The following is a 121,896-nucleotide window of genomic DNA, read 5'->3' on the forward strand; positions in this document are numbered from 1 at the left end:
AATTTTGAATAAGCCCCTATATTTTCAAATATCTTCTGCAATATTGTGTACTTAGAGGACTGCGTCACAAATGTTGTAAAGCATGTGAACTTAAAGGAGAGAACTTACTATAAATGAGCTGAAGACCTGGACAGCCTCACCTGTGTGAAGAATTAACTGCTTTATTTTTAAACTATTGGTAAATTAAGTTAAACTGAGATGTAATGGTAATAATGCAGTTGGCAATTGGCTTCTAAGCTTTACCAGATTCTTATCATAATAGCTGTTAGAAGGCAAATCAATGGTCTTTACTGTCTAATATCTTCCTCTCTTAGTCATAGATGTTCTGAGGTTCAAGGTCTGAAAAATTAACTTTATCTTCCTGGCGGACTCCTCTCTGAAACCTCAACTGTCTCAAGATCAAAGAAGATCCCTTGTCTGTGTTGTCATTTTGAGTGACAGATCAGCAATGTGTAATTCAGTAGATCAACCCCTACTATGAAAATAATAATACATCTTCCTTAGTTAGATCGGTAAAATCAAAGTGATGGTCTAACACAACTTAATTTCATCCTTCAGAAAGAAGTCATTCTTGAGCTCACAATAACCTCAGAGATTTTTTTTTTGTAACTGTTTCCAAATTAACCATTTCACCAAGCCCATGCTTCATTTGTCTTTTATCACTACACTATAGATAGTGTATATTCTTTTTTTTTTCCTTCCTTCCCGCCCCCCCCGTTTTGCTGCTTTCCCCCTCTCTGTTGATAGTTGGGAATTATTTTAATGAAATAGCTCAGAGGAAAATCTACATCTGGAGGCTACAAGGAAGCAGTGAATATTTGTGGTAGCAGTGTCATGAAACACAAACTCTGTAAAATCTGCCAACAATGTCAGTCAAATTCTCTCTGAATGTCCGTGTATGTCCCACAGAGTTCTTCTTGGGATCATAAAAATACACTTCTACCTGCTGCAAGAGAAATCTTCTAAAGCTCAAAACTGATAAGGTGAGAAACACAAATGAGCTTTTGGGATGTAACTGGGAGGTGAATTGACAAGGCATTTCTGGAGGACCACATTTCTGTTTGCAGGGAGAAAAAGGACACAATCTCACTTTTGGCCGCTGCTTTTCTTGCCAGATTTGCAGTTCAGTTTCTCTTAATGTTAGCTTTTAGGCATACTTAATCCCAGCAGTACTGGAGATGCGAATATTTGAGGGTATGCTTGGAAAATTTCTAGCACATGGGCACATGTTGTACAACATTTGCAATCCCAACATGTACAGCAGCTGGTAACTGCAGAATGGCCACATGGGATCAGCTGGTTTGCTCTGCAGCCGTGATCGGTAGCAGCTGCTCAAAGGAAGATGCACAAATCCTTGCAATAAGCTTTTACAGCATAGTTGGTATCTAAGGTAGCTTCCCTCTCATTTTGGCTTGTTGAGGATGGCTCATGAGAGGGCACATAAAGGGTCAGCAATTCTGAGTTTCTTGCAGCTCTAGCACTGCCAAGGAAGTATGGGAAGATCAGGTGCACAGGTGTGAACTTTGGCATGAAGAATTTGTTAATTTCCCCCCTCAAACTAAAAGGCTTGCAAAAGCTGAAGCAGAGCCACATCTGCTGCATTGCTAGTGCTTACATTGCTGGTTCTGATTATGTCCTCTGTCCCCTTTCCACTGCAAGCTGTCCACATGAGCCCCAGCTTTCACCATCGTTCCATTTCAGCTACCCAGGCCGGCAGCGGCCGGGAGGAGGAGCGGAGGAGTGGCGGATGCAGCGTTTCCTCGGTCCCTCGGGACAGACTCTTCACATTTGCTCAGTGACACCACGTACATGCTGTATCCTGGCAATGTGTCATGCCAGCTGGATAATAAAGTGCCACAACCAAACCTTAGACAATGCAACAGGACGCTGTCTGTCACTCCCACCTGCCCTGCCTGATGCTGCAGGTAGAAATGTGCGCTGTTGGCGATGCACGTTGCATGAACTACTGGACATCAGAAACCAAGGTGGGATGATAAAACAAGCATATCAGGAAATTATTCCACTGTTTTTCTTTATTGATGATATTTCCTCACTGGATATCTTTCCACAGGCATAAACTGCTCTGACATTTTCAGACTCCTAGACCTAAAATAGCAGGATATTCACTTCCATCTGATGAGAACAAGAGACTGTTTCATGTCAAAACATGGGATTTACTCAATTTGCCCCATTGAATTAATGTCAGGATTTTATGTTAAAAGTTCAGGATGCTTATTAGCTTTCGGGAGAAAACACAAAAGCTCTATTATATACCTTTACTGTATTAAAAAACCCCAACCAATCTTTGATGTGTTCAGCATGCAACTTTTTGAAGTTTCAAATAGTGTAGCAGGCGAAGCGTGGAGCAAAGTGCCTTTGCTTTGGTCCCTGAGTCTATTGACCTGTGATCTCAAGGAAAAAGCAATTAATAAAAGCAAAATTAAGATACTGGAACATATTTTCTTATAAAATTAGGCTTTTTTGTTGTTACTGTTTTAGCAGTCTCAGAGTCTCAGCAGTATCTGCATGCTAACAGAAATTAAACTGCTTTCAAAGGGAATAGCAAGCTGTACAGTCAGAGACAGAGAGTTTAAAACCTTTCATGTTCATTAAAATGTATTTGAAGAAAGATAAATCTTCCTTGCTTGTCAGACAGCCATCTTTTCTGCTTTATTTTAAAAGCTGCTTTCCAGAGGTCTGAGAGTAAACAAGCATTCAAAGACCTCTTTAACTGCACAATTTTTTACTTTTTTCCCCTCTCTAATAAAAGAGTGTTTATGACTCCATACACAGGACTGGAAAGAAAAGGATGTGACTACCAAAGATTAAAGGTATAAAATCCACAGGCTACATTTAAAAGTAAATTTGAGGAGCTTTATTTAATGTTGTATATGAAAAGAAATTATTTTCCCTCTCTTTTTAAACCAAACCACTGCAACCTCTTTTTTCTCTTCTATTTTTGCACTTAGATGATTTTATTACTTGATAGCTTTTATCTGAACCTAATAAAGGCTTGGCAAAGTCTAAATACAGTAGCAACATATCCTGTATTATGTGAATATACAGCATTATATGATAAGTTTTAGAAACAATTTCAACTAGCAGATTAACCAGCTTTATGCAGAGAACATTGCAATCAACTGATTCTAATTTTTTTGTGTTAAATGGGACAACAAACCACACTGATGATGCAGCTATTTTCATAAACACAGATTATTTAGAAAGAAAAGGGAAATCTTCAAGCATTGTAACTGTCACTTTTCATTGGTCAAACTAAGGCAAGAACAAACACCAGCAGTGTCACAGGTTTTCCTTTTCAACTTGCTTACCCACAAAATCATAAAGTGCCATCTCTATACTTTCCACAGTGAAAGAAGGAATGCATAATCAATGTATTCAGCACATATACATTAAGAATGCTGTATTAGTTTAGTTGAAAGGAGACACAAACCCCATTTAATATATTTTTTAATTATGGCAATTGACTTTGTTCATTCTCTGTGTTCAGCCAAGCCTCCTAGTCAGGAGCAATGATGCTCTGTACTCCCTTTGCTATGTGCACCATGGAAGTCCCCACCTATTTCAATACTGCTGTCAGCTCCAGATAGCCCCCTCACCTCCCCTTTCATTCACAGTTCCCACAGTTGTATCTCATGCTGAGACATCCAAATTCCACTCTTGAGGCCCTCTCACCTTCTAACCATGATTTTCATGCAAAGCAAATACAGCCTGTATGATCAGGAATAATGAATTTTCCTGCCTCAACTGCAGAAACAAAAAAAGCCTTTGGATGTAAATATCTACCCCTTTTTGAAAGGCATGTTTCCTTTGCTCTGAAGATAGGTAGCTTCCTAATGATTTTCTGATATATTTCAGAGCAGTAAAAATCACCATTAGCTTATTATAACATAAATAAAATTTTTGGTGAGGGTATTCAGAGAACATTATCTGAGGATATCACCTAATTTTAATTCCCTCTCTTACAGGCTTTCTACATGACCCCAGGACATTCTCTTAGGATAAAATTTCTGAGATGGATTTGTACATTAAGTCTTGATCTAGAAAAGGGCTTATGTGATTAAAATGGAACTTAGGGAGGTTTTAAGTACCTGTGACCAAAACTGAAATCCTGCCAATTCCTGCTCAACTACAGCTTAACCTCAGAGGCACTGAAGGAACAGATGGGCCTGAATTTTTCTTTTTTGTTAAAATGCTTTAGCAAAACACATGAAGCCATTCTGAAGCACACAATTGTCCTTTAGCAATGTATATGGAAAATAAATGCTAATAAAAGGCCCACTGGTTTGACTACAGGAATGGGGTACCTGTTCTTCTCCCTCTGGGTTTGTAAGTGATAATATTAGTGATGTTCAATTTACAAGGCCATGGTATTCAGATATTCCCAGGCCTAATTTCCAATTATTTTAGTGGGAGCTGACAGCCCATAAAATTCCAAGGTTTGTTCTTTGGATGCATAACCTGCTTTTGAAGATGTGACTTGCATATTTTGGTGGATCTCAGTTTTTCACTGGTGAAAGGGGCTCAGGGGTGCTTCCCTGCTAACCAAGCTGATATGCTAGGTGAGTATATTTAAAAACACATAGCTCCCAGGTACTAATGGAAATCTACACTAGATTAGTTTCAGTTGAATTCTATTCAGTTAATTTTATGTTGTATATAATGACATAAATAATTTTAAATTCAGAACAGCCCCAAGACGTGTTAGGAATCAAAATTATGCAATCAAAAGTGCTGCAATTGCCATAAAACAGATACCTTAATGTTCTGGTCCTTCTCTGAAATTCTAAAGGAATTTGGACATTATTATTGCCTTTTTTCTTAAGCTATTAAAACAAATTTGTCCAAAAAGTACAGTAAACATACTATATGTCAAAAAAAGGCTCCTCAAGAGAATTCCAACATCTGACAATATAGCTCATTTTTTGTGCTATGTGGCAGTTGTTTGTGCAAAGTTATGTGCTGGTCACAAGGAAAGATGCATAGCATAGTTTTAAAGAAATTACTATATTTTGCAAAATATCTCACTGATGTTCTGCAGAATCTGCAGGAAGAATAGCAATCTAAAAGTCTTCCTTATGTAAAGGGACACTGACCTCTGACACAAACAATTTCTTAAAACTGGAATATTCCTTTCTACTCCTATGTACTTAAAGTTTGGTTTGTTTTATTTTCAGGGTAACTTTTTACTAAGTAAGAAACTACTTTCATTATTTTATGCATAATTTCCTCCCTATTTAGTTGTCCAATTTAGTTTAAAATAACTCTTAACAAGGAAGTTTTGGGAACTATTTTTCTTTGGAAATTGTTTCACAGTCTCATAGATATTTCTGCTTGAAACTTAATCATTTTATTCTTTTCAAAAATGTAATTTGTTAAAATAATCACTTTAGCTTTTAATCCTTGCCACCATTCCCTTCAAAGGCTTTTCAAGGTAACAGGCAGAGATTAAAGCAGCTCTCTCCCCTCCTCCCTCTGCAGCCGCTCACACATCTCATTCTTCATTTGCTCCCGAGGATTTCCAGCCCCAGGTGCCCATCAATACCAGAAAACACTGTGAGATGATTCTGGAGCTCAGCTTCAGGCCAGGCAGGTGAGGACACCAGTAAACTTGACTTGTTTCTGTGAATTTTGACTGCTGCAGCCAAGAGAAGCTCTTTGTGAGCACGCTGCCATACCCCTGGGGATGTCCCCACCTGAGACTTCTGGCTGCCCCCACCCCAGCTCCTTTGCACACCTTCTGCAGAACTCCTGCTCCATGGTCACTGAAGGAAAAGAAACATTGTCCTGACAATATGCAATCCTTTTCAGAGCCAGTCATTCAGATTACATCACTGCTGTGCTAAGCCCTGCCTCAGCTTAAATATTCTTGCCTAATTTTTGCTCACTGAAGCAACCCCTGCCTGCGTGTTCTCCTGTTTAGCAATAGCCACTCTCAGCTGGCAGCCCTGGCTCTGTATCTGGGAGACTTTTTGGCTTGCTGTGTATACTGACTTGGATGTTTGGTTTGCAGGGTTTTCCATATCTGAGCTCAGCTGTGTGGTTTGTTTAGTTCTTGGAGACTGGGGTTGGCCATCTGAATTCCTAGGTCTTGTGTGTCTGGAGTGAACCAGTTTGGTTTTACAAAAATATTCTCTGGTATGACAGGCTCTTGAATAGCAATCAGTGTTCAGCAGCAATGACAGACAGCAGTATCCACAGGAACTGGGTAATCTATGGAGACTCAAGTAATTGGCATGCTAATGGTAAAAAAAAATTAACTCATTCTAGGAAAATGAACGGCATGGACTCATGAATGGTACTTTTTTCGAAAAGGTTGTGATGTAAATATCAATAATTGGCCCTTAGAATATTAGCATAATGGAAATATTAGCAATGGCTGTGTTCCACAGGGAAGAAAACAATCTGTCACAAGGAAACATAATGGTAAACTAGTTACAGTATAATAAAAACAACATATACTTAAAGCCTAAAGGCTTATTTGTATGTTACGATTACTACTAAACCTCTTACTGTATAATTGCTAATGACTTAATCAAGTGTTTGAATTTCAAGTCCTCTCCATGACAGCAAATTAAGACCTTTTGAAACTGGAAGTTCTTTGGGGCAGGCACCTATATCTGAGAATATCCCACATTGTACTAACCCTCCCAAAATTCTGGACTGAGGGTATCTCAGTAATGTGAACAGCTACTAAGACAAGGATTAGACCTCTCAGGCACTTGAGATGAAGAAAAAAGTCTCATAAGGGGCCACATGGTGTGTAAAATCTTTCTGTAACATATATGGCAAGATATGACATTTTTACCACATCATCTTTCTTTCATTTGTCAGAGCATAGCTTTCATTTTTTTGTAGTTATTTATCATAATATATGAGTATTTTCTAACTGTCTGAAATGACCTAGTTCTGAAATGACAGGATTTCCCACACCTTGCCAGCAGGAAGATATCAATAAAAACAAGCAGTTGGATTAAGTTATATGTTGTTTTCTATAAGCTAACACTGGTAAAAAAGCTCTTCACTAGCTCCTGTTTCCAGCTTTCTGTAGGAGAGGAGATGCTGGTTTCTTCAGGAGCTCTACTTTCTTCACCAGAAGAATCCTCTGTTACACATAAATTAGTCTGTATAAATACAAAGTTTGAGAAAGTTACTCCCAAAATGCTGGTGCCTGACAGCCATGCAGCCAGTGGGAGCAAAGACGAATAGCACTGCCGTTTTTCACAGAGGGAACAAAGGGACACGCTAAGTTACCACGTTCCTTCTTTGTTGATATTGGACACTTATTCTGGACAAAGTGATCCAGAGGAAGATAAATAAAAAGACTTTGATTTTTCAAAATAGTGACTTTGAATTGGCCGGAAAAGAAAAATAAAGAAAGCCAGTACCATGTTACCACATGCCAGGAGACAGTGGTAAGTTTTTATTTTTATAGCACATTCTGGAAAACATCAGGGAAGGAAAAAAAAATATCACAGAATCACATAATTATAATTCTCTATATTAGGAATTAAAATGCATTTTCATATCACTTCTCTTATGTTACCCTTTAGGAGCTTTTGCACGTTTTAGATAATTAACAATATTAACAATTAAAGAGATTAATAAAAAAATAAATATAAAATATGTCTGTGTTTCAATGGGAGGAAAATATCAAAGTAAATCTGTCTCAGTTTCTGTGCTTACACCTTCAAAAGTGATCTTTGATGTTTCTGTTGGCTGGTAGTGGGCCTCTGGATGCATGGGAAGCTCCGTGTCTGATTGCAGGACTGGGACTTCGTGTGGTAGGTCTTTGAATGTTCAGCACTTTACACAGAAAAAGGTCTGGTCTACTGGTTACCACAGTGTAACCAATGCAAGTCTAGAAAAAGGCAAAATGGAAGAAGTGCATGACTTTCATCCCCATGTCCAAAATAGTAAACCCATTAAGATGACGGCTATAAAATATACCCTTTGTTAGTTTCCAGTGGAAGTGGCTTCTGCGCTTTTGTGGAAACCTTCATTCTTTCTTTTGAAGTTTATAAAAAGCTCTGTCATTTCTATACAGAGATCCAATCCTGAATGACCTCTGTGACCTCAGTGAACTACATACATGGGTTCTTCTGCCCGCAGTGGAGACCATTTTGTCACTGCCTTCAAGATTTGATGTTGGAAGAAAAGAATTTTTTGGGTCTGGCTAGCTGGACCAGCTACAAAATCAGCCTGACATTTCACAGAGCTGAGCACCTTTGAAAACAGAGTGCTCATTACAAACAGCAGAAAGCAGAAGCTGAGGCTTCTTGAGGCCAGGGAGGCAATGAGCCAAACTGGGCTGCACAGATATATGGCTACAGGCAATCATCTGGTGTGATGATAGAAAGGCCAAAAGTGTCCCTGAAAAGGGCACATCATAACCATTCCTCATTGCTGAACACAGCTATTAGCCATCTATTCATAATTTCATGGAATTAAGCCTCTTTTATATCACCATAAAGTTATTCTTAAACAGCAGAGAGTTCTCTGCTTGTTTCAAACAAGCCAGCTCTGACATCAGAAGAAACACAACCATATTTTCCAGTGCTGAGTCTGTAGCAGTACAACATCCCTATCTCATCAGCATGGTCAAACCCAGCATGGACTGAATAAAAACTGTGACCAAAGGGCCAGACACTCCACAGGAATTATTTTGGAGTGTTTTGAAAGACAAAGAAAACAACAAGCAGATCTCTAGTAATTTTTTTGCAAGGTCAAAATTTAAATTTCTAAATTAAATTTATAATTTTGCTTCTATAGAAACCAATAAATACATGTTTTAAATCCTGCTGATGGATTATAACACATTTAAGACAGCCAATCTCAGCAGTCATTGATTCTAACACAAAATGAATAAATGATAACACCAATAACAAAGAATGGCTGAAAACCTAGACTGGAGTTCCCAAATGCTAGAAACCCATGGGCTTTAGGAAAAAGTAGAACCAAAGAAAACAGAAAGATAAAAGCTCTTTTGAAGTAATACAAATGTTTGTAATCAAACTCAAAACTAAAGAGGTAAGTATCTGATGAAAAAAGCATTCAAAAGAAGGGGAAAACGATGAAGCAGTATAAAAAGGGAGCTTCTTATTTCAGGATGTATGCACGGCAATAGAGTCTTTCCATCTCAGGCAATATAGCATTCTTATTACTCAAAAGTAGTCATTCTTTCAAAGCATAATAAAAATTACCCACATAACACAATTCTAAGTTACAAAAACTCCAAAACTTCAAAAAAATAAAAAAAAGAGCAAAGTTATCTTTTCTTGACTCCAGCAGCATTTTCTAAAATTCAAACACAATTTGTGGACTCAATACAGTTTTATTCTAGTAAACGCAATAGAATGGGATTCTTAGTATTCATAACAAAAAATAATAATCTGTTGGGTCTTGAGTACCTTAATGCAGCTGCATTTTGTAGTGGTGTCTTCAAAAATGTAATTATGTGCAGTGGAAAAGGACATCTCTTTTTGTAGTTTTAGACTTATTGCCTTTCAATTTCTTTGAAAGTCAGTCTGCTCTTGAATTTTTGAGAGAGCCAAGACTACTAAGCTATTTTTTTTTCTGGCACAATCCATTTCCTACAACACAAATGCCATCTTCTTCATGAAGAAAATAGCTTCAGTTGTTTTCAGTGTCCCTCAGATTCTTCTGCTTTCTGCCCTTCAGCCCTTTAACTTTTGCTTGCTTTTGCTTGATCAATGTTTTGAGATTAACTTGATGGAAATCAAATATGATATCCACTGTCAGATACCCACTAAATGCAACAGTGTCAGAAATGCCACCGTTGTTTAGGGCTATAATTCCATTACATAATAAGCACTATTGGCTGCTTCTATTCTTTATAACATACCGTGCTGTTTGCTGCTGCTTTCTGTTTTCTCCCTGGTGACCAATGTGTACTGTAGGATACCCAAAGCAGTCTAAAGACTGCCTGAGTGGTATGGGCTTAAAGGAGCAGGTATCCTTTCACAACACTTTTGTGCTTTTCTTTTAAGCTGACAAAGTGTGAGCCTTTTAAGTGACAAAGTATGGAGAGAGTGGAAGTATCAGCACTTCAAAATATATTCCTCCTGCTTATCCTCACTACTTTGTCCAGCAGACACTAAGAGTACCTAAACTTCTGAAGGGGTTTCCTCACCATTCCCAGTATGCACAAATTATTATCAGTTTCCAAGGCAAAATGTTGACATTTGTACCACCTGAATCCATTCTAGCTGGACTAGGGAAACAGTGAGAAACTGAGCATGGTGAAAACAGCTTAAACACCCTTTGCTATGTTCACATTCTAGGATTTACAGAAGACAGTTTTTAGACAAGCAGACATGATCCTATGTATGAATGTGGATTTGTTTAAGCAAAGCTCACAGCAAACAATCAGAGAGATGCTAGAGTTCATGGTTATTCAATTGAGGAGACAACTTTTGCAAACTGCTTCCTGAATCAGCTATGACTTTGAGAGAATGACTAAAGATGTAAATGAAGAGGAGGACACCTCCATCACTGCATTCCATAGACAGTGGTCAACTAGTATAACTGCCAGAACATGCATTGTGGGCAAATATCAGCTTTACCTAAAGCTATACTCTATATACAGAGTTTGGATCAATGGATCATTTTTCCTTAAGAGCCTTCTCCACTCCAGCAAATAATGCTGTTGATCTCAGGAGGATTTTCACCCATGTGATCAAAGGCCATTAGATCGACTCTGGAGAATGTGATTAGTCTCTTTAACTAAGTCTTGCTCTGGGTTTCCTTAGTTGAAATATGAATTCTAAGCCATGGTTTATGCTGTCATACACCCTTGGCAGAAATTTTCTGCCTGGGGCCTTAAGGAAAATACACATCACAAAACTGTCCCAATGAGTAAACATGTTTGTGACCTGAATCTACTTTTGCTTTCTAAAGGCTAGTTTGAGAGAGCTGCAAAACCTCAGACTCCCCTGGTTCATTCATTGCAATTGTTGCTCATAGTTGTGGTTGTTTTCCTTCAGACACTCGTTCTCCTTTTCCTGCTTCGTGGCCTGTTTTGCACAGTTCACTTGCTCAGGCAATGGAAATAACTTCCCTTGAAAAACAACACTGAAGCTTAAAAATGTCATAGCAGTGCAGAAAGGATTGCAAAAAACATTAATAAGAAAATGACTAGTTTTCAGGAATATTCTTCAGCTTGAAAAGTGGTCCTTTACAAAATGGGATACACTGAATATAAACTGAATTTCTCAGAACTACCAATACATCTCTGTAACGGAAGATTATTTTTTGTATTTGCATTGCTTCAATGAGAAATAGGATTTACAGTTAATGACAACTTTAGAATAAAACTAGAGCATTGTTATGGTTTGTTTCTTGAGAAGTAATGAACATTAAGAATTTAGAATGAATTAATCTGTAATTAAAAAATCAAACCTTTCAGTTCAGCCTTTGGTTTATTCTTAGCCTAGCTTAGTTCTTCAACAGCAGTAGCCTTTAACCAGTTTTTTATTGTGCATCTATTAAAATTTTTTTTCCTCAACTTCCAGCTAAGCCAGCATGACTACTGCAGCCTGAAGTCAGAATTTCTTCCAGGCATCAGATGAAAGCAATCAAATGTATGTAACATCCACTCTGAAGAACTGTAAGAATACACTGCAGCACATAAAAACTCCACTTTCCACTAAAAATGAATGGTGCATATAGTCAATGCAATCTATTACTTTTTACTTATTCAGCAAAAGAACTGTGCAAACCTAAAGGTGGGATCTGTGATCTTTATTAACACTAACTTCCAAATTCAGGAGTGGACTACAGTCTTCCATAAAACATTATGTTTAAGGGAACTGATCATCAGGAGGCATGAAATCCCTTATTTCATGCCTCATGATGATCAAAAAATTATTAAGAAACAATGTATTTCTACAGAACACTGCCAAAACATGGGTGTTGAAATAATATCTGCAATTTGTAAGATTTTCTTTTTAAACCTGGGAATCCTAACTTTAACATCACAAGTTGTAGTTAAGTAAATGTCTTTATTTTCTTCAGTAGTGTAGAATTGATATTTCTTTTGCATTTATAAATATAAATTTGTAGTCCATTCTCACCTTACATCTGCAACTAGTTCCAAATTAAAGAATAGTTACAGGAATAAAATTGGGTACTAGCTGAAGCAAAAGACAACAAAGAAATCAGTGGTTTGTATAAATCCCATTTCTAGTTGGAATGCTTTCTACTGTTACACTATTATTTCTACAACAGTGTCAAAAAGCAGAAACTTTAGCTCTGTCTTGCCAAAGTAAATATTCTTAATCTGTTGTAATTTTCTGTCATTCTCTAAGGACCAACATACCTCTGTTTGAGACTTTACAGTGCCTGATCAATGATTGTTTCAAGGAATGGCAAGACTTTCTATATATATTCTGTACAGTCATTTACCTTTCTAGAGGACTGAACACACAAAGAATTTTAATTCTGACAAAAAATAGTGCATTTAATCTGAGTTATTTTTTTATAACCTGCCATTTTCTTCAAAGCAAGTGGAATCTCTCATCTAGTACTTCAATACAACAAGCAATCACAGTTATTTTTCTGCTGTTCTACTATTTCTAACTGTACCTACTTACATTCTATGTTTCAAAAAAGAAAAGAATTCAATGAAGAAAAAATGAGATTACACTAATAACTTATTCATCATACAATTAGAAAAAAAAAAGATAAAGTTTTTTCAGCATTTTCTATTATAAGGTTTTTCATTTGTCTACAGATAACCCATCACACTGGGCCATAATATTCCATGGAGCTGGTTGGCTCACAGTAAATTTTTTTGAAAGTCTGAGAAAAACTGATGCAGTCATTCTGAAGAGCAAGATGCAAAGAATGTGTTTCCAATGCTGAACCTCTTTTCAGGTAGTTGGCTGTGGCATTCAACCTATCCTGGAACAGATGGACAAAAACTAATAGAGAGCTAATACTTGTATTAGGGACGTGCCTTTTTATTACTGCATGCCAGTAAAATTATATGGACAAAATAAAATTATTTGGACAGCATAAAAACTTTGGAAAATTTGGAAAAGTCTACAGATGTGCAGTTTGCTCAGGGCTGGTACTGAAATTCTTTAAATATTTGTTTTGCATTGAGTCAGCAACTGAAGGATGTTGGCTCCCCACATTTCCATAGAAAGGCTACCTTTTGATGTCGTTGGATAATGCAACACTTTAGATCCAAACTACAATTAGGGAATTTCTTTTCTGCTTCACTGCACAAGAGAGGATAAAATGGCTCAATTAAGGCACAAGAGAAACAAGTCAGAAATTATGTGCTGGGTTACAGAAGCAGAGTTTGAGGTGAGAAAACTCAGGCAGAGGAAAAGAAGCCATTGGAAAGTTTTAGACACAATGGCAAAGGACTTCAAGCACTGGGCTAGGAAAGGAAAACAGGTGAACTGAAGAAGAATGAGGTGGCAAGTACCCAGATTAGAAAAAGTCAGACTGAGCAAGGCTGCTCGGTGGCAGAAAGAATGAAAGGAGAGCCATGAAGAGAAAGGCAATTAGCCAGATAAGGAGATTCAATGAGAGTAGCTGTTGGGGAAAGACCAGGATATTTTCTGCACCACAGCATAATGAGTTAGGAATAAATAAAATCAGCAGACACCAAGCAACTGGGATGCACCAGCATTTCTGCTGATATTTCTGATGCTTTCACTGTCTGTCATGTACCCAAGTGCAAGTCACACTGTGTGAAAATTTGCTCAAAGTTCCTGCTGGATCAAGTCATCTAAGGAATTTCCGCCCCTGAAACTTGCAGAACCACACAGGGTGGCTTCTCTAGGGTTACAGTACACCTCCCGACTCTATTGAGGGGAAAAAAAAAAAACAGCTTTGGAATAACATCCCAACTGTTTCACCATTTTTCATGTATCTGACAGAGGGAAGTTAGGATTTCTCTTCAGGTGTCACAGGTTATTAAAAAAAAACCTGACTAGGCATTTCAGGATCACTTACAAAAGCTGAATGCTGGTTAGTTAAGCAAAGAGAGCTGGAGGTAGTGACCTCTAAAAAGTTGGCAGGAGCTTTTGGAACCATCTTCTGATATGCAGCAAGTGGCTGACGAGTAATGATTAACAGATTCCATATATCAACTTTAGACCATGTAGCTGTGGTCAGAATAAATGGTTCATGTTAATGATTTACACAAGTACTTCAAACCCCCTGGCACCAAAGTGAGTATCTTTGATTTTAGTAGCAAGAATATAGAAGATCTGCCTGAAAGGAATCTGAAAGCTCAGCTACGGTGATACTTGACCTAAGCATTTAAAGTTTCTCCCTGCAACAGAAAGTGGTATCTGAGATGCTTAGGCTGAGCTTATTTCTACATAATCACTCGTGGAATACTTTTTTCCTCCAGAGAAAAAGCTCTGACTGGGACTAAAAAGACTCTCAAAAGGTATGATTTGCTGAGTTTCACTAAAAATGTGCCAACGCAAAGTTACGTAGACACTTCCACAAAAACTGATCAGAGCTCATCTCCTCAGCTCCCGTCCAAAAATGCACTTAACAGCAGGCTCTGCAACAGGCACTGCAGGTCAGCAAACTCAGGCCTCCCAGAATTAAAAGGACACATGCTCTGGAGCTGAAAGTCATTTCTACTCATTCCCAAGTTTTGCAGGATATGGATCTCCTACTTGATATCAAGTACAACAAGAAAATACAAAGAAGGCTGTAGTTAGTTTGCTTGGCTTTTAAGAGCAAATAAACCTAGACCAAACTCTCCATTGTATACCTAGGGACATACTTGGGAACAAGAGTGACAGAGTGGGAGATAAGTATTGCATTTTACAATCACCCAGAGTCAAGAAGTCTGACAGATGTGTCTCAACCACTATGAGAGTTGCTGCTGCAAATGCTATTCTATATCAATTTCCAAATGATATAACAATATTAATAGGCTCCTTTAGGCATCTCTTAAAGACACAATTCCCCCAATAAGCCATAATATTAAGTAGCCACCAAAACTCTTCAGAAGTTCCAAATGCTTTTTAGATTGAACTTGTCTGTGGATCTCATAAAGCCCAGGCTTTCAAACAGGCAAAAGGAAAGTGAGTGGATTCTCACTAAAAAGAGTGCCAGTCCCTAATGGAAGAACACCCAACCTGTACATCTTCAGTGCTGGTTATCACCTTACCATCTGATTTGTGGCTGAGGATTCAATAAGGGTAATCAAATCTTGGGAGTAAAAGGTGCATGTATTCTCTCAATAAAGACACCTTACTTATTTGACTTATCTGAATCTAGTAATGAGTCTCCCAGTAATTGCATATGCTCTGCACTGACAGGGATATTCTAGAAAAAGAGGAAAATACATAGGCCTTGAGTGCATTTTATGACTATTTCTCTGATGCTCCTGCAGAAGGCAAAGGTAATGGATTCCCTCACCAGGTGATGAACATTTCAGTGATGTGCACTTTAAGTCACTCTATATTAATATAAACAAGAAAGCAGCTCATGACAAAGTGTTTCTCCTCACCACAGCAGAGATGAACAATTTTTTCCCCTTTGCAGGTTTACCTTTCTCTCCCTGGAAAAGGACACTTTGTTGACTCACATGTGATTAGCTCTGTTGCTGTAGTAGAAGCAGTGGAAAAAGAGAAAAAAAGATGAATCCTTTTCTGCCTCATACACTTCTATCCACCCACAAAATCTAACAGAGGCTAAATCTTGATCCCAGATGGGAATTTTCCTACTGCTTATAGCAAGCATATCAGGGGATTTTCTGTATTTGTTGTTTAAATCTTGCTAACTACAGAAATAGTGGACTAAACATCTGCCTCAGTTAAACTTTTAGGTGCTTACTTGAGAGCCCTGAAAATCTCCTTCTGAAATGTAAAGTGTGGACATCTGTCTAGAAAAGCTCTGAGGCACAAAACCACAAAAGCTGCACAACTCCTTTTTACTGAGTCACCACTGATCATACAACTCATCCTGAGAAATAGCTTGCCTACTTCATGGAACCGCAGATCCAGATAGTTTCTTCCCACCTCACCAAGGCTGGCTCCAACCAAACTGAAAACAACAGCAATCAAAATTAAAAGAGAAAAGAGGACAGAAACAATCTACCAAGAAAGCAGCTATGTGAGCAGAGCAACCTAGAAAGTCTGATCTCCTGTGGATTCTTCTGGAAGAAGAATCTTAAAGAGATAAGTAGCTGAGCTGATGTCTTCCCCTGCAGTTAGGCTTTCCTAGTGCCTCTTTCGGTAGGGATTCTTTGAAATTAAAGAGATGAAACTACAGAGCAGTCAGCTCTTCAATGGAAGCAATAAGAAACCTTTATTCTTTATCAGGCTGCTGTGGAGGAATATAACTCCTCTGAGAGTGCTACTGTTTTCTTAGGCCTGGTTGAAACTGGATGCCAGCTGACTTTTGACCAGATGCATGCAAAAGCACCGTGACCTGCATTTCTTGGTAATGAAATTAAAAACAAGTACTCCAAATTATTAGAAGTTACCATCTTCCCTAAGTAAACACACTTGCTATCAGCAGTTCCAATCTTGTAAGTAATTAAAAACCTTTTGAACTTTTGCCTCAATCCATCTCATTTTAACAAAACAAATACCAAAAGCTGGCATACACTGATAACAGAGAGCTGTAAATACCAAGGTAGGTGATAGTTTTCGACTTTAAGCAAAGCACTGAAACTAACAAAAAAGCTCCACTTGGCTTTAAAGGACTTTGAGCCAGACCATCTTTCTTCAGCTTGTGGAAAAAGACTAGCTCACAGTGGGTCCTTTGGAAATGTGTACTAATACTTAATAAATGTTTTATCTCCATGGAAAATAAAAAGTTATGGGGTTTGGCTGGAGAATGAAAGAAAACATTGAGTTTCAAGATGACCAAATGTTTATATTTTCAAACATGTAAGTTTGTTGAAGCTAAGAGAATCTCAGTGCTTCATACAAAACTCTGCAGAGGTTCTATTACTTTCTGCAAAGTCTTGGCTAAACAAAATCCAGCTGACCTCGTGCACAAAATGCAAGTTCAGCGTATGTAGATATTTGTACACACACTTTAAAGACCCACAAATGTTGTTAAATGATGCCTAGTCTATTCTGTGAGTAAAGTCTGACTGAAGTAGTGTGTCTATTCAATGGATTTAGTAACAGATTTCAATCTATCTTGTTAGGGATAATACTTTATATTTTAGGTATTTTGGTGACTAAGGTTAGCTTCATAAATAGCAAATTATCATAATATATTGAAAATCTGATCTACTTTTGCTTTTTATTTTGCAGTGACTGACAGATATATTATAATTTTTCCCACTTCATAAATGCTTCAGTATTGAGATGATCTAATCCCTCTTTTGGTATTTTAACTTGGAGTTGCAATTTAGTTTAGGCAATAAATAAAATTGCAGAAAAAAGAAGGTAATTTACCTCTTGATAAACCTCCACCTTGTTAGCTTCCATCTGTGAATAATGGCTAGTGAGGGTGCAGTGCGCCTGGTCCTGGTTGGATTTGGTGTATGGTGAAACAACTCTGATGGTATTGTTAGGAGCTGCCATCTGCACTTATGCAAATTTTTACTAGTCTAGAATAACAATGATTGAATGCAGCAGAGCAGTTCAGCACTTGACATGCAAACACAACTGTTACTGGGCTTTATTCTTTTATGCCCCTCTTTAAAAAAAAAACAAAACAAGAAAAATATAGATGACTCCTATATCTGTAATATAATTTACATTCAGTACTTACTTAGCTTATAAAATGTGATACTATTAGTACACAGTATGATAAATATTCTAAGCATACACAACTTGCACTAGGTGATAAAATATTCTGAGCATGTCCTAAAATGATTCTCTCATCAGAGATGGCTTGTTACCTCCACCATCAGCAGATACTGATAATTAATCAACTGAAATGAATCTTTACAGAATAAACAAATCTGTTATACATGAAGGATGATTATGTTCTTTTGGCTGTGAAGATTTTTCATAACTTATTCATGCCAATGATGTGCCTGAGTTATGAAGTATTTTTCACTTATGAAATAAATATAGCATCTTTCGTTTGTCCTGTATCCCCTCTATCTTTTGGGCTTTACCAATGTAAATCGGCACAAATCTACCACCTATGCTGATTTACACCAACAGAAGAATTAACCCCTTGCTCATCAGCAGCAGCAATGTTTCTGTAGTTATTTCAGATGCATTTCTAAACCATAGCTTTGGTAAAGCGCTTTCGGCTGCTTTGTTTTTACAGCAATGCATGTGTAAATGCCATTATCAGCTCTAAGACAGAATTACAGCTTCTCCTTCCAACTTTGTGAATGCCACTCTCCTGGTAGACATGACACACACACACACTGGGAGATAGTGTTGCATTTTGAGGTGGGAAAGCTGTGAAAATATAGTACCATTTGTATGGGTTTTTAAATGAATTATTCATTCTTCAACATGCTGCTTTTATACTCACTCACTTTTCCTTGAACTATTTAAATGACCAGTTAGTTTTTTCATTGGCAGAAACACTGATCTAGACATGTATGTGAAAGTACTTGAAAATCTTGGTTTAAGAAAGGGAATAAGACCATGCTTGACTGACCTTCTCAAAAATCACAAATAAGCAACAGGGTTTAAATTAAGAATGTGTGTGACTTAAAAGTACAACATCAAAAAGAGAAACACTGACAATCATTGGACAAAGTTAAAAAATAACCAGAAAAACAGCAAATACATTTGAGGAAATCGTGATCTGCAGTGAATATCCTTCAAACAGAAGAATTGTGAATGATTCATTCAGAGTGAGTCATATTTTATTAGAGAAATTCTCAGGGTTAGGCCTACTGTGTAAGCACAAATTCTTGACAAAGAGACACTAAAACTGATGTGCTAACTCACATCAGCCAAACATCCTTTATTAAGAACAAAACAAAATAAAAAACCCACAGAAAGAACAAAAAAATCCACACCAAACCCTTGACCTAAGGAAGGGAATACTACTTTGTGCCCTTCCTTAAGACTTCACTGAAGGAAAGGTCAATAAGGAGTTTGAAGAAACAAGATGTGCTCAGGAAAACCTTGTGTTTGTTTCCTTTTAACATCCAGCTCTTTCCCACTAGGATTGAGCCCCCTTGGTTTTTTGACAATCAGCTGTACTTGTAGGAAGATGTACTTGGTGAAGTTTTGTGGTAAGTTAGCACACAGGAAAATATCCATGTTGCTGGACATGCAATATAACACAGAAGGAGCCATTTGGAAGACAGTTTGTATGTTGTGAGGCAGAGAGAAGGTATACTGAGGAAAACAGCTCAGTAATTTGGATAGCAACACAGATCTTGAGGGCCTTGGGTCAGTCTTTGCTTTATCTCAGCTATTCACCAAGATAGTAATCCAGGTCTGTATAGTCTGATTTTTCCAGATCCAGTCCTCTCCAGACCTTCCCAGATGCTCTCAGACCTTTCTAGGCCCAAGAAGATATTTATTTGCCTTAAGCTACATACTACAATGCCTACATTTTGGGGCATCTCTCTGCCCATACAAAATCCAGAACATTTTAAGAGAAATCATAGAAACAGTTTGTTGAATCTGCAAAGTAGTAATAGAAAGAGTAATGAATAAGATCCAAAACAGCCAGCACACTGAGCTCTGCCTTACACTGTCAGTAGGTAAATCCTTTATCAGTCATTTAGCAAGTCTAAAAAATCATGAGCCCCAGGCTGTTGGTGTCTCCAGGGTAATCATTAACAAGCTCAGCAAAGATCATATGTGTCTATCCAGATACGTGTCCTTCCTATACAATACCCTCATAGTTAAAGCATCAAGTGGTGAATCAGCTACTATCAAACTATCAAAGCCTAATTTTTCACCTCAAGGACAGTATCCAGGTACTTGATTGTGACTTCTCTTGGAAACAAGCTGCAGCCCTTCCTGCAAAACCCATCCCCGTGTGTACAAACAAATTCAAGATGCCCTATCAGAAGAGAGCACAAGAAGCAGCTAACTCTAGGCTGTTTCTCATTGTAGAAGGAAACCTTGAAATCACTGTGTGCTCTGTTTTGTGTTACAAGTAAAATACAGAAAAAATAAACATTGGCTGCAGACACACAATATTCTGACTTCTCTAAATAATATTTGCATGCTTCGCAATGAAAACTGACTCACAACTTCACTCTCATCTTATTGCATTTTACCATATAAAAGAGTCATGCTTCTCTCCATGATCTTGGATTCTCCTCTCACAATGACATGTCTTCACTAGAAAGAATGAAAAATTGCTCTTTCCCAGAGCAGTCTAAGGCTTTGTGGTTAAAACACACAGAAATGAGCATGACACGTGGGCTTGAATCTAACCTCAGTCAACAGAGGTCTTTGAAAACAAGCTGATTATGTGGCCAAGGAGAGCGCTGTAGTCCACTACAGTCATATTGCTTATCATCTAAAACATGAACATTCTTAGCCTTCACTGCCTTTTCTATGAAGATAAGGAACTTGGGCCTGTATGTGCCTGTTGGTCATCATCAGAGACCTGCGAGGCCAAACTGAGGCAGTGAACTTCCAAGACTTGTCAGGACCAAGGCAGTGCTGAAGGTGTGCTTACAGCCTGAGGTGCCTGGAGCTCTTGAAGGATGGGAAATGAAGCAGATTTAGACTACAACACTTTTGAAACATTGGAACAGGTTTCCCAGAGAGGTGGTAGATGCCCCATCCCTGGAAATATTCAAGACCAGTAGATGGGTAGGTTTCCCATCCAACCTGGTCTCGAATAAACTGAGTAAACTGGTCTGATTGAAGATATCCCTATTCATTGAAGAAGAGGACTGAGACTAGATGACCTTCAGAGATCCCTTCCAAAGCAAACCATCATGATTCTAGGATTCTAAGTGTCAAAAGAGGTCAAGTGCTGTTTCATTTAGGGAGCAGTTGAAAAAGGCTTTCCAGGATCATCCTTCTTCACTCACCTCTCTGAATTTCACCACCAGTCTCCCTGAAACATAGGCATTCTTTTTGAGCTTGTTTTTCCTTGGCAATTAGTTCAAGACCATGTGTCAGTATAACATGAGAATTCTAGTAATTTTCTTAGTAGTCTCAAATTGAAAAAAAATGCTATTGAAGCCTGTTTTCATAATAGGACTGACTTTCAAGCTCACATTTAAATATCCTGACTTATGAATATACACAGAACACAGTATTTGTATTATAAGACAATTGTTATGCTATTTTCTCTACATAATTTTTCTCTTAGTGGTATCATGAAAATAATCGAAGATTGTTTTCCATTGTTTATAAATGGACTGCTATTATCTATCATTTATGACAAGGTGACAGTATTTACTTATCTAGCTTGCAGATAAGCACTACATAGTCTGTTTTTTGTGCTTGTTTGGAAAAGTGGGGTTGGAGGAAGGCTTCAAGTCTGCTTTGATCTAATTGCTATTTTCTAGGTCAGGGAGATGCAGCAAGAAGAGAAAGGTTGTGCTGAGACAGAACAGCTGAGCATATGCAATGGGCACACACACATGGAGCAAGCAGAAAAAGTAGACAATCCAGCAAGTGGAGGTTTTTACAAGAAACTGAGACTGGGAGACTGCTGAGGAGGGAGTATATCTGCTGCTGGGCCTTAAAGGTGATGGGAGGGGAAACTACAATTTTTTCAAACACTGAAGTAGTTAACTTATTGGACTGAAAACATAAAAAGAGATATTCTTCACAGATTTATAGTGGGCAAGTACAGATATGTTTATGAATCCTTACAATTTCTCTAAGATGAAGAGAAATCACCTTCACCTTGTCTAAGGTGAATATGCATTTAGGAATCCTTATAATTCCTCTGCTATCTCTCTCTAGGACAACTAATAGCAATCAAAGAGTTAATTGTTTTTGGTTTATAATGCAGTAGTTGTCTCCGAGATCCTTTGTCTTTTTAGCATCTTTACATAACTCAGTTTAAGGGAAAGTGCTGAAATATCTACCTCAAAGCTATGACTAACTTGATACATCGTTATTAACTTGAAAACTTGCCCCGGAGCTGTTCTTGTAAGCAACCTTTTAGTTACATGCACGTGGCAAGCTCCCTGCCTCCACTGCCAATCCCAGTCTATCCTAAAATCCCCCCAGAAGCCCCGGACGAGCCAGACGCTTGCCCCGGGGGCAGGCACAGGCCCGCATCCCCAGTGGTGCGCTGCCGAACATGCCCGGGCAGGCTGTGCTGGGCTGTGTGCGAGCCGCCCGGGAGGCTCAGCGTGCCACACTTGTGCTCGTCTTGGGAACAGCCCCGGACTGCGGCGGGGCTGCTGGTGTGTCACCTTCATGCTGACTTAGAAACATGCACAGCATTGACAAAATTTGGTTTGAAGGAACAGCTCGTTCTTGGGACATCCCAAAATGACGGCTGGGGATGCTGCAACTGGATGAAACATCCCTCGGACAGCAGCTTGTCTTGAGGGGAAGAAAACAGCGCTGGGCAGGACAGTAGGGTTTGCTGTGAAGGTGGTGGCATCCTTCCGCTGCTCGCCCCGGTGTCCTCCGAACGCGCCGGGGGCATTCCCCGGGGTCAGCAGAGCGAGTGACCAGCTGGTGACACGGTCACCGTCTCCAGCGGGCGGAGAGGCTGCAGGGCCCCCAAGAGCTCGGAGTACCCGTGCCCCCGCTGGGCCTCCAGCCGTATCCGTGGAGCAACCAGGAGGGCGACCGGGCCCTTCACAGGGATGAGGCTGCGCTCGCCCCGCAACGCCGGCGTTCCGCCGGCGCCCGAGGCCGCGTCCCCCGCCGCCTCGCCCGGCGCCCAGCGCGGAGCCCGCAGGGCCGGTCCGGACCGTGCCGGGCGATCACGGGGCCGCGGCGGGGCCGGGCGGGGGCGGCGCCCCATCCCTGCCTGTGCGAGCGAGCGGTGACGGCCGGCGCTGGCGGGCTGGTGCGCAGGCGGGGAAGCTGCGTGCCGCGGTCGGAAGGGAGGGGAGCGGAGGAAGGGAAGGGACGGGAAGGGGTGGCCGCGCCGGGCACAGCATGGCTGCCAAGGTAAGGCACCGCCGCCGGCGGGCGGGCGGGCGGCGGGGAAGGGGCCGCGGCGGGGCGCTTGCCGGGCTTGACCTCGGGCCTGTCCTTGACGAAACCCGAGGTGGCGCCTCCTCCTCTTCCTCCTCGCGGCTCGGCGGCCGCTCGCAGTCGGCCCCGGGGAGCGGGGAGCGGGCAGCGGGCGGCCCCCGGCCGGTGGGGCAGTGTGCCAGCGCGGCGAGCATCCGCAGCTGCCCGCGCCGGGAGCAGCGGGCCCGAGCTCCCCTTGCAATGCATCATCGGCGTGCATGACACTGCACGGCGCCTCCCGCGGCCGGTGTCGGTGCCGGTGTCGGCGCCGGTGTCGGTACCGGTGCCGGTGTCGGCGCCGGTATCGGTGCCGGTGTCGGCGCCGGCGTCGCTCTCCCCGGCGAAGCCCCCCACTGCCCCGCCGGGCACCCGTGCCCTGGCCCGGCCGCGGCTCCGCCAAGCGCAGTTGGGCCCGGCAGTGCCTCAGTGAGAGCCCCGCCGAGCGCCTCGTTACACAGTGTACAGATACAGACAGATACACGTACACACGTGCCGTACATGCGGACGGGAGGATGCAGCGGGTTCTCGGGACGGCGGCAGGCAGGTCCCGCAGTGGGCACAGATGTTGGCCCTGCCCTGCTTGCAGGCCTTACCGTGATTGTTCCTTTCTGCTTTTTCTCCCATTTTCTCCATGTACCTTTTTTTACCTTCTGTTTTCACATCTGGGTATCATTTCCAACGATTTTTACTTCTCAGTGCTGGCCTGTCAGGTGGATACCTGCTATTTAGGCTTTTTTGCTGATCAGAAGGATAAATAAATTGAAATACGTTATTTAATCACCTAGTAATATACTCCTATCCCAGAAAAAAAAAAAATAGCCATTAGTTGGATCAAGGCTAAAGGGAGAAAAAATTGGATATAGTGTTGGTGTTTCAAAACTTGCTAATTTCATTAGGTTTCATATTTGAATACTGACACTTCAAAAAGAAAGTGCTCCATGTCCTTTCATTGAAGTCAGTGATGAAACTTACATTGAGGAAAAATCAGGAAACAAATCTTCCCCAAACAACTCAAAGCATGGCTCAGTGTGGCCAGAGTTGAGTGCTCCTTTACTTTAGCTAGGATATGTTAGAGCTGCTTTGGTCAGCACCTTTCTCAGTAAGAACGTAGGTTATCTGAACTGCATGCTCTTTTAGTGGATTGAGCAATATTTGATTCCTCACTGCTGGTGGATGTAAAGCAGTCATCCCCAAATCTTGTACTGACTTTGTGAATCTTAGGTGACCTATCTAGCCTTTTTAAAATTTTTTGATTCCCCACTGGTCCATACACACGTCGGTTGCATCTTACCAAACTATTGGTGTTTAAAGACTTAAAAGTCTTCTATTTTCTGGCTTTTTGAACCTTTTACTTATTTTCTCTTCCAAGCAGTGGTTTATAATCTACAATCCATTTTAACCTCTGCTAGTCACATACACTTAAAAATACTTTATGTGTAGTTAGTGTTTGTCTAATCAGGTAGACGTGTGTGCTCCATGCTACACATTTGCATGGTGTCCTTTTTCCTTAAGCTAGATTTATTGCACAGTTCAGATCCCTAAAATCTACACAAGCATATGTTGGAAAGACTCAGCACTTTAAGAGGCACTTAATTGAATATTGTATATGTCAGATTACATCAGGCTTGTCAGAGAGATACCCAATAAAAAGAATAATGGCTTAATTGTCATGTCATAAGCATTCTTGGTATATTGCAAGGCAGAGATACAGCTCTTTGTACCCCAGGGTGTACAGTCTTCACATAGCTTCCAAGGAAGGCTTCTGGTTTGTAAGCCTAAACACATTCTGAGAGACTAATGTTAAAAACAAACAAACTAGAACTGTGAGCAGCTAGAATGGATTAATTACATTACCTTGTGGGACTTCAAGGGGGTTTTGTCTTCTTCAGCTGAAACAGTTAAATGCAGGTAAATTTCTATTTATATTGAGGTTAGTAGCAAAATGTAACATTTTGTACTTTGAGGGTAACATCTGAGTTTAGGTTCTGCAAGCACACATGTGAATAACTTCACCACGGAAAGAGCTTCTGGGCCTGAAGTTATTCACATGTGCTTGCAGGCACGCGCCTTGATTTGTGTTCTAACTTCCTCACTGATGCATCTCAGTAATGTTTGCCTTTTTCACCTCAGCCAAACAATGGACTGGTGAGTTAAATGCTTTTTCTAAAATTTCTTTAGTACTTTTTCCTTGCCAGTATCCTGCATGACCGCTTCCTTTAATTTTTTAATTATACCCTTTTAGGCATATGAGTCTTTGGGATTGAATGTAATTGGTCTTTGCTTGCAAGATTTCAAATGTTGACATATTAAGCAAACTCTAGGAATTCAGTCTCTCAAAAGGAAAACCCAAATGGGATACTGTTAAGGCTGCATAGTTAAGCACTCAGGTATCAAGAAATGGGCACTACAGCCCAGTTTAATTTCTTTCACTGTATATAGCTCAATGTTTCCAACTTACACAATGTACATTTCCAACTTAAACAATGTACATTACACATAATTGTCTTTTCTTAAACTTTGAAAACATTTTCTGAAACTGTTTTGGGAAAACTCTGCTATAAATTATATTCACACAAATTTCCAGTAAAAACCAGAGGTGAGATTTTCTAGCAGATTTTTACCCCATTGGTAATTAAATTACCATCCTAGGTACTGGCTTCTTTTTCTGCAGTGTGCAAAAAAAGAGGCGATGTGGAACATCTTTATGGTAGTGCAGGTACAAAGCACTAATGCTTTGCGTAGTGTGTCCTGCTTATTTCTTCATTTTGAGTGTTTAACGATGCAATCACAATGTTGTTTTTCTGCCCTTTAGCCAGATAGTTCTAAAGAGAATTTACATAGTCTAGCTAATGCCCCTTGCTGTTCACCTGGTGTGTATTTTACAGCAAAATTAAATGTTTGTGTTGAGTGAATGTCAGTTACCCTTGATCCCTATTCTGCTACAAGTTCTGGGCATAGCTGTTGTCTCATGCATGTGCAAAGTGTGACTTGCTGTCTTTAAAGTTCTACTGCTTGGTAAAATATAAACATATTTTCAGTGGGAGATCCTAAGGTATGTCTCAATGAGACTTCTTTCTGTAGTTGATTTTGCCTTTGCTACTATGCTACCTTGTCTGTTCAACTTAAGGTCAGAAATTGATATTTATAATGGGAGCTAGTATATATAATATTTTTAATCTTTATATTTCATAACCACTAAGCTACATTCAAAACAGTTAAAAATTGCATTAGTGAAAATTCCAAACTCAAATAATTTTGATAGATAAATCAAAGCCTAGTAAACTGTAAAAACAGTGGCTTAGCATGGAAGCACGTGAAGACCATTAAACTTTATCTCTGCTGTGGTTAGCATGTGAATAAACTTTTGTAATTGTATGAACCGCGTAATAATGGTACAGAAGTTGATTTTAAAATACTGTGGAATATCTCTGTTTCTAATGTAATTGTTTTTTGTGTGTCGTGTGTGCACTTTATCCATTGGGCACGTACTGGTCGCCTGTACTACTCAGAATATATAAGTTACTTTAAAATTATTGTCTTATGAACAAAGTGAGCATGCTAAAAAAGCTAGCTGTAAAATGACTGTTCAAGTGAAGGCATGAACCTTACATCAGTACCCGATGGGACTTGCTTGCATGCTTAATTTTAAGTGCATGTATAAATCTTTCTAAGACTGTCAGAACCACATCAATAATGTAACAAAAAGAGATTTGTTGCTGACTTATGTGACAATATTTGGGATAGTTCTAATGCAAGGTAAAGAAAATTGGTTATGCAATTTTCATGTATTTAACTTTTTTTTGTAATTCTCTTTTCTCTTGTGTTTTTCTGGAACTGTTTGTTATGGAAGCTGTATCAGTGGAGTTAAATGTTGTTTCTGGTTACAGCCACATCTACCTTTAAAATCCTAAACCTTGTCACGCCAAAAATAGTTAGTCCCCAGGCACAAGCTCCTTGTATGTCTTGGTGTTACTACAGTCAGACATCTCACACTGAACATCCCAGTCCTGCAAGATGCATCACCTCAGCTGTATTAACTGGAGTTCTGAGAGGGATTGATACCTCTGGCCCTGCCTCTACAAACCTTTTTGTGTGCAGAAGCGATCCAGTGCCTGCCCTGGATGATGTGAATTAGTGAGGTTTGGGTAAGCAGCGACTGAAATGCAGGCACAATGGCAGTGCAGTTCTAAATAAACACGATTGAAAACAACGCCAAAACTATTAGATGCTGACACAGCCATGCCACTTTGATTATTTTGCTGCCATGCACACCCAGTGTGTCCTTTTGTGCATCATACGGCTCCATTTTGCCTCTTTGTTCAGCTCCTCCTTCTGTGCCCGTTTTCCTGTGCTAGCAGTAGCATGCAGTGTGCCTGGGAACAGATTAAATTCGCTCTTCTTGCCCTCAATCGTGCCATTCTTCCCTTCCTCCAGCAAAATGGAAGAGGAGAATTGCATTGCATTGGACATGGATTTGTTGGGCCCTCAGAAAAGAAGAGGTGAGGGATTCTGGCATCACGATGGGCTCCTGTGTCCATGAAAGGAGTGGAGTCCATTGTGGACAGGCTCCAGCCACTCAGTGAGATCAGTTGTGGAGAGAAAAGTGGTTGGTGAGTAAGGAGAGAGCAATCTGTTTCCCTGAAGCACCACTGAGTTTAGTTACTATAGATTTAATAGTGTTATGGCACTTAATGACACCGTGGTAATTTTTTGGATTTGATAGCACTGTGCAATATCCACATGGAAAATCCTGTTACTAGTCTGTACAGGTCCAGCAGTGCTTGCTCATGCATAGTTATATTTTTGATCTGTGCAGAAATATGTAAATTATTATATGCATCATAAGACTCTTCTTTCCACTTTCCCCTCAGAAAAAACCCATGTATTTATGCTGCTTATGACTTATTACTGCATCTTGCTTTCTTAAGAGACCAGAATTTGCTTGATAGAGGGACATTGAATTTGTATGAGTGCTGATAACTTCAGACCTTTTCTAAGTACAAAGTAGCATGACTGATGACTGCAGCTGAAACAGAGGAGAAACCAAGTCATTTACTCCACTGTCCTGCCTGTCACAGTTTATGTGTTTGGTTTCATCTGGTTTCTTTTATTGCATAGATCTTTGTTTACGATGTGTACCTTCAGGAGACCTGATTGAATCCCAGTCTCACAAGATTCACAGCAGGCAACAGGGCCCACTGGCAAGAATAATCCCAGGAAAGACATTCATGGAGCAATTCTGCTGTGGAAAAATTCCATACAGCTCTCTGCTGCAGTGGATCCTGAGTTACCCTGAAAAGAAACTTTATTACAGTGGGGTTTTTGTCTCAATTGAGTTTACCTGTCTTTGTATTCCTGTTTCCTCTCTGACCCCACCTTTCCTTGTCAGAGCAAGGTGGGGGCAAGAGGAGGTGGTGGAAGAGGTTGTTTTACATCTTCAATGTGTTAGGTACTGATGGCATAACATGTTGCAACTGCCAGTGGTTTTGGCAAGTTTTTGGAACTTTCTCCTTTCTATTATGGTATCCCTGTAAGAGGAATTGCAGGGTGACTTTGCTTCATGTATAGCCTAGGAGAGGGCTACTGGATCCAGCAGTTATGTGTATACCTTGTCTTTTGTGATGCCTGCTGAAGAGTATTTAAAGTTATCTGGATTTTATCACACTGGGAAATAATCTGCTCTTTCTATGCAGCTTTGTGTCGCAGGAGGTTAGAGGAGCTCTTCGAAGTGTGCCTCAAACCACATGTTAGAGGCACTGGAGCTGTAATGTAGACAAGCTTACAGCCCTGAATGATAACAATGTGTCTTCTGACCAGCTTGTTTAGGCCAATATCTATTTTATTTGTCTATGTTGTCCAAGGAGTATGACAAGGAGGTATGTGATATTGTATTTCCTGGAAGATGGAATGAATGTGCTGCTGAATTTTAGCTTAATTTTTGCTTTTGATCTATGGAATTGCCTCTGCTTTGGCTGTAGAATGGCTTTACCATACTGAATAGAGCCTGTGTGTTCGTATGGTGCCAAACCTAAACTTGTGTAAGGCCTCTAGGCATTACTTTACTCTGCTAATCATGCTGTTTTGCTTTAGCTACAACATAATCTTCAGGAACTGATGTTTTATGGTGCTAGATAGCTATGGCTAGTAAAATGTAAGGTTGCATGTTTTCTGATGCATTCTCTTTCTGGAAAGTATCTGTATCTCAGTCATTTGCAGAGAGACAAAGAGGTCCTTATAAAAATACTCTATATTCAATTGCTTTGGAATAAAGCAATTTCAGCTGAAGCTGTGTTAAAACACTTAAAGGAACACTGTAAATGCAGTTTTTAAAATAATGTCATGCTATTTACAAGATCTTAGAAACAGGCAATTGCAATTATATTCTTTACCAAAAATGTTACTTGACCTGAACAAAATCCAGTGTGTTAAAGGATGAAATTGCTCACAAGGAATGGGTTGTTGGCATTTTTCTTTTCCTCTGAAGAGAGAAAAAATAAACATTTGAGAGAGACAGTGGCAAAGTGACTGCATGTACACCAAACTATGTGCATTTAGAGAAGAAACAGAAGAAATACAGCTTGTCGCAGGACTAATCACATTCCTCTTGTTGGATACATGTGAGATCCCTAAACATCAGCTGCTGGATTTATATATTTATGATGTCTTGCATGCCTAGGCAGCCTGCCAGAAGTGTTTTTGTGCTGACCGATATGGTCACTCTTCGAGCCTCCTTGGAGATCTGCCTTACACTGGCCATGTGAAAACCAATTTAGAAAAAGATGATTTTTTTGGCTGTTCTTTAGACTGACATCTCCATGCCTAACTTTTTTACCCACTTGACTTTGGAATTAAGAAACCTACCAGAGCGGTCAGGAAACGGTGCCAAAACAGTCAAGTGTGCTCATTAGGGAGCATCTAAGGCAGCCAGTGGGATATGAAAGAATAGGGATGAAGGAGAGGAAAGTCCCTGGAGGATCTTTAGAGAGCAAGGTTTACGCCTCCGTTTCAGGCAGGGCCTTTTCGCTGTGTTGTTATAATGTAACACAAGGGCAAGAGGTGTGGGGCAGAACCTGATTCTGTTTCTAGCCATTATGCCACCCTGCTGAGAGAGGGGAGATTTGGATTCTTTGTTGCCAGCAGTGTTGATGCATTTTGCATGCAGGATGCCTCCGGGAGGGCTGCTGCCCGGTGCTCGCTGCCAGCGTGCATTAGACGTGCTGCATGTGTGGTTGCTGGGCGCCTGGTCTGAAATGTCTCTACCTGCTCAAATCAGGGCTGCAGCAGGTCTGGATGTGCACCTTGGGGAAACTTCTGGAATCCTAAAGCCTTAAATTGCATGCGACTTTCTGCTTGTACAAATGGAATGGTTTTTGCATCATGCTGTGACTAGAGGGAGTGGAGCGTGCTAATGGATCAGACCCTCAGAGGCTGAGCAAAGTGGAGTTTGCAAATACACAAACACAGTTTTATTTGTACAGAGTGCTCTGAGATGGGCAGACTTGTGCCCACACAGCCAGACCTTTTAAAAATACTTCTAAAATCTTAGTATCATCACTACTCCATATCTTTAGGATCTTATGGGTTCTTCTTTGAAAGCCAAGGCTAGGCTAGACCAGGTCTCTAGGACTAGTTCATTGCCTTCCTGGTGCTGGGCTGATTGTTCTCTGCTCTGATGCCAGGGCTGAACTTGCTTCTCTTGGTTGGGTTGGTGTGGAGAGGTACCTGGTTGTTTCCTGAACTGCCAGGTCACTGCAGTTTTTAAAAGCTGGCAGTAGCTGTGAAGTTGTGATTTCACTAAATAACGATTCAATGGCATTCCTAGGGTGGTAAAATGGTGCAGGGGTGAATTAGAGCGGATAACTGACTGGGAAAAAAGGGACACTTTTTTTCCCCTGTTTTTAGTGTATATGAATTGGTTTTGTTTGCATCAGATCAGATCAGTTCCCTAGTACAGTTCACAGCAAAGCAGTTTGAAGAGTTACGTGGATGGCACTGAGCATAGAAATACCTTAAGCTGGAAACCTGCAAAGGGTTGTTTAGTGTGACTGCTATAGGAATATTTACTGCTGAACATTTATAGATACTTTCACATTTTCCACTGCAAAGAAGTAAGAGGGTTTTTTACATTTGGTTAGTGGTTTGCCTGTTGTCAGCCATGGATAGCCATAGAGGTTGTAGGGATTTTTCCCTGAAGGTAGGAGGTGCGGTGCAAGAATGTAGCCATGAGGATGTAACTGTAATATTGCTTAGGCAAAATTGTGAGATTGTCATAGAACTAATTGGTCAACTAATTACCCACAAGTTATTTGCATGCCAGTAGGCAAAAATTTAAACTGAAAGAAGGAAAGTAAAAAATGGAACTGAAACACCAAGAAAGCTTTGTCATGATTTTTCTTTTAAATATTTATACTCTTTTAAAGTATTTTGTCCAGTTTTCTCTGTATAGCCTAATACCTGGACTGATAGGAATGTTTTTAAAAGGAGTTTTTTTAGTAAGAAGAAGTTAAAAGTCAGACTTCCCTTGCAAATGGTTTCTACTATTGTGTTGCCTTTTTTTTTTTTTTTTTTTAAGATATGTCTCTGATTGGCTTATTTATGTAGTCAAAAGTGACCTGACTATGCTGTAGAAGGAGTAACTGCCACTTGCTTTAGGCAAGTTTGTTTGGTTTTGCCTTGATGGGCCTAGCTGGTCCCTACATGCTTTTCTAACAGTGCCAATCAGCCTTAGCTCAACACAGAAGATGACTGCAGCCTTAGTCTGTAGGAGTCAGGCAGCTGGTGAAATTCTAACTGAGAAATTAAATCCTAGCTCTCCAGAAATTTAGAAAATTAAAGGAGGACGACTTTGATGACGGATGCTGAAGATGAAGGAACTTTGAGAGCTGTGTGATAATCCGTGTTTTATTTTCCTTTGATTGGTAGCTTTTGAATGATTGATACAAATGTGAATTGTTAAGCACTCTGTCATTTTATGAATTATCCATATTAAAATGTATAAAAGTCAAAATGAAAAACAAACCTACAGAGAGGTTTATGCATTTGTGGTTTAGGTTGCTGTTGCCTTTATGACTTATGACCTCCACATGCCCTTGGTACTGCTCCCTACCAGTGAGTCCATGTTTGCATCAATAATATTAGTTTATCCCTTCGGTAGAAGACCTGATCTCAAAGGGTCTGGACAAGAGCTGGAGGCAGGGTAGTCTGAGAACAGACACCTGAGACCTTTTCTGGGATTTGCATTTGTGTTGGTTTTTTTGCTGTTATGTTTTTTGTTTGTTTTAATTTGATTTGGTTTTGTTTTTTTTTTTAACCCAGATATCCTATTTGGAAAACTTAGGCAATCTAAGTTTATTGTAATAACTAGTACTACCACAACCAGTGATTGTTGTAGTGTTTCCATTCTTAAGTGACAGATTTTCTTTACCCTGCACATCTCTGTACTCTTTTCACATTTTTGGCATTCATACTGTTAATGTTTTAGGTGACTGTGATTGCAATGAATAGAACTGGTAACCTCTCTTGAGACTGTTAATTCTTGCTCCACAAACTGTCCTTAAGACAGGTGAACCCTTCCCAGCCCTGTTAGTGCTGTTTGCATTATTACTAGTTCTCTTTGATGAACACTAGTTGCAAATGATGGAAAAGGATGTTAGCATCACATCTTATCGCATACCACTGGTTAATTAAATTTGATCTATTGTGGAGAGAAACACAGTCAAATATTTATTCTGACCTGTAAGACCTCCTTTTTGTCGAGTGCAGTGCTTTGCAGAAAGCTAATAATGAATGTACTCCAGCACCTCTTTTGGGTATCTAGGGCAGGATTGTCTGGCAGCAAAACAGACTGATCAGGGAGGCAAATAGTTAATGTTATGTTGTAATTTGAAGAAGAATCCTTTAGAAACAGCATTTTAAAGCTCATTAAATGCTTTTTGACCAACATATATTATCTGATAGAAGCTGCCAGAATACAGAATTAAATTCACCTGCTAAGGTCCAAGTTTTGGTGAGCTGGCAATAATAGTCCTAGAGCTGTAGTTATCTATAGAACTGTTGTTAGATTATATTGAGATTAGCCACAAATAATATAGCTGGAACTTGATTGTGTCTTCTTTTCAAAACAGAAATATCAAAGAATAATTTTACTTGAAGGGTATTAGCATTACACTTAAAGGGTGCAGTCTCTAAATTATTTTCCAGTCTTCAGGTCCCACTGCGAATCAATCCCATGTGAAGATAATGTACACTGTAACTCTTAATGTCTAGTTTTTTAAAAAAAATTCCATCAGTTTAAACATTTCAGGGCTTTTAAAGGTTATTTTTGCAATTATTGGGACCTACCAGAAGAGTAATACATGTGTTTTATGTGTTCTTTACAACTATGATTGTTATGGCCTTGATGATTAGGATAATTGAAGGATTGAAAGAGTAAAGTTAATTTCAAAGCTAGAATACAGAAGATGTTGTGTAGCTAGATGACGATAGTTATTAGCCAGCCTTACAAATACATAGAAGCAGAGTTTGTTTTCCCTCCTCCTACAGAAGAGGAGACTGAGGGGAGACCTCATCACAGTCCAGAACTTCCTTATGAGGGGAAGAGGAGGGGCAGACGCTGATCCCTTTACTCTGGTGACCAGTGACAGAACCCAAGGGAAGAACCTGAAGTTGTGTCAGGGGAGGTTTAGGTTGAATATTAGGAGAAGGTTCTTCACCCAGAGAGTGGTTGGGCACTGGAACAGGCTCCCCAGGGAAGTGCTCACTGCACCAGGCCTGGCAGAGTTCAAGAAGTGTTGGGACAATGCCCTCAGGCTCATGGTGAGGAGGGAATTGTCCAGTCACCTTGGAGATGGTCCTGTGCAGGGACAGGGATTGGACTCGATCATCCTTGTGGGTCCCTTCCAACTCAGCATATTCTGTGATTCAGATGTTTTTGTGTAATTAGTATTCTGAAGTATCAAAACCATGGCTGTTGAGCTAAACAGCTGTTGAGCAAATCTAAAATATATCATTCCTGAGCAGTTGTGGAACTGCACAGGGAAGGAAGTGTGGGGAATCAAAGTCTGAGTATTTCCTCTATAATTGAACAGATTTCTTCTACTGAAAACTTTAAGAAAAGGATGAGAATAGAGATCTGATATAGTTGAATTTCACTTGTTGTTTCCCCAATAGAGCTTATTATTTCTCTGTTTGTGACAGTGATCTTGTTGGCACTTCCTTTGTAATTGAAATTTGATTTACTGGAATTCAAATTGTTATGTAAAATGCCATTGACCAGAGATTTTTCCAACTCCATGCACTGTTTTGTATCTACCTTTTCACATTTTTCGGTTTCTGTAGGTGAATACTACCTGATCTTTATTCACCCAGGATTTAAAAATGTTCTTTCCTGGAGCCAAGCTGCATTTCTATCTGAGAAGATAAGTTTAAACTTAATGGGAAATAGAAGGTTCAAAGAAGGTTCTGTGGCAGGTTGGAGTCTTTTTTTAGAGCTGGCTTTGCAAGGAGATGAAGAGAAAAAATTAACTAGCGCTCACTGTGCTTTGTTTTTCATTCTGACATTGTGTACAGGGAAAAATGCCTGTAGATTTCAGAATATGAAAGGGCACACATTTTTCTTTCCTGATGATGTTTGCCCACTACTTAAAAATGCAAGGGGAGGAGGCTTTCACAAGGATGATCCTAAACCAAATGCCAGCTAGTAGGAGGAAGAAATTCTAGTTGTCCTTATATTTTAGTTGCTGTTTCTCATCCCAACTTCCCTGAACTCTCTCAGCCAGCAGAATCATCATTTTGAGGTATTTTGTGTCTTTGCTTCAGCCAATGGATATATAATTCTGGGAAGTTATCAAAAGTGCCCACTTCATCAAAGTAGAGCAGTAAATTAGAGTAGTTTTAAAGAAATAAATTAGAGCAAATTATTCAATGTTGGAGTAGCTTGAGCGGCATCTGACTACATCTTCCATCAAAGGTTGATGGGTGTTAATCAAAATGCAGGTAACATCTCCAAAACATGAAAGGCCGTCAGCAGGATCATGACACAAAGATTCTATGTCTGTACATGCAACTCTGGTTTGAAGGTCTGTGTTCAAGTGTGTAGACATGTGGTTTCCAATACTGGGAAATAAGACCTCCTGTCTAATGCCTCTTAGTAGTTAGTGTGTTTATGGTGTGGCTTTGTTTGTTTTTCTTTTTTTTGCAGTTCTTTTACATCAGGTGCCCTCTGCATCTGCTTAGGCAAGTCTGGGGTCTGGTGTGGGCTCTTAGTGTGGGAGAGAGACTGAGATGTTGCCTCGTATCAGTCACAAGGCAGGAGTCTCCTTACTTAAGACTTAATTGAAAGATATGTCCTGCAATAGCAGTCATGCGTTACCATCTGTCCTTTGTTATGTGACTTTCCTGTCTTATCTGTCCATTGCATGACCTGATGTGTTGGTCTTAATTTAGGATAGTAGAGGTCTGCAAGTTAGTACTACTGAATACAAACAGCAGACTTCATTACTGTTGTCATTTTTCTCTGCCTTGGAAATACAACCTATTTCCAGTCTTCCCTGAATCCTGGGCTGCTAAAACCTCTTGGTCACGTATTTTATTATTGTAGTTCTTTATCATGTTTGACAACTACTATTTGATGAAACATCGCTGATTTAACAGATCTTTGACAGAAGAAACCTTTAAGTGAGGCACTGAGTATGAAAAGCCATTAGAAAAACACGGTATGTAAAAATACTGCGTCTGCTTGATTCCTTCTCTCAGCCCATTGTGCAGTCTGAATCTGACTAGAGAAATCTTCACGTGTTTGGGAGAAGAAATTTTTGAATAATTTCACATTTCCATTAAAATAGTTTTTGTCACTGACATCAAGTCAGCCTTCCTCCTTCCTGTCACTTCACCTGTCTAAGACTGCTTGCCATTGTGTGTCAGTCTAACTGGAAACTACTTTCTAAAGATCATGAATTAGTCCCATGTTGATGCTGTTCAGAAGGAAGAAAAACATGGCAACAACAAACTTTGTACAACTGCTTTTACAGACCTAGATCAGTAACTTGGTCTGAATTTTTTCTGTCAAGACTAACTGGTGTAAAGCAGCAGGTTCAGTCTTTTCTGCACTGTGAAGATTATACTACAGGAGTTTTGAGCCTCTTTTGTCTCCATAAAGAAAACAGTGGTGTAAAACTCTTAATGACTGCAAAACTTTGCAATTTGCTTTTGGTTTTCCATTACATGTAACCTATAGATTCAGTATCTCAGGTATGAGAATAGCCCAGACCAGAATACTTAATTCTCAAGTGTGCGAGCATTGAAATCCTGTATAGTTGAAATAGCACTTAATAGTTCCTTATTCTGAATGCCTTTGACAAGCTGATAATAAATCAGCTTTTTCCCCTTTTTCTGTGCATGTGTGGCGAGAGAAGGAAGTAAAGAGAGCACTGAACTCTTGAAAATGATGGAAATATCTTAGCAAAATATGCACAGAAAGACTGCCAAATACACTTGTTTTCCTCCAGTGTTTTTAGGAAGTTTTACACAGAATTTGTGCCTACAAGTCTTTTGTAGCTTCGAAAAGCTGAGGCTTTGTGTTGTGGATGACCCATAATTTGATCAAACAAAGGTGTATATAATGAAAACTAGTGTGAGATATCCTGGCTTTTCTGTTCACTGCTGATTTTCTGGGATAGTGTGGGTTGTGAAAGCTGTGAGGTGTAATCACTAACTGATCATCCAGCGTGGGTTTTTTTTTTGGTGGGTTTTTTTTTGTTTGTTTGTTTTGGTTTGGTTTGGTTTTTTTGTTGTTTTTGTTTTTGTTTTTGAGGTAAAGCATTAATTTTTTGTTTTGCAAAGTGCTGGATCAACTGGTCAGAAAGAGGTTTTTTGGAATTCTCCTATAGTTTTGACAGTTTGGGCTAAAAAGTAGGATACTGTGGAATGGCAGACATGGTGTTCTGAATTCATTTGGTGATGTCAGGGTGCTGGCATTAACCCAAATGTCCAAGGAATGAAATGGAAGAGCTCCTGGTTACTGAGGCATTAAAAGAAAAGTGCCAGGTCTTCTCTAGTGTCTTAAAACTGCTCTGTGTTTCTTAATCTGGTGTTTTTAGAGTTTAGTTTGACTGCAATGCCCTCAAAGCAAATGGAAGTCCATTTCTTGGGAAAAAGTGGTTCTATATTGTTTACCCCTCTGCTAGAAATGCTTTCCTGAAAGTGATTTTAAGGATTTTATCTTCAAATTCCCATCTTTCAATCAAAATGTTCAGTTTGACATCCTCATCATCATTTCCACTGCAACCAAGTGATCCCACAAAAACAGAGAGCAATGCAGCAGAAGTAAATTTAATGTTTTAATGAAACAGTTATTGCTTTATGCAAATATCTATGATAAAATAGATTCACAGATGAGAAGCCAAAATCATTCAAGCTAAAATCAGAATAGTTTGTAATTAAAATGCTGAAAATGTTTCCACAGTTTCTTAAGGAGGTTTGCAGGATTACAGTGGCAGCATTGCATAAAAAATATAGGTCTTCAGTGGTTTATTTATATTCCTGCAGGAAACTGTAAATTATTTCCAAGTACCCCCTTTGATAGCTTCACTTTTTGGTTCAGATATTTAGCAAGAACGAAGGTCGCACAACCAGAGTGTCCTGGGGCAGCTGTGTAATCTGCTAATATTTAAACATCAAGCAGTTGTTTGTTGTTAATATTGAAGGTAAGAATTGTGAAATAAAATGTTAAACTGCCTTTACTTTGTACTCCCTGTCTTCAGGGAGATTATGTAATAAGTTTAAATGAAAACCCATATGGTGCTAGTTGAACAAACAGTGATACCCTTGTTTACAGGCAAAAGAGAGTATGTTTGTGAACACATATTTTGGCATATGTATTTTGAGATGACAGGTAAAAATCTTTAAGGGAGAGAGATACATTGTTGATGTGAAAGAGGCTTATTAACATGTTTATGTGGGAAAGGTGGATAGTTACTGTAGCTCAGCTTTCACAGATCGTAGCCATGCTTCCTATGACCAGTATGCCACTGTGTTGAGTGCTGTAGGGATATAAAAAAGAAAAATAAATAGCATACTTTTGTGTTTCAAGTAGGAAAGTGTTACCTTTTGACCAAGTATGTTCTGGAATGCTCCTGTTATTTTTGTTAGCTATGGAGAAGGGTTCCTGACCACAGGACTTTAGCTTTTCTTTGAGTCTCACCATTTATAGCCTTTTAATAACTTTATTTGATGTGTGTGATGTTGTTTCTCTTTTGCAGGTGTCATTTGTTCTTTTTAAGGTTGTATATTGGATCCATACATCCATAAGGATTCATGTCCACTCCCACACCCTTCCCAGGTCTCTGAGCTGCTGAGCTGTAGCATTTTGAATAGAGCTGAATAGATGGAATTGATTATAAACAGGATCTTGAAAAGTGAACTTCTGTCTTCAAAGAAGAAAACACAACACTGAAACAAAACACATTTACCTGTCAGTTATTCCTACATAATTCCTGTTGTGCAATTATTGGTCAAGATATGTAATATACAGGAACTTTCCTCCAGCACATTTCTTTACCTGCTCATTCACAAGCATGGGGTTACAAATTACAGATTACTCTAGCAACAACTTAAGATGCTGCCTATAAACTTTCCACAAGTTTATGGAGACTGATTGCACGTAACTAAATTATACAAATTTTTGTATTATTATTATTATTATTATTATTATTATTATTATTATTATTATTATTATTATTGTAATTAGTAGTCATTTAAGAGCAGGTCATTCTGGTTATGATACCCTTCTATGGCACTGCTCCAGGTCTGCTTTCTTCAGAAGGCAGCAGGTTTTTGTTTGTTGCTGCAAACAATCTTGCTCACTCACTGGGACCTTGTGTTGACATCTGGGAGAGAAAATGATGCAGAAACCTTTTTTAACATTGTTCAGGTTGTCCTTGCCATTGTTGGTTCTTTACTTCATGGAGGTGTCAGATAAAGCATGGGATGCCTCTTTTTAGGTCTCTGTGTGTACTGTATCATGTCAGGTGCAATTGAGGTCTCTGAAGAAGTTCCCTGGGAGTGCAGCATCATACCATTGTTTTGAATCTTTGGATTGTGACTTTTCTTGGTGGAAGAACCTCTTTAGGCTGTTGTAGTTGCTTTGTGCTATGGCAGGGCAAAGTGAATGTTTGGGTGGTGGTTGGGGTCTGAAGCTTGAAGCTAGGTGAAACCAGAAGTGATTGTCTCCATTAAGCTGTGAACTGCTGGGAACCTTGAGCACCATGAGTGTGGGTACCTTGGAGAGGCTTGTTAGAAACTTGTATGTTGCATTCAGAGATGGATCTCTCTGAGCTCACTGTTGCCCTGCACAGCTGTGGGATGACGCTTCCGGAAGGTGCCACCTCCTGAGAACCATGGTGTTAAATGGCCTTTTGTCTTGTCACCTACCCATTGCTTCATCCTGGGTAAAATACATATTTTATGTTAATAACATTGAATGCCAGGTAAGATTCATGCTGCCCTAACAGTCTGCCAGTTCTCTCTTACAATTTTTGAATGATAACAGTGTCATTCAGTATCATCACTATCTGCTTTCTTCAGAAACTGCTTTCAATCTTGCAGTTGTTACACTGGAGAATTTGCCTATCCTTTGCTTCTTTGGGTGAGATGAATGTTTTTCTGCTAGATGTAAGCCTCTAGAAGACAAATTTCTGGAACTGGGATGGCTGCTATTGAAAGATGAGCATGAGGCAGTTGATGTCTTGAGCTTATGGTCAATGCACTGGTTGTACATTAGTTTTTTGTTGTAACAAAGCATGCCCTGGGAGAATCAAAAGGGAAAGTCTAATCTGGACTGAGATAGCCACCAAATATGTTTTATCAGGTTCATAATTCTTATATATGAATATTTCTGAAAGGTGTAAGGAAGTAAACACATTAACATCTATAATCTCATCTATCTATGATGAGCAGGAGTGGTTATTTTTGAAATATACCCATGACTGGATAAATAATATCACTTGAACATTCTCAGCAGCTCCTTTGAAAATAAACTTTTTTATTGAAGGACTCCTAATATATCTTATGTAGAATTATTACATTCTTCAAGTGAGTGGTGAGCTCTGGTTTGCTGAGATACACAGGAACATGTTAACGTTGCATAATGGCCAACACAATGTGGCTCACTTGTGTATCTTTAAATCACTGTCCTGAGTAAAAATGTGTTGCAGAAGAGCTATGAGACAATAGGGAATATTACTTTAAGGGAGAAGTTACAGTCACAGTATGGTAGCACTTTATGATGGATAGATAGAGTGATTGGAGAATTGGGCTTTTTCTGATAGTAGCATGAAAAGTGAAAAAAGTTTCTGTTTTTAACAAAGTTTAGGTTTTCAGATTCAGTTTCTTACTGTGGTGTAGTGCATCAATTTTTGTTGCAGGAATGATAGCTGTTGTATTCTTGTCCTAGTCTGGAGGCTGACTACAAATAGTCCAGTTTGTTCCTAACTCTATTTTCTGATAAGTGCTTAAAGTTTGGAGTGGTTTGTATTGGCCACAGTATGGTGCTTTTTCCTTTACTTAAATGATTTCACAAACCAATGGCAATGCCTAGCTATTTTAACCTTTGTGTTGGGGTAGTTTTACTGTCCTTCTGTTTTCCAGGTCTTTAAGTACAAAAATTCTAGAAGTACACACTCAAAAGGTATTTTTACATAGCATTGAATAGCTAATCTTAGAAATTCTTGTAGCAGTTTTTCTTAAAATATGTACTACTCCCACCTTGGTTTCTGTACCTACTTGGAAGTATTGGACAAACTGGGCAAGGTTATTCTTGTGAGTATATAATTGGTAGCTGTGTGTTGGTCCCTTATGAGTTTGTGTGCAAAATTACTATGGTTCATTGGGAGTCTCCTTGTGTGAGAACCATCTTATGAACAAGCCATCTGCATTTGCTCTGGGACTTTGAAAGTAGGATCAAAGCTAGAAGGTAATTCCACAATAGGGTAGGTTTTTTAGCTTTGATGCACTTGGGGGAAGTGAAGCTTCCACCTCCCATGGTGCAGAAGACTGGGAATTGCCCAGAGATTTATAATTATGATGAAGTGAAGATGGATGTGAATAGTTTCACTTGCTATGCTGTTTTTGTTAGCTAACAAATTTGTTTTGCTTCACCAGTGTGTGGGGTAGACTCAACACAAATGTCTAGTTTCAATAGTGCTTATTCTGCATCTCTTCATGCTCAACCAGTCTGTAGGATATGAAAAGATCCTACAGAAGATTGTTGATTGTTGTTAATAGCATTCATTTATCTTAGCTTCTAGGTGTTACTAGACAAGGGAATGCTTAGTGTAGGGTTAGACTTTTGCAAAGTGTAGTTGAAATATTTGCCTGTGAGGATCAGAACTGTTTTTAGAAAAGAAAGGTCTCAAGGCTGATTGTGCTCAGACTGATCATGATTGATCAGTACCTACCTGCTTGGTAGTTGTCAACTTCTCTTGCAGTTCTTCTTAGCCTAAGCCTTTAGGCAGATATGCCAAATGCTATCTGAACTGTATTTTCCTAGGAGAAATACTTGGTTTACTCTTAAGGAGGTCTGTTGAGAAGGTTTTTGATCTGCATTCAGTGCAGCTCTCCTTGCAGTTGTCTGATTCTCTGCTTGGTGAGCTGGTGCACCTCTTGCTTGAAATCTTCCTTGCAATGTCAAGTTCTGCATAGTTCACTTACCGCTGCAGATCACAGTCAAGTTCTTTTACTGTAGAAGGTATGGCAGTTCTTTTGCTGAGGTGACAATATGCATGTTGGACTAACAGAAAACGCTTATTGAGGCAGCTGAAACAAGAGACAGTGCCCAGCACAGATGCTGATGCAGAACACTTGTGACTTAGGATATGGGTGTGATGACAGTAAGTGACCAAGGAGAGTTGCTAGGTCAGAAGAATGATTATATATGTTTATGGTAGTATTAGTCTAAGTAGGGAAGAAAGATGATTCTCATCTACATGAACAGGTTAGTTGTATTAAAATAAAAACTGGAGTATTGTCTTAGCATGATACTTAAACAGTAATAATGGGTTTCTGGTCTGAATTCAGACTTGGCCAGTAACTGTGCTTTAACTGGTTTCTGATATTCCAGTCACTCATTTAAAGAAGAATGTAAGGTCAAACCCCAGTTTGATCTCCTTTGGAGTTGCACATTTGAAGTGTATATGTATACTTTTAGCCAGAAGGAAACATTACAATGATCTAATCTGACCTCTTACATAAACTGGGCCACATGTGTTTGAGCCTTACAGGTGGGCTCAATAACTTGTGATGAAATAAAAGAATACCCCTACAAGACATAAGGTTTCAATTTTAATTTGAGGTCTTGTAGTGGTATGAAATACATTGCATTCTTTAGTTGTGTTTAAGAATGGATGAACTTCTGAAAAATAATCCTAATTTCAACACAAGTTACAAGAGCATGTGATCACTTGTTGAGCCTTTCATCAAACATCTTTTCTCTGTATGTGTCTGGAGATGGTGTTCTCTAGAGCTGAGCAGACTGAGCTCACCGCTGTCAGCTCTGCTACAGCTCTGCCTCTCTGCTTGGAGAAGGACAGCTGTCCAGCCTCTTACCTGCTCCGTGTCAGGAGGTTTTAAAGATACTGAGGTGTGGGGGGGGGCAGCCTTACCTCTGTTTTTCCTTCACATCTGAGTTGTATTCAGACTAAACCAAAAGAAAGAAAGAACATTATCTCTTTATCTTGGGTTAGGCCTGCTGTTGTTGCAATAAACTTTCTGGAATATTGGAGGAATTCCTAAGTATTCCTGGATCATTATCACCTTTCTACTCTATTCAGACTGTAGCTACCAAAATGATCTTTGAAGGTGAGAAGATCAGATACTGTATTTTTGCCATTAGGTTAATGTTATATTGACATTAATTATGACTTTCCAACTGCCCTTTTTCTTTCTTGCCCACCCATGTTGTTGTTCTTTACTGGATGGAGCGCATGATGCTATTAGTCTTTTTGTGTCTTTTGATACCATGCAATCTTTCACATCCTGTTTCTTCTACCTTGTGTATGACAAATATATTAATAGAATTGGTTGGAAATGTAATATAATGTTTGACTCTCAGTGGATTCTGTTTTCTTGTGTTGTACAGTTATATTTTTATGGAAAGACTTTGCATTTAATTTTGAGTATGGAAGTGAGACTGAAAATGCATGTCTCTGTAAATTGAACATAAGTCAATAAGGAGAAAAGAGGTCTGCTGGAGAAAATGGGCTGAAATTATGGTCAGGGTGCAAGGGAGTCTAAAGATATGATGAGCTCCAGCACCCAAATCAATCTGTGTTACTGTCCCTCACAGAGCTTTCCCTTTCTCTGTGCGCCCTTTGTTGAGTGTTATTGCTAACGGGAGGGACTCAGCATTTTTAAGTTCAGTTCTTATATTGCCTATTCTGTTTCATTCGTCATATATATTGTAACACACACGTACACGCAGTATGTTGCTAAAGACTCTCAGGTGTCTGCCTTAGGAATAAAAATCCCTGCTGGTATTTTCTATACATTATCCCAATCTTCCCTGTAGAGTGTTTTAACTTGATTATAGTCCTGCACTTCAGTTGATGTACTCTGTTGTCTCCTGGGTTTTTTAATAACAAATGTTTGTTAGAGGACGTTCTTCACTGAACCTTACTTAATAGAAGTTGCTGTTTTAAGTGTATATGTTACATAGTATTTCTTTGTAAAGAGCAGTAGCAACATTATTTCACTCAGGTATCCTTTATCAAATGCCTTCTCATGCCACTAGAGAGGTGTTAGGCCTGCCAGCACGTCTGATTTTATCTTTATGGAGAAAAGATGGAAGTAAAATGGAGAAGTCTTTCCAGTAACAAAACACATCCCCCGAACCCAGTTATGTGAGAGTCAGTAAATATCACCTGAGCTGACTGATGGAGAAGCAGCTTTCGTCTGTGGGTCACTTTTCATCAAGCATGCTGCCTGTCAGCTTGCAGTCTTGTTGGCATCAGGTTACTTAGCCTTCCAACTGTTGGCATAACAGTTTACAGAATGGTATGGAAAGTAATATTTTGACCTTTTCTAGAGTGGGAATCTTCTAGTAACACCTGTCATCAGGATCAGTTTTTGTGGCTGTGTGAGCAGCTTCAGCCTTGCCTCTAGCTGGGTATGGATGAAAATCTGAATTAAATGCTTCTCTTAGCCACTGGTATGGCTGCATTAGCATCAGTCTTCCTGAAGTTCTCATGTAGTGTAATAGAGGCTCTTTTCTTCAACTGGGATCAGATACACCTTTCAGAAAGCACATTGGTAGATGTGACATGGATGCACCAAATAACACGGTGTTAGCCATGCCTTTCCTCTCCTGTTTGCTGGGGAATGGAAAAATGAGGAAGTAGACTGTGGGAAATGGAGAAAAGCTGTGCTATGCAGCCACTGCTTGGGCTGCTAGTCTGCAGTTCTTCTGTGCATTCATTGACCTAACCAACTTTAACCTATCTTTCAGTACTGACAGTAAAAAACACCACTCAAATTCCCCTGTAATCAAAAGGGGGCTGAAAAAGGGTAGCTGGCCTGTGAGCACATCTCCCAAATTTCTCAGAGTTGTTAATATCAGTGAAATTAAAGGAAAATAGTGTAAGTTCATGTATCTTTTCCTTTTTTTCCTCCCTTGGTTTCTTTAGGCTTAGCTTTCTCTGACAGTATAAAATTTGAACTTTAAGACAGATAAAATATGATACTGATTTATATTTACTGCCTAAAGGTGTTTGAAGTGTCTTTCCTTTGCTTGTACAGTAGCAAGGTTCTGGATTGAAGCAGCATAGAAATACTGCTTTTTTTTTTTCTTTCCACTAGAGAGTTCCCAACTGCTCTAGACTATCAGATTTTTACAAATGGGTTAAATTAAATCTCTGCTCACAGTGATTATATTTAGGACAGCTTGCATTTTCGAAAACACATATTTTTATATTCTTAGCTTCACAATTACACTTTGATTTTTTGCAATGCTTTCACACAGATTTCTATGTAGACACAGGATTGGGACTCCAGCTGTGGGCTTTGTCAGTTGAGCATAGGTGTGGTTTTTCCCTTTTAAAAAACTTATAGAATTTTATAAGAAACCGTAATCATCCACTTTTCTTAAAATACTCTGGGTTTTGGTTTGGTTTTTTGGGGGGGTTTTGCATGTTTTTGTGGGGTTTTTTGTTGTATTTTTTAGTTTTTAAATGAACCATCTAGGGTGAGGACAAACTTACTCAAGATTCGTCATTAAGTGTATGTGTGAGGATATAATGCCGTTGTACAGACTTACACAGACTCCTTCTATTTTCTGCAATAGGTCAGTATGCTTCCAGAAATGCACTTGGATTTGCATTTGCCTTTACAGTCTAGCATTGCTATGAAGAGTTAGGAAAGTAAAGTAGTGTTTTACTGATAATAATTCTGATGTTTAATTCTTAAGTGAGGGTAAGATTGTGTGTCTTGTCCTTTGGCTGTTTGTTCCCCATTATAATTTTTTTGAAAATCCATGTTTGCTTGCAGAGTATTTGTTTTTTTAATTTGGAATAGATGGATGTTCTGAATTGGCTTATCAGATGAGGGTTACTATGTTAGCAAGCAAGATTTTATCAAGTTATCTTGAAGAAGGAAAGGGAAACTATAGTAGCACAGACTGAGGGGACACATCCACTTACTGCCAAAAGCAGCAAAAGGATTGTATGGTATATCAACCAGGATAATACTGATGGACTTTCTCCACAATGGGTTGACTATTTTTTTGATTCAGTGTTTTGAAAAAAAATCTAATTTGGGCTTGTGGTGGTAAATATAACTCAGATTTTAGTTTGAAGTTGCTAATTTGATCTGCAGAAAAATCTAGATACTCTAAATACTGCTTTCTGAATTAATCTCATTAAAAAGATATACACTGTAAGCTTATAATGGTGTGATAAACCAAATAGTTACATTGAAATTCAGTTTTTATGGAGCTGCTTTCTTGAACAAGTTTGTGAGTCTGAGTATTTCATTCTTGCCATTTATCACTTATGGAATGTGTATGGTACTCTGAAATCTTTAGGTGAAAGGCGCTGGAGGTGTAAAAATCTGTGGTAAAGATAGTATAATGCTGAATCCCAGCAGAGAGGTATGCTATAGAGATGTGATTCTTGAATGTCTTTATGACTTGTTAATGTGTGCTTGTTTAAGACTTGCAGGGTTGCATAACGAAAGCAGAACAAAAATATTGAATAAACTTATGTAAGTGTGAAATGGATAAAATGAGCGTGGCCAACTAAAGCTGTGCCTAATTTATCCAAGGTGAACATTTATTTTCATCACTCATTCTGTTGTTTGTGTTCTTGTTGTTAAATGACACTTTGACACCTTCTGTGTAAGCTATGCATATTAATATTAATATAATTGTATTTACTTGTAGGTGGCTCTAACCAAAAGAGCTGATCCAGCTGAGTTGAAAGCAATATTTTTGAAGGTATGTGTAAAGTAAATATTTTACTCTCTCTGCTTAAATTTTTCATATCTTTTGCTCCATTATTTCAGCATACAACTCTTGATAGTTTTTTTCCAACCATTAATCATTCACCGTATTATTACCATGTTAGACTTAAATACCATTATCAGAATTGAACAATGCTCACCAAGAAGTCAGATATATTCCTGAGTGATTATTGTATTGACTCAGAAGAAGTATTGCTATCTTTGAAAAAACCCACATTGTTCAGAGAATGTGGTAGGAGTTTCACTATTGTTCTTACATGTGGTAAAATGTTCATGTAGATACCTTACTGTTAAATGATTTGGTAAACTTTCTTCTTCCATCCTTGCCATCCTTTCTTCCTTAGGGTTATCTCTGCTTCTGTCATTTGTAGAACTGTTGGGAAGTTCACCATGTGAAGTGCTGGCCATATTTATTTAACTGAAATTGCTTCTTTGTTGGCCTGCTGTGGAAAGCATGCAAGTAAAGACTCACGTACTTGCTTGTAAACTTGAGAGAAATGTGCTTTAGTGTTTTGCTGAAGACAGGGAGATGATTCTCCAGCCCTGCTCTGTTCTTGTGAAGCCCCATCTGCAGTGCTGCATCCAGCTCTGGGATTCTCAAGATAAGAAGGATGTGAACCTGTTGGAGCTAGTCCAGAGGAGGGTCACAAAGATGATCAGAGGGCTGGAGCACCTTTGCTATGCAGACAGACTGAGAATTGAGATCGTTCAGCCTGGAGAAGAGATGGCTCCAGGGAGATTTTGCTGCAACCTTTCAGTATCTCAAGGGAGCCTACAAATAATCTGGAGAGGGACATTTCACAAGTATAGGGACATTTTACAAGAACATGTAGTGATAGGACAAGGGGGAATGACTTAAAACTGAAAGAGAGTAGGTTTAGGTTAAGGAAGTAAGGAAGAAACTCTTACTGTGAGGTTGGTAAATCCCCAGAAATAGCTTGCCCAGAGAAGTTGTGAATGCCCCATCCCTGGAAGTGTTCAAGGCCAGATTGGAGGTGGCTTTTAGGAACCTGGTCTAATGGGACGTGTCTGTGTCTGTGGCAGGAAGGCTGGAGCTAGATGATCTTTAAAGTCTTTTCCAACCCAAACTATTCAGTGATTTTGTGAAACTGGCTTTGTTTGACCCATTTCCTAAATTTAAATAACTATGTCTAGCCTTCCTAAGACTCATTAGTCCACTATCTGGGCAAGTTTGGTATTCTGGTAGAAAAAAAAAAGAGTAGAAAAATTTGTGGTTCTGAAGAATAAGTATGAGGTAGATGGCACAGTGCTATTAGGGAACTGTTGTATCTGAATTATTTCTGTGGAGGTGTTGAGAGCTTGAGACAGCTCATACCTTTCCAGTTTCTTCCCTCCATCTTTGCTCTCCAGCCTCATGCCCCACTCTCCATGTAGTTCTTGGTATTTTTTCCATCGTCCCTTGTGAGCTATTATTAACAATATGTGTAGGTGTCACAATGTATATTGCCTGTATTTATAGTTTTATTATATACTGTCAGTATTTATAGTTCTGAAATGAGATTTTCAGTTGAGAAAGTCAGGATTTAACTTCTTCAGCCCTGGAACTCGTATCTGTCAGGAGAGCAAAAAGACTCTTGCAAAAGAAGGGGTTATGTGGTCTACAGAGGAGCATACTTGAAGAGCAGGAGCACAGCAGCAGAAACCACAGGCAGGGAGTAGACCATTGGCCTGAGAAGACAGTAGTACTGAGGAAGGAAGTAAACACACTAGAGAGAAGCTCAAGAGGTGATCCTCAGTTGGAGAGTGGGGAAGTTGGTTAGTTGGTTTGCTGAGAATTGTGGGAAAATTGTTTCCTACCTGCCCGTGGATATTCATCTCTCTTACATTTCTGAAGATTGTAGCTCCCTCAGCCTTCTGATTTGGTGGATTGGATGGGTTGTAGTTAAGCATACTAAATGCCACCTCTGATTTCTTTTTCTTCCTCTTTTGCTTTCCCTTCCACTGAAAAGGAGGAATCCCAGTAAAGAAGTAGTGAAATATGAGCTAAATGTTTTGTTCAATGTAATGCAGGATTATCATGCTGCTTACTCCCAAGAAGGAAAAATGATGAGTAAATGTGTTGTGTTGTTTCAAGGTCTACAGATGAGTGAAGCCCAGAGTGTTAATTAAGCTTGTCCAGACTGTTTTAAGTGGTGAAGCCAATACAGTTGCTTCTGTAGATTGTGGAATGTTCACGTACAAAATAATTATTTGACAACTATTCCTATTTCAATTAAGAATTAAAAAAAATGATTGCCATTTAGGAATGGTACCCACAGTGTAGAAATAAATGTGAAATTATCCATTTAAATGCAGTGGATTTCAGTCAACTTTTTAGCATATTTAGTATGTCAAATCCCCAATAGAATGTTTGCAAATCTTACTTAAAATGGGGTTAAACTTGTTATTACTCGATTATATAAAATGTGTGTAAATAAGTTACCAAAAAGCCATTAAGTACTATGTAAAATATCAAATTCTCTGTGGGTATAATTGTCAAAGTGGGGGGAAATAAAATTGTAAAGAACCAATTTTTAAATGCTGCTCCTCCAAAACAAATAGAATGGATGTTTTTTTAATTTTTGTTATGATAATTTCCAAGACTACTTCTTCTAAGTCTTCTAACATAACCTCTAAGAGATTAGATTTTAGTCAAAGTGATCAAGCTGACATTTTTCAAGGTCATTTTCTATATGTAGTATTGAGTATGTGATTGGATTTCAAATACACTTGAGTAAATCGCAATGACAAGAAACAGGGGGACACTGAAACCTTGTGCTGTTTTCTGTTATTGAGTGCCCTAGCAGGGGGCTAGCCTGGATGAAAAAAAGAGAAATGTAGAAGCATAGGCTGTCTGACTTATTTGATTTGTTTCTCAGTAGCAGCTGTGTTAAAAGTTTCTGAGACTGGGATTTTGAAGGATTCTGTCTTTCTGCAAATGATTACATTGAAATCAATTGATCTGTTAGTTCTTATAAAAGTATACAATTCAAAATTCCTTGCAGTGTAGCAGCTAGCAAACATGTGTTGAAACGGGAATCCTTTAGCACTATCCAATATATAGATGCCAAAGTGAGTTATGTTTTGTTGGGCTTGCTTCTCTGAAGCTTTGTTTCTTGAAGACATTGCTGTACCTGAAAATGGTATTTCTATAGCACTAGAAGAAAATAATTTACTTACTGTAACACTTTGGCATCCCTCTGAGAGTTATATGCCTACAGCAGGTACATCAGTACGCTGAAGGCACCAATATAAAATGAAAACTGGCAGTTTTCGTCCCTTAGCAGAGCCACAGTAATGTGAAATAAAATGTGTGTTTGAAGTAAACTACAAAACAGCGATAGGCATCTAATTTATTTATTACTTTAGTGTGGATAATTCTCTGTGGGGAGATGCAATGATAGTTTATTATCCTGCCTTGCCTTAAAAAAATTTAAAAAGAGAAATTAGTGGTTTCTTTCCTGTTCTCAGTGCATATTTGTTATCCCAAGATAGACCTGTTCCCCTTTAAGCTAACACATGGTTCTACAAATCTTGCCTGGGATTTCTTTTCCTCCTAATGATTGTCATTATCCTTTTTCTTTTCTTGAAATACATTCTTTAGGGTTGATTCCAAATTTGACCTTCTTCAGAAAATGAGGATTTTAAAATTTGAAGGATGACCTAGCAATGAGGGTAGAGGTGGTAACAAAGGGAATTTTATTTATTTATTTAGATATTATCTTCAAAAATGTTAATATTAAAAATGTTAATATTACTTTTATTTGTGACATACTACTGGAAGCTACCCCTGGAAGCAAATATGCTTGGGTCTGCCAATACCTGTTTTCTGGAGCAGTATGCTAGTAGTAGTGTGTAAAGCAGGGATAATGTATGGCAGGTGTCAGAATTCTTATTTCTGTAGTGTGCTGAACTGTCAAAGTTGGTGTTTTGCTGTTACGATTTTCTGCAAATGCTATTCTTTGGCCTCCATTAGCACTTCAGCCAAGGAGAAGTATCAGTAGGTTCTCCTTTCCTTAAGGAGAAGCCTCCATGGCTGCAGGTGATGCAGTAGAGTTCTTCAAAACAGCACCTCCAGGTGGACATTCCTGCGGGATCATTTGCTCCCCTGGCATTTGCGGGTGTCATCAACCCTGCCTTCCCATCCTGAAGTAGAATGGCCAAAGAAGGAGTAATTTCACATGAATAAGACATGCTGCAGTACCCTACTGCTGTCAGAGTTTCAGTGGGACTGAGGTGCCACATACCTGCATCTCAGGGTATGGGCTGTGCACGTGGGCTTGTGCTTCTACTTCAGAAACACATTTGGTGCTGTGGAGCATTTCTGGACTACTGTGGAGAAACTGTTGACACGGCAATCCAAAAATCCTACGTGTGCCATTCATTGTCTGGGAAGCTGAGCCTTCAGCTGCTTCAGTACTGGCCTCTTACTCTTTCCTGTTTGGGTCTAGGCTGTAGCTCCACTGGAGCAGAACTGTCATCTGCTGTACAGAGGGCTGTTGGTGGTTGGGGGCGATGGGTGGGGGTAATAAATGCCTGGAGAAGGATGTGTTGAGGCACTAAATGTTGTGTTCACTTAACAGTATGCAAGTGTGGAGAAGAATGGAGAATTCTTCATGTCTCCTAATGACTTTGTCACACGGTACTTGAAGATAATTGGAGATGGTTTGCCTAATGCAAGCACTGTACAGCTCCTTGCAGGTGTGGTGGATCAGACAAAAGATGGGTAAGTGCTTTTTAGTGGTTTTGGTTTGGGGGGTGGGGGGGAGAATTTGTAGTTGATTGGTTTATTTTTTTTCTTTTTGTTGTTCATTTAAAAAATACAAAATCATTTTTTCAAACAGTGTGATCCTTGAAGGGGGGGTTGTTTTGTTTTCCCCTGCAGATCCATAAAGAAATACAGAATATTTTAAGTGAAAAGAGTAGAAACATTGTTTTCAACTGCACTTACCATTTAGTGGTGCAAATAATTTTCTGTCTACTATGTATTTTTAATTCATGGAACCTTTCATGTTTGTTGGCTGGCTCCCCTAGCTCCTGCTTTTCTTTCCTTCCCTGAGTCTTTCTGTCTCTGTTTACTTTGTGTATCTGTCACAAACACATTCAAATAGAAATCCAAAATAAGTTTAGATGGTGTAGGAAGAGATCCTAGAAAAAAGTGTCCCTGCTTTGTTTTGCCGTGGCACTGTTAAAGGTTTTTGCCACTGTGTTTTTCCTTCAAGAGGGAGGAGGAGCACCTAAGGTATTTAGGGAGCTACTCTGCAATCTTGGGAAGACAGCAGTGAAGTTGGTTGCACATGGTTTGCATTTGAAAGGCTGACTTTGCCAATAGGCAAGATTAGCTACCCTTCCATCTTCCTTCCCCCTACTTTAATGAAATCCTAGTATTTGCTTTTGGTACATGCCCAGGCGAGCTGTCTTTTCACCCATATGAGTTGTTGAACCCTCCCTTTAAAATATCTTTAGAGAAACTTGAGAATAATTAGCTATGGACTCAAAGTGTGTAGTTGTGGCATTTTTAGAAACCAGAAAACTTCAGGCATGACTCATATCAGTGGTTGCAGAGAGCAAAATGTGAGATAAACAAAGCATGACTAGAGAATGCAGTCTTCCTAGGGAACAGATGCAGGCATAACTGAGAAATTTTGCAGTCAGTCCTTTCTGTGCTCTCTTTTTGGCTCAGCCAGTCTCATGTATTTGGCAGCTGGGTACCTTAAGCCTTGCAGATGAGTTAATGTGATGATTGTTGCCCCAGTAAAAGAATTCTGTAAAAGGTTGTGTTGGTAACATAGATGGCATCAAGAGAGCCATGTCTTCAGATAGTGTTTGACTGAAAACTTTCAACATTTCTCAGATTTCTTCCCTTGGTTTGATGCCTGCAAAAACAGCATTTTCCAAATTACATGGCTTCAAATCCGTTTTGTAATAAGAAGATTGAGAACATAATCCATACCTTGTGATTTGGATCTCCCTCACAGAAGCTGGTGTCAGGAAGAACAAAATGTAAAACTGTAGCCTATGTGAATTTGTTGACAAGATGGGATTTCGTAATTTGGCACGATCTTGTAAGAGTTTTGCGGTGTAGTACTGAGGGTTCTAATTGCTGCTTTCTGCCGTGGGTAAGGATTGTTTCTGTAATCCACACTGTGCAGTGACAGTTTGTAACGTGTCTTTGGAGTCTCTTCTGGTATTCGGGCTGTCTTCCTGTTTAGCTAATATGTGAAAGAATGCAGAAAGTTTGGAAAGTGATTAGCATCCATCTCCCCAGCGTGGCACTGCAGCTTTTTTTGCCATGTTGCTCAGTGTTTGCACCTTGTTCTCCTGGTGTTTAAAGTAATTTGCGGAGTAATCATCTGAGGCGGGGGTCAGCTGCTTTTTGGTTCCTGTCATGAAATCTCCTCAAGACAGCAACAGGACTATTGGTCTTCTCTGACTGAACATTGCCAACTTGGCAGTCCAGAGCTCCCTGTTTTACAGTACAGCACAAACCAGCTTTTGTTGGTGTTCATTTTTAATAGGCTTGTCAGTGTTTAGGGATTTACATGAGGTTAAGGTCATGAGAGTCTGTTTAGTAATTTAGCATTATTTCTATTATAAAATAGAAGGTATCTTGCAAGAGCAATGTCAAGTTGATATTGTTACAGTGTAAGTGACTTAAAGTAGTGCAGTTCTGAAAATACTGCTAGGTATTTCCAGAAGCATTTATCCACTGTCTTGGATCCCTCTTTTGCTCTAAAGAAGCAGCTGTTGTTCATGAGTGTTGAGCATCACCACTGGTCACTAAAAGGGCCTGAGCCTCCACCAGGGCTGTTCCTAGCACTCTTTAGAATGCTTTTTAATTCTTTCTGATTTTGGTGACAAGTTAGGTATGTGTACCAAGTGTAATCAGTGTGAAATACTTAACTGGGTAAGTACACAGGTGAAAGGCAGACAGCACAAGGACTTCGGACTCACAAGCCCGGTGTATAGATGGGCAAAGAGTTTCTTACCCAAGAGCTGAAGAAGTTCTGAGTGTGAAATGAGAGGAACCATAGCTCTTGCAGACAATCTCACAGTGGTTACTATAGGCAAAATCTCATGTCAGTCTAGCCCAGTTCCTGCATGGCCAGAGATGGAGGGTTTGAGGGTCTACATGAGCTCCTGTTGCTGTGACAAAGGTACGAGACCTCTTAAGGCATTCTCTGTTGTTCAGTAAATATCTGTTGCCATGGGAGCAAGTTTTGCCTCCATCTTAAGCCAGGGCAGAGGTTTGTTTGATGCTGGGCTTTTCTGCTGTTCTCTTATGGAGGCCTGTTTTTAAGGTTTCTCTAAGAAAAGGAAATACGTTTCCTTGCCAGACAAACCTTTCAAAGTAGCCGACTGGAAATAACATAGATTTTAATAAGTGATATATTGTGTAGTTGTTATTTGCATGAAACAGATTGAGGAGCCTGGTTTCTGGCTTAAACCTCTCATTCCTAATCTTAGTTAAAAAAAAAAAAAAAGAAGGTTTCATTTGGCCTCAGTTGGATCAGAAATTTCCCCAAAATACACTAGCTTTCTAAAGGCCTATCAACAATAGGCCAGGCATTTTCCATCCTGCCTACTGTAGTATATTTTTTCAGATTTTTGTTGGTACTTTTAAACATCTGCCTAACAAAATAAGTATTTACTACATGTCTCTGTTTGGACTGTAGTAACTAACACTTAACTAAGAAATACCATATGCTTTATTTTTAGAAAGGACAAAGTATTCAAAAATAACACTTGGAAATACCAGCATTTTCCATTATTATTGGATATAAATTTATCCTCTAATGCACCAATTTACACTATACTTAGTTTACCTAGCTTGCAGTGTAAAATAATAGATGTAGCTTCAATTTGTGTCCCATTATGTTACCATGTTTAAATTGCTGATACAGTAAAAACATCTGCATTGATTTCTGAAGAAAACCTCTTCATCATTGCATTTGTATGTATTATTACAGCAGGTAATAAAAAGCAGGTGGGTTTTTTTCTTTGTGTGTCTACTCGCAGACTTTCTCTGGTGGGAATGTGTTGTGTCTATGGGGTGTCCAGATACCGTGGGTGTGAGCATGGGAGACAGGAGAGGGTAGTAAATAGTGGTTTTGCTGCACCATACTCTGTTCTTATGTTTAGGCTGTGGTCTTGTATGTGGATGCCTTTAAAATATCAAGGTTTGAACCTTCCTGAATAAGCTGTGCAGTATTGGCACTGGTATTGAGGACGTGAAGGCGAAGGAAGACTTTGACTTACTTGGGTGGAATATCTTCAAAACTGAAATAAAATTTCATAAACATTTCAGCTTCCTCTTGTTGTGCTGTTAAAATCACCAGGTTTTTCTCTGCTTTTGAAACATAAATGACTACTTGTTTAGGTATATGAAATAACTCCTAAGTAGTATATTGAAGTCCATGTTAACATGTGCTGTTTAATGACACCTAATGATATTCACTGAAGGGTTATGCTAAACCCAAAAGGGTGAAGCTAAACCAGAGAGAAAACGTTACCCAGGCAACTACCCTTGTGCAGTATAGAGAAGTGAGCATATGGCTATGTAGTACACATTTTTTCAGCTTCTTTAAGCATTAAGAATCACACGTGTAATTGACTGAAAAATTACTGCTCAGTTACTGTATTGTATGGTCATAATAGAAGTAAATGAATACGTCGTCGTTAGAATAGATCTGTTGGGAATCACTAGCAGGCTAGTCTACTTAGGGAGCAAAAATACAATAAGAAGAAAATAGCTGGTTTAATTAACATGTAAAAATTGGGTTAATTTGAATTCAGCTGGCACAGCAGATATTAATGTCTCTTCTTTAACAGTCTGGCTAGAACTACACAATTCATACACTTTTTAATCTTCTTAGTTCTATGAGTAATTGTTTTAAAAAATGGATATAGGGTTATTTTAAGCATTTATCTGTGATTTATTAGGGGGGTTGTTGCTTCCAAGTGCTGAAAAAAAATTCTTCTACTAGTATAAAATCTTGTAACAGTGTTAATACATGGAGTTTTAATCAAACCCAGGCCTAGTCACATAGCATATGTTCTTAACATGGTGCTGGGATTCTGCTGGGGTAGGTGCTGTATTTCTTTTCTGTGCTCTAATCACTGTATTGTGAACTATTGGTAAGGACACGTGTAGGTTTGTTTCACACAAAAAGCAGCTTTACCAAAATGATATTGGCAGAGATTTTACATTTATAATTCCAAACAATCCTAGTCTAGAGTCTTGTCACCTGCTGTCTGTTTTGTTTTTCCTCTGTGCATGTATTATAATCTGTGGAACAGAACTCAGTGCTTTGGATCTGTTTACTGTTCTGTCAGGTATGTAGCCAATAATAATAAATAATAATAGCTTTTTATAGCCAGTAAGTCACATTGTAACAGTAAATATGCATAAATACAAAACTGAGTAGTTTGTGATAGATTGGTTCGAAATTGAAGGAAGTGTTATTTTTGAAAAAAATTTCTTTTGGCTTAGAAAGGATGGAAATTATCTGCCTTTGAAAGACTGAGTATCTGTGTAGTCTGTGTCTAACAGTGGGGAGTACCGAGAGCTCCCAAGGCGTTTAAAGGACTGATGGATTGCTCGTGTGCTAATGTGTGCATATGTAACTAGGCACAGGCTTCTTTGCCAGTGGAGCTTAAGGCATTCCTATATGTTTGCTGTCATCATTAATTTTGAGTTTAATCTTAAGAATACCTGAGGAGTTTTCTTTTTATTTACTTCTTGCACTACGTTATAATTTATGGTGGCAAGCTCCCAGAGTTAATTATTTGTTAGACCATTTCATACTCTGCATTTCTTTTACTTTATTTATTGCAGGTATATTGAGGGAGGTCTTTTAGGCCTTCTCTGTGTTCTGCTTTTTAAAAAAATGTCCTCTTTTATTAATCTTCTTGTTATCATAACGTAATCATAACGTTTTTATGTTCCTCATGGAAGTCAGCTTGTTACCCTGTGGATGTTTGGCTGCTGATGTGCAGCAAGCACACTTCAAGTGTTGATCTAGGAAAGCCAGTAGATGTAACCTTTTAAGACTTCAGCAAAGCTTATGACACTGTCTCTCATAGTGTCCTTCTGGACAAAATGTCCAGCACACAGCTGAATAGCCCAGGTCCATGGTGGGTGAGTGACTGGCTTGCAGGTCAGGCACGAGGGGTTACAGTGAATGGGGTGACATCAGCCTGGCAACCTGTGCCTGGGGGGGTTCTGCAGGCTCCATCCTTGGCCCTGTGCTCTTCAACAGCTTCATAAATCACCTTGGTGCAGGACTCATAGGGATACTAAGGAAGTTTGCCAACTGCTGACATGCTCAAGGGCAGAGAGGCCCTGCAGAGACACCTCAGCAAACTAGGGAGACGGGCAATCACCAACTGTATGAAGTTTAACAAGGGACAGTGCCAGATTCTGCACCTGGGATGGGGCAACCCTGGATGTGCAGACAAACTGGGGAATGAGAGGCTGGAAAGCAGCACTGTGGAAAGGGATCTGGGAGTCGTGGTTGACAGAAAGTTAAATATGGCTCAGCAGTGCCCTGGCAGCCAGGAGAGCTGCCCTTGTCCTGGGGGGCACCAGGCACAGCATGGCCAGCCAGGCAAGGGAGGGGATTGTCCTGCTCTGCTCTGAGCTGGGGCAGCCTCACCTTGAATAATGTGTGCAGCTTTGGGCACCACAACATGAAAAAGACATGAAGCTGTTGAGAGTGTCCAAAGGAGGGCAGCAAAGATGGTGAAGGACCTTGAGGGGAAGCCATATGAGCAGTGGCTGAGGTCACTTGGTCTGCTCAGTCTGGAGGACACCTCTGTGTGGTTTCAACTTCCTCTCAAGGGAAGAGGGGCAAGTACTAAAACCTTCACTCGTGACCAGTGTCAGAATTCAAGCAAACAGAATGAAGCTGAGTTCAGGGAGGTTTAGGTTAGATAATAAGAAAAGGTTTTTCACTCAGAATGTGGTGGGGTACTGGAACAGGCTTCCCAGAGAAATGGTCACAGCACCAAGCCTGTCTGAGTTCAGGAAGGACAATCCTCTCAGGTACATGGTGTGACTTTTGGGGATGGTCCTGTGCGGGACCAGGAGTTGGACTCCATGATCCTGATGGGCCCTTCCAACTAGGCATATTCTCTGAATTCCCATAAAACAGGTGACTGGAAATTGCTGTATAGTCATGGGTCATCATAACTTGATGGAAAAAAAATCTTTTCCAACTTATTGAAACTGTTAGTTCTTCACTTTTATTGCATACTGAGTAGAAGTTTTCATTGAACTGGCTGCAGTGTCACTTTGGACCAAAGTCCTAAGAATATAGTTAGTTTCCATTAAAAACCCCCTGGGTTTGTGTGTGTTTCTTGACATTGGATGCACTGAATTTTGTGCTTTTCAGAAATGATCCTTGTTCCCCAGCTGCTGTCACAAGAACCCATTAAAGCTACGTGCCTGCTACACTGACAAAGCAGCCTGAGAGACAGCAATCTTAACTATCCCAGACTGCTAGCAGGCTCTGCCACCACATATTTGAAGATGATTTTAAACTCTACAGCCTAGACATTAAAGAAGCAGGAAAAAGAAGAGTAGTTGGCCTTTGTCTCTTTAGGAACAGGAGTTTGATCTCCATTTGAACTCTTGGATGTGACGCAGAGAAATTAGACTGCTCAAGGTCTTTGCTGTTATCAAACCTACTGCTGGAAACAATGCCATGTTGTCTAATTATGTATTTCTGCTTATGAACTAACTTCTAGAAGGACAACCCTGCTTTTATCTATGCCCTACTACTGTGCTAGCACATTAGGAACTGGGCTGTAATGATGAATTTGAATAAGCTGCTCTTGGCCTGAGGAGGAACATGCAGACTACTGATTGAAATTTGTGACTCAACATGCAGGACTGGAGGGCTGTGATGGATGACTAATAAGTTGCTAGCAAACAGATAACACATTCTGATCGGTTCCTTCTGAAGTGAGTGGCAGCATGTAGGTCTTGAATGGATTTGCTTTCCGAAAGTGCTAAGTACTGAGTCTTGAGGGAAGTTACTCATGTCTTTATTGGCTCTGTCTTGCCAGTGGAGGGAGGTAGGCTCCCCCAGAGGGCAGTTCAGTTAGACATTAAAGCTGACGTGAGTAGCCATGCTGAGTGTTTTGCTTATTTTATGTTCTGTTGTGACTTGCTGAGAGGAATAATGCCTTGTTCAACAGACATTTCCATTTAGTGATATAAAGCCTTCCTGACAGCATTGGGGATAGGGCATTTTAGGATAAATTTTAATCCCTACTGAATACATTTTGAACATATTTTGGTTATGGTCTTATTTCTTTTGTATAATTAATATTATATTTTATTTCAGTTTTTGTGAGCAAGTTGGTTTCATGGCTGTTGCTCTTTCCTTCATCCCTTAGGTTGATATCCTTTCAAGAGTTTGTGGCATTTGAATCAGTCCTGTGTGCTCCAGACGCATTGTTCATAGTAGCCTTTCAGCTGTTTGACAAGACTGGCAAAGGAGAAGTTACTTTTGGTAAGACATTCTTAAATGTGCATTCTTGATGTAAAAATCTGTACCTATGCCAAACTCTGTTTCACCTCCTGTTACTGTAGAAGACAGTGATTGGTAGTGGAACTACACTAATGCCAAGCAACTTCATGCCTGCACTTTTTTAATCATTTACGTATGCACAGTATGAAGCCAAGGTCATCATCATTGTTTTCTCTGGAGGACTGGTCACTTCTCTTTTTCTCTTCCCCAAGATGCTTGTGCAGGTCCAGACCAGCAGTGATAGGTGACCATAGGAAATGATTGTAAAACTGCAAGGAAGCTGCCAGAAGACCTGGGTCAATGTTTGGTTTGAAATCGTTACCCTGAATTATTTTTTGTTAAAATTGGTTATATTTCAAGCTGGCTGACTTCTAAGGCTTAAAACTGAATTCTCTGAGATTTTACAGTAATTCATAATTACATGCCCTCTGCCGGTCCCTCCCCCTGTAAAATTCAGCCGTGCATTGGAAGTGTGATGTTTGCACTGAGATATGCTCAGGCCAGTTTAAAACTTGATGAAGAGGACTGCTTCTGTCTAGATATCCTAGAGATAGCTTTTGATATCTGCAGGACTATCTCCCACCTGCCTAATGATAAGGGCCATTCTGTCTGAAAGAAGGATTCGGAGTTTAGCAGTTTGGGGTAATTTCTGATATTGAGCTTGCACTTGAAAAAGTATGGGGAATTTTTTTGCTGAGTACCTACACTGGCTAAAATTGCTGTATCTAATCTGCTGCATTTGGACATGGTTATTCCTATATATCGAGTTTTATTGTTTGGTTGTTAAACTGTTCTAAGTAAATGGGAAATTTCATGATATTGACTCCTTTGTCTTTCCAAAATATACGGTTTACACATCCATTGCATGTTGCTAGTATTTCCCACACATGTCTTATGCACAGTTAAAAAAGCCCTTTTCTTTCCATTTGAACTAACAAGATTCTGTAACCATTGCTTGAAACATCATTGTATGCTTTCTACCATCTCAAAAAATCTGTATTTGAAGTTGTGGCTGGTGAGAAAACTTGCTGTCTCTTCTTGTGTCTCTTTTGTTTTTTATTATTTTGGCAGTGTGTTGAGGTTGTGAAAGACGTGCTTTTTGTTTGCAGTATTTCAGAAGTTACTATAGATGCTAAAGGATTTTCAGAAAAAAATTCTGCAGATCATAACCTTGAGGAAGGAAGTATTTTGTGTGCCTAACATTTTTGTGTGTGTATATGGACGGAGAAGCAGTGAGAGGTGCCATGCTTTTAAAACAGGAGGGAATGCATATTTTACTAGGGTTTTGTTCCAGTGAAGGCGGGCCAGAGTTCCTGGAATGCCTGTGATGTGCAGCTTCTTGTCTGCGTCAGAGCGCCTGGTTGCTTGGAGCACTCATTAATAATCTAGGAAGAGCTGTATTCGTTTGATCTGAATGCTGAATCAGTCTGACTTAACTTTTTAACTCTTGGCATTCTTGTTCCTATTTTGCCTGCTGTCAAATGCGTCCCTTGGGGTTTGACACAGTGAGTCAAAGGATTTGTTTGGCATTTGAAGTCCACTGAAGTCCTTCTGGTGATGAGAGAAAATCCCATGCCAGACTGTATTTAAGGTATTTGAAAGAGGAGACATGCCAACACTGGCAGAACCTCAGATAGCTTTTGTTTGATTCCTTCATCTCCCCTTTTGAAACTGTAGATGTATTTGTAACTTAGGTGTAGTACCTTGTGGCTACCACGCCAGTAAATGCCTGGACTGGGGAAGATGGAAGAGCTGTCTCCGTGTTGTGCATTCTCAGCAGAAATGGTTGACCTTTAGACAAGGCTAGTTCCTTATTTTATATCATGAGGAGAAAAAAGGAGCTTTATTTTCCTGCTATTATGGAAAAACCCTTATATTTTCATAAATACATTATTAAAATACTATCCTGTAACTTTGCCACTCAATGCCTCAGTCCTGCATCTTTGAGGCCAATTATGAGATCTTTTTCCATTCACTTGAATGAGAGTAGTATCAAATCCTTATCAAGGTTAGGAGACTTAAATAGGGGTTTTGTATACTGTGGAATTACAGTGTGAAAGGAACAGAAGAATAGGGAAAGGATAATTTTTCAGTATACTGCTGTTAGGTGTAGTATCTCAAGGCTCTCATTTTAAGTCTCTGTCTCTTTTTATTGTTGTAAAGAAACAGCATGGCTTATCTGTGCGGTCATTTTTTTTCTGTACACTAAAATAATGATGTAAATATTTTAGCTTATGCCGAGCAGTGAATTTCACATTTTCTATCATGCAAATCCGTCCAACTCTTACTCTTACACAGGTGCACTTGGCTTGGCATCTTTGTTAAAGGAATTAATAATGAGCTTTATGCCAATGAACTTTTACACTGAATGTGAGATCCAGGCTGTAGATACTCAGAGAAATGTTCTGGGTAAAAAAGGTCAAATTTAACACTTTGCACTTAGTTTCTTGAAAAATGCTGCACTCTTACTTTAACTTCTGGGTTGGAAATGGATTTGCATTTTAGCCATATGTTGACATCTCTACAATTTTAAGTGTTTCATTTCTTTAAAGTGGCAAGTTAACTGTACCTGGTTCTTTGACAGAACTATTACCTATTTAAAAGGGCTGATGTGCAAGCAGTGTGGGTACATGGGGGGGGTGGGAAGTATTTCTAGTTTATTGCTTTTTGAGGTGAATTAAATGGCCACTAGTAAATTAGTGGCTAGTGGCTGGTTGAGACTACACCTGGCCATTGCATCATGTTGTAGATTTACTTTCTGCTGAAGTGTCAAAGCTTTGACAGTTTGTAAGGAGTTAAAGCTCTCAGCAGGAAAGTTTAAATTCGAGGCAAAGAGCAAACCATTGCTTCTTACTGTTGAGTGTTGACAGGCACATAAAAGCTGATAATGTAAGTCCAGGGGTTTAAGAGACTTAGTAGAGTTGCTTTTTTGTCGTGTGACTGTATTTTAATGCCTCATTAAAGAAGCAGAGCCCTTTGAAATTCTTTACTAGATGGCATTTAAAAAAAGGTGAGATGGTTGCATAAAAAAGTGTTTAAAAAGGAAGTCATTGTAACCTTCATCTTTAATTTTGGATGGGTAAAATAAATGATGGTACCTAACAGTTCTGAGCTGTGAATAATACAGCAATGATACCCAGGAACTGGAACTTACATTTTCTGATACCAGTTCTCACAAGCCCTAGTGTAGGGCAAAATAAGTGTTATCCATGTTGATTTTGCTAAGAGAGTAAAGAAAAGGCACAGTAAGAGCTGTGGTTGCCTGAGTCTGTGCTGCCAACCATTATTGAACCTGCTTTAAAGATTTTAATTCTGATTTGTATTAAACTAGAATTACCCACCAGACAGAAATTCTTGCTCTTGTACTTAATGAAATGGAGCTGTGGTATAGTTTGTGGTTTTATGGTTTTGGTTTTCTTTTCTAGACCTCCTCTAGTTCAATCTGAAGCTGTTTCAAAATGGATGCTGTGTTGTGCTGCTTTAGAAATATGAGTATGCTGTAAAATGTCAGTCCTTTATTAAAAAAAAAAAACAAACCAACAAAACAACTGCCTCCCCCAAAGCCAGCAAAAACACGAAGGAAATTGGGAACCAAATCCCCAAATTTTTGTTTTTTAAGCATAAGAGCTGCAGATTTGAGCCTTGGATTTTGCTTTTGTCTTTAAACAAAACTTTATTGGCAGCTGTTGTGGCTCTCTGCTTCTGTTATTAATTATATCAGTACATTTGTTAGATAAACGCATTAATTAAGGATACATCTTACTAAGTGCTCCTGTTAGCTGATACCTGAATACTTGTTTGTAAACTTTCTAAAAGGACATAGCTCTTAAGAGAAGTTTAAATTTAAGAGAAGTTTAAAGCTATTGTGATGAGCTTCAGAGTTTTTTCCTCTATGATACTGCTATTTTTTCCTCTATGACCTCTGATATTTTTTTAATATACAAAAAATTATTACCAGAGCTTCATAATTGCTTTCATGACCAAAGAATTAACTTCTGATTGTGGGATGTAGCTCTTGCTTTCGTTCCAGAGGATTACTTGTTTTATGCTTTGCACTGCAATTGCTGGTATGACTTGGTTGTTTTTATGGAATCTATAATTCTTTTTATCTCTTGCACAACATCTAGCTTAGAGATGCCCAGCCTGGTACACTGAGCACCATGTAAAGCAATGAAAAGCTAAATCTGAACCAACAAAATAAATTACTGTAGCTGCAAGCTATGAACTCTTGCAGTATTTAGTATTTATCAGTGCTACTTCTATTGCTGGTTCAAATTGCCTTGAAATCAGTTGTAGCTAGTGATTTGTTAGCTCACACATCACAGCTTCACCTGTACAGTGAGCAGTTGCTGATGTATAAATGACAGCTGCCTAGATACCATGGATCCAGCGGCAACCTTGCAGATGCGAATTCTTTTCAGTCTCTGATGTTTTTTGTTGTTTGTACAGTGTTGGATTTTGCACAAATAATTGCCAGTTTTAATTACAAAAGGATGTGAATTAGACTTGTTAGTATGTTTATTTTTTCAAAACAGTTTTTGACATCTTCTCAGACACTTTTTTTTGAGAATTTAATTTCTAGACATATGTCAATTTGGCAAGTTTTTGTTTTGTTTTTCTCTTTTAACTAAAATTTTATATAACCAGACTTGGATGCAAGCATCTTAAGTAAAAGAGAGCCTGTTAGACTTCAAAGTGAATCTGTCATTCTAAATTTTAGGAGAAGCTTTGTCCTATTACACTGTTCGGTTTCATTTTGTCTAGAAAGTGCAATTGAGTTTTCTACATCATGCAGAACTGAAATTTAGTGTTTCAGTTTGTTCTTTGTTGTTGGTTTTGTTCTGTTGTTTTGTTGGGCATGGTAAGAGAACCATCACATAATTCAGACTGGAAGTGACTGTGGCATCCATATGGTTCAAACCCTTGCAGCACCTCCATCAAGACCAGTTGCTCAAGGGGAAATATCTAATCAATGTTTTAGATAATCTCTGAGGCTGGAGACTCTGCAGCCTCTATGAGCAAGCATTTCCCAGAGTTTGATCACTAAATTCCTGATGCCTGCTTGGGATTGCCAATGTTCCAGCTTGAATCCATTGCCTCTTGTCTTTCAGCTGTGCATCTTTGTCTTCCCTTCATCTGTTGGGTAGCTGTAGACAGAAATGAGCTCCTCTCTTACAGCTCCCCTCTGCAGCCTAAGAAAACCCCATTCCATCAGCCTCTCTATGCATGTCACATGGATCATCCCCCAGCTGCCTTGTATGGAGAGATTAGAAGTGATGTTCTGTGTTTGTTAGCAGGTTGTGCTGTTTACCTTTGTGAAAGTGATCTGGTTTTTTTTATTTTTTTTAATTGTTATTATTACTCAGGGCAAGGGGATTAGATTTATTTTTTATGCCCACAGGGGGCCTAGTGCTTTTCAAACTTGAGGTCTTAGGGTGCTGGCAGTTTGTTGCTAACTTCTAATGAGGCCAGGAAAGGTAATAAAAAAATGTAAGCCTGGTGCTAGTGAACTGGAATTATGGATAGCCACAGTTCAAGTAGAAATATTTTTAAGGGATTACATTCTGGAAAATTTCTGAAGACATTTTAAGTAATATTCCATGTGTAAATTCATATTATTCCCCCTTACAGTGGAGACAGAAGAAGCAGACAAGCTTGAATCCAGATTTTTACTTGCTGAGGGTGATGGTACTTTTGAAAAGAGCCTGCTTTTTTGCTTTTTGCTTTCTTCTTTTTTGGCAGTATTTTGAGTATTTAACACAGGTAACAGAAATATCTCAGTCGAAAATTAGGGCCAAGTTGAAGAGGATGCTGTATGAGTATGTCATGATAAAGTGAATAGTAGTTTTCAGAAGTGGTAAGGGCACAAACAACCAGAGCAGGGGGGAGGTAAGAGGATAAAAAAGACAACAATTCCAGCAGATTTGTGAAGTTGAAGTTTACCATGGATTTCTTTGATTGGGAAAAATCATGAAGGCACAAGCATATTCTGTGTGATAATGTTTTCATTAATGTGAAATTAATCTGTTAGACTGCTCTGTCCTTGTTGGAAAGTTTGGCCAGGGCAATGAATTATGTTCAGTAGTTAGGGTCTCTCTCCTGAAAGAGAATGCATGCTGAACATTTTTTAGGATTGGTATTGGACTTTATGGTTTGCTGCAGGCATTTTGAGGGATCTGTTTGTTTTCTATATTCTTTTAAGTCTACCTGCAACATTTGATAGATATTTATTTACCAGTACTGGTCTTCATCTCACCTGTGTGTACAACAGGTGCTGCACAGCCTTTGTTGCTTCTTCCAGCCACAAAATGGTTGTGGTTCCCCCCGTAACAGAAGTGACCAGTTTTAGCGGGAGACTCCAGGCTCCTGCTTCTCCACCCTGCTGTGGCTGCCTCTGAGGATGCTGGCACTGCTGTGGGGCTGTCACAGTAATGCCTGAGGGTGGGCCAAGTTAACCAATGCATTTTCTAAGAGCAGCTCAACAAGTATCATAAACTTTTGCTTCTCACTGATGGGCTCCAGATGTTGGTATGTTATCTGGAGGTGAAAAAACATCCATTTTTTAATATATGTGGATCTTTACTGCACTCCTTTAATTATCAGGTTTTATTACAAAGAGAACTACCCTGATTTTTGAAACTTTTTAAGTGATATACAAGTGTTTTCTGAATAACTGAATGTAGATGCATATGAATATCAGATTGGCATGTGTGTGTTGTATGGTATCTTGTCAGAGATCTGAAGAACTGCTTGGAAGATGTTCCAGTTCAGTGGGTTAAAAATCCTCTTTTTACGGAAGACCAACTGTAGATTTGCACAATTGACTATAATGGCTCCAATTTTAAAAGATAGAGAGCACTTCCAAGTGGTGGGATAGCTCAAGAATACTACATGCTCAGATGGCTAAAATATTGTGCTTTCTGCTGCTACTTCATGCTACTTAAAAAGAAAAAAAATTGGTGTGGGAAAGGTGGGAACACGCCAATTTGAGAGTCAGTTTCAACTGTATGAGGTCACTCCTTGGTTAACAGAGTAACTCTTTGGTAAGCTGAGGGTCAGCCATCTGTATATCCTGTTGGAAAAAAAAACCCCAACATGATTACTAGGCAGCACTTGGGGAGGCACCAAAAGCTTCTACACCAGGACTGGTGTAGTGTCAGGAGCTGTATATCACTTTAAGCTTGTTTTTTATTAAGATTTTTTCCCCATCCCATTTTCAAACTGGCCTGGAATTGCAGATTAGAAAGCAGAAATTTCAGCAAATTCTAGGAGCCAGAAAAGTGTTTTGTTATTACAGATTTTAATATGAAATTTCAGATAGCAAAATACACATATTTTTGTGGTGTGTATAATTTAGTTTTCTAAATTGGAAAATCTGCTGTTACCTAGCAGTTAACGACTATTTTTTCCTAACATTTGGAATTCAGGACCTGATTTAAGAAGCTGATAAAAGAAAACAAAACTGAGAATATGCTGGAAGTGCTCAAAGTGAAAATTACAGTTTAGATAGGTTTGAGGGTAGATAGTTAGACATTTTAATTGAACTAAAATAGTTTTATACTAATACAGTACTGTTGTGGGAGTACATTTTGTGGTGTGTTTGAAATTGAAGTATTTAAGTGAGGGAAAATGTGTGTTAATGCTTTGCAAGAAAGTGATTTTTTTTCTTTAATATCATCTATCTAAGCTAAATAGCTGTTAAAGATATAAAGCTTTCAAGTCTATGCTGGCAAGTAAAGTGTAAAGTTCATGGTTATTTCTTTGAGCCAGGAGTTTGCTTTTATCACTTTGGTTCATATATTAAATGAAGGAAGCAAAGATGTGAATTCTGAAGTAAATTTTTTATTGTTGGACAGCTACAGTGAAATTAGTCCCTGCTGGTGTAAAAATAAAAAGGTGTTGATTCTGTCTACATTTGAAAAATATACTTGTAAAATAAATAGTTTGAAAGAATTTCAGATTTAATATGTCACATATTCAGATACTTATGGACTATACCCAGTAAAGATTTTAGTAGCTTGTTCTGTTAAGTGACATTCCTTAAACGCAAAATACAGTCGAATAATGACTTTCAGAGTTTTCCTTTTAAAATCTAAAATTTGTAGGTCCAAATTTCACTTGGAGAATATTGGTGGTCCTTGTTGTGTCAAGTGCATCTGTAGTTATTCCAAAGCCTGCTTTATTTCTATTTTACTTCTTAATCACAGGAAATGGAATGTCGTAGGAATGAAAATGGAATGGAATCACAGGAATGGAAATGTAAATGCAGCATGCTTGTTTGTGCAATAAATGTTTAAACATACACATCAGTACACTGCAGAGAAGAAGGTCCCCAGGACTTAAAGGACCAAAAACCCCCACTGTAAATCAGCAGGCAGATCACCTGGAGGGAAAATAAAACAACTCATGCAGGGATCAGAAATGAATGGCAAGGCTGCTATTTTTTAGTTAGAGACTGTGGAGGGACAAACAATTATTTGTTTTAGAACCTTGCAATATTTTAAAATTGAGTTTCAGAGTTGAATTTTTTAAAAGATTGATAAAAGTGATGGCATAGATTTCCAAAAGTGAGTGTTTAAAATCTTTAGCCTGTTGCTTGTTTAGCGTTCTTAGAGCTCTCGTTCAAGCAATGCAAACACACAAATGGTTGTATCTTTTGCTAGCTCTAGATTGATTTTGTGCTGTTACGGCTCTTGACATTGGAGCATTAACATGTTGCTTTTTTTAGAACTAAAGCAATTAAACAGTGTTCTGAACTGGATTTTAAAGCTTCCATTTATCAGATATTTTGATTAAATACTTGTTTAGGATCAAAGCACAGTTGCCCAGAGAAGTTGTGGAATCTCTGCTGTTGGAGTTATTCACAGAATGACAGATTGGGTCAGGTTGGAAGGCACCACAGCAGGTCATCTGGTCCAACCTCCCTGCTCGAGCAGGGTCATCCCAGAGCACACGGCATGGGATTGTGTCCAGGTGATTTTTGAGTAATTCCCGTGAGGGAGACTCCACAGCCTCTCTGGGCAATCTGCTTCAGTGCTCAGACACCCACACATGAAGAAGTTCTTCCTCATGTTCAGGTGGAACTTGCTGATCAAACAATACTGGGGCCAGTGTTGTCCCTTGGGGAGTGCCGCTGGTGACAGGTCTCCAACTGGACCCTGTGCCCCTGATTATGACCCTCTGGGATTTCAGCATTCTCTTACCCTGAGTCAGAAATTCATGGGGGGGTATTCAAACCTCATCTGGACATGGCCCTGAGCAACCTCTTCTGCTTGGACTTTCTTTAACTGGTGGCTGGACTCCTTGAAATCCAGATGTCCTTTCCATTACAAGTTATTGTCTAGCTCTGAAACAGGTTCCTTTAAAACAAAAGTCTAAACAGACATCATAACTCCTGGCTACTGAGGCATACATCAGCTTCTCTGTGTTTGGCTGTGTTTAGTTAAGTGACTTGTGGATAGCTGTGGAACTTCCAGCTGCAGGTTTAATGCAAAACTACATTTTTTTCATTCTCCATTTTTTATTTTAATACTGGACTTAGATGATTAGGAGATGATGGTGTTAGAACTGAGCAGTAACTTGGAGTGAGCTCTGGTACATAATTGGATACCTTTTGATGGTTAAATCAGAAGCTAAAACGCTTCAAATTTTTTGTGTAGTATGAGTGGTTTTTAATGTCTGAGTTGGGCAATCTGCCTACAGATGAGACCTGAGTCAGTGATGTGGTAGATGAAGGGGTAATGAGACCTAGCGAGGGAAGAGGAAGAAGACTGTTCTCTGGGCATAGGAGCTTGTGCACCATAAATGATTGCAAAAAGGAAGTATGGGGCATGAATAAAAAAGCAGTGGCAAAGAGGATACCACGTCTCATGCCATCAAAGAATCAGTAGAAGCACAGTAGGCAGTTTTCCAGTCAGCTGCCTGAACTGCATAATCTAACATGCATTCTGTCAGAAAAGCATCTGGTAGTAGTTGCCAAGTCATATTGACATCAATATACAGTATGATTGTGAAAAGATCAAGTTGTGTGGATTCTCTTACTGTATCTTCACTGATGTGGTAGTCTGTGTTTTCCAGGTCATAGGAAAAATTAAGTGCACATCTTTACCTTGGAATGTTTAGAGCGATACTTGTACTTACATGAACTTCTGAGACATCCTTGTGGCCTTTAATCTCTAAAACAGCCAAGGGAATGCAAATGGTCTGGATAGAGACCTTATTATATTCCAAATAGGCTTGATGAGGTTTTCACTTTCATTGCTGTGCGTTGCTTTACCTTTTGCAATGCCAATAATTAAATATTGTATTTAGTCTGAAGTTGCCATTCTTTTCACTTCCTGATGTTTGGGCTTGTTTTGGTCATGTGCCCTTGCAGCCCAGACACAAATGTGTCCTGGGCTGCATCAAAAGCAGCATGTCCACCAGAGTGAGGGAGGAGGTTCTGCCCCTCTACCGTGTTCTGGCGAGACCCCACCTGGAGCACTGCATCCAGCTCCAGGGTCCCCAGCACAGGAAGGACATGGACCTGTTGGAGCAAATCCAGAGGAGGAAACCTATGATTCAAGGGATGGAGCATGTCTCCTCTGATGGAAAGTGGAGAGAATTGGGGTTGTTCAGCCTGAAGAAGAGAAGACTTTGGGGTGACCTCATTGCAGCCTTCTGGTACCCAAAGGGAGCCTACAAGATAGGAAAAGGGAGAATGGTTTTAATCTTAAAGAGAGTAGGTTTAGGTTCGTTATATGGAAGGAATTCTTTACTGTGAGGGTGGTGGACACTGTAACAGGTTGCCCAGGGAAGCTGTGGATGCCCCATCCCTGGAATTGTTCAAGGCCAGGTTGGATGAGGCTTTGAGAAACATGGCCTAGTGAAAGCTGTCCCTGCCCATGGCAGGGCAGTTCAAGCTAGATGGTCTTTAAGGTCTCTTCCAACCCAAACAATTCTATGATTATATGTTTCATTTTCTTGAAATAGAATTTTAATTTTGGGCTCCAGCCAAGGAGGGTGTACAGGACACAGAGCTGGGGGAGCAGGATACATTGTTCCTTAAAGATGGCTTATGCATGATAATAAATTAAAATAAAATTACAGGGGCATATTCAAAGGAGACTGCAACTTTCTCACGTTAACAACTTGAAGTAAGAATTGTAGCCTTGCCCCATCAAAACAAATTTGAGACTCATTTTATGCTAGCTAAGTTTCTGCTATCTCTTACCTTGCATCAGGTAAGAAGGCACCTTTTTTCTCTGACAAAGGCAAGTCTGGAGTCCTGCCATAGCTTTTGGTAAATGATGATTTATTTAATCTCATCCACACAGTATCAGTGGCTTGCTCTGGGGAAATTCTGGAGATGGGATGAGAGGGAGAGGAAGCAGATGAACATCTAATTTCCCTGTGAGTGTCTTTATTTCTCTGGAAAAGCAGAGATCACTGCCAGAAAGAGACAACCTTTATTTTCTCTTGTATGCCGACAAGACAAGCTGTCTTTTTCATGCCGGTTGCCTTCTTTGAAGAAAGTCTGGCAGAAAGCAGGAACTTTATAAATGTGATCTCCAGTGACATGTGGCAAGGTGCCTTGAGCTGTGTCAGTAGGAAGCACCCTAAATGAAAGACTTCAAGTAGAGGGGTAGAACCTCACCCTGAACCAATAGACTTTCTCTCCCACTGTCTTGAGAGCAGAATTTTGCTCCGGGAGAATGCTGGCAGACAAGATCCAAGCTGGCTGTGATGGAGCTTAAGACATGAATGAACAATGGGGCTGTCCTGGGGGCATTGACTTTGCTTGGAGAAAATTCTCATAGGACATTAGGACTTGGAGTTATGACTTTTATGAATTTGAGGTTAACTGGGGTTAGTCTTCCTATTTGTAGGTTAAATCCAGCTTGCTCTTTCACCACTGATTTCATGGGATCAGTGAGTGCTGTGTTTTTAAAGCTGAAACTACAGACTAGTTTGTGAGATGGGAAGAGGTCTGCAGTTTCATTTCTGCTCTCTGTGAAACCTTCTTGCTTTAGAACAAGCTGTTCTTGTGGGTAATACCATGTGCAGGGCTTTTGGGTCAGTGCAGTAGGACACATGCCCCTTTCATCTCTTTGTGACTGTTTTATTTTTTCTGTGTCTTTATTCTTCATTTACTTGGGCTCTTCCTGACATCTTCCTGGCTCTCAGCTGTGCCACTTCACTCTCACTTTTTCCTGCTTCCTTGCCTAAAAGAGGGGATTCCACCCTGGCTGTATTTCCTCAAGTCAACAGAGCTGCTGTGCCAGCCTGGCATGGACTGAACCAGAAGCCAGAACTCAACATGCACAGGAGACACGACCTCATTGCCCCAGGGAGTCAGCTCCCACCTTTGCTTGTGGCGCTGGAATGAAGTGGAATGTGGCTCCCAGTCCTGCCTGGCAGGCAGAGGCTGGCTCCAGTGGGGTGATTCCCAGCTTGTTCTGAACACAGGCAAGCACTAAGCTGTGCTGATTTCCTCAACCCCAGGCACCAGCCGTGCTTGGGAACTGGCTTACAGCTTTGCTGCTTGCAGAGACAGACAGGAGCTCGTGGTTTGGACTCCTGGTATTTCTTCCACAAAGCGTGAAGGGAGCAGACCAGCTCCTGGCCCTGCCTGTGGGTAGGGAGTGACTCCTGGGAACCATCTCTCCACGCTCAAAGCAGCTCAGGGAGACAAGAACTGGCTCTTGGCTGGCGTTGCTGGAAGAGTCATACAGCAATTAGGAGGGCACAGCAGCTGGGAACCTCTGGCCTTGAGCTTGTCTTCAGAGGATATTTTTGCCCTATTTTTGTGGCTGAGACAGAACTATCACATTGAAGTGGGCTCTGTCCTTTGAGACAAGTGCTTGCTCAGATCTCTTTGCTGTTTTCATTATTCACAGTGTACACTGTCTAGTGCAGGAATGTATGGTCCTTACTACTGTGTATCAAATAGTTGCTTTTTCACAGAAACTCTGTGTAGTACCAATCTGCCAAGGGGGTAGTAAACTGTTGCCCAGTTGTGACGACTAAATATGAAGCTTGTATTTTGGTGTCATCATACTTGTCGCGATGCCCCCCTCCTTGTAGAAGAGATTTAGGTTTAAAAGCTGCAAAGTGCTGGCGATAAGTTTTTATTCCTACTTGCCATGTCTCCCCCATCCCCTGTCCTGCTTGTCAGTGCTCCATGAGTAACTCCAGAAAAGTGGATCTTGGAATAATGGTATTTTTGTAGTTGATTTGTTTGAATGTGGAGAACTCTGGGAAAAATTCAAAAGCATGAATTATAGTGATACAAAACTTTCATTGTTAGCAACTTGAAAAGATTATGCTAAAAATCAGTTAGCTTTAGTCATCTTTTTATAAATTGTCTTTTAATTTTAATCTTCCCTTGCTTGAATTTGAAACTTGAAATATCTGATCTCCTTTTGAATAAATGCTGTGCATATAAAACTTCGCAAATAAAAATATTATTCAGGAACTATTTGTGAGGGTGATGATTTAGGCAAACAAAAAACATTAGGTTTGCTTTACAATGTGTTACTAATTTATATGAACAGTATTGCTTTCCTGTTATAAAATATCGTATTTGTTTATATGTTTGTCTCTACTGTTATTTTATTTTATTAGTAAATGAGCACTTTTCTTTTCTTCCCAGAGGATGCTAAACAAGTTTTTGGCCAGACCACGATTCATCAGCACATTCCTTTTAACTGGAATTCAGAGTTCGTACAGCTGCATTTTGGAAAGGACAGAAAAAGACACCTCACCTACCCAGAGTTCACTCAGTTTTTACTGGTGGGTATAATACAGTGTGGTTTGTCAAGAGCAATAAGAAGGAAGAAAGAATCAAAGTATTTGCAAACTTGCTAAATACCATGGTGGTAGCAAAGTTGAAATAACTACCAAGTGTAGGCTCTCACAATCAGAGTGCTGGACTTGTATAATATGTTGATAAATAGGATATGCTATTGGTAAAACTTCTGATTCAAGCTAACTGGTTTTTTTTCCCTTTGTTTTTGCACCTGTGTGCAGAAGGTGATTTTCTTCTACACTGTTGTGTAGACACAGACATGAAATTAAAAACATAGACTTCGACGTCTGAAAATCTCCTGTATTTTTAAATCTACAAGTCAAAGAATGTTAAATAACAGTATTGAACGTTTTGTACTCAATTTGCCAGACTCATATTAAGTACTTCTGTTCTAGACAGCGTGTTTGCCAAATATATATTTAATTCAGAGCTGATATCCAGTAATATTTGTTAAAAGCCATTTCCATCCACTTTACTTTTGATCTTTTTGGAATCAAAGAGGGAAAATTTGCTTGTAGCATATTAAGAATAAAATACTACATTTTGCAAAGAATTCTTGGCTATTTGTACTTTTAGGTACTTTCTTACAGGAAGTAAAATATTATGCTAATAAAAAAACCGCTGATTATCTGTATTTCAGCAATACTGTTAAAAATAGTCTTCAGTAGGAAAAGAGGTGAAACACGTGAGTTTCTTATTTGTATTCCTCCTGAATACTTAATGCCTGTATTAGTATTTACACTAGAGAATTTTAAAATGGGAACCTGCTTCAAGACTGCCAGGTTTCTTTTTTTCTTGTTTACACAAGTATGTTAGTTCACAGTAGGAGGTGGTATCATTTTGATGAGGAATAATTAAGATAATGCTATTGAGACAAATGTTTCAAATTGACTTTGTAGAACAGAGCCTAATTAACTTTGTATGAAGAGGACGTCAGGTATCACATGATTAAATCATATTCCCTCAGGCTTTGTATTGACTATTGTAACTCCTAAGTAGCTAAGACATAAACCAGTTTTGTGACAGAAATAGGAATCAGAACCTCTATTGAATGAAAAAGCAAATGTGCTACTTGATTAGGAAAAAATGCCTCTGGCAATGTGTTCTGGTATCTCCTTCCAACTATAGAATAAGCCTCGGAAATGTACCCTGATTTTGGTGACTTAAAGTCACAATTTTAAAAAAGTACCAGTCCTGTTTACCTCATCTATTTGCTTAGAGATATGAGGAAAACCCGTAGAAAGACTCAGAATAAAAATATGACACTTTCTAACTATTAAAAAAAACCCCAAAAAAGATGCGTGTGCAAGGGTTGTTGAGAGAGGTTAAGAGAGTTTAAAGTCACAGACCTAAAAGAGCTTGTAATGGTAAGGCTGGGTATTTGGAATATTTGGGTTCTTTCTTTGGGTTCTTTTATGTTTTTAACTTTAATTAGGAAAAGCAAGCACTGAGGAAGGAGTTTTCTGACTTTGGAGATTAGTCCCAACTATTAGGCTTTCTCATCTTGTGGAGGCATGTTTCTCTTACTTGAAAGGACTTTTCTTGGACGGGATGATACTGTAGAGATAATTGGTTGTGATGGAAGGTGTCAGTGGTCCTAATGAACCAGCCAGCCCTTTTGGTGATGATCCATATAGGTCAGAGCATAATCCAGGAGAATAAGGATGACAATTCTGTCTTCAGAGAGGTGAGATGCTCTCAGAAAAAGTTCTAATGCTGCTAATAAAGATGCTCTCAACATTGGTGCAGGCAGCAAGGATTTTCAAATAAATTAATTGTCCTAAGACTGCTGAAGCTGCCTATTACCAGTACGATCTATTAGGATGCTCAGTCAGTCACAGTAATTGGGCACATCTGTTTACCCACTTTCTAGAACTGTAAATCCTTGAATCACACAAGTTTCCCTGCTGATTCTTGCCTTGCAGCATTGTATTACAGATGCTGAAGTTTGGGCACAGAAATAGCTCTCGGCACAAAGTGGAGAGTTACTGTTCACAGGCGTGGAGATCTTCCTTTAAGCTTTGTAACCTTTGGTACTCAGCTTTTCCTTTTGACATTCTGCCTGTGCATGAGTCAGTCTTTTTAGTCTGATGTCTAGACCTTGGACCTTAGACAGCAGGAGACCGCAGTGGATACCAAATTACCTTTCTGCATTCCTGATGTGTGAATGCACTTTACACTGCACTTAACATGGACCAGATGGTTCTGTAAGGCGCTTCAGGTACTGCTTTGTAAGTACAGTGCAATTTGCAACTTTTAATGGAATAATCTAGCTAGATTCATTCCTTTACATTGGGTCTTATTATGTCACATAAACTTGTTCCGTAATCATTATCTGTTGAAGCATTTGGACTAATCATCACTTCTGGCAAAGCTCAAGGTAGTTGGAAAGTAGCATTAGTATGTGTTATCCATGCACAACATGGATCTCTTGTGGCTTTAAATATGAAGTGTTTATATGGGATTCTGAATATTTATATTCTTCCAGCGCTTCTGTCTGCAGTAAGAGAGATGCCTGAAAGTATAGCCTCCAAACTCCTTGGCTCTAATGCAGTTAACAATCTATTTGCATCAACCTAGAGCTCAAGGTGTGTTGTTTTACCCTGCTCATTTGCTAGCTTCAAATTATCTTATCTGTCTATACTATATAGCCATCATATGTATCTGTTTAGATATGATCATGTTCCATCATCACTTAAGTGGCAAGTCTGCCTCATGAAGAGCAACATCAGCCCCTTTCTCAGCATGTAAAATCTATTCCATGCAATGAATTTTAACATATGCTTGTATGTGGGCCTGGTAAAACCATTTCTGCATTGTCTGGGAATTTATTTGTGCCCAGAATATTAGTTGAAGTGGTACTCTCTATAATTGAATTTTGGGATCTACTCCAGTGGCAAAGTGTGTTGTATCTGATGACTTGTAGATCCATTGGGATGGAATGCAAACATAAATTTCTATCTAAGTGGAAGGTAAAGAAGCTTTTAATGAGCTGTAAGTGAAAGCTGAGGTAAAATCTCTAGATAGGAAATAATTTCATTATAATTCTGGTGCCAGCATGCCCACCATGGTGTATGAATTAATTTTTCACAAAGTCTTATGCTACCTGGGGGATTCTGGACTTCCAGCATCAAGGAAAATGCTTGTTTTTGATGTGTGTCTAAGTTTACAGAAAGTCTAGTTGGAGAAGGTTCTTTAGGATGTGTAATTTGTATTGCAAAGTAATGAGGATTTTAATTCTTCAAACCTAAGTCTGTCTAGGTAAAATAACATGGGTCAGAAATAAAATTTATAAATATAAATAAAATAATAAAATTATTGCAAGTCAGATAGCATCTCTGAAGACTATAGCTTTGCTTTATTGTTTTTCAGTTTATTTTTAAGGTGATTTTTTTTTATTAGTTGCATATACACAACATATGTTACAAACATCTGATAAAAAATTTCCTGATAAATTGCCAGTAGCTAGTGAGCTCATTTTGAAACATAGTTATGCTGTGAGATGTCTCAGCTTTCAGGCATGGAGGCTGAGGGAATGGATAGCCTTTTGAGGTAAACACTTCAAGGAGTTTATTGCATTGATATGCACTGTGCAGTGATTAGAAATGTCTGGTTTGTTTGTGACAGCAGAGATTGTTTGTTATCATGTGATTGTCTGCATGTTCTTGTGTGCCATACTGCTGCCATCCATGGTCATGGTTTGGAAATGTCAGGTGGCTGAAGACCCCTGTGCTTCTTTCTTCTTGGTGTAACTGGAAAATGTATAGCACTGTTCAAAATAACCATAGCCTAAAAAGTCTCTACCTTCCTGAGGTCAGTCTTCTTTATCTATGTGCAGTATGTGTAAACCATTTTGAATTGGAGCTTAGTTTCTGAACTAGGGAGGAGGTGTGAATAAGGAGTTTCAGAAGACTGACATCATCCTGTTCGCAGTTTTGTCTTGCTGTCTGTCTGCAGCTACATGACTCTTTTCTGGCTGACAAGAAGATGGGTAAATGGCAGCACCAAGACCTTGACAATGTGTTTAAACAAGCGGGATAATTCTCTCCGGTGGGTTCCAGTTTACCAAGAAAATTGGAAAGACTCACATTAGCAAGGAGAGGATGGGGTGTTTTGGCTTGTTCTGGACTGTAGTACCAGCAGCCTTTCTGCAGTCAGCTGGGTGGTGACAGAAACACACTTGATGCACCTCTCTGGAGCACGGGCCCTGCTTTGTTCTGTGGCTAAGACATCACTGTCAGCTCAGGTCACACCAGTGGTACAATACTCACAGACTCACTGATGGGTGTACAGAGACAGGAACAGGTTGGACTTCTGCAAGTGGTGTCCAGGTTTTTTTGCTGCATTTTAGTGCTGGATCCTGCCAACGAAACTCTGCCAGCAGTTTCAGTGGTTAAAACAAATTGAATGAGGGAAGGAGAAGAAAGCAGCATGCGCTGTTTCCCACGTAATCCTTCTGCTAAATACAATTGATTTTTTTCTATGGTGGTGCTTCCATTTAATGACAAACATTTTTGTTCATTTGTTCATACGTTTCTACCTGCTAGGTGATGAGTGTTTAGGATACAGGCTTTATTATACTTAACTCCTCTACAGAGCTCTTTGCCTCCAAGTAGTTGTCTGCCTCAAACTGATGAAGTCTTTTTGTGTTTTTGTGCTCATCTCACCATAAACCTTCCAAAATTGCTTCCTTCCAAATTTCTGTTGAAATTGTAGTCTCAATTGGAGTGCAGTAAGAACTTGCATGGTTGCATCCAGCCAGAGTGAGTATTACTGCTGAATTGTTACACTTCAGCATAGGGGTCTGTAATGCAAAGAAAATGTGGCTGAACTGAAATTGTACCACTTCAAATTATAGTCCCCACAAGCGTTTCCTATCAAAAGAAGAAATTTCAGATTAATTCTGGAGTGAAACATTGATCAGTCTTTCCCCACCACCCCTTTCCTCCCTCTGCCTAATGTATTAGGAGTTTTTCATCATACAGGCTACAGTGCTGTAATTAGTCACTAAGACCACAACTGGCGAAGTCAGAAGGCTGAAATAAAAAGACAAGCATGGTTTGAGTGGCAGTGTGAACTGAGTGAATAGAAGGAGGGAGGGATGGCATCTGCAGGCCTCTGGCAGGTCTGATCCTAGTCCATCTGAATTTGCCTTTCACCTTTCACTCTTTATTACCTTGAATGCTGCTGTAAGACAAATATCAATTTATAGGAGATGATATTTACTGTGGATACTTCGTGATGGTGATTCTTGACTAGCTTGAGTCTTTTATTAGTGTGCATTTTAAGGCACGTATTTGCAAATATGATGGAAATAGTTGGATAGTGTTGTGGTCCACTGCAAGACTTGCTCAGTATTGCTGACTAATCAGTTTTGCTCTGGTTCCATTTTCCTAATAACTGAATATGAATATATATTCAGAATAAGAACTGTTTTTCCAGTGAAGAAGTTTCTATAATCCTTGATTGCTTATAACTGACTACGAATATATACTCAGAATAAGAACTGTTTTTCCAGTGAAGAAGTTTTTATAATCCTTGAAACTTTAAGGGAATACATGACAGTGATTTGCGTTCCTCCATTTAGCTGAAAAATCCAGGTTTGGAAGTCTAATTACATCACCAGAGTTTTTTGGGTTTTTTTTACAAACCTGTAGAACTGAACAAAAATTCATATGTAATATCCAGTTATTATCTGGATATTACATATGAATAGGATTGTTCCCTTTAAATTACAAAAAAATTAAGTAGTCCAGCAGTAATTTAAGAAGAAAGGGTGAAGGTCACATTAGGAAAAGATACAACTTTGAGAGATTATATTCTTTTTTCCTTCTCTTTTCTTTCAGAAGTACATTTGAATCACAAAATGAGATTATCAGGTGGTTGTATCAGATAATATTTATGCCTGTTACTACTACTGAAATACTGAGAACTGATCTTTAGTCATAGAAGGAGTTCTAAATTAAACTGCTGGTGTCTTTTGCAGACAAATAACTTTATGTTTTAAGTGAGGATGCTCTTTGAGGGAATCCTTTCCAGATTAGTAGGTGTCTACATGGAAATCTCTGATGATTTCATTGTCCTTGTTCAGGGAGTAGTGTGTGATTTTACAAAAAGTATTTTGACCTGCTGTGACACACGCAATACACTGGGTAATGCACATCATGGAAAACTTTAATGTTCATGAGTGGGAGATTACTTGCACTGGTGTGCTGGTAGGAGTTCTCCATTTCTCAGTTAAAGGAATTGCATGACATAATGTCCAGACAGCAAAGAAATCATGATGTTGTCCTACGTGCTGAGGTCAGTGATAGAGACCATAGGAAAGGCTGAGTAGAAAAGGCTGAAATTTACATAAAACATCCATATAACTGCCAATTAAAATTCGGTTACAGGTAGTTGTGTTTGGTTAGTTGTGAGAGTCACGTAGGATTGCATTACTTCTATTAAATGCAACTGTTAAGGTGATTATTTTGAACCTAACTGATTTTGTTTTTCCCCATATATTTTCAGGAGATACAATTAGAACATGCAAAACAAGCCTTTGTACAGAGAGACAATGCTCAGTCTGGAAGAGTCACAGCTATGGACTTCAGGGACATTATGGTCACTATCCGGCCACACATGCTGACACCGTTTGTAGAAGAATGTCTAGTAGCTGTGAGTAGTTCTGGTATCCCAGCTGGCAGACCTGGGACACAGATGTGGAATTCCTTTTCTTGTGCACCTTGACTACTACACAACACGTAATCCAGCCTGAGGATGCGTGTTTTGAAGTCTAGCAGTTATTATCTACACGTATGAAAATTAACCCTGATCGCTGAATATGTATCCTCAATGGCCTTGGTTTCCAGAGACAAAAGACAAAGTATAGAGATAGACCTCAGGAATGGCCTATAAATGTTGAGTTTGCCTTTTTCCAGCCATTCCATCATAGTAGGCTGTGTCAAATATTTTTGAATGCCATTACATCCCACTTAGGATATCATTCTCAAAGAACTTGCTTTGTGATGTAAATTCTAAGCTCCTGAGTGTAATTCCCAAGTACATGGGACAATGTATGAGGTGGAACATCAGCCAAGGACATTCACTGTATCTTGGCCGATAGTTGTTCCACTTGACTGTATATTTGGTCTCAGTTTGGAGTGCACAAAGAAAAGAGGTACATTTGCTTTTGACCACAGTTTATCATTTTGGGAGCTTGTAGCAGCACATTCCAAGTAATCCAAAGCTTGGTCATATTCAGGTTTGAAGATCTGCTTAAAGGTCTGTTCTGCTTTGACTTGCAAGGAAGAGATTTCCTTACTTCACTTGCAATTGTGAAGTGATGAGTAGGGCAAGCTCTGACCAGAATATTAGAAGAAGCATGCAGCAAAAAGCATAGCCAGAAGATTTGGGAACTGACAGTGAGACTTGGTACTTTCTTCCATGGCTCCCTCACAATCTTGTTACCAGCCTTCCTGTGTCATATGCTCTGTCATAAAACATCAGGTATGGTTTTTGATTATCCCTCAAGGTCAGTTAAAATTTGGTAAGCTTATGCATTTTTTTTTTCAGAAATTTGCTTGATCACTGATCTTATGATTTAAATAGAGAATTGATCCAATATTTTTTCTGTGTGCAGACCCATCACCACTTTAAGACAAAGGTTTAGTCTCAGTTCTCATTTGAAAATGAGTAACTATTCAAACCTTATTGTTCCCATTATGTTTGACTGCCTGATATAAGCCTGAGAGCTTACTGCTGGTTTTCCATGACTTGAAATGCCTGTGAATTTAAAGGTTTCAATTGACCTTTTTCAGAATATGTTTTGGTTTTGTTGAAATTTTCTATATAGTAATATGCTTTACATGTAGAAGTAGATTTCCTCATTACTAGAAATAAGGCAACTTATGAAACATTTCCAACTGAAGCAGGACTGAAACTTGAACTTTGTAAATTACTACTGGTTATGTTGTTATAATCCTGCATATGTATTTGTTTAGGTTTGTAGGGTGGGGAGAGTTTTATATTCTGGTCATGATTAGTTTCAGTAACATAAGAATCTTTCATAGTTTAAAGTTCTTTATTTTGAAGGTTTTTTGAAAAAGCAAGCCTGTGCTGCTGTCACTCTTGTAAAAGGACATTGTTTGAAAACTTTTATTTCAAGGTTTTTTTAGCCTTGTAACAATCTCCATTCTCTTTTCCTCTTTTACTGTCTCTAGGCTGCTGGAGGTACCACTTCCCATCAGGTCAGCTTTTCCTATTTTAATGGATTTAATTCTCTCCTTAACAACATGGAGCTCATTAGAAAGATCTACAGTACTCTGGCTGGAAATAGAAAAGATGTGGAAGTCACTAAAGGTTGGTAGAAATATTTGCAGTCTGGAAGTTTCCTTGGGTATTTGAATGGAGGGAAAGACCTCATCTGTATGCTTTTAAATCAGTGGGGGCAGGGGGGGAAGCCTACCTCGTTACCATTCCTTGGTTTCCCACTCAGTTTTGTACAGTCCTGTCAGAGTGCACCCTCCAGCTTTTTCATTTTGTTTCAATCAGAAAAAGGTCCTAGTAAACTGGTGGTGGGGGCAGGGTGAGGAAAGTATGTAAAGATATTTAAAAGTTTAAAAAACTTCCTAGGACTCCTGCCAAATTGGCAGCCTATTAAAGTGACCTTCAAGGGTAGTTGAAGAATTCCATAAACTTGTATTGGCGGCACAGTAAGCTGATCTACAAGCTTGGAACAAGATGTTATCTGCTATATCTAACCACTTTTATAGAGAATTCCCTGTGCAACACCAGAGTTTCATTAATGTGGCCTCCTGGGACTATGCATGAAAAGTTTCACATCTCTTGACTCCTGTTTTGGGGGTTTTTCTTTGTTTGCTTTTTATTTTATATTTTTCCCTCTGACCTGCAGCTGATTGATACCGTATGTCAAATATCCTAAATCCTGCTGGTAGTACTAAGCTTTAAGACCAGAGAGTTGTACTTACTTGCATGAAGGACAGACCATTTAAAGAACACATTTATGTAGTGACGGGAACACTTCTGTGTTGGATAACTTACTCCCCTTTCACCCTCCCCAACCAGCGTCTTCTACTTTACACTAAAATACAGTGCAACTTTGGGGTGCTCTGGATTATTTCTTCTGGTTTGATTTCATTTAATTTTCTGTGTTTTTATTCTGTTGCAGAGGAGTTTGTTCTGGCAGCCCAGAAATTTGGTCAGGTTACACCCATGGAAGTTGACATCTTGTTTCAGTTAGCAGATCTCTATGAGCCACGGGGGTAAGTGGTGAATTGTCTATCTTCTCTTCTCTTCTCTTCTCTTCTCTTCTCTTCTCTTCTCTTCTCTTCTCTTCTCTTCTCTTCTCTTCTCTTCTCGGAAGGAGTGGGAGGTGGTGTTGGAGAACTGGAGAGTGTAGTGCAGTGGCCCATGTGCAGGTAACTCTTAGTGATCGGAAAACCAACCTCTAAGTAAACTCTCTAAGTGTGAATTAATTTCCTCAGGCGCATGACGTTAGCTGATATTGAGAGGATTGCTCCTCTGGAGGAAGGGACGTTGCCCTACAACCTGGCTGAGGCCCAGAGGCAGGTAAGAAGAGAAGCCAGCACAATGCTGTTATTTGTTTCCAGTGCCAGTTAAATAGACAGCCAACCTCTTCCTGTTGTTGTCATCTAAGTTGCTTTTCTCTTGTGTTCTGTAATAAGTGTGAGGAGTGACATTTTGTTAGAGTTTATTTTTTAACTGGTGTCCTGTTCTCTCCATGTCTTCTTTGTGCCCCTTCCTCTTGGGCTCCGTTTTAACAGGTCAAATGGAATTTACTTTGGAAAGATAGTATGTAGAGCAGTGTCATTTAGCCAGTCAGTAAATATTAAATGCATGCCTAATTAAGGTGTTTATGTTTTGTGATTCTGTTGGTCTGTGTTCTTTTTAATGAGGAAAAGAGAAAAAAAAAATAAAATTCAGCATCTAGCCTATGAAATGGCAGCCCTTATTCTGAACACATAGGCATGTTCCTGGCTTTGCAGTGTTCTCTGCTTTGCTTTATGCTCTGCTGAATATCAAAATAGGAGAACTTATGTATAGACTAACATCACAGTTTTAGTAAAAGTATGTCCAAAACCTAAAGGATATTTACTTTCAGTGGTATAACCACAAATGGACTTTTTTTTTGATTTTGAGGCAAAAGGAAATAGGAGTGTTCTTTAAATGTCAAACCTGTTGATCTTTTAGTTTTCGTATTATCTTATCATATTTTCTATTTTCATTGACACAAGTTTCTATACAGATACATTTTAAACTAACCCTCCTGTTTGTCTCTATTTTAAGGCAGTTTTAACTTTGTGTCTTGTGAGACTAAGGGGTTTTGTTGGTTTTCTTTTTTCCTGCTCTGGGTCTGTGCAGAGACGCCAGTTTGACCACAATGAGTTGATCCAGGCTACATTTTTAGGACTACCAGGCCATAAGCCAGGCCTCTGTGTGTGTGTGTGTGTGTACACATGCGTCTCTTTTTCTTCTCTTTTTTCTTCTCCTGCCTCCCCTTCATGTGAACACCCCCACCACCACTCCAAGACACTATCTGGGGTGTTTGTTCAAGCACTGACTAAATGGTGATGGTGCTGGGCTGAATTCAAGTCAGTTGGCTCCCAAAAGCTCACCATCTATTCCTAGAAGATTCCTAAAGGAGTTAAAAGCATTAGCATTGGGCTGAATATCAAGTAGCATAAGTTACAATAGGTGGCAGTAAAAGGTAGAGAAAAATGTGTGATGAAAGTAGCAGCTTTGGGGCCACTGTCTCTGCTGCCATGATTTACATTGTTCTAAGAGGTGAGGACAATGAACAATGATCCTTAAATCTTTCTATTTCTTCTGCGTATGCATCCCACCTTTTCATTTTTTTCCACCCAATTCCTTTTTAATGTCAGCTGCTTGATGCTGAGACTGAAAATATTTTCAGCTACATTAATAACTTTAATTTATTTCTGGTCATCTCTACCTATATTGGAATTAACTAAAATGTAAACACTGGAAAATGTGTCCATGTTTTTTATTTTGTTGCTTTACTTGTAGTATCCTAAAAAGAGCATATTGCAAAAAGTGCTAGTAAGTATGAAAGATTTAATGCTCCTGCAGAACTTTCATTTTCTTTATTATTTCCTTTTGTTAGATAGCAATTTCAAATCTGGAACCCTCCTGAAATTTACTTTTCATTGGGTTGAATTTAGCACTCATAGACTGTGAGCAAAATGAAGTAATGGGGGCGCTTTGTGGAACCTTATTTTCCTTCAGCTAATCTGTGTGAATGCTTGCATACTTGTTTTGGCAGCCTGGGAAGTAATAGGTGTACCTGGTTTTGGCGACAGTAGAAAGAAATTCAAAGCTGGAGTTGCTTTTAGCTGTAGAAGATTAGTGAGTGAAGAGGCAATATGCAAGCCTTCATTTAGACCACATTTAGACCATTGATTTTAAAGTTGTATAATTTTATTGTAGTATCTATTTTCTTTCCTATTCCAATCTGAAGAGGCTGCCTTATATGACACTTAGAAATCAGTGGAAAAGAAGTAATAACTGAGAACAAAATCTCTAGTGTATTGTGGAATTTTTTCCAGGTATCCATATACTTGTATCTGTCTGATCATGAAATGTTCTCTTGGGAAATGAGATGTTTTGATTGTTTTTCTTGTCTTTCTTTTTGTTTTAAATCCTGCCTTGACAGAAAGCTTCAGGTGATGTGTCTCGACCTGTTCTCATCCAGATTGCAGAATCAGCGTACAGGTTTGCCCTTGGTTCAGTTGCTGGAGGTTAGTCATGGCTGAGCAAAAGAATATTCATCTTCACTGTTCGGGCTTTTTCTTCTTTTCTTTTGCCCTTCTTCTCATTCTGCCTCTCATTTATGTGTGGAAGGCTTCTCAGACTTTCCCTTGGAGCTGTGTCTAAGGGGTGGGATGACTGTAAGATTGAAGGGGAAAGGATCATCTGGTCTACAAGAATTTTGGAATTTATGAATTTTTGGAGTTTCCAGGTGGTGTTGCTATCCAATTTGTCCCCCAAAAAATTTCAGGAAAGTGAAATTAATAATGAGGTAGGACTGGAAAGTGTATTTGGTTAAAACTGTGGGAGATAGTTTAATGTATCCAGAATATATCATGAAGAAAAAAGATATAACTGGTATGTTAGATGTAAATGTGAAAGATGACAGTTGCAGTCAAACAGTGCAAATGCAAAATCATGTTTTCTTATATCTTGAATTTAATTTGCAGCTGTTGGAGCCACTGCAGTCTACCCAATTGATTTAGTGAAAACTCGCATGCAAAACCAGCGTTCCACAGGCTCTTTTGTGGGAGAACTTATGTATAAAAACAGCTTTGATTGCTTCAAGAAAGTGCTGCGTTATGAAGGTTTCTTTGGGCTTTATCGAGGTAAGTTTCAAAGGTGTTATATACTAATGATAAGGTACTATTAAGAGTTTTGTGTGACTGGATTTTTAAGTCTTTTTAGCTCAGACTTCAGTTTTGCTTCTTTGTTGCAGGGGAAGGATTTGCAAACTTCTCAATAATTAAAACTTCACTGTAATGAGAACATTGCTGTAGGACCTATCTGTCCTTTCTCTTCTCATCTGCCATAGGGGAACATTAGCAATTTCCTACAGCAAAAATATATTGTTAGTAAAGTTCTCATTTCCTTAGCAGTGTTTAATGCCCAGAGTGTTTTGTCTTGTTTGATAAGAAGCTAGATCATCTGTGGGATTTTGTTCTTTGCAGTACTTTTTGTTGTGGTTTTTTTGAGACAAGAAGATCTCTGCGAACTAGCTGCATTTGCTTCACTAATCATTGGAAATAGTAATCTTTATGAAGTTTTATGTATACCTTTTCTTAGGTTGTCACTGTGGAGTCAGCCAAAGTGATTCATTGGGTTTCAGCCCACTTAGCTTTATGTAACCACTTAAGTTACAAAGTTACCCATTCCAACCTGCCTTTGCAGTCAGCGGAGAAAGCTCCAAAATCCATTGACCCTGTCCAGGATGTAAATCATACTCACTTTGGGTATCTTAGATAAGTGCCTGAAGTTAAATGGTGGATTTTTTTTTTTTTTTTTTTTTGTTTTGTGTTCTGTCCTTGTCCCAGTTGTGGCATCAGTGGTGTCAGTTCAGGTAATTCAGGAGGAGTCATAAAGAATCAGGAATCTCAGCATGGGATTCCAGTTCTTCTCTGTCACAGAGTTAAAGTAAATTATATTTCTGGTGTCACAATTATTGAAAACTTTTATGCCCCTCTGCCATATTCATAGGGGAGAATTTGAAATTTGCATTGCCAACTTAATTTTTAGCTAGCTTGCTTAGAAACTTCTTTTCACTTGTGAAATAAGAATATTGTAATGAAAGAAATGAATTGTTAAAGGCGGTTGAGTAAGGAATGAACAGAGGATTTTAGTAACATATTGTCATGAACTGGCAAAGCTGTGTGCACCTTAAAAAAAAGTAACAATTCATAGACAAAGTAGGAAACAACATTAAAACTAGGTGGTGTGATAGGTGTGCACACTATAACATATGACCTGAGTGGCTAAGTAGCTCCTCTGCAAAATACAGACTCTGTAATTATTTCAGCACAATTGGAGATGGGAAGGGTCTCTTATTACTGACTGAGTTTGAGGCCATTTTTGGAGTAAACATAAGAATTTAATAAAGAGTACTGACACGGTCTCTATTTTGTAAGGATTTATAGCAATCAAAATCTTTCAAAAGTCACAGTTGTTACCTAAAGAACCAAATGTGTTCCTTGCAAATTTTTTGTCCAACATCCTGAAAGAATAAATATTCAGAATTCTACTATTGCCTCCTTCTGTCTAATTGAAATTCTGAAGGACAGTGGTTTTTTCATCTGGGAAAAAAAAAAAAACAGATAAAAACTCAGAAATGTCATAAATGCATATTCTTTGCTTGTCCTGAGTTTGGAATGTTTTTTTTTATTGCTAGATTTGGGGAACCCTAGGAAACTTCATCAGTATTGGTTGTCCTTCCATTCCCCATCATCTTTACTACTTTCCAGTTTTCCAAGGAGTACTGAGTAGTGAAATCTCAGTTTAGTGGAGCTGAACTTCCCAGACCAGGCCAATAATCTAATTTCTGGATGATATAGTTGAATACCATCATTTTAGAGGCAAATTGAGACCTGCTGTTTGCAAATTCTCTTCTTAAAGAGCATCCTGACTTAGCTCTTTTTAAAGAGGCAAATAGAGAAAACTGCTTAAAGAACTGGAGCTCCTTCTGTGCAGTTCTGTAAATTCGGACTATTGCTCACTCTCTCAGGGGATATTGAAGAAGTTAAGGAGCTGAGTGCAGAAGGAAGTTTCCAGTTAAGCTTGAGATGAAGGAATATTTGAAAGGAGCATTTTATAGATTAGTGTAATTACCCAATGTAATGCAGTAAACACTTAGCAAGAGTCATCTTATTCTAGTCTTGAATTCTACCCTAGGTAGGACTCACTACAGAGTACATGACTTTTTACTACTCATCAGTCACTGCAATTCTTCCTTCAGCTGATTTCTTCAGGGTTAAGTCAATGTGGGTGTCCCCACTGAAGGAGGGAGTAATCATTGGGAGACTTCTCCTTATCTGAATAAATTCAAAAGGTTTTTAAAAATTGCACTAGAAATATTTAGACCAGTGGCCTCTTGATGCACTTCAAAAAAGCAAGCAGAAATTATAAGCCCCACTCTGGACTCGGACATTTCAGATATTCTTAATAAAAGGCTCATATTTCCATCCGACAAAGTGAACTGATTTTTCTTTTTTGTACCACTGTTTTTTTCCAAACTTGGTTTTAAACCACCATCTCAGATAAGGATAAATTACACCATCTTGTGGATATATAGAGAGCACTAAATTTGGTTTGATGTCAGTTTGGTTCTAAGTGTAATCAATGTTTCCACTGAGAAGACACTTGGATTAAAAAAACCCAACAAGCCAACAAAAACAAACATGATATAAACCTCTGTAGAGTCTTTATAATATGCATTATATGAATGCTGTGTAGTTAGCATTTTTTAAAGACTTTGTATCTGAGATAAATTTTTCATCTGTCTCTCAGCATGGCTGAAAAGAATGCTCATCTCATATGCCTGTAATTTACTGTTGGGTCTATGTTTATACCAGAAATGCATATTTAGAAACTCACAGGTATTTTTATACATGCAAATTTAAGAAAATTTTGAAAGCTGTGATTTGTCAAGGTCTCTTCCAACTGATGAGGTCACCTACATGTCATAATAGAATTTTAATCAGAAGTCCACCTGATGAGTCACAGAATGCTTCACAGACTTAAGCAGAGCATCCAGTAGAGATTAATTTGCACATACTTGATCGAAGTTTCGTGGGAAATTTAAGTACCAGAGATAAAATGTAGTTTAGGAAAATGTTTGGTAGCTGTGCTCTTAATGCCACTTTGCCTGGAGGACAGAAAAGACAGGGAATGCTATTGAAAACACTGTCATCTGTGATCATCAGCTGTTCAGGAGCTTGTTTGTTAGTTTTATTTCTGTTGTTGGTGCTTCTAGCCCTGCAGTGACTCCAAATGCCATCTAATTTAGATTTTAATGATTTGTTCATCATCCAGCTTTATTATTACTGATGGTCTCCCGTGCTAATGATGCAAAAAGACTGTGGCAGAAGCTTTCCTTCCAAATTATGCAATGGAATACCATATATATAGACTGGAACTACAAGCCTACTTGTACCTCAAGTTCTGTCAAAGCACAAAATTTTCAGGAAATAACCCATGTCCAGTTTGAGGGAGCTATATTTGTATGGCAACTGGTGATTAATTGTCTAGTTTATTGTGTGAATCTGTAGTGGAAAAATGTGGCAGTATTCCATTACTGCCTTCCTATGAGATGCCCTAATGGTTTCAAATATTTTATCTAGACTGAGCAACAAAACCTTCAGTCACTGTTTTTTCCTAATATGAAGGGAAAATCACATCTGTTACACAGTGTGAAACTGAAACTTCCCTGTTAGACATCTAAAAAAATACTTTGGCCCAGTAAGATGCTTGTTTCTCAGTGCTATCAGTACAGCTGGGCTGGACGAGCTGCTGTGTGTGTATTCACAATGTATTTAGACTGCTTTCTGAAAATAACTTGTAGGGTGTCACAAAATGAGTGCAGCTTTTGGTGCTCTGTCTTGCACACACCTTCCCCTTCCCTGAGTCCTACTATGACAGTGTGTCAGATACAAAGTGGTACATTGTAATTGCTGCTAAAAAGCCTTGGATGTAAAAAGGCACTGAATAATGTGTTTACTATGTGCTATACTAGCAGGCTGCCTATGTGCAAGATATTATGCTCTGATGTTATAAAAGGCACGCGTTTTTAAGGCACTGTCAGACATTTCTAAGCCTGTTCTCCATCTGTGTATATGTCATATTGCTGATCTGCTAATGCATAGTAACACTAAGAAATTCCCACTGTGTCAAGATAACCCCAACAGAAATATGACATTTTTGTATGGGGCCTTTGATGTGCTTTGTTTATTTCAAAACTTAGCATCTTTATCATGTTTAGAAATTTTTCGACAGTGTTTCAGGGCTCTCATCAAAACAATAAAGAAAAGAAAATTTAATTTTGATGGTCATAGCATATGTGAAGTAGAGGCAGGAAAAGAGAAAAATGTTCTAGGTTTTGGTTGTTCAGCTGGGTTTTTCTGGTGTTGGGTTTTTTTTAAACTGCTGCCTATTCTATTTAATCTTTCTCTTCTCTACCTCGAAGTTTTATGGAAAGCTCTGAGATGTAACAGTCCCATTCAGTTTTGAGTACAAAAGGAATAAACCAGATGGAAAAAAAAAAACCTTTTGCCAAGATAAGCATCTTTTTCTTATGACTTTGCAAGTGTTTTTACAAATGCAAAGTTTTGGGAACTGAAAAATGGTTAAAAGGCCATCTTCAGATCAGTTCAGTGAAAATGAATTTGATTTGTCCTGCTAATGTTGGTTCTAAGATTGGAGGTTATGCAAATCATCAACTGGACTACTTTTATACTTTTCATATCTTGATATTTTAGAATGTCTTTTTCTGTGATTTATTTGATAAAACATGACTTGAAAGTCATGGTATATATAGCTTGGGTGTAATAACGTATGTATATATGATTTTAAAATTAATGACCTTTGTGTTTGGAATTGTATCTGCTATATCAGACCTGCTTAATTTTGCTGGGTTTGGCTTAAGATGTGCTTTTAAAATACATGAAGCATTTTTTTCATCTCTGAAGATATAAAGTTATTTGCCATAATGTTTATATAAAGCCACACATGTCCTATAGCAAGTTGTAAATATTATAGCAATTACAAAGATAATTTTGTAATGAAAAAATCCTTTTCATTTTATATTATTGTGTTTCCCTCATAGTGCTGCAGATAAAGTAATATTTAATTCCATAATTCTGAACAGCTTAGTGGTTTTTCTTTGAGGTCTGGTTTCACGTCAGCCGTACAAGTAACACTTTTTAAGAAACTCAGATTCTAAAATTTAACTTAGTCTGCAGAATCTCTTTTGGTTTTGAGCAACTGTATATGACCTTAGTACTACTGTATTTTTATATTTGAATATTCAGTCATATGATCATAATGCAGCTTAGTTATCTTGGGTAAATGTTCCATGTATATGTACATCAGCTGTATAAAGACATCAGTATATGAATATGGTTGGGTCTCCTGCTACCACAAACCAAATATGCTTTTCTTCAATGTCAATTTTTTGTTAAGATCATCAGTAAGAACCAGTAAAGCTGATGGATGGTAGCAGAATCAAAGAATATACTAAATCTGACCATGTGCATTTTTCTCTGTGTTATTCTGACATTTAGTTCTTTCAAAAAATGCTTTTCAGCAGGTTAACTTTTAGAGGTGGAAACTTAATTGTTTTGGGGGTTTCTTTTTAAGAAAATAAAACCATGGAGAGGTGAAAATATCAGGCTCTATAGAAAGTACCCAAATGTGCTGCCTGAGCTGCTAAAACAAAGGGTTCTGCACCAGGAGCTCTAGCTGGGGTGATTTTCTCACATTATTGAATGGTGTCCTAATTTCATTATGCTGGTGAATGCTTGCAACACCATTCTAGCTTCAGGCTTTGTTGGTAAGCTTTGCCTATTTTTAGGCTGTGTCATTCAAATGTTTACAAAATATCGACCATTCACTTCAAACAAGTGGAGCTGACAGTCAGAAATTCACACTTCCAGTTCTGTAACACATTACTTCTAACAAAATATAATAGAAACTCCCATACCTGGGTAGAAAGTAACATAACTTCCTTTGTTTTAAGAGCTGATGATTTAGCTGGGCAAAGAGCTCAAGAATGCAGTCATACATGTTTGAATGTTCTGCATTATTTTGATTCCTATCCCCTTCGGTCCTGCCATCTAATGCCATTGTTTTTGCTAGGAAAAGGTACTGAGGTTTTGACTTTTGAAGTGGATTCGTTGTGTATCTCACAAAATTAATTAGAAGGTCTTGATTTTTGTGTGAACATGCAGAAAATAAAAGTCAGTTTAGGACAGTAGTGAGACATAGTTGGCAAATCTATATTAGTGTTTAAACATAGAATGAGCTAGTATGAATTAAAAAGAAAAAGAAACAAATGCATATAGACAGTGATAGCACTTGAAGTGGTAGCACAAAGTTTGTTCTCAAAATTGAATGTTCTAAGTACTCTCATTACATATAATAACACAAAGTTGCTGTAAAAATCACCTGTTTCTAGGTGCTGGTCCCTACAAACATTTGTTGATTTGTTTATTTAATACCAAGTTACTGAATGCCTTGAATTCTCTATTTCCATGTTACAGGTCTGTTACCACAGCTATTAGGAGTAGCACCAGAGAAGGCCATAAAGCTTACTGTAAGTTTGTAAATGGATTTTTTTCACATTTCTCCACATTGTAAAATGAAGCAAATTAAAATTAGCAACTGTTAATATCTGACTTGTGAATAGTACAGGCGGCATACAAGTCTCATCCAGAGGTGTACATGTAAATTTTAAGAATCTTACTAAAACTTATTTTTGGATTCACTCCAAAATAGATCAAGCTCATTCAACTTTTTCAGCTCATCTGCTTGTTTGTAAGTAGCATAGGCCTTTGGTTTCACTTCTTAGCAAATCAGAATTGTTACTTATTGGAGGGCTTTTGTTTTTGTATTTCCATGTGGTTACTGTATGTATGATTCCAGTCAATAGGAGATAGATAATATGAGCATGTAGTGAATTGTTGGCAAGAAAGGAACTTGTTTGCATGATGGTTTTTTCTCAATATTTTACTTCTGTAATTTTGTTATTTCTAAAGTGTTTGTAAGGCACTTAAGGATTTCTTATTATAATCCAATCATAATATATTGTTTATTCACTGATAAGGCAGTATTCATCAAAGCTAGATGCTAAAAATGCATTTAAAAAAAGGCACGTAATGCTACTAATTGAATTGCCATTGTGTTAAATCTTAGTATTGAACATTCTGATAATATTTGACATTTTAATTTGTCAATTTTATTTTTTTATTAATTTGACATCTCTAAAATATTGATGTATTTTATAATTTTCTGATTTTAAAAATTGCATTATTAGTGATAATTTTTTTTTTAATAATAAGTATTTGAATTACACTGCAAATTCTTGTTAGAAAGAAGAACATAGCTTTAGAATATTTAATATAAAATCTAAGACTTTGATTTCTTTGATATCTTGTAGTTTGGTAGCTTAGTGGATGTATTTGCATTTTCATTTGCACAGAATTTGCAGCTGATGAATGTTTTCTCTGACCTTTTAATTTATCAGCTTTCATAAATGTTTGTCTTTTAAGGTTAATGATTTTGTGAGAGATAAGTTCAGGACTAAAGATGGATCTGTCCCACTGGCTGCAGAAATTCTTGCTGGTGGCTGTGTAAGTATCTTTAATTTCCTTCATATGACATTCATGAAAGTGCAGTTCAAAAGATTAATTGTGTGGACTAAGGCTTCTGTTTAACCACAGATCCGGTTCAAGAGCAGACTCTCCTAGAGCATCTCAGTTCTTTCCTAGATAGGCCAGCCGCTCTTGATGAAAGGGTAAATGTTTCTGTGCATCGTGCCTTTTAACTGCGCTCTCTAATTCTCACAGCTTGGAGTTTGTTTCCTTAATCAAGAGTGTGTCTTTATTCATGTTGGCTGTAGCTTATGGCCTAAAGAGGGTTCATGCTAACCTTTCCAGAAGTTAATAATTAGTTACTACTTTGTGGCACCCACTCTACCACGTCACTTCTTTCCTGATGTGTTATTGCACCCACTAATTTTCACTTTTTGCAGTGATACAGGCTTTTTGAAATGGCAAAGACTGCTCATGCTTCTTTGAGTTCGTAGCAGACGTAGGCTGTGTAATGTTAACTCAGTGCATAATGCATTCCTGAATGTAGGCTGTATTTGAAACCCACTAAGATTTTAAGAGTGTTTTCCTTGCACAAAGTAGTATCTTAATGAACAACTGGCGCATTACTGGGTAAATGATAATACTTCACTACTTGGTCTAGTTCTGTCTGTTCATATTACAGCTTACTTGTATCTGGTGTATTGATTTGTTCAAGCAAACGTAAATACTTCAGGTAAAATGAATAGTTGTTCAAAGACCAGTGCATTTTGCAGATAAAGAGCGCTGTTTATTTAAAACACCTTTGATCACTGGGGCAGAGCAATGTTGGTGTATTTTTAATCTATCTTTGTTTCTGCTGTCATAAGACAGATGAGGTCACATTTTCAAGCAGCTTCTACCTGTGTTGAAAACTACAGTGAGCAGCAACTTAAATAAAAACGCTTGCGTCTTAACCTCAGTAGGAGCAGAGATTTGTGCTGTGTGTGCTTGCAGAAAGTGAACTACGATTATCGGAGCCTCAGGGTGCAGTGGCTCGGTTGCATTGCAGGCTGAGAAGCCCTGGCTTTCTGTAATTCTCAGGAGATGGGGCAGGATTTGGCTGCTGTCTCACTGCTCCTTCTGTTTGATCACTGACCTGTTGTAGACTGCCAGGTAGGATCCCCTTGTTCTGTAACTTTAGGAGCATTCAGAGAAGAAAAAAAGAAGGGGAGGGAGAGAAGAATGTGGGTCTCTAAAGCCCTAAATAAAAAGCATGCTGTAAATGAAAGAAAAATGCAATAAAGTGCTTGCAGAGTAAAAAGTATTTGCCCTTTACACTAATAAAAAGTCTCATGAACATAGCAGCCATAGAGAATTCTGCAAAATTTTCATTTAAAATGTCATTTGATCTACAGTTTTTATTTTACAGACTGCTGTGAATTTTTTAATGCAGTACAAAAAGCACTCTTTACAGAGACCTGTCATTCATGAGAATGCTGCAGCAAGCTTTTTGCCAGCAGTTCATTGTAAACTAAGGATCTGCTTTAAGAGATAGGTGGTTTGAGATGTATTTTAAATGTGCTGTAAATGTTGGCTTGTCCTAAATTTATATTAACAGTGAGATGCTGGATGAAGTTGTAGCAGCAGACGTGCAGTGGCAGAATGCCCTGAGTTTTCTTTTAACTGTAGTGCTCCACTTAAGGGCATAGTTTGGTGCCAGGTAGATAGGTTGCAACTTGTCTCTTCTGCAGGTGGTCTTTGGGTTCTTTTGTAATTTTAAACCCAATTCAGACTAGCAACAGAGACTCTCATTATCAGCAGTTCCTAGGTTTTTTGGGGTGAATTTTTCTGTCATGGTGTAAATATATGTGTTAAATATGAGATGCCAAAAACATGCTTTTCCCTCTAGCTTTCAGCATTGTATTGGTCCAACTTTTAGTCCCCGTTTAAGCCATCGTGAAGCCTGTGATTTCACTGTGGAAGCAGCACGGACAATGTTGAATGCTCGAAAATTGTCAGTCTTGGATTTTTACCTCATTTCACAATGTAGTAATTGCTTATGTGGGAGGCAAGAAGACAGGAGGGCATGATGTGTTGAAGTCTAAAAAGGGGAAGACAACTAAGATTAATTTTCTAAGACTCCTGCCCTATCACCTTTCCACGTTCTACATCTAATTCTCAGCTGGGATTGTGTTACAAACACAGATTTAAATTTTTCTTCTTCAGTGCTTCTGTTTCCTTGGAGTGTATTCATTGCTTATGCAAGAGCTGAGTGCTGGGATGCATGCTAGTTTGTAATGTTTTAAATAGCAGCCCTGTGAATATGGTATAGTAATAATACCTAGGAAAGGGAGGACAAGCAGATACTTGGATAGGTTGGGTTGTTCAGTAACACAAAGGGCTTTGAAGGGGTCAGTATCACCTGAGTAGCTCCACTCTGCTGTTTGCCCAACCATTGCCAGGCGTTGACTTTTAAGTCTCCAAGGAGTTCACTTTGCATCATAATTACTGTGAATTAGTACACATGGCTGACTTTTGCACTTGTAACTAAAGCTGATTGTTTCATTGAACAAGTCTTTTTCTGTTTTGTAAACTGTTTTCTCTCCTAAAAAAAAAGAAAGAAGAAAAGAATAAAATAGATCTTTTATTTCATGACCTTGTGACACTTAATTCAGTTAACAGCCTGTTTCATAGCTTTTTATTATGTGAAGATGAAAGCGATAGGTTGGTTGAGATTTTTTTTGAGACCCCCAAGAATACAATTAGAAGTATAACCCTTATACTTAAGGAAGGCTGTTATGTAAATTACTAACACAAGATTTCCATCTCCTTTGTTTGTAAGAAATTTTCCTAATGACTATAGTATTTGTTACCCATAAAAATGCATGCAGCTTTCAGATTTGCACAATGCCTGACACCCACCATGAACTCTGATCTCTGCTGCGCGTTTTGGACTCTCATCACTCATGCAAATCCTATATAGCCCTTATCAGTATGAGGCTAGTAAAAAACCTTTCGTTTAAAGGCATGGTGTAATGATGCTGTAGGGCTAAGATCTGCTGAGCATCTAAACCACAAAGCTGACTTAACCTTATTGAATTAAAATGGACACATATATGCTGGGTTTGATTTCTGCTAATGCTAAAACGTCCCTTCGGAATTCCTTAATAAAAGGATGTGTAAGTACAACTTGGAATTTTTTTTTTTTACAGTGGCAATAATATTGAAATTTCTGGAAGCTTTATTTCATGGTCTTTTACTTGATTTTATATTTTAAATAAAAAATAATTTTAAGTCATATCAAGTTTAGTTGCTTGCTTTTTAAATCTTAATTCACTTACAGGCATCTGTTGAAAGTAACCTGATTTTTTTAATATAGCATTATATATTATTCTTAGTTTTTTGATTTATATTAACACATGGAAAGCTCTTTTTGTAAAAGTGTCATAAATACTATATTTGGGGTTTTGAGACATTACCTTTAATTCTAACTTTTTAAGTGAGACAGTCAGTTTGCTTAGTAGCTTAAATAAAGCAGTTCAACATTCAATGAAATGTGTAACTGGGAAGGAGATGCAAATATGCAAAATAAAGAGGGATATAAAACATAAAAGAAAAACAGAAGAAGGATTATAGCATGACCAAAGGAATCGCTATGTAATGTATGTTGCATTGTCTGCATATATTAACACAATGATATCGGTAAATAGGAGGCATAATTTTCAGCAAGAAAAGGGAACTGCATTTTGCTTTATTAACCTTTCCTTCTGCTCTCCTTTCTCCTTCTGAGCACACAGTCTTTTCCTTCCCAGCTGCTCAGTATGTGCTCACTATTAGGCAGCTTAAATCATGTAGCACAGTACAATTACAGATCCCATACAGATCTGCTTTTGTTTAAATTGTCAAGGCAATTTTAGGCATATTTTGAGAGACTTTATAGGAATCATAATAAAGTTAAAATGCATCGGACCTGCTTGGGCAGCCTCAGCTCTGCCATGGAACATAAAAATTAGATATGGTTAACATGGAGTGCAAAATCCTGCCCAGAATTAATTTTTATACAGGAATATGATGTGAAATTCCATGTGAATTGTGCCAAATAACAGATCCAGTGCAAATAGTTTTATTAAGCTACTTAAAACACTTATTTTATGTTTCAGAGAGTAATAAAGATAAGTCCACATCTGAGCTACATTTTCTTTGTGGCATTGCAGTGGAAACAGAGGGTGTATAAACTGCAATTCCCACATTTAGATCTCTTACTTTGAAAAATTCAGACATTTGGAAATTGTGGACTAAAGGAGACTGAAGGTGCCATTCTTGATTTCATTATTATGAAACCTAAATATGTTAACATTCAACTATATTTGGCAAGGGAAGCTGAGCTATGGGTAAAATTAAACTGCACAGTATATATACCAGGGGAGAAAAATACCTGCAGGTATATCTGGGGAAAAAATAAAAAAGAAGCAAACAATTGCTGTCACACAGAAAAGCTTTGGTCTAGTTTATTGAGCTAGATAAATGAAGATGGTCATCTTGATGATTGCTCTTATGACCTTTGGCAGCAAAAGGCATAGTCTCTTGAATGCTTAGCAGATTTGTTCTCAGAGGTCTGTTCTCCCTGTGGCTGGAGATCCATTACTTTCAAGGAGATTTCTACCTGCTTCTGTATATCCAACTTTCACATTTGCTTTAAGGAAAACTTCAGAATCTCCTAATACATGCTTTTTTCCCTTGATTGAATTTAAAGCTGTTTTTTGTGCATAAAATTGATGTTGTTCAATAAATTATTTAGATTTAAATTCTGTTTAACATAATTAATATAATGTAACTGAATATACTATAATTAATTAGATATTTTTAAAGTGTAGGACTGTTCTCTGAACCACTGTAATTGTAGTTATTTTCAGCATGCTGAAAATCATTTAAACTAATCGTAAATTTTTGGTAAAAAACCCCCAGCTAGATCTGGACTTAAATTTTACCTCACATTTGCAAACTGACTCTATTTCAACACCCCTCTCTTTTAATTGACTCTGATACATTTTCATCTAATTTTAGACTTAAGCCTTATGATGAGGTTTGGGAAGGCAACACACAGTAACATGATAGCCCTTTCCAAGGAGTTGTACCAAAGGCTGGGAAAGTTACTGTGTAAAGTTCCTGCTTCTCTTTGGCCTCACCCCATATTTCCTTGCAGGTTTGGATGTTTTTAAAACAACAGTTTGCTGAAATTTTCATCCAGTCTTAGCTACTTAAAATGGTCTTTTCCTAAATCAGTAATGAATTTTGCAGAACTTGATTTCATTTCATTTTGAATCTTCCTTTTGCATTAGTTAATCTAATTTAAACTTTTTTTTCACAAAAAGTATTTTTCCATAGCAAATAAGAGATACTTTCCCATTTTGCTTTCCCTCACTTCTTTCTTTTCATTTCCTTTCCGCCTGAAAAAAAAAGAGACAGAAAATTTTTTCAAACTTTTTTTCAAACTGTAAAACAAGGAGGGATGCCTAGGCTTAGGTTGATAGTTTTCTGATTCCTGAACCAAACAATTCTGAATGCTTAAAAAGTTCATTTTTTTCCAACAAACTTACTTAATATTAATTCAACATGAATCTTATTCTTTTTTTCTCCTGTTATATTAGAAATAATGACTGCAAAGTTTTACATGAATGCACAATGCAGTTTAACACATGGATTTGTTTTGACAATTATATTTTATTACATGTCCCTTTCTCCTTTTACTTCTTCTTTTACTGGCAGTAAAATATTACAGTGTTTACCAGTGAAGGCTCAAAAAAATCCCAAATCCAAAAAGAAGGGCTCGAACTCAAATCAGGAATTAAAATCTAGCTTTCTGTGAGAAAAAGGAAGATATTTATGATGTCACAGTAATTTATGATGTGACCAAGAAATAATGGGTCACGGTTTTAATACAGCTACCATGCCTTAGGACTTGAAAGGTCTGTAAATCATTAAATGATTCTACAGCTAGTCAAAATAGACAAGTGGAGCAGACAGAGCCAAACATTAACAGATTTGACAGGTCTGTAAGTTAATTGCTTTTATAATGCCAATCAAGTAGGCTCCACTTTGATTTTTTGGCTAGGCTTCTGAGAAGTGAATTACCTATAACGTGGAAAATATCCACAATTTAAATTTTTTTTTCCCATTGCAGACTTGGTCGGTGCTTATAAACAAACCGTACTTCTGTTTGTTTCTGTTTAGCCAGGTCATTAATATTCTATTGTAGGACACTCCTCACAACTTGCATCTGAGTCTTGGAAATGTGATGCAGTAGCAGGAATGTGCTTCTGTTCAGACTAATTGCAATTCTATTTATGAGCACTTTTATGTGAGGATTTGTATTTGCTTTACGTTTTATGTACATTTGGACATAAACAAGACTGTGATTCTAGCAGTGTTCGCTGTTTGAGCTGCACAAAGTAAAACCTTAGCAAGACCAAGGGAAGGCTGTCCTCAGAAGACAAGAAAGATTAGCTAGAGAAAAACAGAATTCTGCCTGAGCAGCATGAAAGCTGTTTCTGTGATAGGCTGATCAGGGTAGTGAAAAGCAGATGATTGAGGGCTCAGGAAATCTTGTGATCTGAAGAAAAGGTATTTACTATATGAACTCCCATTGCTAAAGAGCATTATCAGAATGCTGCCTAGATAGGACCGCAGATGAGAGAACACAAAATAGCTTGAGATGGCTTGTCTAGATTTTTGAGGCCTGGCTTTATGGAATGAAAAGGTAGCATAGAACCAAGCTTTTGAGAACCCAGTATGCTTTGCTCTTGACATGCAGTACCATGAAATTAAGGTGGTCACCTTTGAGATCTGTAAGAAATTACGGTGGTCACCTTTGAGACTGTAAGAAAAACAGTAATTTTGGACTGCTGTCTGTTACTTGGGAGCTTTTCTGGTAGCAGGAGAGTCCATAGTGAAATCCCTTCTGCAGCAGTTTGGCATAATTCATCTAATGCCCTTGGGACCTGCTGCCATACAAACACCAAGACTTTTAGAAGTAGTTCGAAGCACTGCAGTGGCACTCTGTAAATCTGGCTTCTGAGCTTTCTTCTGCTGTAGAGTTGGTATGTGGTTTTGTGGTAAATCATTGAACAGTTCTGTGCCTTAGTTGCCCTTTATTATACAATGAAGATGGTAATTCTTCCATTCTTGAAATCATTGGTACATTTTTAATTTAATTTTTTTATGACAATGAGCAATCTTTATTTAGTGTCTGTACCTTAGGAACCTTGACTTTAATTAAGATTAATGGATGCTACGAAATGCACAGGAAAACAAGCTGCATCTGGAAACTTAAAAGGAGTAAGGGCTTGTGACAGAGTATAATATGCAGTAGGACTGAATATGATAAGCAGTTGACAAAAAATCTTGGAATTTGCACCTCCTTCTCTTTTGTAGATTAAACAAGTAACCAAGATATTGTGGACAATTTCTTTTGCAGTGGTTGAATTTTGGTAATTGTATAATATGTTGCTTATGTATTTTTATGATTGCCATTAATTGCTATAATTGCTATCCCTGGGTGATATTGTTGAAAAACATTATCACTCTAACACTCAGTAGTAATCCTTCCTTCATCCATGAAACCATAAAAAGGGATATGTGATAAGTTGGATGGGATGCAGAAGAAAGGTCTAGGCTGACCCTAAAAGCTGTTACAGAGAGCAGGAAAGAGGCTAATTTGAAATAGATAATAAGGTTAATTAGAGGAGCAAGAACATTTGATGGTCAGTAGCACTGAAAGGAAAAGAATCTAGTACTTTCTTCTGGAATGAAAAACACAGAATTTCCTTCTTTAATTGCAAGCTGTATTCTCTTCAGGACATACACCAAAGCTTTCAAATGGAGATGTGAAAGCCCGAGGAGAGTTTTGTCTGGTGTGCTCATTTCTTAGTTAATCTCATAAGGACACAAAAAGCAGTTATATTAAAAGGAACAGGAATTTCTTCTCTCAGTGTAATGGGGGGGGGGGGGGTGAAAAACCAGCAAGTTTATTTTATAGCAAGTTTATTGCAGAGTGATTTGAACACGAAGAAATAGAAAACGTTTTGACTTCTTAAACTGAAATACTGTTAAGTGCTTGTTACTAAACCAAATTTTTTTAATTACAGAGTGGGCTTTATTTCTCCATGGACAAAAACACCCCAACCAATCCTCAACTATTTCTTCTTCTTCCTTCTGTTCAGTAAAGTAGGAAAGTAGCAGGAGACATGATAGACAGTACTGTATTACTGTGCAAGACTATACTGCCATCGAGAGGTGTTGGGTGATATCATACCAATTGCAGAGTTGAAGAACCACAAAAATGGGAAAAAACCCAGCTTATTTTTAAAAATTCACATGTGTTTGCGTGCATAGCTAGCTGACTTTGTTAAAGCACATTTAAAGTCATGCACATTTCTAGTTAGGCATGTATGAATTGTTCTTGGATGACAGTGATATTTCCCTTTTTTTTTCTTGCTCTAAATCAAACAAGACCGTAAGTGCTTGTGATTAGGTCAAATGTTAAATTCTTTCAGAATAATATGGGCCCTTTGAGATAATTATCTATGCAGTACCTCTGGTTATCTATGCCTATAAATAACTCAAAATTGCAGTTTTTACTTTAATCACATGATAATAACTGAAAAGTAATAGATTTACTTATACAGTCAGATCATTTGTTTAAAAAATGATTGGAAGATGTGATAAGGAATTCAGAGTTGAGGGTATTCAGGTTTGTAACTTCAGTACAGAAAAATTTGTGTTAGTGGGAACCATCTGTATTAAACATTGATGTATTTGATTTTTCTGACACTTAGTGGAGAAATCATTAAGCTTGAACAACCTTTAAGCTTAAATGGTGTTTATTCGGAACAAAGAAATAAAAAGTACTTTTCAAATTCTTCCCTTTGGGAGCGTTTTTAAAAATCTTATAATTAAATACATTTTTGGCTGCAAAAGCTAGCAAACAAGAAGGCAATATTCTTCAACTTTTGACCAAACAAAATGAATGAACAGGGTGATACAATGTGCTGAGGATGTTTTGTCTTTTTTTTTTTCCATACCAGTTCATACCAGTACCTTGAAAAGACTGGAAAAAACCAGATTGATAAGATTTCTTTCATTGCATTCACTATGCAAAAATTGAGAAAGAAGACAGAAACTGTACTATTGTGATTCAAGCTACTGATTTGGAGATGAGGATATCTGGAGACTCTTACAAGTTGTGAATGTTTGAGCAGGGAGGAAATGCACACACTGGTCATACAATTAAACTGTCTGCCTCAAAACCCCTTCTTGTAAAACCAGATTCATTGTACTTTCCTCACAGAAGCACTGGGAGGAAATAGATTAATATTTATGAGGCGCTTGCATTACTGTGATGATGAATAACACAATAGGAGTTACCAGAACTAGATAAGCAAGAAATCATTTCATTAGAGAGTACAGTAGCCATCTCCGGTTTGCTTCCCCCCCATTTTGAGGGCAAGGAGCTGCAGTTACCAGCACAGATGCTCAAATAACAGAATGATCAAAGCTCCCCACCGAGACACTGTACTTGTTACCACTGGAACTGCCTCTGCACAGGCTGATAAACCAGCCTTCCTCTGCATCACGAGGCAGGCAGGTGGTAGAAACCCTGCTACTGAGACCTCTGTCAGGTATTGTCTGGCTCATCGCTTTCAGTTATTCACCGTTTGATTTTTGGAGTATGTCTTAGATCGAATTCAGAGCGTGGCAGAGGTTGTTCAGGGAGCTCTGGGATGGTATCTGGACAGTCTGGAAGCACTTCACTGGAAATGACCAGTGTCTCACTTCAAACCTGCTGTGTGGGCAGCAAAATTGATAGTCCTTTTAGTGCTGTGTGGTGCAGGCAGGTCTCTGGTTTTAAAACTTTGAATGTAGCGAGCTCGGTTGTATGAAGTGGGTAAATAATAGTATCTGTGTTTTTAAACAGCAAGCTGAAGCAGAGAAAGTCCTATGTGATTTAACCAGAGCAGCAAATGTCTAATGCTGGAAGTGTCTACACAGCCAAGTTGGACATGCAAACATAGGCATTTATATGCACCTCCTAGCACCTGAAGTACTTCCCATCTGTTTGGGTTGAAATTATATTGTATTGAAATAATTTGCCTTTATTCTCCTTTAAAATTAGAGATATCTTTCTGCTTCCTTTCTTTATAATGGCATTCACTTATAAACATTTTTATAGATTTTTAAACTGTTCCATGTTTTGGTGCACTAATAGTAATAATAATACTAATTTTGTACTAATACTTAATTTTGTTGTAATCTTTTAAAATTTAATACAGTTTTCCTGTAGGGAAAATTAAAGGAACATTTCTCATGGAGTTATGGCACAATGAACTGCAGAAATATCATACTGAGGGAATGTAGTTTAATTCTGCTAGTAGATCAATTGATACGAGTTTTTAAGTAATGTGTTTTAGAGAATGGCTCTTGTATAAGAAACTTGCAAATGAACATTATCATCTGCAATTCAGATTTTATCATTTTTAAGAAGAATATATATATGTTGGTATGGGGTAATGCCTAATAATTGTAATATCTACACCAAAATTTTTATTATATAAGAATATGCAATTCATCGAAGGACCTTCCCACAATTCTTTTTTATTTATTTTGAGACTTAGCAGGATGAGTAGACAAGCAAAAGAAACAATTTTTTTTTTTATTTTGAATGCTTACTTGTTTAACATGTTCCAGCTTAAGTGCAAAACTTAAATCAGCATATCTGCTAAATAATTTATCAGTCTAATTTTTGATGGCAACAAGAATAGCAGTTTTATATATACCAGGATTCTGGTTTGGTAAAAGCAGTTAAATTAAATTACGCCAATTTGAAAGTCAAAACCAGTTGAGTTACACAAGAGTATGCTTTTCCTGGTCAAAATAGGAAACACTTGGGATATTTTGGGGGTTATGTAAAGACTTTAATTTGTAACCACATTGTATATGCTCACTCCAAGCAGTAGGCAAGAATAGTTGTTCGTGTGATTTGCCATTTCTTCAGCACATTATTTGAATACGCACCATATTACTGTGTGTATTTTTTATCTTGAATGATAGTTAATCTGAGCTACAATTAATTCTTTTAACACTGGGATAATTTTAAAAATGCGTGCACGTGGTGTTTGCATACTAGACATCACTACATAAAGTGCTTTTAAATGGTTATTTTATTTTAGTCATTACCTTCTAGAACAAAATAGCTGTTTGTTGTAGGGAGGGAGAGGGTTGCCCTTTGCATAATTCGTGTGATTTGAGAACGCAGAGAAGAGCAGAGCTGTTATGCCACAGAATTACATACTTAACAGAAGTTAGAATGACATTCTGTTGAATTTGAGCCAGAAGGAGTTTGAATGAATATTTTTCTAATACACTTAGGTAACCTTCTCATTACCTTTTTTTCTGGTTGCAGATTTTTAGCTCAGGATCTGTCAGTGTAGCTGAAAGATTATGCCCTAAGTTACATATGATGAATGAGATGAACTCTACGAGAACCAGAGGGAGTCCAAAATGCTTGCCACCATTGTGTTTTTAAGCAGACTTTCCGAATTGATTGAGTGGTGTCTTCCCAATGAATGGAGACTGACACAGTGAAAACATTTAGTGGTTCCTCATTAATAGAATCCTTCAGTCTCTAGACCTTCTTTTCTTTAATGCCTGGTATCTCAATAATGATGTAGAGCTCAGACTCTTGAATCAAACAGCATTCAGTGGCACTGAAACTGGTAGTTCAGAGGGTTTTTTAAAAAAGCACAAAATACTTGCAATTCTCTTCATTGGAATCCATGTGTTCTTTGTTATATGAACTCATGTCAAAATTGGAAAACCTTTCTGCCAGATTTCTACTCTTCAGCAGTATGTTTTCACTTTCTATATACTGCACATCACAGCTGCTTTACTAGTTACTAATTTTTTCTTCATTACTTGTGTTATAGTGTTCTTGGTTTGTCAGTATTGCATAACTTGGTGTTGGAAATGTGTTCTTGCAAAAAGAATTGAGCTAGTGTCTGTCTGGTGTACTGCAGTGTCCTGCAGTGGCTGACCTGCTTCCTCTCTGTTTTTCCTGACGACTCATCTCGTGGGGGAGTAGGTTTCTCACCTTGTGAGGTGCACTAATACTAAAACTCTTGACTGCTAATAGCTTAAGCGAGTGCAGCAAGATTGAAAATGTCTAATCCTGAATGTAACAGGATGCACACTGCAAATAATGTAGCAGGTTAATATATTGATTTCTGCTTTTAATTTCAGGCTGGAGGTTCTCAAGTAATCTTTACCAATCCACTGGAAATTGTCAAGATTCGACTGCAGGTGGCTGGAGAAATTACTACTGGTCCACGAGTTAGTGCCCTCAGTGTATTAAGGGACTTAGGTTTCTTTGGTCTCTACAAGGTATGTTTTTTTAAAATGTTAAAAATAAGCCTATTATAAATTTTCAAATCAACATATAATTTCATTGTCCTCACAAACTTTCATAGGTGGACACAATTTTATTTTCTAAAAGAAAAAATATTATGTGATATTATATCTTCATTTTTTCATTTTTGATTAAGGGAAGAAACTGTCTCATGTTTTTGAGCATATGCTTTTTGTAAATCTTACTGAGATTTCTTCTCACTTCAGCAGGTAAAAGGTTCATTGAATATTATTTTGTGATTCCTGATATTCTGCCTGCTGTAAAAATAAGCTTATTTTCATCTGCTACATGGTATAGAGCTTACAGTTTTGGAACGTGCTTTTGTTCTGCTGTGGTTGATTCAGCAACTTTCCCAGATGTCATCGTTCATTTGGTGATGAGAATTAATTGCAGCACAATAATAGTGAAGAAATACAGACAGTGGGAGCCCAGCATAAAAATAAACTCCTAAAGCAAGCTTCCTCTTGCTTCTTTAGAAGAATATTTTCCCAGATAATACCACGAAAAGCTGCCTTTGTGAGCATATGCTACAGACTCTACAGTTCTGCTTGTTATATTACTGTTTTCACATAGATACATAAATACGTAGAAGTTGTTAGGTTTAATGTTGGTAGCAGGAATAAAAACATCTTCTGAATGTTGAGTCTTACAGGATATATGCTACAAATAATTTAAAGGATTAACATACTTTTAGGATGTCTTCGACTTTTAGATGAAGGAGATTCGATATGGGAGAATGCGAAAGGTCTTGAAGTACTTTGAGACAGCCACTACACTCAAGTACTGAAACAAAAGTTGTAATGGATACCATATACTGCAGAGCACCGTGTGGTGTTGCTTCAGACTCTGCAGCCTACAACTCGGGAGAAAGCTTGCATACTTCCAATTTGTCCCAGGATTTCCAGTGAAGCAGGCAGTATTCCTCTGTTTCTTATTTACAGCAGTCCGGCCATAAATTGAAGATGCTTCAAAAGACACCAAATGAGCCCCATCCCCCTCCTCCCCAGCATTTAAATTCCATCTGCTTTTTTAATCATCCAGTCTTTTTAAATTGTTCTGTTAACATTACAAAGAGGGAGCCTGCCCATGAGAACGTGTCTGTATGTTTTGGCCTGGAGAGAAGTTGCAGGTCTGAATAGGATTTAATGGGGAGTTGTTTTTCCCTTTAAATTGACTTGCTAATTTTTTAGGTGTTTTACTGAAGCTGAGGCTATTGTGTAAACTCCTAGTAAATGGCATTACTGTGTTGATCAGATTAACATTTACAACTGAAAACAGGGGTTTTGTAAAGAGTCTGCTTCCCTGAGGCTGTGCAGGAATGGAGGTCAGCTACTGACTTTTACTTGGACTAGCAAAAAGAAAACATAATGAAACCAGAGATGGACTAGTTTACTAAAGTGGCAATTTTAAAATTTTTTTTCTCCCAGAATACCTGCTCCTGGTGGTTGAGCAGAATTTGCTACATTTTGTCATTTTTAACGGCATTAATGTCTTGGGTAGTATCATGAATTATTTCTATCCTCTAGAGTAAATACTGGTGGGCATTAGTCAGGACTACACATGAAGAGGAGCTACTTACAGCACGATGTTGCATTGAAACAGACAATTATTAATCACAAGACAGTTTCTGTGCTTCATTTATTGAGTCCATTTATGTTATGAAAAGTGAGTAGCGATTTCTCACAATTTACTTCCACAAAAAAAATGCCACAAAAGTGTTTGGATTTGTTTTTACTCAGCTGTTGTCTCTGTTTCTGTCTCTCTCAACCCCTCCACCCCACTTCCTGCGTTCGTGTTCTTTTGTATGTTGTTAGGATTCATTGCCTACAAAAACTTGGGTGATTTGACAAAACTAGAGAATTTAGCCTGGCAATGACAGGCACCCACTGAGCACAGACCATGTCACAAGGCTTGTGTCCAAGGGCACCCTTAGTCACAGCTAGGTCTGTAACTGGGCAGCTTTGTGCTGTTTTCTACCAAACATTTGGGACTGCAGCCAAAAGAAAATGGCACTGCTATCTGCCCCCTTTCCTGTCAGAGCGTTTGTGCACCCACATAATGATCTGGAACAAGAAAGTCATTAAAGCCTCCTCCTCCTTAGGGCTTAGTTTGTTCTGAACCCAGACCAGCTCACTCTGTAGCTCCTCAGGATGTACCCAGTCGAAGGGAGCAATGGCTGTGGCATGGGGACCCAGTCTGTCTCAGAACAGTTTTAAGCTGCCTCGAGATGCTTGTGGAGCTGCAGTGTTGGAGGCAGTAGCAGCCCTCTCCTGAATGCTTGTGCTGGAGTTGGCAGTGTTGGTGTGGGCAGGCAGACATTAACAACTCATTGCATCAGTCATCAGCCCCAGTAAATGTTACCCAGAGACATCAATGGTTTTAAATAATTTCAGATGAGACTAGAATTGGTAGGTGCTGCCTTCTTTGGTGGTGCTTCTAAATTAATTTAGTAAGCATAATGACCAAGTGGACATCAAATAATAATCTTCTGCCAATGAGAACTGAAATATCTTGGTATGTTTGGAATGTAAAGTCAAATTAGCTTTAAACTGTGAAATAGGAATGAGGATTTTATGACTATCTCAGTACTTCTCGTGTTGTTCACTCTAACAACTTTCATTTGCATCTGAAGTCTTTGCTTTAGCTTTGTTTTTCCTGTCTCAAGACACAAGGCTTGTATCTCAAGCCCTTATTGTACCTACTTTAGTGGACCTGGTTATGACTCCATAGATACTGCCATAGAGGAACAAGAATAGATAGTTATTCTAGAAAATAATTTTATTTGGGAATCTTGAAGTTCCTTTGTAGGCTCAATGAGCCGTCATGTAAGTATTCCAGCTGTTTAAACACTTGTCTATCCTAGCCATAACTTTAACTGATTGACTTCCTTCTGCAAGTGTTGAAAGCAGAATTTTAGACTTTTAATTTCAGGAATTTTAATTTTAAATAAATTAATGTCTTTTTTGGTTTTAAGTTTTATTTACCACATGGCAAGGATTGCAGTGAAAAGTCTCCTTTCCTAGTTCAGAGAAAAGTCATCCCTGAAAGCTGTTCTTACCACTACAGATCCATCTGCCATGTTCTGCTTAGTTTCCATGAGTCATTTATGCTGAAATTCAGGTGAAAATCTGTAAGAGTCCCATATAATAGTCAGCAAGGAAGAATGTATTAATTATAAGTGCAGCCAGAAGATGTGAAGAGTTAGTCTTAGCTTGATGAGGCAAATTCCTGCATGTCTTAACAAGATGTACTGCTTGTTATTTGAATTCTTATATTTTGTAGTATTTTCTACCTATGAAGCACTTCCTGTGGATTTTAAAATAAAATGCCCACACCCCCCTGATATAGTTAATTTCAGTGCTCCTGTCTTGCATTAACAGAGAAAACCAAGGCACAGACAGATAAATCTTATGTCTCATGTCAACAAATTAACAAAAGAAATGTAAACCCTTTTTGCATCCAGCTGAGTGAATCTTGTATTGATTATGATCATAATTATCCCTGCATTCTAGTCCAAATGCACATCCTTTGAGAATGACTGAAAAGAAGCTGGATTGCATAGTTTTGGAGCCCCTCTGTAAAAGTGAGAGTACTATTCTTTTGGGTCATTCATTGGCGCTTTACTGTGCTACCGACAGAAACAATTCACAGTAGTGCTGTGCTGAGATCTCTGCCCTGTGCTTTCTCTACTTGCAGACTCGATGTTAGAATAATTTTTGTTGAGAGCCAGTCCTGGAGGTCACCTGGGCAACCTGACCAGGTATTTGACCACCTTTACAGTTGAAAAGCAAACATAGAAAAGAAAAAATCCCACACCTATTTTCTTATGACTAATTGAATTGGCCATGTTAAAGCTTCTGATCCTTCCACTGTGCACCTCCAAGAGTAGTTTTCTTTCCCTGCACTCTCCTTTAAGTGAGCAATAAGGTCTCTCCCTAGCCTGCTCTTCTCAGAGGTGAGCACACTGAGCTCCTCTTTTATGTGCCGTGGACTACACAACGGGCTTGATGGCCCCACACTGGGCTCACTCCAGCATGAAAACATCTTTCTTGTATGGGAGAGACCAGAACTGGACACAGGGCTCCAGATGTGGTCTCAGCAGTGCTGAATGGAGGGCAATAATCACTTCCCTTGCACTCTAGCTACTATAGCCCATGGTGTGACTGGCTGACTTCACTGCAAAGAGGCACTGCTGACCCATACTCAACTTGGGCACAGCATCCTCCAGTCTTTTTCCCCAAAGATGCTTCCAGCCTGTATCTCCATCCTATGAAGTTATCTCTGAACAGCAGCCTCTCACTACAGTACACTAACTATTTCCCCAGTTCATCATCTGATGAGAGTGCGGCTCGTGTTCCATTGGTTTAGCTGTGGGATATGATGACAGACCATTTCAAAAGCCAGGCTTTTGGTCAAGGTGTACAACATCCTTTGCTGTCCCCTTTTCCACAGGTCTGGCAAACTGGTTGGTCAGCTGTGATTTGGTAAAACTGAATTAGTTGTTCCCAATATCTCCTTTGCTCTTCATATGCTTGGAAATGTCTTCCAGGGACATTTGCATCATAAACCTCCCAGGACATCTTGTAGTTTCCCAGATCTTCCTTCTTACTTTTCAAGATGGGTGTGTTTTTTGTCTGTTTTAGTTACCAGAACCCCCTTGTCTGACTTGACCTTTTGAAGGTAGTAACAACCTCACAATGTCATCAGCCACCTGTCTCAGCACCACTGGAGGTTTCTGTTCTGGTCTCAGGATTGTGTATGTGCTCCAAGTGCCCTCTCTGCACGTAATGCAGACTTTTCTGGTAAACTTGGGGAGCTGAGGGGCCTGGGGACAGGTTTTACTGGTAAAAAGCAAGACAAAGGTAATTTCTCTGCTTTTTCCATGTACTTTGTCACTAGGTTTCCTGCCCCCATTGTGCAACAGCCTGACAATTTATTTAGTTGCCTTTTTGCTGCCTATGTGCTTACAGAAACCTTTTTTACTCCCCCTTCACATCCCTTACTAGATCGATCTCCAGCTGATCCTTAGCTTTTCTGTCTCAATTGCTGCACACCCAAGCAGTGGTTCTGTATATCCTGGGTAGGCCATACCCACCTCTGCTTCCCTTTCTCTTCTTTCCTTCCCAAAGAACTAAAGAACAGTATGTCTGGGATCATAATAAGTGCAACAATTTACCGTCAGTGCTTCCTCCCAGACTCCCTGTGCCTTCACTGGGTGGTCAGATATTAGCCATTCTGTAATGATATGCAGCTTAGAAATAAAATGCATGTTAATTCCAGCAATAAAAAGATTTGACACCTACAGCTTGTTAAGCTGACGGCTGGGTTGAACCCCTGTAGTTCCTTGAAGCTAGAAAGCAAATATTTTTTTCTGTCTTTGTCTAAAATTCTGAACTACTTGTGAAAATAAGTCTTTTAAAACAGTGTACTTCTCAAAATCCAGATGCTGCTTTGGGGAGGCACATAACAGCACTTTTGCAGAGGGAATTTATTTCCTTGATTTGTGTTCTTTTTCCCAGTAATCTTTACTGTGAAAGCACCAGGACATTGAAGCTTGTGACTTGTAAATTCTTTAGCTATAGATACTCTGTAGGTGACAGCTGTTCTTAAAAATATAGAGACAACATATCACAGTCAGGGAAAGTATCACTTGAACTAATGCAAAATGTCATTTGTGTTGGCAGAAATGGGAAAGGATACATTTCTGTTTTTCAATATTTTTAACAGATTTTTTTAATTCCTAGTCACAACTGAATATTAAAGCAATGATCCAAGGTTAGATAATACATTTTCTGTCTTCTGCCTGTCTTTCAACTTAATATGAATAAAGTCCCGTTAAAGTCAGTTGAATTTATATTCTATTGGGTTTGAAAGACATATTTAAAGTGTCCATGTAAATAAACACTGTAAGTATACCTACTTATTTTGTACATCACAAAAACTCATATCCATATAATATCTGCCATAAAATGTTTAATAAAATATTACTCCTCTTATACATAATCATTCTGAATAGTGCTTTAAAGCATAACAGACAGTGCCACTTCATAATTTTGCACAACAAAGTTGTTCTGTATCCTAGGAAGACAGTAAATAATAGAGTGGTAAATGAGTCTTCAAGGAAAGGGTATGTTGGTTGTGGTAATGTTTATTTTTATAATTGCTACAAGGTATTTAGCTCAAATTTACGCTTTGGCTGATACTGCCAACACAGTTTTCATTTCCAAAACTAGTCAGAAAAGCTTCCAAAAGTCTCCTTTCCCCCCTCCTCTCCCTTCCCCCCAAATGCTTCATAAACAAGCTTCTGGTGTGTTGACCTGGAAAGTGTAATCTCAAGCGACAGGATGTGTACCAAGCTCTCACCTGGTATCCTTTGATAACAGCTGAGCTATTTCATGTTCTGAAGCTGAGGGTTTACAGCAGGATGATAAACATATGAAAGACTGTAGTAAAAGTTTTGAGTTACATTTTGCATCCACCATGCCTATTTGTGACTGTTCTCATATGTGAGAACCTGCTTTTCAGAAATTTCCTTTTAAACGAACCAAAAAAATGCCCTTCCAACTAAAACAGCTATATTTTTTTCCTGCAAACTGAATTGAAATAGCTGGTACAGCATTTGAAATCGGCATTTTATTCCTCTAACATGATGTTCTAAATTAGTTTCATAGGTTGGTTGGTATAAATATATGTGAATAAAAACCTATAGCAGCTTTTAAGGCAATGCCATTTTACACTGGGAAAAAAAATGCAGCCCCTGAAAGCAAATACCAGTAATATTTGACTGAGTGTTACCAAACCTGTTAGGTGCTGTTAGGGCTCTGATTCCAAAGGGTTAAATCTGTAGTAAAACCCAAGAAGAATGCAAAATGATCAAGAAATGACATGCTGCCTATTGTTTGTAGCTATAGGATCAAAATAACAATTATACATGCCAAATAAATTCTAAACCTGTAAAAGAGAAAAAGAGGGGGTGGCTGTAAGTACAGGTGCCAGAAGCATTAAATAACTCTCGCAGACAAGGTGCACCACTGTTGTCTTGAATGCTGCTAGGTTCCCCCAGTCTGGCATTTTTCCCCCTGCACTAGACAATGTGCATTCACTGCAGGAGACTAGGCTAAGCCTGCGTCTCCCAGACCTGCCGGCTCCTTCTGCCCAACCCGACACAGAGGTGCCTTTGTCAGTATAATTACCCTCCCCTTGTAGTAGAAATAGTTTGTTTAGAGCCTTATTTGCAGGTAGAGCTGGTATAAGCAGGAATTAGCATGCTAAAGAACCTGCCCCAGCACTGACTTGGGTTTATTTATCCAAATCTTTGACAATCAGGGTTTTTTTTTTTCCCTCCGTTGGTTTATTCAGTGAGATACTATCCGAGATTAAGAGCTTTAAGGTTATTAAGGAGATTGAAGATGGGAGCCAACTGGCTGTTGTGCGAGGAAGGCGCATGTCCTGGTGTGTAGGATCTCCCAACAATTTCATGCCTGGCAGGTCTGCACCTTGGCTGCCAGAATAAACCCGGGTGGATGCTCCTTACTGCTTTCTGGGGATTGATTAAAACTCCCTTTGGCTTTCAGCACGTTGTCCACATCAAAAAGGTGCGAGAAGTAAAATAAATGTTTCTTTTGCTTTTCAAGATACTGTGGCCAATCTCCCTAAGCCTTCCTAATTGGCCCAGGCTGGTTGCGGATGATTAACTTAAGTTAAATGGGGCCTGCTTTTAAACATGCTTTCCCAGACTTTAAACGGAACGATGGGGGGAAACTTTAGACTGTTGCAATGCTGGACCAGAGCCAAGCCCGGTTATTATTAAAGTGGATCCAAGTTTTGATCCAGGTTTTGTTTACACTGAGCCAGCTAAGTTGATGGACATCCTTCCCTCTCTGCATACCTGAATGTATATTATTAGTGATATTAACAATATGCCACTTCTGCCCCGTGAAAAAGAGCCTTTTAATGAAGGGGGAGGAATATTAGCAGCTCAGGTTGAACTGAGAGTTGCTTGCATTTGGACTTTCTATATCAGTATATTTCAGGGTATGCAAAAAATGCAGAGGAAAAAAAATGTGTGCAGTGTTTAATGACATTGCAAAGAAAATAAAAGTAATGTGCCCTGAGGGCAAAGGCAGCAAGGAGATTTGCTCTGAGGAAACGCATGCTCTAAAAATAAATCTTTGAAGAAACTATGTCAGTCTGTGAATGTTTCAGTAGTGAGTCTCATAATTTTTCTATGAAGTAAATACAGTGCAGACACTTGATCTTTAAAATGTTGGGATTTTTCATGCAGAAGTTGGTAAAACCTTAGTCTTGTCAACGTGAAGATTAAAGGTAAATTGTTCAGCAGGCTTCTGTTGCGCAAGAGAGTCCAGAATCCTTGTCTCTGTTGAGTACAAAAAATTCACCTTCTCAGTATCCTCAAGGTAGGGCATCAGGGGCAGAGCAGGACCAACACCAGCCATTCTTGAGTTCCTTTGGGGCATTTGGCTTAGTGTCTCTAGAAAGGCATAACAAGAACCAGCGATGGGCAGCGTAAATCAGACATCCAACTGTGTGAGAAGCCAGAGGGTCTGAACTGCAGAAGTCATTGACCTCTAAAGGGGAAGTGGTCAGTACTTACTTAGTCTGAAAACATCAAGAAATAAGCTGAGAAAGTGTGGGGGAAAGCACTGGGGGCTGGAGCAGAACATATTGTGCTCCCTGTGTTCAGTTGCTGAGTCTGTGACACACAGAAAGTCTGACTACAAGATCTAATGGCTTTTTTAGATAAATATTTTTTCAGAGGAGTCTCTAACTGCAAACTGCACTTATTAGAGTCTCCTGAGAAGTAGCTTGCAGGACCTGGTTATCTGCTGCCTTCCCCTGCCTTGCCTCGTGGAAAGGCAACCTCATGATTTTTCTGACACTTTGCAGCTCTTTTGTCTTTGATAACCAGCATCTAACTTGGCTAAGTGCTATATTTTAACTGGTATTATAATACAAGCTAAGCTTACAGATGTGTCCAGGCATATCAGTAGATTTAATTAAATTATGTGGATATTAACATGTCCCCTGTGAAATGTCTGGCACTGAGCCATGTGCTCGTAGACCTGTGAACAAGAGAAGTATCGTAACAAGGGCACCCCCCGAGGGTTTGTGGATGAACCTCAAGCAGTTTCACCAGGTCTCCACCCTTGCTTCAAAGAGAAGAGGCTTAGGCTCATCCATGAACCATTTCTTTCTCAAGCTTGAAAGTTTTTACCTGTTTTCCCAAGCCACCTCTTGTTTGTGCTTTCCTCCTGGTCTTAGTCCTGGCAGGCTCTGCTGTCCTCTGGATCTCCATTCTGAGGAAAGGCAAAAATCCCTTTGCTGCTGGAGCATGGATACTATTTGATATTTTATTTTGGTTGACCTTCCCTAGTGGCTTTTTCGCCTTTCCCCCTGCTTGAAAAACATTTGATTGCTGGCCACTACCCCAAAAATTTCCTTTCCTGTTTGCTTCCCTCTTGGATTTGAAACCAGCTGTATTGCTGGCAACTTTATTGGCTGGTTGTGCTACTCCCACAAATTGATAGCGAGGCAAATTTAGCAGTAAGAGATGAAAGTTATTGAAACAAACTGTATCCCAGATAACTTGTACTTCAAAATTCACAAGTAAATCATGCTGTTACTGTTCTGCAAAAAGACTTGCTGTTAATTCCCCAGTTCCCTCAATATACGTTGCATTATCAATGATAGTGCCTCTATGGAGGTGTGTACTGGGCACTGTTTTCCCTGGAGTATTAATCTAAAGTGGGAGTGAAAGGTGGTAGGCCTATCCTGGGGCTCTGTTTCAAACAGTTTTAAACTCCCACTACAGATTCATGGCTACAAGGTCAACTATTTTAAGCTCTCCAGAGGTGTTTTCAGAGTTTACTCAAACACGTGGTATTATCTCCATTACGTAACTAGAGTACCTCAGAGCAAGGGAGAAGAAGTAGACAAGATACATGCAATGACAGAAATTACTGAACCAAGAAAAATCACAGAGACACTCCTCAGCAGGGTGAAATACATGAATCTCTCAAAATTTTGAGGGAGAAATTGCTTTTTCTGTATGTCCTTTGCAGAAAACTGAAAAAATACAATGTTGCTCTATCTGTTCTCATATTCATGGTTCATCATGGTACATTTGCTCATTCTCAAAACTTGTTCTCTTTTTCAAACAGGGTGCTAAGGCGTGTTTTTTGCGTGACATCCCCTTCTCTGCCATTTACTTCCCCTGTTACGCTCATCTGAAAGCTTCATTCACAAATGAAGATGGGAGGGTTAGCCCTGGAAATCTGCTCTTGGCTGGATCAATAGCTGGTAAGTGTCCAGATTTCTTTTTTGGTGGCTCTATACTGCTGTGGCAGCACAATAGTTATGGCAGTAACAGCAGTAACAAAAAATGCTCAAAAGGACTGTGTGCAACGATACTGTGTTTTGCAGCCTTATTGCAGAAACAACAAAGTTACTGTGCTGTAGAGCAAGTTGAAGATACTGTGAGTTCCTGGTATAATCATAACATTCAGAAAGCAAAAGAAAGGGATAATAAAGTTTTTTGCTGATTTTTTTTTTCTCAATTTATCATCATTCCTTGTGAAGTTTCTGTGCTGGTTTTGGCTGTGTCTCACTGTCAGGTAATGTTTTGTTGTAATTATTTATAAACAAAACCGTGGCATTCATAAAATTCTTTATGATCAAATGAATCTTGAATTTTAGTATATATAGTCCAGAAGCCACACTGGAAGTACAGCTCTCCAAACACAATGAAATAACAGGTGGCAAAATGATGACAGTATTTGCTACCCTCAGCATCCCACTGAAGTTACTTGGCTTCTTGAGGATTTTACCTTTATCATTTTTTTTAATATCAAACAAAGCAGAAGACCTTGAAAACAGTGCTGCAGTGCCACAGGTTGCTAATTCCTGTGATATACCCAGATATGACAGAGGTGCAGAGTGGTCCTGAGCACTTGGTTGTTTTAGTCTGCTGTATAGCAGACAGAAGAGCCCAAACATGCTTAACTTCTCACAGATGAATTTAGCTCGAGTGTGCCAGAGCCTAAGGGAGACGTCAGAGGCTTTGTAAGCCAGAGCTTGCCCTTGTCTGCTGCATGGCTGGTCCCTCCTCAGCTTCTACACCCACAGGGGACCACCACTTGGAGGGGGCAGCCTGAGAGTCCTGCTCCTGCTGTGTCCATGGTTTCTCACCTAGGAAACAAATAGGTTTGCAAATTTGTGCAGCAGGACCTTTAGGGGAGTGTGTAGCAAGCAGGAGGGCTCACATCAGCTGGTATTTCCTCCATGCTTGTCGAGGGCTGCTTGGTCTCTCCAAGCTGCAGACAGAGCTTCCTTCTCCAGCATGGCCCCTGGCAGACTGCTGTGACCTGCCAGGTGAGAAAAATGATGGAATGGCATGAATCCAGTACAGGCAGGTGGTTTAGCAATTTTTTCTCATTTAATTTTAAGCTTTCTCCTCTCTGAGAAAACTTCCTGGTCAAAATTGTACACAGGGCTGTGTCTCTTTGAGAGCAAGGCCCTTTTGTGGCCAGCATCTGGTCCTGGAGAGCAGCTAAGATCAGTTGGTTTGTCGTGTTGAAGCATATTGATCTCTATTCAGTAGCTCATAGCCCAAAGGAATTGAGCTGGCACTAGCAAAGCCAGCTGTGTTCCAATGACTGCTGCTCAAAACCCCCTTGTCCTGTCCCCTCCCCCACCCCATTCCAAAGCCAGGCTCCAAACCTTCCAACAGCAGCTTTTACAGCCAGCTTATTTCTTACCCATTTTAATGGAACAAAACAATTTTTGAACTTTAGATCATATTTACAGACTTGAAACATAAGATGGCATTTTTAAGCCAAGTAATTTCTTAGGTTTTTCTATTTTTCTCTTTCTAGCCATTGTCAGGTGATTGCAGACTGAGATAACCGTCCCTTTGAAGTTCAGGCACAGAAGCAGTCTTTATTGTTGCTGATATGGCTCACCAATCTAGTTATAATGTGAATTTTATTCAGTGCTTCCTGTGAATCCCATCCTAGGTTAACTCTCATGAGCAAATTACAGTGTTAGAGATACAACGCTCATCATACTGTTTATAAAACCAAGAAATTTGTTTTAATGGGTACATGTAAAGTGTGATGGGAGTGCATGTGTCCACCTGTTTTGCCAAAAGAACGTCAAGGGAAAGACAGAACAGAACACCCACCACTTCTGAAAAGCTGGCTTCGGTCTCTGGGTGATGTCTCTTCTCTGGCCAGGGATCTCACCCGGTCATCAGATGTCAGATGTGTGCATGAGCTCTGGCTGGATGTGGGAAACTCCCCCTTCCCACACACAGCCCATGGTGCTGGGATATTCAAGCTAGCCATACTCAGATGTGCATCTGTCTCCTTTGCCAGTGGGTGTTGCTTGTGCTGCCTACATCATCTTCCTTTCCATTGTGGTTGGGGTCACAGGCAACACGTGTCATCTGGCTTGATCTGCTTCTGGTTTTCAGATGTCTCAACCTGTTGTGCGATAGCATATTCTGAGATGATTCTAATATCATCTGCAGGATCTCTCCTTAATTTGCTCTGTTTGCTTACTGCCTCCATGAAGTTCCTTCTCCTCCTCTAGCTCCTTTTGATTCTTGTCAGCTCCTGCTGGGCTATTTGCACATTCTGATTGTAAGCTTCTCTTGGCAGCAATCTGTAACTTCGATTTGTCTGTAAATGCTTTTGTCCTGTACACATAGTTCCTAAAGAAAGGATTTTAAGTATCTCAAGTGCAAAATATCCTCAATAATATGGAGTGAGTGATAAGGAAATGGAAGTCAGTGTGTAGTAAGCAGAATTGTTTCTGAGTTAGCCCTTTGGTTTTCATGAAAACACTGGTTGGCTTTTGAAGGAAAAAAGTCTGGCTTTAAATTGAAGACTCAAGCAATGCCCTGGTGTGGGTAAAGCTAAGCAAAGAGGAATTTCAGTGTTTTTGGAGGTCAGAAACCTTGACCAGGTTTTAATGCTTGCCTGCCAGACAGCCCATGCTTGCGCTGAATGCATGCTCAGTGTATGAGTTATTTTGAGGGGACAAGGAGAGGAGGAGAAATCTTCTTTCGGTGATATTCATATGATTTGATCTCTTGGAGCAGTCTGCAGGAAGGGTGCTCTGGAGCTTGAGGCCAGACCATGCTGGTTTGGATAAAATTTGTTACAGAATTATTGAGCTGGGGAAAAAAAAAGGAAAGGAGATTTATGCATCTACATCTAACCAAGTTGGTTTGGAACAGATGCAGAATGGAAAAGTAATAAAACCATAAGAGACAGTGTCTTCTGGGTATAGTCTTGGTGCTTTTCTTTGCCTTTTTTTGTCTTTTTTTTCCCCAATTCTAAACATGCCCCAAGTTTGGATAGGAATGATTTTAGAAATACCACCCATTGGTAATTTGGTATTTTTTACTTTTAGTTGATTATCTGCCAGAGTAAATTTAAATCTTCCTCCACATACTCTGCTGAGGATGTCAGCTGTGGCTTTGCAGCTGAGCAGTCTGCCATTCCTAATGAGAAGAATGACCCTTTTTGTAAGCCTTAGCTCTCAAGTGATGCTGAGCATGCATGGCATTATCTGGTTCTCAATGAGATTGCTGTGTGAGAGGTGTTTGTGTGTCTGTGTACAGCCTCTTCTAGCACAGTGTACACCAGGATGCCAGGAACCACAGAGAGGAATGAAAAGGAAAGGGAAATATCAATCTTCCCTCCAAAAGCTTTGTGCTTATTAACTATGCAAGTTTCTGATTAGCACTGGAAACTCCAGTCTGTGCCTCCCAGCTTGGCAGGAAGCACGTGATATGGTTGTTCCTCTGGGAGAAGCTCTCTCTGGGCTAAGCCATGTCCACAACAGCAACCTCTTGCTGCTTGTTGCTTGTTCCCCTTCCCAGGTTCTGTTTAAATCAAATGTGGCTGGATTCTCCTGATGTAAGGAGCAAAGATCCGCTTCCCTCTGGATAAACTAGATGTGTAGTATATGTGCCAAGGCAGTGGTACTCACCCGATGACTTTTGTGTTGTTCAGGTATGCCTGCAGCCTCTCTGGTCACCCCTGCAGACGTGATCAAAACAAGGCTCCAGGTGGCAGCCCGAGCAGGACAGACCACCTACAGCGGCGTTGTGGACTGTTTTGCCAAGATCCTGCGGGAAGAAGGCCCAAAGGCTCTCTGGAAAGGAGCAGGAGGTGTGTAAAAGAGCTTTGATTGCCAACTGATTTCTGATTGTGGCATCTGTCACTTAGCAACTCTCTTCTTTTCTTTCAAGCTCGTGTATTTCGATCTTCTCCTCAGTTTGGTGTAACTCTGGTGACTTATGAGCTCCTGCAGAGATGGTTTTATGTGGACTTTGGAGGGGTGTAAGTATGCGATGTCTGAACATAGCAGGGATCCTCAAGTTACCCTTGGTTCTGTTGGGTCTTGGTCCTCCTCAGAACATCAGAGGCAGCAGCTTGCTAGGACATGTTGTGAAAGCTTTGTAAATATTATTTCAACTACGCTTTACTGGGGGAGGTTGGGATGATATTCCAGTAGCTGTTTCATAGCAAGATATTACCATATTTTATATCACAGTTTCAAGCAGGGGACCTATGTTAGTGTAAACAGAGACAGTGGGGGGCTAAATAATGGGCTGGGGATGTAAATGCTGGAAAAATGTGATTCCTGCCAGGGCAGGATACACTCTGCATTAGTCCTCATTGTTTGGTGGAGGAGCTGCGTCCCTGATTAGACAGGCATTTGACATCCAAAAAAATATATAGTTGTCACCAAGGTCAAAACCAATTTGTTGGCATTTCAGCTGTGCCTCCTGCCTTTGTTGACAATATAGGTGGATGTACATGTAGCTGTTTGACTTCATCCCAGAGCAGCTGCAGATTCTATGGATCTTTGGAGACAGTGGCATGAAAGCCACCACAAAAATTACTTAAACTCTGCTATGTTCTTGGATTGGTTGTGTGCTGTAGCAAAGACTTATGAACCCTGCTACCTCACACTAGTTTTGATTAATGCACTGCAAATTTTACCTGAATTTGACCGTACTCAAACAACATGAAGGTGCCCAACTCTTCTGGAAGGTGTTAAAACAGGATATTTCTCCTTACATTGCCGCATTTTAGTTACTTACAGGGAAGTACACTCAGATGTTTCATTAAATTTATGGAGATTTTTGTGAATACTGATTTTACTCTATGGAAGTTAATTTATTCTTTCTATTATTTTGCAGAAAACCAGCTGGATCAGAGACAGTTCCTAAATCTAGGATCACGCTCCCTGCTCCTAACCCTGATCATGTTGGCGGTTATAAATTGGCAGTTGCCACTTTTGCAGGGATTGAAAACAAGTTTGGACTTTACCTACCTCGGTTCAAGCCATCGCCACCTACCTCAAAGGCCACTGCAGCAGTAGGACCCTAAGTTTATTGCTGTAGGGTTTTTGTTATTAGTTGGGAAAGAGCCACTTTTCTAATTGGTTAATACTTTGTTCCTTTAGCTTCTCATCATATAAAAGATTAGCTTCATTTGAGTTTTAAGGTAATTTTCATCTTAAATGGAATCATTTGTCTTTGTGCTTCCGTAACCAGATCACTGTGAAATTCTTACCAGTTGTTTTAAGTTTGGGACCATGAATGTATTTGTCCACATCTGACATGTGCTTGTGTTGGGAAGACACTAATTTTAGGTTCTGTTTATAGGGGAGGGCTGGGTGAGAGCTGTGAACCAGATCATTTTACAGGCAATGCTCAGTTGCAGATTACCAGGGCAGATGTCGCACATCGTCACTCAAATGGAAAACTCGGTGGATATCACGGTGCTCAAAGCAGAATGATTTGGAACTGTGCGTGTAAATTGGTTTGGAACTTGCTGCGTGTCTGTAGAGGTCAGCAAATATAAACCCGGTACCTAAGTACGCCAGTACAGCTTCAGCTTTGGAAATCACGCACAAGTTCTGTTTCTGGATTGTATTATGGAGCTTTTATGTGGAACATGTTTTTGTAATGGGAACCACGTTTATAAATGTTTAGCCGTTGTATTATGTTACTGGTATCAAAATGCTCAAAAGAAAGTGTTATTGTCCATAGTCTTTGCACTTTATGGCAGAACTTTTGGCATTCTACTACACATACAAGGAAATTTCATAACTGGGTGCCTACCTTGGGTTGCTGGTGTTTGGAATTCAGTTTGTATATGCACTTCTATAGTAAAACGCTGCTTGTTTAAATAACTGCAATAGAAAATTCATGCACTGTATCAATGGTACCTGCCTTAACTGCTGGCTTGTAATTGGCAAATAGGTGGTTTCAGATTATTTACTTCATTGAGTCAAAAGAGATTAAAATAGTCTAAAATAAAAGATTTTACTTAATTTTTGGTGCCTTGCACAGTGTTTAGAAAATTCTGTATTTATGAAGATAGAAATAAACCTTTCAAACAGATGCACACATGGTATTCTGTTATGGAAATAGTGTAGTACATCGAATGTCTTGTTCAGCTTCAGTGATAAAGTCAGGTTAAGATGAAGCTAATGTTTGCACTTGTAGGCTATGAAAACACCTGCAGCTTGAGAACAAATTACTACAATTCCCCTGCCCAGAAAAGACATCTGTTGGTGGAGATGTCACTCAGGAAAAAAGAGAAACTTTTTCCTCAGTCAG

At 38.9% G+C, this 121,896-nt stretch overlaps 1 protein-coding gene across 1 annotated transcript; it reads left to right on the forward strand.

The window, feature by feature from the left end:
• The first annotated feature begins 22,989 nt into the window (after positions 1-22,989).
• Positions 22,990-121,597, forward strand: SLC25A13 (solute carrier family 25 member 13). The gene is made up of 18 exons (XM_084215693.1): positions 22,990-23,021; positions 46,513-46,566; positions 51,176-51,318; positions 58,998-59,113; positions 72,765-72,904; positions 79,434-79,580; positions 81,125-81,263; positions 82,093-82,186; positions 82,409-82,493; positions 84,619-84,703; positions 85,163-85,321; positions 91,742-91,794; positions 92,750-92,830; positions 105,065-105,205; positions 115,412-115,550; positions 119,273-119,431; positions 119,512-119,602; positions 120,469-121,597. The coding sequence occupies exons 1-18, from the start codon at positions 23,010-23,012 to the stop codon at positions 120,656-120,658; spliced, it is 2,028 nt and encodes a 675-aa protein (XP_084071819.1). The 5' UTR covers positions 22,990-23,009; the 3' UTR covers positions 120,659-121,597.
• Positions 121,598-121,896: the final 299 nt, after the last annotated feature.

The sequence above is a fragment of the Fringilla coelebs genome (genome assembly GCF_963513975.1).
Source record: "Fringilla coelebs genome assembly, chromosome: 1".
In the NCBI taxonomy this organism is placed as follows: Eukaryota; Metazoa; Chordata; class Aves; order Passeriformes; family Fringillidae; genus Fringilla; species Fringilla coelebs.

Excerpts from the sequence above, each read along its gene's own strand:
- SLC25A13 (XM_084215693.1), top strand. Across the intron at positions 46,567-51,175 it reads TGAAAGCAATATTTTTGAAG|TATGCAAGTGTGGAGAAGAA; the intron begins GTATGTGTAAAG and ends TTCACTTAACAG. Across the intron at positions 79,581-81,124 it reads TAGAAGAATGTCTAGTAGCT|GCTGCTGGAGGTACCACTTC; the intron begins GTGAGTAGTTCT and ends TACTGTCTCTAG.